General features: G+C 45.3%; 2 protein-coding genes across 10 annotated transcripts; both read left to right on the forward strand.

Moving 5' to 3' along the window:
- Positions 1 to 1,875: 1,875 nt before the first annotated feature.
- LOC144132384 (uncharacterized) lies at positions 1,876 to 62,493 on the forward strand. Of its 9 annotated transcripts, none has more exons than XM_077664743.1 (8): positions 1,879 to 2,054; positions 2,809 to 3,069; positions 15,412 to 15,448; positions 26,430 to 26,477; positions 26,876 to 26,920; positions 31,112 to 31,399; positions 40,578 to 40,649; positions 52,891 to 53,604. In XM_077664743.1, the coding sequence occupies exons 2-8, from the start codon at positions 2,811 to 2,813 to the stop codon at positions 53,315 to 53,317; spliced, it is 1,176 nt and encodes a 391-aa protein (XP_077520869.1). In that variant the 5' UTR covers positions 1,879 to 2,054; positions 2,809 to 2,810; the 3' UTR covers positions 53,318 to 53,604. The 9 variants fall into 9 exon arrangements, with proteins under 9 accessions (XP_077520871.1, XP_077520870.1, XP_077520869.1 ...); XM_077664746.1 differs by lacking the exon at positions 52,891 to 53,604 and adding an exon at positions 62,364 to 62,493 and having other exon boundaries at positions 1,883 to 2,054; positions 40,578 to 40,677; XM_077664747.1 differs by lacking the exon at positions 52,891 to 53,604 and adding an exon at positions 62,364 to 62,493 and having other exon boundaries at positions 1,884 to 2,054.
- Positions 62,494 to 74,111: 11,618 nt separating this feature from the next.
- On the forward strand, positions 74,112 to 122,940 carry LOC144134638 (uncharacterized). Its single transcript, XM_077667507.1, has 6 exons — positions 74,112 to 74,214; positions 96,401 to 96,507; positions 97,856 to 97,924; positions 115,734 to 115,811; positions 119,412 to 119,468; positions 122,854 to 122,940. Exons 1-6 carry the CDS (start codon positions 74,112 to 74,114, stop codon positions 122,938 to 122,940), a joined length of 501 nt encoding a protein of 166 aa, XP_077523633.1.
- Positions 122,941 to 144,179: the final 21,239 nt, after the last annotated feature.

The raw sequence follows: 144,179 nt of genomic DNA on the forward strand, positions 1-144,179 counted from the left end.
AAAGCAGTAGACGCGAGGTATAGGCTGAGCGCCTCACCAAGGAGTGCCACTCCGTTTTTAAGTCGGTCGGTTCATACACTTAACTAATTTGAACAGTCAGTTGGGAGAAATCCGAACATCCGGCCTGTACGAACTGCCAAGCTCTCATAGGCAGGTAGGTAGGTAGGCCTTAAACAGTGCCGGCACATACCCACCGCGGGAAGAGGTCAAGACACAGGCGGTCAAAATGTTCCTGTATCCAGCTCTCGTGCTGTGCTTGTAATGTCATCGTCTTCGTAACGTAGCCGCGTTCACGAGAGTTGTTGCTGAAAGTTCGAATCTCTCACACTGTAGTTTGAAAGCGTGGTCTTCATCATCTTTCATCCGTGTGCGTGTAAGCGTCATCAGGGAGCATAGCAAACCGCTCGAAAAGGCGGGAGATCAGAAGCAGTGAAATTCAGAAGACCCAGTGCAATCGCAATGGCGTCGGGTAATGGTAATTCAGCGACCTACAAACTTTAGTTGTTCTGAGCCTATTCTGTGCTTAGCACTTATTGTAATTGTCGTGCTAAACGCTTCTGAATTGTTTTCTAAGCACTCTTGGCGTAATAATTCTTTTTACTACTACTCAGAGCCCAACAAAGATAACTTCATCAAGTGGAACTCAATTTCATTCTTGGAAAGCAAATTCTGTTGTCTCCTACGAAATTCCTGTGGTTATATAAAAGACCTCATATAGGCAACCTCCTTTCTTACAAATGCAGTAGAGCAGTCACTGCAACATTCGTCGCGTTTCTTTTCAATCAGAACGCCCTCACCTACTTCCCGAGCCATCTTATCGCGTCTCCTGCCAAGAGTCCTGATACCTTCCAGCACCGTCTCACTTTTGCACTGCTTGCATTGAAGGGGAAAATTCTACCCACTTGCCGTTTCTAACAATTTATGGTGCTTCCATGCCCTATCGTTCATACAACGGCCCTCTTGGCCTACATAGACCCCTCCACACGTCAGTGGTATTTCATACACAACACCAATCGAACAGATCGAAAAAAGTTTGCCATGCCTCTTTTCGTACTGAGGCTTCTTCTTTCAGCCGACACGTGCGCACAATCCACTCAGCTTTCTCGAAGCTGGGAAAACGACAGGCGCGCATAACCCCTCGGGGCAACGTTTTTCAGGTTGTGCTAAACTCGGTGCGCATAGAGGACCTACTCCTACTACTGCTACTGCAATACGGCTCCTACTACTACAACTTCTGTTATTGCTGCTACTACTGCTAATGCTAACAGTACTACTATTACTACTTCTGCTATCCTTACTACTAGTGCATTGCCGCTACTACCAACACAACTAGAACAAAACTGCTACTTTTACTGGTGATACTACTGCTACCACCAACACCTCCACTCTATATGTACAGGTGTTTTTCAGGAAAATTTCAGGTGGAGTCAGCTGCTCGGAAAGAGCAAGGCTTTGATGTGTAGGCACCTCTAAGGAACGTAGGATTTGTTCTATGTTCTTTATGCAATATGTTTTTTGGTCTTTTAGAGAAATGAACGGTGAGCTAATACATTAAATTACTCGTTAGACTGAAGCCGTCCTCTCATGTGTGCAATCAGGCCCACCGCGGTTTCTGTGGGCCGATAACAAGAGTAGCAGGAGAGCTGTGATTCATATCTTTTTTTCCTTTAAACCTCCGTATATAGAAAGATAAACGACCGTCCCGGCAGATAAGCGGTGCCGCTCGGCTGACTATAGGACTCTTGCATGCATGGAGGCAACAGGCAACATAAACTTCCTGGTCTCCTCTCTACAGAGGAAGCATACAGCGCTGGCGTTTCTTGACGTCATAAAGCCAGCCGCCAATAAAAGAGACTATGAGTATCTGCGGCCCGCCCTTCTGTGAAGCACAACTCACATTTTTTCTTGGTAGTGCAATAGTTTTGGCCATCAGACGCCCCAGTTGCTCCCGTCGTAACACTTGTTCCTACGCAAGGGGTACAGCGTTGGACTTTGTGCTACCAGACACCTGAGTACTAAAAAAAAGCACCTGCCCGGCATCACCTCCAAGGAAAGTGAGTGGCTGTCCTTTGTTTTCATGGCATTTTGATGCCGTCGATTAATTTGCTTTCATGGACTTCATTTCCTGCACTGCATTCTGTGCCACGGAACAAAAATGCATGCCTTTGATTAAACGCTTGGCGTCCTGTGAACACTTATTTGAAACTCGCACACATGATGCCAGAGATGGAAAGGGTCGCTATTTCCCTTAGGTCTCAATAGGTCTTTTACATATTCTGGAAAGGCGACTTGCTCCGCAGTGAAGACAGAGCTCCTTCTCGTTGTAGACATGGTGGGCAGAATCCATCGGAATTATTTCTATTTTTTCTGCCACATTGACTGAATTGTCTTGCCAGCTAAGCAAAGGTACTGATGATGTGTCACCTTGCTCAGTTTGGTGGTGCATCGTCACAAGGTTCAGATTCAGTTGTACATTGAGCATGATTTGCAGTTTTTTTAAACTAAATGGCGGTAGTTTAGCTTCCTGAAGCAACGTCTGCAGAACTGGACGGTCTAGAAGAATATCGTTCAGGCCACCAAAAAATGTATTACAGGAGCGCAGATTTTTTTGTGATCGTCGAAAGAGGACCGCCACAGGCAAAACACTGGTGCCTACGAGTACCCACTGCGATTAAATTTTGAAGCATTCGACATAATAAATGTCGACAATTTGAGCCAATCTGTGCGCATTGTATTATATAAAACCTACTACTTTATGGCAGCTTGTGTTTACTTCTCGAGATTCACCCCAATTCCCTATTTTTGCAGATATGTCACATGTGCAAGAGCAAGGAAGCGCTGTTGTTTTCGAGGCCGGTTCATCGGCGAAGCAGAGTGACGAGCTAGCCTCCGCCTTAAGAAGGGCCCTTCCTTATGTTACGAGCCACCGTTTGAGTGTGCTCATGAAGAAACTGAACGAGCTTGGCGTGCGTTCTGAAGATCAGATGTCGGAGGTGAAAGCAAGCGATCTGGAGGGCACTGTTTCATCGCATGAAGCGAAAAAGCTTCTGGCCTTTTTCGCTGAAAAATGTAAGCTAAACTTCGTGGTTTCTCATCCCTTTTCTTGCAAGCAAATTCGCCTATTTACATACGAACTTCGGCATCTGCTATCACGAAAAATTTTGTTACAAAGTTACTGGCAACCATTATCTACTTATCATTGGCTGCAAGGCTCAAGAAAACCGATTACGGCACTCCATTCTTAAATTGCCCTCGTTCTCTATTCCTCCAAACAGCGGCAGCATTCGGGAGTGGGTAGATGCTATGCTCATAAAGAGCGTAGTAGAAAAAGATTAGTACTGAAGATTGTAAAATAAGAAAGGGGCATCCACCCTACAAGCAATGGCCCTAGTTGGAAAGACGATAACATGTAAATGTCTTAGCGAAGATTACTAAGGTTTCTACTTAAACAGGGACTCACGTTTTATGTGCCGGTTTTTTAAATGTTCCTGTGCGCAACATACTGACCTAATAGAGAGCATTCGCCGCTTACAAGGTAGGATATTGTTGCCTAAGTTGTTTGAAAATTAAATAAACATCGGTACTTGTCTGTATTTGGTAGAATTAGCGAGAAACTGTTTTCGGTTACGAATGCAGTTTTTGCAAACGCGAGCCGAGTAGCCGGTCTCGCAGGCTTTACCATCTGCCGGACGGCGGGGCAAACGACGTCTCGGCTCGGTGCATTCGAGAAGCGCGCTCTCTTCGAAGATTGGGTTCGCCTGCCCGCCGGAATTATTATCACAAGGACCATCACTGGTTCTGCTGCTAAATGCCGCAGTGATAATGTGACATCAACAGCAGTGCACACATTAAAAACTGTCAAGTCGTCGCTTGCGAGTTCCATGTTAATACGGCAGATGGCGCAACCAATGAGACCGGGTGCTTGGCTCGCATCTGCAATAACTTTACTCGTAGCCGAAAGCAGTTTCTCACTATGTCCCCCAAATACAGGCAATTACAGGTCTTTATTTAGATCTTCTACTTTGTGACCGCTGTTTGCTTCCGATTAAACCATATATATATATATATATATATATATATATATATATATATATATATAGAAATTAAACTCCTAAACATAGAAGAATGTATTATAAAAAGTCACCATAGTAGATTTAAGGAACACCCGTTTGGTAAGGAACACAGAACAAAAGCATCGCAGGAAGATTCAGCCTGAAACGCAGGACAGTTTGCCAGCGCTCTCAATAAGGCCACCAGACAAAGTGTTAAACTTGAATATTAGGTGTGATTCACAGGCTTCCCTGTCGTAATGTGTCTGGAAGCAAGATAACAGAATGGTGGCATTGAAGCTTCCAAATGGGTGGCCTTTTGTGTTTACGTGTCCTGGAAAAGGCCGACCTGGCAGTGATCGTATGTGCGCTCTGTGGTTATTTATTCTCAATCGGAAAGGAGTTTCAGTTTTCCCAATGTACTGCGCATGGCACACACCGCATTCGATAAGGTAGACAGCGTTGCTGGTATCACAGAGCATAAAAACGTTCTCCTTCAGAGAGACAAAATGAAGCGCCTGCTTCCAGAACCACCCTGTGTCGTATATCGCAGGACAAGAAATATCAAAGATGCTGTAACCTCCTCGAAACTAGACAACGGTGAAGTCTCAGGGTGCAACCCTTGCAATAAACCGTCCTGTAAGCTCTGTCCGATGATCAGTGTGGTCACAGAAGTTCGTAGCACAGCGGCGTCTTTCTCATTCAAAATTCGAGGACACTTCCACTGTGACACCAGCAACGTTGTCTGCCTTCTCGAATGCGGTGGGTGCCGTGCGCAGTACACTGGACAAACTGAAACTCCTTTCCAATTGAGAATAAATAGCCACAGAGCACACATACCATCACTGCCAGATCTGCCTCTTTCAAGACACGTAACCACGAAAGGCCACCCATTTGGAAGCTTCAAGGACACCATCCTGCAATCTAGCTTCCAGACACATTACGACAGGGAAGCATGTGAATCATACCTAATATAACGAAGCTCACAACGACAGGATTTCAAGTCGCAGGCTCCTTTTCCAAGCCATGTAACCCAACTAAGCCGAGCACCAGACCGGGTCACAGCTTGTACCCATTTTTGAGGAAACCGGTGGGTACCCGGCCGGCAGCGGGAGTCGAACCCACCACCACCCGAAGCCGAGGCGGGTGCTCTACCACGAGGCCACGGCTGCGGTCCTTGTGTGGTGGCATTATTGAGAGCGGTGGCAAACTGTCCTCCCTTTCAGACTGAATCTTCCTGCGATGCTTTTGTTCTGTATTCCTTACAAAGCGGATGTTCCTTAAAACTACTATGGTGACTTTTTACAATGCATTCTTCTATGTTTAACAGTTTAATTTCTTGTCGATGTACTGAAATTCTTCTTGTGGTTCAACGCTGTCTAATTCTGTGACGCTCGAGTCCCATGTGTATTCATCCTACTATTATTATTGCTGTGTTTTTTTTGTTGCTGGTCGGTGCATTTTAGGTAAAACTTGCTTTTTAACACACTTTTTATTTACACTAGTGTCGTATTTGCTTTCATTTGTGCCCTTTTATGATTCCGCTTGTCATCTGTATCTATCCTATTATTGTTGTTTTGCTGTGAGCACTGCTCCCTGGGATGTAATCCGTTCTTGGGGTACTTTCTAACACTTTGGCGCTATGCTTTCCCGCATAGCGTCTGCTCAAAGCTGCTACAACCGTTACATATTTGTGTGTGTATCTTGTGTATTCGTGTCTTCTATTTTTTCTTTCTCTCGGCCGTTGCTGTGCAGTTTTCTCTGTGCCTTATTTCTTTCTTGCCTTCCTGTAAACAAGCCTTTTGTGGTGCTCGTCTGGAAACCTCATCTGGTTTTAGCGGCTCACGTGTCGCCATATGGGCTGTCGCCACCTGTGCCGCCTCCATGGGCTATCTTTTGTGTCGCACGAAGCCACACAAACGCGGCAGAGGAGTACAGACACCCAGAATTGGCGGGCACTTCCCTTCTTTCGTTAACTTTCCACCACGTTTTTCTCTTTATTTGTTATTGCTTTTCTTTCTATCTTTTTTTTTCCGAAGTAACCACGTGCCCGCCCGGCCGGGCCTCCCTCTCACGCCTCGTGTGCGTGCAGTGAGTTCGTGCGTACGCGGCGTGGCGCCTTTCTTCCCTATCATGGCATACGTGTCTCCGCTGTGTTCCGCTCCGCCACCCTTTTCTTCTTTCTATATTTCTTTTCTTTTTAAGCCCTCTGTGTGCCATGCTAAAAGAAGACGCGTCCAAGCACTGTATGATCATTCTTGACAAAATACTAGTCCCTGGTCGGAACGTTGAATAATTTCGTTACGTTATTCAATGTGACTTCCCCAACTTACTATATTTTTAATCTGTGGTCGTGAAGAATTTCATATCCCTTATACATATATACATATGTATATATATATATATAAATGTGTGTGTGTGTGTGTGTGTGTGTGTGTGTGTGTGTGTGTGTGTGTGTGTGTGTGTGTGTGTGTGTGTGTGTGTGTGTGTGTGTGTGTGTGTGTGTGTGTGTGTGTGTGTGTGTGTGTGTGTGTGTGTGTGTGTGTGTGTGTGTGTGTGTGCGCGCGCGCGCGCGCGCGTGTGAGGGAAGCCAACAGTCACCGAAAAAGTCGGAGGTCTTGGGCTCGGATCCCACCGGCGGCATGGTTGTTTTTTCTGCTGCTTTATAATTTTCTTTAAGTGATAGATAATCGGAGTATTATTCTCCCATTTCGGCAGTGCAAACAAAAACAAATAGAAACTTTCCCTTATGCACCTTTGTTCTCGGTGACTGTTGGCTTCCTTCATATGTTTGTCAAACCAGCCCTCTATTTTCCTTCCCTTGATTGCTCATATATATTTATTTATTTATTTTATTTATTGATACTGCAGGCCAATAAACTGGCCCTAGCAGGAGGGGCAATACAGTAAAAAGTGTGACAATGCAAAACAACAATAAACACTAACGAAAAATAATGCTGGGTGTAGCAGTGTTACTCAATGAATGAATATATATATATATATATATATATATATATATATATATATATATATATATATATATATATCATTTAACTTATCTGCTAATAGCTTAATGAGGGTCTCGGTTCTGGCAGTCTTGATGCCATAGGTAGCTTAAGAGGGCTCTCGCACGGTTTCCGCCCTCGCCGTTAGATGACGTTCCACGTCACGCTCGCGGTATTACAGGACGTGCTACGTCCGCCGCTATGATCGAGGGTGGCGCTGGTGAACACTCTCAAGGTTCGCTTACACCCAATGGACATAAATACCCACGAGAGCAGCAGATTGGACAGCCGTCGCCGTAGCTCAGTTGGTAAGAGCACCGGACGCGATTTTGGGAGGTCGTGTGTTTGGATCCCACCGGCGGCATGGTTGTTTTTTCTGCTAGTCTATAAGTAATCTTCTTTGCAACTTATTAATCTAAGTACTTTAATATCCCACTGATGAGCACAACACATAAAAAAAACATTCCCCTATGCACCTTGGTTTCGGTGACTGTTGGCTCCCTTAGTAGGTTTGTCAAACGGGCCCCTCATTTTCCCGTTAACTTATCTGCTAATAGCTTAACAAGGGTCTCGGTTCTGGCAGTCATGATGCCATAGGTAGCTGAACAGGGCTCTCGCACAGTTTCCGCCCTCGCCGTTAGATGACGTTCCACGTCACGCTCGCGGTATTACAGGACGTGCTACGTCCGCCGCTATGGTCGAGGGTGGCGCTGGTGAACACTCTCAAGGTTCGCTTACACCCAATGGACATAAATACCCACGAGAGCAGCAGATTGGACAGCCGTCGCCGTAGCTCAGTTGGTAAGAGCACCGGACGCGATATTCGGAGGTCGTGGGTTCGGATCCCACTGGCGGCATGGTTGTTTTTTCTGCTGGTCTATAAGTAATTTTCATTAAGCATTTTATTAATCTAAGTACTTTAATATCCCACTGATAAGCACAACACAAAAAAAACATTCCCCTATGCACCTTGGTTTCGGTGACTGTTGGCTCCCTTAATAGGTATATATATATATATATATATATATATATATATATATATATATATATATATATATATATATATATATATATATATATATATTGTAACGAAGACAGGACCGGCACAGATCACAGTCTCAGCGAAGTCCAGCGCACAGCAGGGAACTCACAAGATGGCAGTCCGAACCACACACACACTTCGTCTTTGTCCACCGGCACACGCACACTTCGTCTTCATCGTCGGCGCGCTCCCATGAGCACGCGCCATTACCCCCCTCCATCAAGGCGGCGGCCCGATGCCGGAAACGAACACGGACAGCAAAAGTAATGTTCGGTATAGACGGCGGACGGCAGAGAATACAGAGAGCTGTTAAGCTGGTAAAGCGGCGGGTTGCAGCCTGTCATGGTATGGCTTCATGCGCACCACGTGGACAGTCTCGGTCGGGTGGCGCCGACGTGGTGAGGAGGTCGTGTCCCGCGCAAAAACTTCGTATGTGACATCACTTATACGACGAACCACCTCGTACGGACCGAAGTAGCGTCGGAGGAGCTTTTCGGAGAGTCCGTGGTGGCGCACAGGTGTCCATACCCATACAGAGTCGCCGGGCTCGTACCGAACGCATCGGTGTCGGAGGTTGTAGCGACCAGCGTCGAGTTGTTGTTGATGTCGAATCCGGCACCTTGCGAGTTGGCGGGCTTCTTCAGCCCGCTGGACGAATGTGTCAACGTCAGCGTAGGGGCCGATGTCTCCGTCGTTGTGAGCAGCAGGTAGCATAGCATCCAGCATGGTAGTGACACACCGTCCGTAGACCAGCTGGAAAGGTGTAAGACGGGTAGTCTCCTGTTCTGCCGTATTGTAGGCGAAGGTTGCATAAGGAAGAACTTCGTCCCACGTACGATGCTCAACGTCGACATACATAGCAAGCATATCTGCAAGCGTCCGGTTGAGGCGTTCAGTCAAGCCGTTTGTTTGGGGATGATAGGCTGTTGTCTTCCGGTGACTGGTGTGGGTGAGTTCGAAGAGAGATTGCATTAATGCCGCCGTAAAGGCGGTTCCACGGTCCGTGATGACGACTGATGGCGCACCGTGACGCAAGATGATTGATGTCATAAAAAACTGAGCCACTTCTGCAGCACTAGCGTGGGGGAGCGCCTGTGTCTCGGCGTACCGCGTTAAGTAGTCCGTCACCACAACAATCCATTTTTTCCCAGAGGAAGACAATGGGAATGGGCCCAGCAAGTCCATGCCCACTTGTTGGAAAGGTGTTGTAGGCGGTGGGATGGGCTGGAGAAGCCCTGCGGGTTTAACTGGTGGTGTCTTTCGTCGCTGGCAGTCACGGCAGGTCCTCACATATTGCTGGACTGATGAGAGCAACTTTGGCCAGTAATACTTCGCACGAATGCGGGCATACGTCCGCGTAACACCCAAATGGCCAGCCGATGGCTCGTCGTGGCAGGCGTGCAAGATTTCTGGACGGAGTTCGGATGGCACAACCAGAAGAAAGGTTTCCGTGTTATGGGCGAAGTTCCTGTTGTAAAGGACGCCATCTCGGAGACAGTAGGAACCCAAACCTCGAACGAAAAGCCGCGGGACAGCGACGTTAAGGCCCTCCAGATGCTCGATGAGCGGACGCAACTCTGAGTCAGCCCGTTGACGCCGGGACATATCGGACGACGTGACGAGAGCAAAAAACGGGAAGTCGTCCTCCGTTTCAGCCGGAGCAACGTCGGCAGGTGCACGTGACAAGCAATCGGCGTCATTGTGCTTACGGCCGGACTTGTACACTACCGTGATGTCGTATTCCTGGAGGCGAAGGCTCCATCTCGCAAGCCGTCTCGAAGGGTCTTTGAGATTGGCTAGCCAGCATAACGAATGACGGTCACTGACAGCTCGAAACGGGCGACCATAGAGATATGGTCAGAACTTGCTAATCGCCCACACTACCGCAAGGCATTCCTTCTCTGTGGTAGAGTAGTTTGCCTCTGCTTTCGAGAGGGAGCGGCTGGCGTACGCTATGACTTTCTCGTTGCCATCCTGCCACTGAACGAGAATAGCGCCGAGACCAACATTGCTGGCGTCAGTATGAATTTCAGTGGCAGCTCGTTCATCAAAATGGGCGAGTATTGGGACAGTTTGTAGGCGGCTGCGTAGCTCGTTGAAGGCAGATTCCTGATCATAATGCCACACAAAAGATACATTGTCTCTAGTAAACATTGTAAGGGGCTCGGCAATTGTGGAAAAGTTTTCAACGAAACGTCTGTAATAGGCACAGAGGCCCAGAAACCTACGAACGGACTTTTTGTCGGTTGGGCGCGGGAACGGTGCCACAGCGGCAGTCTTCTCCAGGTCAGGACGGACTCCGTCAGCGCTTATCACGTGACCAAGAAAACTGAGCTCTTCGAAACCAAAGTGACACTTTGGTGGCTTTATCGTCAACTGTGCCGAACGGAGCGCCTGTAACACCATTCGCAGCCGGTTGAGGTGTTCCTCGAAGCTAGGAGCAAAAATTACATCATCAAGGTACACTAGGCATGTCTGCCATTTCAGCCCAGAAAGAACGGTGTCCATCATGCGTTGGAAGGTTGCTGGCGCAGAACAGAGTCCAAAGGGTAGCACTTTGAATTCATAAAGGCCGTCAGGTGTCACGAACACTGTCTTCTCTCTGTCCCTTTCGTCCACTTCGATCTGCCAGTAGCCATTCATTCTTAAGGTCGAGTGAAGAAAAATATTTAGCGTCACGCAGTCGATCCAAGGCGTCGTCGATACGTGGAAGGGGGTAAACGTCACGTTTCGTAACACGATTCAACTTCCGATAATCGACGCAGAATCGCAAGGTGTTATCTTTTTTCTTCACCAATACCACAGGCGAAGCCCAGTGGCTCGTGGACGGCTGGACTACGTCATCTGCAAGGATTTCTTGCACTTGGGATCGTATAGCCTCCCGTTCCACCGGCGACACACTCTGTACGGGTGTTGGGATATGGGGCTAGTCTCCTCGTTGACGATGATGTGGTGTTTGGCTACCGGGGTGCGCCCTACCTTTGATGTCGTGGCGAAGCACTCTGCGAAATCGTGAAGGAGCTCTAACAAGCGCTGCTTCTGACCCACCGACAAGCCGGGAATAATGTCCACGGTAGAAAGAACGGTTGCTGCATCGCGTCCGTCCGGCGACGGTAGCTCCAGAGCACATATTTCTGCGGGCTCAACGAAGTCGGTAACGTATGCGACGGCCGATCCTTTCGCAATAGGCTGGAACTCTGTTCCGACGTTGGTGATCAAGAGTGTCGCAGAGCGATCCCGTAAGCGAGCAAGCCCTCTTGCAGCGCAGATCCCTTTCTCGAGTAGAAGGCTGACGTTTCTCTCTGCCATAACGTCTCGATCACCGGGCGAGTCACTTTGCACGGGGACCATCATGCTCCACCGCGGAGGCACCGTCACGTCATCAGCAGCAATACGCAGGGCGGGTATCCTGGAGTCATCTGGGTCGGCTATTTCAATTGCTTGCGTCGGCGAAAACGTCACGCGCGGCTCTTGTAAATTGATAACGGCGCCGTTAGCTTCTAAAAAGTCCAGGCCGACAATGACATCGCGCGAACAGTGAGGTAGGACAACAAAGTCACAAACGTAAATAAATCCGTCGATTGTAACTCTCCCCGTACACCGGCCAACAGGGGTAATTAGGTGCCCACCAGCTGTGCGAATCTGAGGCCCAGTCCACGCGGTTAAAACTTTCCTCAGTTCTTTTGCTAGCTCGTTGCTCATAACCGAATAGTCCGCTCCCGTATCAACCAATGCCGTAACCGCTAAATCGTCGATATCGACCGGTAAGTTCGAAGCTGCACATCCTTTGTGATCGTCACGTGTCCTCGTTTGATAGCCGTCGTCTGGTCGGGAACGCGATGGAAGATGTTCGGCTGTTCGCTCGTCAGCGGCCTTACCTCCGCAGGCCGCTGGGTCTAGTTTCCCCGGCGAGGACTCGGTGAGCGGCTGAAACGGCTTGTCGAAGGACGGGGACTCGGCGAACGATAGCGGGTAGAGGTTGGTGGGCGGTAGTCAGGGCGAGGGAAATCAGTGTGAGTGTGATCCCGGCGCATTGACAGGTGCTCCTCAATTTCGCGGGGCCGTTCGCCATTGGGCGGACAGGGGACTCGCGGATGAAATCCGCGAATTCCAGCTCGACGATAAGGGCACCACCGCAAGATATGGCCAGCCTCACCGCAGTGGTAGCAAAGGGGCCGCTGGTCAGGTGCCCGCCACACGTCCGTCTTCCGCAGCCTGGCTTCGGGCAACACAGGGACAGGCGGGGGACGCGGCTGGAAAGCAGATGCAGATGGGCTGGTGCTCCAAGGGGCGAGGTCGCAGTTCTGTCGGAGTACCGACGCGTACGTCTGGCGCGGGGGCATCGGTGTAAGGGCAGCAGGGCCAACAGGTTCAGGAACCACCTGCTGCACTTCCTCTCTGATAATTTGTGCTAACGATGGACACTGCGGCTGCGATTGGGCAGAGAGGTGCATTTTGTGCAGATCTTCTTTGACGATAGATCGAACCAGTTCCCGAAGGGTGTCAGCGGAGTCGCTGGAGGCTGGCGCAAAGTCGGCAGTTGATACGGTGTTCATGGCGCGATTGTAATAGCGGGCGCGTTGTTGCAGGGTCTTTTCGTCGGTAGTGGCCTCCGATAGAAACTCCGAAGTGGTGTTAGGTGGGTTTCGCACAAGCCCAGCAAACAGTTCTTCTTTTATCCCGCGCATCAGGTGGCGCACTTTCTTGTCCTCGGCCATGTTTGGATCCGCCCTTCTGAACAGTCGTGTCATGTCCTCATAATACATTGCGACGCTCCCATTGGGTCGCTGGTTCCTTGACTGCAGCGCCGACTCAGCTCGTTCCCGACGGTCGGTGTTGACGTAGGTCGCCAGCAACTGGCTACGGAACCGTTCCCAAGAAGGAAACGTTGTCTCGTGGTTCTCGTACCACGTCCGCGCCGAGTCGTCAAGAGCGAAGTAAACATTGTGGAGCTTCCGCTCCGCATCTCAGCCGTTGTACCTGGCAACGCGCTCGAACTGGTCAAGCCAGTCCTCCGCGTCCTCAAACACTTCGCCATGGAAGGTCGGCGGCGATCGCGGCTGGAGGACCAGGAAATGAGCAGCTGAGTTCCCGTTGTCAGCCATAGCTGCCGCGTCTCCGTTGCTAGCCATAGGTGCCGCGTCAGTCGTGCGCGTCGCAGCTGGAGCCCTGGTCCTAGGGGATAACGGACCGTACTCTGGTGACTGACCTTGGATTCGGCGGCTCGTACTGCGATGAATCGGAGTCAAATCCGTGTTCATAGAGAGCCTTCGGGGCACGTAGATGTTGGAAAGTACCCAGCACCTCCACCAAAAATGTAACGAAGACAGGACCGGCACAGATCACAGTCTCAGCGAAGTCCATCGCACAGCAGGGAACTCACAAGATGGCTGTCCGAACCACACACACACTTCGTCTTTGTCCACCGGCACACGCACACTCCGTCTTCATCGTCGGCGCGCTCCCATGAGCACGCGCCAATATATATATATATATATATATATACAGCTGTCAACCAAAAGTTTATGTTTTCCATTATTTCATATCAATTCACAACATGCTTATATCAAACACGTATTTGCTATTTCCCACTATATTATGATATATTAATGGCATGTTTCGTTATAATTTGTTGGGGTGTAACTCTCTGCATTCATTTCGGTTCTGATTTTAATCCTTTCAAGGAATAATCCCATTGGATTCATTTTACGTCTGTTAAAAATTATGATTACCTTCCTGCGATTTTCAGGAGACATACTGTGATGTTACATATATCACTTCATATGTTTATTAGCAGTGAATGGAATTTGGGGTTAACTGAAAAATAAGACTGCGCCAATAAAAATTAGCCGTGCCCCCAATGATGAGAATAAACACCATCAGCTTTCACTGAATTTCAATGCATCACAATACACGCGTGCGCAAGTTTTTAAAAGCTATAGGTTCAAAGTAGGTTTAGTTTTTCAATCTTCATATGACACACGTAAGAACTACCAACCATGTGGTCCAAAAGTCAGAGTTGGCGTGAGCCTCAAAAACTCTAAGCTGACTGTTATGGACGTTTAGGAATATTAGTCACTGCAGTCAGTACCTACAGCAACTTCATGAACGGTCACACGTGATGTGACAAATCGCTGAAGACAACTTTGTTGTCAGGATAATTAACACTTGTATGGACCAGTCACTAATAGGAAAGAGTGATTGAGTGATTTCTTTAGACGAATCAAAGCTTTTGCTTGTGTAAGTAATGAAATTCGTTTTTTCGTTTTTTCATCGCCCCAAATGTAAATGATAAGAACTTCGTGATCAGCTTTCTACGTTAAAGCACAGAGGCGGGAACGTAATAGTAAGGGACAGAGTCTCTGCTCCTTCAGTGTGTCTGACTATATACAAGGTACTATGAGTGAAGATGTTTATCAGGACATTCTTAAAAGGGTTATGCCTTCATAGGGGCGGATTTATATGGGATTTAGATATGTTTTTCATTAAAGTTACAATCCGAAGTACTTTTCTACACTCGTGAAAAAATTGGATGATGAGGGTAGTGGACCATATGGACCGACTGAACCAGCCTGCTGAGATGATTTCAATGAAACACATTTGGATAAGCATTACGCATCGTCTGACGGAACAAGAAGCCAGCAACGCGAAAGCAGGAAGTCGAGAAGTTGTTGCAAAAGTGACAAACATGGACTGTACTTTCGCGGAGTCAAGCTTAAGGCGGAGTAAAGGTTTCCGTGTCAAGGTACTCACGCATTAGGTCATTGTGAAAAGCCATTACTGAAATCGTTGCCACTTTTAATAAAAAAACACAAAATAACAAATAACATGACATTGAAAAAAATGGCCGCTTATTATGATGATAAATATTGGTTGCTATCGGGAAGAAACTCTGGCATTTCTATTCACCAACCTGGTTCACAAGTCTTTGTGCCTTAGAAGAAGTGAAATTTTCATTCTGGAATACCAGATATTTCTGTTCAATACTGTATATTAGCTATAATTAAGAAACTGTTATAAAACTAGTATGACAAGGTGTATTCATGCCCTTTTCTTTTCTAAAATTAGGAGAAAATTCGTCCTTCCATGTGGCACGTATGGAATAAAACAGTTACAATAACCTTGCTGGCAGCTTTTACAGGCATATGACAGCGCAAGTGCCCGCCCTCAACGACTGGCCTTATTTAATGTGTATTTTAGGTGGTTGACTGTTATACTGCCTTGAAAAATGATGAACGCAGTCACACAGCTTGAAAACCTCTTTAACTGTTCCGTTGTCACATTAATCAGTAACCTTTATACTAATCCATTTCAGCCTCAGCGATGGACGAGGTCATCTCTGAAGGAGCCAGGTAAGGCTGATCGACTTCTGATCCAGGTGCTTTCTATACTGACTATTTATTACAGACATGAGAATCGTGGTTTACTGGCCATTAACAGAGAGGTTGGAATAAACTGAAATTCCAAACCCTTTCGGCACTGCTCCAGCTAATTATCTGGCAAATTGCCAGCTTTCTAACCCTATGTATCAGCCGCGCGAACACAAAAAAAAAAGGAAGAAGGAGAAGATAGTACAGAGCGCTGAACTTCCAACTTTTATTAGAACGAAAACTGAACCCCCACTTATATACACACACCAAGAAAAGCCCACCAGAGGGAGTGGTCAAGCCACGCGAACAAACTGGGACCCACACGATTTACAGGCCATCAAAAGATAACAGGAATCACACTATACAATTAGATCAAAGATATGGAGCATGAATGACATGTGTAAACAAAATGGAAAAACAGGGTTGAGTATGCGCGAGTGACAAAACAGAGGTGAGGGTGCGATTTTGCTAAAAAACCTAAACATGAGACAGCGAGAATACGAAAAAATAGCGAAACGAAGGATGAGCGCCAAAAATTAACACGGCTAGAACGATAAAGCGACATGTGAAGTGTGCCTCTAAAAACCGGGTAAAATCAGATAAAACCAGACAGGAAGGTGATTTCTTTTTGAGATAATGAAATAGAAGGGGTGCTAATGCAACCTTCCTTAAGCCCTGAGATGTGGGCTGCTTCAATGCTTTCCCGCGTTATTTGGTTTTTATGTTTTTTCAAGACAGTTGCCTTCTTAAAGTTAGGAATGCATTTCTTTTTGCTGTCACATACCCGGCAATGTGCGGGCAAGTTCCTCAATGGCGCCCCAGTTAAGTCGTTCTTGTGTTCCATTAACCTTTCATTTAAACATCTTCCTGTTTGGCCTATGTAAGCCTTACCGCAAGTTAAAGGGATGGAATACACGGCGCCCTCCACACAAGGCACAAAAGGGTCCCGGTGCCGGGTTGTACAGCTACTGCTCTTTTTCTTTTTGTTCACTTTGTTGCACAGGCTGGACAAGCGCAGTGGGGCTGAAAAGACAACGTCTACACCTGCTTTTTTACCATTTTTTTTTAAGATTATGAGATATTTGGTGCAGATACAGCATGTGTAGACGTTGTCTTTTCAGCCCCACTGCGCTTGTCCAGCCTGTGCAACAAAGTGAACAAATAGAAAAAGAACAGTAGCTGTACAATCCGGCACCGAGACCCTTTTGTGCCGTGTGTGGACGGCGCCGTGTATTCCATCCCTTTAACTTGCGGTAAGGCTTACATAGGCCAAACAGGAAGATGTTTAAATGAAAGGTTAATGGAACACAAGAACGACTTAACTGGGGCGCCATTGAGGAACTTGCCCGCACATTGCCGGGTATGTGACAGCAAAAAGAAATGCATTCCTAACTTTAAGAAGGCAACTGTCTTGAAAAAACATAAAAACCAAATAACGCGGGAAAGCATTGAAGCAGCCCACATCTCAGGGCTTAAGGAAGGTTGCGTTAGCACCCCTTCTATTTCATTATCTCAAAAAGAAATCACCTTCCTGTCTGGTTTTCTCTGATTTTACCCGGTTTTTAGAGGCAAACCTCACATGTCGCTTTGTCGTTCTAGCCGTGTTAATTTTTGGCGCTCATCCTTCGTTTCGCTATTTTTTTTTCGTATTCTCGCTGTCTCATTTTAGGTTTTTTAGCAAAATCGCACCCTCAACTCTGTTTTGTCACTCGCGCATACTGAACCCTGTTTTTTCCATTTTGTTTACACGTGTCATTCATGCTTTATAACTTTGATCTCATTGTAGTGTGTGATTCCTGTTATCTTTTGATGCCCTGTAAATCGTGTGGGTCCCAGTTTGTTCGCGTGGCTTGACCACTCCCTCTGGTGGGCTTTTCTTGGTGTGTATATAAGTGCGGGTTCAGTTTTCGTTCAAATAAAAGTTGGAAGTTCAGCGCTCTGTACTATCTTCTCCTTCTTCTTCCTCTTTTTGTGTTCGCGCTGCTGATACATATAGATCGCAACCAACTAGCCCGGTAGATGGTGTTTTTCTAACCCTGTTCCCTTTTTTAATTGAAATAATCGATTGTTCTTCCTCCATGCTTTCCGTTAAATAAAAGGCGAAAGCTTATTATCTTCATAACCTTTAAAAATTCTACAGATTTTGTTCGACGGCGGCACATGTCATAAAGCCCAGAGAATGTCGTCTGATTAGTTTGTTCATGCATCCTTACATTCGACAGTGTGGAATGTTCACAGTGATCTTTTCGTTATCTTCGAGGTGAAATAGTTCATATTTACTGAATACAGGGTGTTATGAATCGTTTGGGCTTCTTACGACGTTCCCGCTTTTTTTCTTTAGTACAATATACTGATTCTTCCTTTAACGCTAAATTTTGCTTTATATGCAGTGTTTTTTATCTTGAGACCTGCAATTGCCTCAAAAGAATATATCCATATAGTTGAATGCTTATCATCTTCATACTTTTTATGAATCGTGATTGTATAGAATGCTGTTTTCGCTTTATTTTTCTTGTTAAATGTATATGTCCGCTTTATTGTGTAAGTGCAACTGCCTGCTTGTGGTGCAAGGTTTTGCTCGGACAAGGGCCTAGTCCGTTGATCAGTGTTGTCGCCTTTTGACTCTGCCCGATGACAGTACTTTTGTGATGTTTAAAGCAGACTGAAAAAAACAAGAAGCCAATAAAGCTTTACTTCAACAATGCTGATTCTTGGGCTAGTTGGTAATGTTCACTCATAATGGCAAAGCCTTTAGCGCAAAAAAAAAAAAACGAGGACGTGAGAGGAAGACGGGACAGCGCTAACTTTCAACTGGCGTTTATTGAAATACAGAGGCATATATGTAGCGAAGCAAGCATGGAAATACACAAAGGATACAAAAGATCACACTCTACGCATGCGCCCACCACTGCAGTCTAGGAAAGCGATTTTCTTGTCAGAAAGATTAATAGAAGGCGTGCTAACACAGTCCGCTCCCCTTTTCTTAATCAATCGGGCTTCGATTATCTCACGTGTGCAGCGGTCTATACTTTTCGCCTCTACTGTGCATGCGCCGAACATGGGCGCGCATGTTTTGCTAGGACAGTGAAGACAATGTCGTCATCATGACATCATCATGACAACATTGTCATCATTGTCCTAGCAAAACATGCAGCCCATGTTCGGCGCATGCACAGTAGAGGCGAGAAGTACAGACCGCTGCACACGTGAAATAATCGAAGCCCGGTTGATTAAGAAAAGGGGAGCGGACTGTGTTAGCATGCCTTCTGTTAATCTTTCTGACAAGAAAATCGCTTTCCTAGACTGCAGTGGTGGGCGCATGCGTAGAGTGTGATCTTTTGTATCCTTTGTGTATTTCCATGCTTGCTTCGCTACATATATGCCTCTGTATTTCAATAAACGCCAGTTGAAAGTTAGTCCTGTCCCGACTTCCTCTCACGTCCTTGTTTTTTTGCGCTAAAGGCTTTGTCATTATGAGTGAAAGCTTTACTTCGTAGCAAAAAATATCAATTGTCGAAAGCTTTTGATAACTGTAATGGGCTACAGAGGAAGAAAATATGAAAACGTTGTTTTAACTTCAGGAAGCCTGCTGTAGTTTACATAAATCCAGTTTGCATTTAAACACATAAAATTTTTTACACAGTATTGAAAACTATAGGCATATTTTATATTACGTCATATGTACCGCAACGCAAGAGCTGCAAAATGTACCTTACCCTGGTGTCTAAGGTGAAAACGTGTGATTTTAATGCGAGGCCCTGCGGTGTTTTACGACTGATGCAAAAATCACTGCCGCACTACTAACAAACTTAAAACTCGGCTCCTGACCAGAAAGACGCTGCTTGGATCCCGACCGTGGTGTCGCATTTCTTCGGAGGCGAAATCCTAGAGACACGAGTACTGAGCGATCTAGAAGTACGGAAAGCTGAGCAAGCTGGTTACTGTTATCCATGATAAAACAGCGCGGAAAAAACACAAGGACGGGACAAACACGACGACACGAGCGCTGCACTGAGCGATGTCAGTGCACGTTAAAAAACGCCAGGTGACCGAAATTACCGTAACCTTCTTCTACTGCGTACCACATAGCCCGAGTCGCTTTGGGGCGTTAAACTATTTTAACCACACCACTCAAAACGGGCATATTTTATAATAACATGATATAACACGCAGTGATACAAACTCAAAATATTCCCGCCAGTAGCATCTAAGGCGAAAACGCGTGCTTTTCATGCGTGCCCGAGCGGATTTTATCAATCGAGGCTAAGAATTTTGTAAGCGTCAAGACACCATCTAAAACAATTCGAAAGATACACTTAGGAATGCTCACGTGTGTAATTGCAAAAGCTTTAGTTTACCTGGCTGCACTGACACCCACCCACCTACACACACATATACACGTGTGTGCATGACACCACCTGGAACGCCGCACGAAGAACGGCTGCATCACATTTTTCATATAGAAATTGGTTTTTGAGGAAAGGAAATGGCGCATTAACTGTCTTAATTCTCGGTGGACACCATAGCAGCGCCTTTTCAGAAAGGAGGTAGAGAGCTTGGGAAGGCGTACGCTTGAAGGCGCATCTCATCAGTTAGAATCCCTATTTCAAGCCAGCTTCGAACTCGACTATCACATTTTAGTGTGATCCGAAGAGAAATTGCACGGCGCCAGTCAGAACACTGTACCACAAACCATCGCGTCATAATTTTGGTACAGATATACCCAACGTGAGGTTATTACAAAGGTACTTAAGAGTTAAAGGAAATAATGGCTTGAACCAGTAGGCAGAACGGTGCACTTTTCTTTTCTTTCTTCATATGAGCAGTAACAGCAGCAGCAGCAGCAGCATTGATACCTGATACCTGATTTAATATCTGCTGCGGGTCCTTGGACCCGAGATATTAAAATTATTTTTTGGAAAATGACGGAGTGCTCGGTTTCAAGCACTCTGGCACTGGTGGGCCCGGTATTGCACTGCCTCCGGTATCGGCCCGGGGCATAATAGCGCGCGCTTTTTCTTTCTGTTTTGCTTTCCTATTCTTTAACCCTCATACTTTCAGCACTCGGCATCGAGCCTGGCTCGGCTTGAGCCAGTGGGCAGGCCCGTGCACTTTCCTTTTCTTTCTTCCTATCAGCAATAGCAGTACAGCAGCAGCATTGTTAATTTATAAGTAGGTGGAGCACGATTTAGCGGCCGTGGAAACAAATTTGTACAGACGTTGTAGTATTCAGGGACATTAGCCACGTAGTTAACCATTGCTGTATACCGTCCAACCCACTTTGGACGACAGAAGCGATGTAGGCGTTAGTTATAGGGCGGTAGAGAGTGCAATCATCCCCGTAAATCTAGATGCTATATGTTAGTGCGGAAAGCAGGTCGTTAATATGGAGGGCGTTTAAGTTAAGACTTGAGACCATTTTTAGAGATTGCTTTTTGAGTTATGAAAGCACTCTTTCCGACATTGCATTGGAATTCAATTTCAATGTGCCGTTTAGGAACCGCAATACGGATAAACAATTCGCGAGGCTTGTTTTTGCTTTTACGATGTCATAAAATGTTAAGTAGTTATGTTTGTCTATACTTAAACTCCTGTTTGAAAGCCGAAGGAGACATTAATAACGCCACAATTTTTCGCGATTTCCGATCGTTTGTGTATGCTCTTTGAGGAAAAATTTTGCTGTTTCCTCGACGGTGATATTTGTGATATAGAAACCTGTTTGCCTTGCTTTGAAGAGTTGTCCGGTAATCTGGTCGGTAGCAGAAGGAAATCAGCAACAGGCGGTGTACTCTACAGCTGAGCAATCTACAGAAATGTAAGACAGAACGTGTTGGTGGCTAGTTGCTTCATTACCGGAATTGTTTGTTAGAGCAGAAAGACAGCCGAGTGTTGTCAATCTGCGCTAAAAAATTACACTAAATCTAATAGAGTTGGTGGCAGGTGTAGCCGGTTTAACGCCACGCTTAAGCTTCAAAAAAAATTTAAGAGATGCGAATGCCTACGTATTTTGTACGAAACATGGCTATTCCTTTTGAAGTCAAACGAGAATAGCATCCCATAGTAGATTTTTTTGTCCCCGAGTGCTACCTTCTAATATCCATTTCAATGCACGTGAATCGCAGATACCTTCTTGCCAGTAGCTGGGATGGTCAATTTTTAAAATTGAAATGATTTTTAGCAGCGGTAGTACTAGAGTTACATTACTGAATCCTTTCATATATAACGTACAGTAGCAGTAGACAACTGAAACTGGGCGCTAAATTGTTTACAATATTTAGGCATCTAAACCTCTTTCTCCTAAACAACTCGCAACCTAATCCTGATATTAACAGCAAGGAAAGGCACATTAAAGGACAACAACGCCGTTTCTTCTGTTATGGGGGATTTTACTGAAACTTTCACGGTAAGCTGTATGTAATTTTCTGGACTTTTTTGTGAAATTCCGCAGTCTGCTGGCGTTTTGTTGAAGCGCCAAATATTTTAGAAATTTTCCAATTTCTGCCTCTATCAGAGAGATTTCTGCGCACAACCTAGAGTGTCCGACGTCACTGAATTAATGGCGTCGATATTTGTTTTGCGTTCGCTCTAGACAAAATTTCGTGCCTCCTTTTGGTCATTGACCCACCGCGGTGGCTCACTGGCTAAGGCGATTATCTGCTGAGATGGAGTACCTGAGTCCGAACCCGACCGCGCCGGCTGCGTTTCGATTGGCGCCCGTGTCCCTGTGCGGTGTGAGTGCAAGTTAAAGATCGCCAGGTGGTCGTAATTATTCCGGAGACCTCCGCTACGCCGCCTCTTTCTTGTTCCACTCCCTCCTTTATCCCTTTCCTTACGGCGTGGTTCGGGTGTCCACCGAAGTCTGAGAGGCAGCTACTGCGTCATTTCCTATCTTCAAAAACCAATTTTAATTTTCTTTTGGTCATTGCAGACAAAAGATGACCCAAGCTGCCACTTACAGCTGTCAGTTGAGTCAATGAACCCATAAACGATAGGTTTTCTGACAATATCTGTGAGGTCATTTTTTGGCCTCTAGAGACATCTTTTGATCGAAACCCAATTTAGGTTCTCGTGGTTTCTTCTCTTTAAAACAGTTTAGATTGGGTTCTTGAAAAACTGTTTTTTGTATCACAGAGAAGAGACTGTATGGAATGTGATGGGATTACCTATTTAAAACGTAAAAAAAACATAGAGTTTCCTTGTAAAATTTGAGAAAGGAAAGTATAATTAGAACCCTGAAAAAAACTTTTTAGGTTTTTTCTATCATTTGAATGCATTCAGTGAAAATAAGGATAAATTACTGAAACGTCGTTTTGTGTGCTTACAAGTCTAGATAGTATTGCTCGGCCTAATTACGCCTTTCTGCACTAATTTAGACGCTCTGTACGAGCCACTTCTGAGAAAACTGCAAATAATGTGCAAAAAGTAAAACAGGCACAAATCAGTTGCACAATTTCTCTATGCAGATTTTTATGATTTTTTTTCTACAGCTTTTGTCCATGATTTGTGCCAAGTATTATTGACGTAGATTTTATTGTGCCAATGATGAAGGCTAGTTTGTGTTACTGCTTCTAGAGTGTCCCCACCGTAGGCCTTAACTGCCAATTCCAACACGATATGACGACCTTCGCGAGGGAATTAATAGGAATTGTGTTTTCTTCACGATATCTATCTTCGTACGTGAAGCAGTCGTCTGAGAACATACGGTCGGTACGATTTGTTGTTCTGATCCCGGCTTGGGAGGTGAGCTTGTAGTAAGTGTGAGACGTTCGTAGTGCTGAATATTGTGTGCTTCTCACGTGAGAATTGCGGTCATACCCGGTGAAATGCTTTTGACGCCTGAGAAATAACGACAAATTGCCAGCCACTTTCAATATTTAACGCGAGCTCACGTGTTGTTCCAATTAATTACGAGGCTTTTGCAAACGTTCCGCAGAATTAATGTTGAATACAGCTGATGTAATTGTTCTCTTTCATACAAATCGCTGTGTGTGTTCGGGAATAACGTGCTCAAAATTTTTACAAGCTTTAAATGTTTTCAAACGGGGCTGTTATAGTAAATATATTAGTCCTTTTCTCCAAGTTGTACGCAAGTAGTGCGCGAATATTTATCATAAATGTGTCAAATTATTGCCTTTATTCGTAAAGCATATCTGTTTGTATAATGGCTAGGTATAAAGTAAAGACTCCTAGCATTCCTAATTTTATTGGCTAACAGTAAGAATAATTTTCCAGAATCCGTTCTCGTTCTGTCGTTGATTCTGTGACTAATAAAAACTGCGCATCTCCAACCAAAAATTTTAAATTTAACCCAACGTTTCGAAGCCGACTCGGCTCCTCGAGGGCAGTAGCTAGCGTCTTTTAAGTATGGAGGGGGGGGGGGGGGGGTGAAAGGAACGACAGCTGTGACGCGGAAGGCGCAGGGGAAGGGGAGGGGGTTTAGGCTGTTAGTCACGCCGGCGCACTGCAGGGAGGTGGTGAATGGCAACAGTGTTTGTGGGCTTGTGGGCAACCTGGAGACCCGATTTTTTGCGCACAATCCCACAAACACTGTTGCGCTTTGCCTACCTGTACCCAAAGTCCGGCCGCCGAGAGAAAGAGCCCAAGGCATTGTCTACAAAATTCCATGCGCCGACTGCGACGCAAGCTACATCGACGAAACCAAAAATTTCAAGGAAAGAAGTCGGCAACATAAGAACGACGTCCGCAAATTTGCAAGAGAGCGCAACCCAGTGGCCGAACATTCCGAGGACTCCGACCATAGAATCAACTGCGAAGAAACCCGCATCCTCGGAACCGAAACAAATTACCACAAAAGGCTTCTTCTGGAATCCTGGCATATCCAAACCACCCCAAACAATATCAACCGCACAAAAGGAAACCTGCCCCCAGTATATGCCCAGGGACTTCGCTCTTCAACTCAACGAAAAAAGTAGCCATTCATCACCTCCCTGCAGTGCGCCAGCGTGACTAATAGCCGAAACCCCCCTCCCCCGCGCCTTCCGCGCCACAGCTGTGGTTCCTTTCACCCCCCCCCCCCCCCTCCATACTTAAAATACGCTAGCTACTTCTCTCAGTCACCCCTGATGAAGGAGCCGAGTCGGCTTCGAAACGTTGGGTTAAATTTAAAATTTTTGGTTGGAGATGTGCAGTTTTTAGTAAGTCTTCAAACCCAACCAGACAGGCAAATCTGTCAAAATGTTTAGTTTTCATTCTGTGACTAAGAGGCTGTGGTCGACATCGCGTCATTATCAGCGGTGACGGCAATATGAAAGTAATTTTTTAATTTTCCGCCTCGTGAAAAGTATTCGTCGGCTAAAAAAACGCTGTTCATGCATCTCGTCACTTCAAAATGTTCTGAGATTATGTTTTAATAAAACAGTTTACAGAGACATTGCTGTTTTCCTTTAGCTCGCACAATGGCCACCTTCCGCCCGCGCAAACGGTCACAAGAGTAAATCATTGTGTCCTGGCAATGAAGGTTCGTTACAAAATTTTCTTAGGTTAGAAAGCTTGCGGTTTAACGGTATGATCTGTCAAAATTTATACGGGCCAACACTGTGCATTTAGACAGTACGAGATACTCATGACCTTGAAGCTGTCAGTGGCCCCAGCATTTCCTCGACTTCCTTACCTATTTATCAGTTTTCAGCTGACTTTTCAAAACATTCTCTGTTTCCCTGTGATAAGAAAAGCCTTCAGTAAATTCATTCAATGTTGAAACGAATGAACGTAAGCTGTGGAATATTTTTACCTTTAGGGATGACACTTGACGGCCGGAAAACAATCGGGTTTAGTTTGTAATGAAAAGCCACATCAATCAGCGCCTCCGCAGAGCCACTAGCACAATTTCCGCTTTTAATAAACTGCCTTCAGAAAGCAGTAAGGTTCATATATTAGCTGATAAGAAACGTCTCGGACAATGGTGATGTGCCTATTGAGTTAAATGGCGATGTGGCGGAGTCGGCAAAACCAGAAGTTTACTTCGTAGCAATGACATTTTGTGGCGTCGAAATTAATCTCCTAGCATAGAGATCTAGGATCCTCCGAAACTTGTGTGCCACTCGCCACCTCTACCACCTCCTCTGATTTTGTTAAAAGTGGTCGGTTAGCTTTCCTCTCTTTCGCCATAGACAACGCAACGGCGTCACTTGCTCGCATCCTCACTGGTATCGCACTGCTTCTTGTTCGCGGTGGGAGCTTGCGAGCCGCCTCAGCACGTCTTTCGTATACAAGACCGCGCAGATGATGAGGTCTTGGCACACGCTATGAGCTTTGGTTTCGTGTCTCCCTCGTCCTCCTGCGAGTAGCCGAGCTGATTCGTGACCCGACGGGACGACGGCGCCTTCCGTCGTCGCCGCCGCCGTGGCCTCGTCGGAGGGAGGGATGGAGGAAGACGAAGAGGAGTGGCCGGGAAGGAAGGAAGGAAGGAGGAAGATAGACAGCGGGCCACAGCGGGTTTCACAGCTCTCTCTCTCTCTCTCTTACATCACGCCGACAAGAACGAGAACACTTGCCTCCCATCAGCACCCGATGACATCGAATAAGGCCTGCACTGCGCGCGTTGACAAACGGCCGCCACAGGAATGGACCCTGATGCAGCGGTGTACGCCCATCCCATGCAGACAAACGGCGGCAGCGCGCTGTGCAGAGCCGGAGCAGACCTTGCTTTTGTGACAGCCATCGAAGGAAACTGCGGCATGGCTTATTCGAACTTGGTGCCAATTATTCGTTAACTATTCAGTGATTTGTGGGAAAATACGATCAGTTTCGAATAAATTAGTACGTGCATTACTTTTTGAATACAAGAAACGAATATGAGAATATACGAACCTCTATTCAAAAGTTGAAATATACGCACACCCCTACTGAGCTAGGAAAAAAAACTGAACTACAAATAATAAATCAATAAAGCGATATCTGCTTGCTGCATCTATGTAATCCTGACTGATTTTTCCTTTTGAAGGAGCCTGACGGGCACCGAGGAACTGAGAGACTCCATGCTCCGCAACACGTGAGATGGTCATCCCTATTTTTTTTTAGATGGACTTTCATTACTGCAATTGCTGTCATTTAAAGAGAAAACGCAAATTACGGGAGTTATAGTGCATGCCTCCAAAGATTAGTCTTGCAAAATATGAATTGATCTAGTATATGTCGTCACGGCTTAACAATACAATGTGAATCGCAACAACGGTGAGAAGCATGTTGGAGATGGTTATGCCAGTACTCAAAAGCAGAGCTGGAAGGAGATCATCATCAATTATTTCATAAGTTCCGTTACCTTTTTACAGTCGGCCAGAATGTTTTGATACGTCTCTTTGACGATTGAAACAGAAACCTGTAAACAAACTCACATTCACAATTCCTATATTAAGAACATTATTTTTCTGATTTTTTTGTACATTTCAGATTCACTGAAGAAGACGACAAAGCTTACAGAGCACTTCAAGAATTGTAGGTACAAACAGTTGCTGGAAGTAATCTTTCTCCGGCTTAGTACAAATGTATTCATACTGATGCAATATTTTCCTTCACATGAGTGTATTTCAGAAATTGTGACAATTGTAATTTTTTTTGTGGAGACTACTACTTTGCGCTCAAACTACTATGGGCTCAAAGAGCAGGAAGTGGCTGGTATTCAATGCGAAATCAGTTTGCATAGAAGAAACACCGCAGAAAAAAGGTATCGAGCGACTCTAAAGGATATAATGGAGCAGGAAAGACTCGTACAAAAAGACAGTAAATTTCGAAAATCACAAATTGTGACAACTACAGCATACTTATAATTCACTTACCATGTGCAAAGGGATAATCAGATAAATTATTTTAAAGATGACAGGTATACCAAACCTTCAACGTCTACAAACTCAAGTCATGTTATGCACTATATATGAACAAATAATTTCGATAATTTTAAAGACCATGCAACAAGGAGCACTTCTCTATCGTGTTAGGTAAAGGTAACTGTTCAATGCGCGAGGAACATTGCTCCGGAATTCGGCCTACTATTTGTTTTTATGAAATTTACTCTCATAAACACGTATTGTGCCTCTACTTATGTATATTTCGAAATAAGTAAGTTTTGTTAGCTTCAAAAATATTTACGGCAGTATCTGGCAATCGTCACTTAAATAATGCTGTCAATTAAGCAATTTTGTCACTTAAACAATACGATTCTCCTCAAAAATGAAGTAATACTGTATCGCGCCTCGATATGTTTTTTCTTCAATACAGCGGTGGCCACTATTATAATGCAACAAGCAGAGACATTCCACATTAATTGATTTATTTCAGATTCACTCTCAATACCGAGTGGAAATATTACAGGTAACAAAATAAAACAAGTACAGTGGGACCCATAGTGAAAACCAGAGCCAAAAGGGATGAAACACAGGCGCTGATCTGTGATGGTGCCACACAGAAGCAAACAATGATTTAGCCGCGGTTGAGCACTGCTAAAATAAGCTGAAGTCTCAGACTAGCTTTATTTAGTACTGTCGATGGGGGCTACATTATTGTCAGTATTGTACTGTAAAGCTTTATATTGCAATAATAAACATGACGTGTACTTTGAAAGACCTTAATTATTAATGTTGTTCTCATTTCTTTCTTCCTCTAAAGATAACTTCTTTGCTTCGCGGAACAGGAACATACAGAATAACGAGATTTTTCTCCAGTCAGCAATGTTAGGAACTTGCTCGTGGAGATATCTGCCTTGTTGTTCATGAACTATTATATAATCAGCCGGTACACTACTGTGTGAAAGCAGACCGGAAGGTAGATGTGTCTCAAAGCGAAACGTTACTTTCTCTTTTTACGCGTACACAAACACAGACGTAGAACACAATTACTGACATAAAGCTGCGTGAAAAAGGCAGCGACATGCGCAATCGGCAGCCCCTGCGGTGGCTCAGTGGTTAGGGCGCTCGGCTACTGATCTGGAGTTCCCGGGTTCAAACCCGACCGCGGCGGCTGCGTTTTTATGGAGGAAAAACGCTAAGGTGCCCGTGTGCTGTGCGATTTCAGTGCACGTTAAGGATCCCCAGGTGGTCGAAATTATTCCGGAGCCCTCCACTACGGCACCTCTTCCTTCCTTTCTTCTTTCATTCCCTCCTTTATTCCTTCGCTTACGGCGCGGTTCAGGTGTCCACCGATATATGAGAGAGATACTGCGTCATTTCCTTTCCCCAAAAACGAATTATTATTATTAGCCACCGAGATCGTATTGCCTGCGGCCATTGGCTGTGTGCTCAAGTTAAACCAGAAAAAAGTTCTCGGGAGGCTTCTCCAACGTCACTTGAAATCTTAAAATAACGAATTTTCACGACCGCATTCAGAGTGAATAGCTCAGAAGAAAGCAGGGACACGAAAATCATGAGGAAGAAAGCTCAGTGTGATGCCTCAGAAATTAGGAAAGCCCACTGGGCGCATTTAGAGAACTTACCACGACTTGAAAAAAATAAGGCCTTTCGCCGGCCTTGGCAGGCAAGGATAACTACTCAAAAGCCTGTAATAGCGCAGCTCCGCTCCAACATAGGGAGTCCACAAAAATGGTTGACGTCAAGCTAGTAGACGCCAACCTGTAACGACCATAATCTTCAAGTTTCACTGGTGGACATGTCCAACACGTCTTCAATTGTGCGTCAACCTTAAGTGAAGGACAAGCGAAGACAACTGCATTCCGTTTCATCATATTAATGCTAAGCCCTGTTCATTAGCTCAACACAAAGTTGGAAAGCGCAAATTAACAATATTGCCCGCAATATCTTATTTCCGTCGTTCTTTCAGTGAAGCCTCATCCTTATTAAAGCCAGATCTTTGTAACGCTCTCGTACGTGCTTCAAATATGCTGCCTTCATCTGGGACCCATAAAAATAATTCTACATTTCCGCACTCGCGTAGAACAAATGTGTTCGTTTATCTTTTAAATATTAACGTCGTTGCAAGTATAATTTTATTTTCATTTCCTTAAAGGCTCCATTACTGAGGTATTACATATGGGATAGAAACTATTGGGAAAACATTTTCACGACAGTACATAATTTCTTTTCGTTCTCAATTAACTTCGATGACCAGGTGATGATGGCAGTGTCGATTGGAAGGCCATTCCAGTCTGCAGCTGTATTGGGTCAATGAAAGAAAATTTATCGCTCCCAGCTTTTCATTGCGAGCAAAACTTTCCCGTCACTGTTCTGTTTTTGTTCCACCATCACAAATCTTTACAGAGTAAATTAATCATCGCGCCTAACTATAACTCACTACTTGTTCATCATGACCAGATGGTTGGTTCTACGGACTGTCGCACAAACACCTGCTTGTATTGTTTTATCCCTTATACCTTCATTGATTGAAACCACTTTTGTGCAGATGTATGTCTTTTGCACCTTTCACTATACCCGCTCTCTTCAGCTGTCGTTCAATTAATTCGGTTTTTATAACGACATCAAAAAACTTCATTTTACTTGTTTCTTTCATATGTTGTTTAAACTTTTTGCATTTTAATTGATTGAAACCTTTTATTTTTTCGTATGCTTTTAATCTCATGCATTTTCTCTACCACGTTTCCGGTATTTTTTTCTTTTAACCAGTTCTCTGGTTTAAAAGCAGGCCGCTCGAGAGTACGATAAAGGAATAGATCAGTGCACTTGTTCAAACACTGACTTGCGTGAGATGGCTTTCCGTTCGGCCGCATGTTTATTTATTGCAATAACTCTGTACAATGTAACCTTGAATTCGGCCGTTATTGGGCAAGACACTCTTCGGCAACAAGGGGCGGTGATACTTGGTCGCATTCATTAAAGCCTTTTTTGAGCTAGTATGTAAGCTAAGCCTATATTTACAGACGCAAAATTGCTTGACTCAAGATCTGACACATGGAAATATATGTCGCTTCGTATACAACACTTAATTAAGACACACAATGATAAACATTCCTCGGCAAAGTCTAAACGTAGAGTTCTGGCATTACCATTAGTAATTTATGACCAACAAGTTTGGTGGGCTAGCGATCGTAGGTTGTCTCTAGGAGAAGCACTCAACTTCTCATTAAACACACTAATAGGTGGCTTGAAATCGTCATTTTAGTAGCATGCCTGAATAAAAAATGCCTACACAAATTTATTAAGATAAAAAAGATAATCTCTCAGTGCACCCGCTTCACGCGGTACTCGAAGTCAGGATGCGTGGATTTGTGCCAACATGCTTGGTTCACGTAGTCGGAATGTGCTGAGAAATGCAGATTTTGTGCTAACATTACATCAGCTTCTGAAACCGATTCCATTCTATTGTGGTGCTTTCCTTGCTACCTGCTTCTCTGTACCGACGTCATGTCCTGCGTTCGGTTTTCCTCATGGCCTTAAGCCCTGTGATAGCGGGAAAATGGCCTCAAAATTCAGTGCAATCGGTTTCGGAAGGGCTATAAGGTATCGGCGCTACAGTTAAGCCGCAGTCTAACATGTTTAAGCATACTGCTTCCCGTACGAAGCATACACTTCCGTGAGGATCCTAGATTTGGCCGTAAGTATAAATACATACGCAACAACGCAAACTTTCCTTGGCGACACTTGAGGTTGTAGGATTGTTAAGCGGTGAAACGCCTTTGGAGCCTAGTGTTGCGAAACTTTGGATTGGTTTCTTTTATTTCAGGCCAAACGCACTGCAGCGCGAACAAAAAAAGAGGAGCGACATTCACGAAGGCCTTCTGCTCGCCATTGACGAGAACATGTCCCGTATGAGCGAGGACCACGACGCCAGAATGGAGCGGATGGAAAGGACTGAAGAGATGCTGGCCCGTGCCCACAAAGAGATGCTAGAGCAGATAGAAGGGGAACGGAGGAGACGATACGAACAGCTTGAGAAGGAACGCCTTGAATATGAGCAGAGGCAGAGAGAGAGGTGCCACCAGCGGCCCACGTTGAGCAGCTTCCTTCTCGGGTAAGAATTTGTCGTTTTTTATCAGTTCAAGAGCACTATTTCGACGCGTAAATATTGAGCAAGGTCAAGGAATGTTTATGGGTTTGTTCCAAATGAAATGAACTAATAAAAATAAATCAAATATATGTCCGCAACTGTTAATCAAAACCCGTGTCCGCAGAGACAGGTCCACTTCACTGGCCTGAGCACGAGGACAGCAACTTGCCGCCACAGCCGAACACGCCTCATGTTAAAACGCAATACAATACACTCTCACGCTGTGCCTTTACAAAAATGGTGTATAGACCGTCTATAGAATTCTTATAGACTATTGCCTTCCTATAAATATTTCTTTTTTTCTGTTCATAGTCGAGACTGTCAATAGAAAATGTCTACCAAAAGTATATGGCCATAAATCTTTAGATTCTCTATTGACTGTCTATAGCAATTGTATTGCCTATACACCGTTCTCTAGGGTTTATCTATAGAGAGTCTATAGACTATAAAAAAAGGTATATGGACAGTCTACAGACTGTCTAGAAATGTTTGTAAGGGTGGATTGCACCTCATCTTCTTCATCAACTATTACTACTATCAAAATGACATTTGCTATTGGAGCTATATATGCGCCATATGTGTTGGCGTTGAAACATTGTGGCACAAACACCACACTAGAGCAATACGCATTGGCGTTGACAAAATTGCTGCAGAAACGCGGCACTGTAGCATAGGCCGCGGGCATACATTGAGTAAATCAGCATGGACGATGAAACTATTGAGGATGCGCAAAACTGACTCCCTGGGTCACCAGAGCATAGGCCTGCGGCGTACATTTCATAAATTAGCGTTGAAGTTCAAAACGTTGAATACGCGCATAACTGGCTTCCTGTGTCAGGGGGCACCTCAATCGCGCTTTCAGACATGTGAAAGGAGTGTGAACCTTCATATAATTCCGTTTCCTCGTAGTATTCCTTGCCAAGCAATGCTGAACCACCAGTCATTTCTTTATATTTTTATCACCCTTATATCTGGCGACAAGATCAAAACTTCAACATATTTTGTATGAGGCCGCAGAACCATCTGCGCACCCTTATTGGGGTAAGCCTAGATTGATAATGTTAGCTTCAGGTACAAGAATTTGCAGTATTTTCCCCTTTGTATATATAGAGAAGTTTTGTGGCAATGAGTGTTCAAGAGGTAGGAGCTCTTGATAATCTGAAGAATCCGGAAAGATTGCGAAGTGGCGCTGTAAAAAAGTTGTTTCAGTGACACTCTTTCCGTATATTTATATAAGAGTGGCGATCTCGGTGAGCTGACAGATGCTCTTGAATAAATAAACCAGTCAAACGACGGACAGAGGAGAGACGAGGCCACCCTGCGACCGGAAATAACAACTCTTGTTAGTTCCAGTCGCAGTGTGTGCCTTGTCTGCCAGCAATAACATTAATAACTTCGTCTTTGTTCAGTAGTGTTAGGTCACGCCGATTTGGGTTGTTCTCTATTGCGCTGCGAGCAACAGAGCCGGCGAGGGGCATTGGAATGTTACTGAATAACGACACCTAGTCAAAGAAGAACAAGCTCTCGTCAGCCTTTATGTTTCGGTCTGTGAGATCACTTTCATCATCAGCCTAACTACACCCACTATAGGACAAAGGCCTCTCCCATACCCCTGTAAAATAAAGAAAATGTCCTCTACCAGCTGCTGCCATCGCGACCTCGCAGTCTTCCTTTTCCACCCAAAAGACATTTTGCCGACCTCAACTACGCCTGCCTAGTCTAAGAATCCGGTCCTTTACCCTTAACGGCCATTGATTGTATGGCCTTGCACGTTACATGCCCTGCCCATGCCCATTTATTCATGGTTTCGACTAGCATGGCACCTAGATATTGGCCTAAGACAATACATTACAGGTCCGCAGTGTTGCGCTTGCGTAGATGTTTTTTCCGATTAGTAGAGTTGCGGGGGTAGTGCGAAGGACGGCTGAGCGGTGATCGGCTGACGTTCAAAGATGTCACATAGAATGGCAGGTTAGAAAAGTTTCAGTACACTGTAGAAGCTTGCAGGAACTGCGGAATGAACATTTAGAAGAGGCATATGATACGAAATGGGCTGAAAAATATCTGTACCGGCTGCATAGCCACTATATTGCCACGCGTGAATGCGCGAGATCACTGATCACAAGAGACAGCGGCAGGTTTCGACGAATGTTGTTGTTGTTGTTGTGGTCCATATACTATGGCACATGCCTACATAGGGGGATTGGCCGAGAATTTGGGGGACAGAGAGTTTTTGAGGTAAATAATGCCTGGACGAAATTAAAATGAATTTTAAGGACGGAAGAAGTAAACAAAAACAAAGAACGAAATAAAACTGGGAATGCATAACGCACGCAGGAGATCGAGACTGATTTTTATAGCCGAGTAGTTAAACGATAATGATAATTGTAAGGATAAAAATAATATTGAAAAATTTTTAAAAAATTCTAACTAGGTAGCCGTCTTGATTCCATAAAAATTTTGCAAGGCAGTAAAAACAAACTTGTGGCTGTACCCAAGTATGATGGCTCCAAACGACAATAAGAATGGGCTGTTCAAACAAAGGCCAAGCTGTTGTAGAAGTTTCTCTAAAAACCGTCTTCGCATCATGGTGTACCGGCGACAAAACAACGCAATATGGTCTATGGTTTCGTGCTCACCACAGAATACGCATACGGGATAAAGCGCCAACCCAGACCTGTGCAAATAAAAATTTAAGGGTGGGATCCGACAGCGGAGCCTTGATAGAGATATCTCAACCTGCCGTGAATGGCATGATTGCCTGGTCCACGAATACCTCAGGTGCAGGTAATCAAGATCATAAAAGAGAACCAGTTGTCATTCTTAACAAATTTTGTCGCCGGAACCTCTCTTATGTAATGTACGCTGTAACCGGAACGATAGGTAGCACGGGGCCATTGAGGGACGCCTTTGCCATACAGTCCGCTACTTCATTGCCTGTAACCGCTACGAACGTCTTGACCACAGCAACCACAGCTCCAGATCGCTTCTTCTTCTTCTTTTGAGGCGGCGCGTGCTTCAGGTCAGCGCTAAGCGAACATGCGGAATGCACTATGTCAATATAAACAAAGTAAGTCGTATAATGGCAATCAGTAAAGGCGTAGAGAAAAATACACTAAATGTGCTGTAGTATTCACCCCGTGTTTACCAGAGGCATTCAGGGAATTGGACTCGGAGGAACTGGGGATTACAGTAAATGAAAAATACCTTAGTATTCAATGATTTGCTCGTCATATTGGCTTGCTATCTCACATAACGAACGGCAAAGCGGAATCGCAGATGTAGACAAGTAAAATGAAACGGTGGGTCTAAAAATTGTTATGCAGAAAAAAAATTGTATTTAACACTCTCGTAAAGAAACAGCAGTTTACGATAGGCTGCGGTAAGAGAATGCATTAACTTAGGGAAAGTAGTGACAGCTGGCATGAACTACAAGAGTTAAATAATTAGAAGAATACATAACAATAGGATACAGATCATTTGGCGTGTTCTCTCGGATGATGAATGATAGTTTACCGGTACCGCTTAAGAGGAGGGAACAAAGCACCTGTGATCTCCTGGCACTCACCAAGAGTGAGAAACTTGGATGCTAATTGAGCACATCAAAGAAAGCTATGAAATGAAAAATGATAGAAATAACTTTAAGTTGATAAAGCGACGACGTAGAGTTATAGCATCCGTTTCGCGTGCATGAGGACCGGGGTTAGAATAACGGTGCCGCGCAATTCTCCACCGGGTTTGAAAAAAAAAGATCTCCCATTTTCGATAGAACTGCATAATCAGGCCTGGATTGCAGCCTGAGCTCGGTGACCAGAACCTACATTGCACTCCCTCACAAGAACGGCATTTGGCCACCCTGATGTAGTACATGGTTCCAAACTTCTACGAACAATGCAAATAACTCTGGGCCCTCAATGCCGAGCGTCTGCGCAGCAATTGACCAAGGCGGTGGTATAGACCTGTGACGCTGCGGAGGGTGCTAATAATATCTGGCTCCGGACAGGCCGCCATTTCAAAATTGAACCTGGCAACGTGTAACGCTGTAGATGTACCCGGTGAGGCTACTCTAGCAGTGCTGTTAGAAGAACTAGAGGCTATTAAATGTCATGGGGCTTAGTGTGGCTAGGAGGACAGATATGGTGTATACAGAGCTGAGGGGCGGGCATGTACTGTATTATCGTGGATTAGCCGATAGACGAGAGCTGGGCATGGTATTCCTCATCAATCAGAACATAGGTGGCAATATAGAAGAGGTCTATAGCGTCCACAATATGGTGGCAACGATATGGTGTCAATTGCGGCCGAAGCGAATAGATGCAGCTTTTGTCATTAGTGTGAATATTATAGTGTGAATAAGACGTATCATATTCACACTTCAATCAGGTGACAGAGAAATGCGCAGAATACAACCAACCCCTATATATTGCCTTCATTGAGTACGAGAAAGCATTCGACTAAGTGGAAACCTCTGCTGTCGTACAGGCATTGCGGAATCAGGGTGTAGAAGAGCCGTATGTGAGAATACGGGAAGGTACCTATAGGAACTGCACTGCTGGCATACTCCTCCATAAAGTCAGCAATAAAATTCTAATAAGGAAGTGTGTCAGGCAAGGATATACGATCTCGCCAATGCTATTCACCGCCGGGGATAAAAGTTGGGGATAAAAGAAAATGGAGAATATCTAAATAATATGCGATTCGCTGAGTCAGTAGGGACAGTAACTGCAAAGCATGATCAATGATTTAGACAGGCAGAACAAAGCGGTGGGACAAAAAATTAACATGCACAAAAAACCAAAGTAATGTTCAACAGCCTAGCAAGGGAACAGCAGTTCACAGTTCGAAGCGAGGTACTGGAAGTGGTAAAAGGAATACGTCTACATATGGCAGGTAGTGACAGCTGATCCGGATCATGAGAGGGAAATAAATAGAAGAAAAAGAATGGGGTGGAGCGCATATGGCAGGTTTTCTCAAATCACGAATAGAAGTTTACCAACAACAATCAAAAGTGGCCAACAGCTGTATCTTGCCGGTACGCACCTATGGGGCCGAAACGTGGAGGCTAACGAAAAGGTTTCAGCTTAAGTTAAGGACAACGCAGCGAGCCAAGGAAAGAAAAATTATAAGTGTAGCGTTAAGAGACCGGAAGCGGGAAGAGTGGGTGAGGGACCAAACGGTGGTTAATGACATGCTAGTCGAAATCAAGAGGAAGAAATAGGCTTCGGCAGGGCACGTATTGCGAATGCAAGATAACCGCTGCTCCTTAAGGTTAGCGAAGTGGATTCCAAAAGAAGGCAAGCGTAGCAGGAGTCGGCAGAAGGTTAGGTGGGCGGATGATATTAAGAAGTTCGCAGGTTTAAGGTGGGCGCAGCTGGCAAAGGACCGGGTTAATTGGAGAGATGTGGGAGAGGCCTTTGCCCTGCAGTGGGTGTAGTCAGGCTGATAATGATAGTGACGAATAAATGATCATTGTCATTAGGCTTACTAACATTCACAAGCTGAAGTAGGCACAGGCTACTTCATGTAGGTTCTACATGCAGCCATCATGACCAGGTCTTTGGAAACTTGTATGAAGACGGCGAAAGACAATGAACAAAGCAAAATCACAGTACACTGTACGAACGGGCGATTTAAATGCGTAAGTAGGCAAGGAACAGGCTGGAGACCAGGTGGTAGGTGACGGTGGCATAGACTCCACGAAAAGTAGGGGGAGCTATCGGCAGAGTTCGCAGCAAGAAATAATTGAGAGATCATGAATACCTTCTTCCGGAAACGAGTGAACAGGAATTGGACCTGGAAGAGCCCCAGTGGTGAGTCTAAAAATGAAATTGACTTCATACCCTGCGCTCACCCTGGCATCTTTCGGGATGTGGACGCCCTCGGAAAGGTGCGTCGTAGCGACCACAAGATTGACAAGTCTTGAATTAGCTTAGACCTTAACAAGACACGGAAGAGATTAGTTAAGCGGAAGCTCATTACCGAGTTAGCTGTGAAAGGGAAAGAGAGGAATTCAGGATATCGCTGCAGAACAGATATTTGGCTATAACTGAGGAAGACGATATTAATGTTCAAAGAATGAACCATATCCTCAAAGCTATCATTACGTACTGCCCCAATAGAGTTAGGCGGTAGGATTGGTAGACAGGACACCAAGAAGCTATCTCAGGAGACGAGAAATCTGATTACGAAACTCCAAAGCATGAATGCGTATTAACACTTCGGACTGAATACAACTGGCAGAATATTTAAGTTAATAAATAGGCGCTAAGCACCAGGCAGAAGGAATTTTAATATGGAGAAAACCGAGCGTTCTATAAAGAGCGGAGGCAGGTTAAAACGAGTGAAGAGAAAACTAGGCATAGCTAAAACAAAAGATGTGCGCAATAAGAAAAACGCACAGCAACATCATTATTAATATGGCCTACAAAGTTAACGAAGCCGAACAGTTCTACGCAGTCGCCAAAGTAGAGTGGCTAATGTAATGAGAACATTAATGAGAGAGGCAGAAGTGCACAGCATTGGGACATCTCGCCCCTAACGAAAGAACAAGTGAATAAAGGCTTAAGAGCAAAGCAGCTGGTGAGGATCAGGTAACAGCAGATCTTTTGAAGGAGGGAACGTAGATTGTGCAACAAAATCTAGTCACCCCCTGTGCCCAATGCCTTTAAAGCTCGAGTGTACCAAAGCATCAAAAAACGATAATATCTTTATTTTTAACAAAGGAGACGTCAAGGACGTACAAAACTATAGATTGATTAGATTACTATCCGTTGCCTGCAACATATTTATTACGGTAATCGAAAATAGAATCAGGACAACCTCAGACTTCAACGAACGAAATCATCGGGCCCATTTTCGTAATCGACACTCGACAATAGACCATATTCACCCCCTCAATCAGGTGATAGAGGAATGCGCAGATGTCAGTAACCAGTATAATTATATATATCAACAAGCGAACGGAAATGAGGGGTTTGTTTGATAAACATACGAAGGAAGCCAACAGTCACCGAAACGAACACGCATAACAAAAGTTCCTATTTATTTATTTGTAGTGCTGAAATGGCAGAATAATACATGCATTAATCTGTCGCTTAAAGGAAATCAATTATAAAGCAGCAGAAACAACAACCATGCCGCCGGTGCGGTCCGAACCCACGACATCTGAATATCGCGTCCAGTGGTCTACCAACAGAACTACGGCGACGGCGGTCCAATCTGCTGCTCTCAGCGTATTTAGGTATTGCGTGCAAGCGAGCCTTGAAAGTGTTCACCAGCGCCACCCTCATCCATAGCGGCGGACATAGGAGATCCGCTATTACCGTGAGTGTGACGTGGACCGTCATCTAACGGCGAGGGCGGGAGCTTTTGCGAGAACTCTCATTGCTACCCATGGCATCAAGACGGCCAGAACCGAGACCCTCGTTAAGCAATTAGCAAACAAGGGAAGGGAAATGAGGGGCTCGTTTGATAAACAAACGAAGGAAGCCTACAGTCACTGAAAGCAAGGTGCACAGGTGAACGTTTCTTTTTTTTATTTGTCGTGCTGAAATCGGAGAATAATGCATTAATCTGTCAATTAAAGAAAATAATTATAAAGCAGCGTAAAAAACAACCACACACACAAACACACACACACACACACACACACACACACACACACACACACACACACACACACACACACACACACACACACACACACACACACACACACACACACACACACACACACACACACACACACACACACACACACACACATATATATATATATATATATATATATATATATATATATATATATATATATATATATATATATATATATATATATATATATATATATATATTAAGGAAGCCAACAGTCACCGAAACCAAGGTACAAGGGGAAAGTTTCTAATCTTTTTAATTTGTAATGCCAGTCAATTGGTTTCAAGAAAATTACTTATAAAGCAGCAGAAAAAACAGCCATGCCGCCGGTGGGATCTGAACCCATGACCTCCGAATATAGCGTCCGGTGCTCTACCAACTCAGCTACGGCGACGGCTGTCCAATCTGCTGCTTTCGTGGGTATTTATTATTTTGCGTGTAAGCGAACCTTGAGAGTGTTCACCAGCGCCACCCTCGTCCATAGCGGTGGACGTAGCACGTCCTGTAATACCGCGAGTGTGACGTAGAACGTCATCTAATGGCGAGGGCGGAAACTGTACGAGAGCCCTCTTATGCCACTTATGGCATCAAGACCGCCAGAACCGGGACCACCGTTAAGCTATTAGCAGACACGGCAAATTAAATGAGGGGCTCGTTTGACAAATATATTAAGGAAGCCAACAGTCACCGAAACCAAGATCCAAGGGGAATGTTTCGATTTTTTTTAATTTGTAATGCCATTGTCGGATCATTGGCTAACATATCATATGATAATTGCATAGCACGACCTTGAACCCGCAGTGGCGATGGTCCATGAACACCCGCTTGATCTGCTTTCGCCGGCCGAGCGGATAAGTACGTACGCGTCGTCTCGGTTTCCACACGGAGCTTTTATTTCTACCGTAAGCAGCTTATTATGGCAAAGGCGATGACACTCATCGATTGGAAATCACCTTCTTCTCAAATTCCCGGCTTCGTGGTCCGGATACGAACTACGAGAGCAGCGACGCTTTTTTTACGGGGGGGGGGGGGTGGAGGGGGGGGGGGGGGGCTTACAATACAGCGGTCATAATGAACCCGTGGCCTTTTAATAAGACCGTTGATTCATGCCGGGCTAGTACACGGTTTAGTTTACGAAGCCAGCACTTTGGCCTGGTAGCTTGTGCGTAGCGAGATTATTCTCTTTTATAAGGGCAATCCTTGTTGGCCTTAGTCGCCGCGGCGCCTCTGTCAAAGGCGCCTGCGCACCGCAGGAGTCCAGCTATTCTGTTTTTCGGTTGGCGATGGGCAATGAACAGGAGCAGCTCTTTTTTTTGTTTCCCTAGAGCAGGGTTGCACTCGCGTAACCGCATGCTTAGCAGAATAATCACTCTAAGTCGACAGTAATGACAGCAGGGGTGGTAATTATGCATTGTTTTCTAGGTCGTTTATTTGTGTATATTTACAATACCCGCTAATATAATGTTATTATTTTTGGTTATTGGAACAGCGTGGCGGAGACTGTGCGGCGGCTTGACCTGGATTCGGAAGCCGTGCGACGTAGATACATCGACATTCCTGGGTGGGTCCCTACTTTTAATGTGTGCTTGGTAGGTCACTACATTTATAGCGTGTCTAATTTAGTGTGTTTAAACTATATGCTAATATGGCTTTATTATTTATTTTCTCAAACGCAAAAGAGCGACAGACACTGTGGTGGACGCTGAACCAACGGCCTCAAGTTCGGAAAACATTTCCATTTCGTTTAAAAAAATATACATAAATAATCAGCAGCCGAGGTAACTACCAGGAATAACGGAACAAAATAATCATAACTCTCATCATCACTTTCTAAAAAATGTCTATAATCAAATTGAAAAGGTCTAACATCTGCTTATTGCACAATTACGTAAATCTTGTCTAATGAGGCGGTCGGTGGTGTAGGACGTAATACACAAGATGCAATGCCATGAAAAAAAAAACTTGCTTTAAAGACTGCTCTCTATAAGGTTCTCGGATAGCGCATTATATTCTTTACCTACACGTCGACAACTTGAAAAGCTGATGATCTTAATCTGAAGTTTTCTGTCCTATAAAATGCATAACTGGCGCTGTTTGAGGGCATGCCGAGGCCAGTGATGTTATATATTGATTAAAAAAGTACGGAGGGCACTTAAGACTTCTTATGTGCTTTGAATGCGAAAGAATTGTATTATCATGAGCCCTGTTGTTAGGATTTTAGACTTCTCGCTTTGTAATCACACACCTACTCATTAGCATACAGTTCTAAAAAAACGCATATACTGCATTCACACTTATTCGCCAATAAAAAACGCGGTTTTGTGGCCTTTAACGATTGTGAATGGTTCTCTTTCATACCCAGTCTCCATATTTTCGTCTGCCAAAAAGGGGTGTCCAATATGACCACTTCTGCTTGCAATCTACTTCTGCTTATAGCCGCTATGAGCATTCAGCTGAGTAGTAGTGCTATTTGAGGTGTGCGTATCCTAGTTAGTGAGCTGAAAGTATTAGCTTATGCAGATGATTTGGCATTTTTCTGTGCAAACAAGCCTGGTGTGCATGAAGTTGTCCGCTGTACTGAGCAGTAAATTTGGCACAGTTTTAGGTACACCGATAAACCGTTCCAAGAATTTAGGTCTGTAGTTTGGACTGTTTGAATCTAAACCAGTTGAATATGCTGGCCTGGAATGGACGTTTGTAGCGCCAAGTAGCTTGACGTACCATCAAGCGCGCACAAGCATAGTGAAAACATTTGAAAGTATCGCGTATTGGCTGTACAGCGCCATTATCACGCGTTCGTCCAACATGGTATGCAATACTCAGCCGGGCTGCCGCCTAAAACTTGTTTCTCTATTGTAGCGTGGCTGCCGTGCTCAGTTTCGGTGGTGAATGAAGACGACGACCCAGAGGTCTGAAGCTCGCTTGCTTACCGAACACTTGGCCAGGACTGTTGGCGGACGCCGCAAATGTCCAATATTTGACTGAGCCACAAACCCCTTTGCATTTGGAGGAGGCTGCTGTACGTTCCTCTTCTCATCATGGAGCTCCGTAGCCACACCTTAGCTCTGACGTCCGGTGTGCCTGAAGTCACCTGCCGTGCAGCCCCCATGCCTTCGCCTACCATTGTGTGTTACGGCAGGCTCCGGCAGAGCGACCCCAGCGTCTTCAGCGGCGCTCAGGACCACGACAATGCGAGGGCTTTCGCAGTACGAGCGTGTCAGCGCCTACAAGTGGGATGATGCACCAAGCTCGTAATATTCTATTCTACCTTTGCGACGCGGCTAATTTCTGGTTCCGCAATCCTGATGCAGACTGACCTACCTCGTCTGTCTTCAAGACCAATTTCTCGGAGGTATTCGGCCGCCACTCGGTGCGCAATCTGCGCGCCGAACAACGGCTCCGCGCCCGCGCTCTGCAGCCAAACGAAGCTTTCACGAGTTACATCGAAGACGTTTTCCACCTGAGCAAACGCATCAACCAATACCCTTCCTGAAGAGTATTTCCGGCGACGTGTTTCAGATGTTTCTCGCCAAGAATCCGCAAACAGCCGTCGACGTAATCCAACTTTGCCAAAGTTATGAAGTCAAGAAGCAACAGCGGGTTTCTGCTATCCGCTCTGACGTGCACGACGAGTTTCTTTTTGCGCCGGCGTTCTGCGGTCTCGCTTCTAGCGCTACCTCACTCCTTTCTGGGATCAAGCCATTTATACGGAAAGAGGTGGCCCGCCAACCGTCACTTCTGCCTTCGACTAGAAACCCTGCGCCATTCTTAGATCCCACATTTCGAAGCGCCATCCAGGAGCAGGTCGCCAAGGTCTTGCCCTCCAATCCTCAGCTTCTGCCTGTGACCACCCTTTCACCTTCGCCGAAGTTGCCGCGATACCACGCTGCCCTGAAGCCTACGTTTCCCACACATGCGTCGGGCTGCTGCCCCTACCGCCGGCACCTACCCGTCGTTACCCGCCGCCTCGCCGCTTCGTCGTGAACCTGTGGCGCACCCCGGATAACCGCCCCATCTATTATGTCTGTGAATTTCCAGGTTATGTCGCACAGCTCTGTGCCCAGCACTTGCCGAGTTTCGGAGACGGTGCACACCCGTTCCTCTACGACCTTAAGCCTCTTTCACCACCGCTTTCTTCTAGCCCCTGCCATCTTGACCACTCTAACTCGTACTCTTCACGTCGGTTGCCTTCTCTCCGTCACCGATCTCTCTCTCTCTCTCTCATACGCCTTCGCTCTCCTTCCCTCCCTGAGGAAAGCTAACGGCAGCAGTTCCGGAGGCAAAAACTGCGCTTCTCTCGAATTATCCATGTCCTCCGTCTTCCCCTGCCAATGTGGTCGAAGTGTTTGTCGAAGGTATCGCCGTTCTCGCCGTTGTGGATACTAGTCCTGCTATCTCTGTTATTACTGCGGCCCTTGCCACCGACTGCGTAAAGTGACGACGGCTCCTACCAACTTTTGACTTTGCACCAATAGCTCACACCCCGTCCATCCTCTGGCGGCGTGCACAGATCGCCTTGCTATCCAAGGCATTTCGTACGTCGCCAAATTTCTCGTGGTGTCCCGCTTTTGTCATGATATCATTCTGGGCTCTGATTTTGTCACCGTTCATCATGCGATTGTCGGCTGTGTCCGTGCTAGCATTCAAATGTCTTCGTTTTGTCCCGCTCCACCGTGAGATTCCTCTCCCCGTGCCCGTAAAATGCTGGTCGCTCCGGGAACTGACACCCCTTTTTATTGGTCCTCTAAAAAAATACAAAAAACATAAATGAAAGAGAGAGGAAGCCCGGACCAGCAGCGCTTTGCCGGGCTTAAATCCAATAAAAAATAAAAAGAACTAAACGCTAAAAAAACTTATTTAAAGAGAAAAGCAGGAAAATAAAAACAACAAACAAAAAACATGAAACCCCAAAGGCACAGAACAGACAGAATCACAGATAATGTCACACAGAAAGTCAGCCCACATACAGTCACAGGCACAGTTGGTCCAAACGCAGTGTCAGGCCACAGAGAGATGCATCCTTGTCTATCAAAAGAACACATAGCACTTCTCTGTACAGAGCTTATGCAGGAGAAATGAGAGTGACGAAGGAACTCATCGGGAAGGTGTAGTAATTGTGCTGCTGATGAGATGAACCATTTGATTCAGAACAGCACAAGCAGCAGGGTTATTCAAAAGAGAGGGGTAAGTAGACAGTGTAATGTCAGATGAGCAGAGAGACTTTAAACGGGAAACTAAAGGAGCAGTAAGGGAGCAATTCAGGAAGTAATGACTGACAACTTCGCACAAAATACCGCATGACAAAATTTAAGAACGAGATAAGCCAATTTTTTTGAAGTAGAAAGCGAATCGAATATGCCCAGTGAGTAAAAAAATAAGACGACTCCTAGGTAGACAGATGGAAGGAATATTGAGCGTATCAGGCATCCAGTTAAATAATTCTCTGCTGCAATTATTTTCTTGCCAATTAGTTCGCCATAAAAGAAGTGAAGAATGGTGTAAACGGGAACGCACGCAACGGCGTGAAAGGGTACAAGTGTGTAAATGGCCATATAGCCCAGCACTACGAGCAGCCTTGTCGGCTAACTCATTTCCGAAAATTCCGGAGTGACCCAAGATATGAAATAAAAGATATGAGGGAAGAGAAGACAAACGATAGAGATCTTTCTTAATGGAAATAATTGTCGGGTTAAATGAAGTAACTGAAGACAGCGCAGAAAGCAGAGATAGAGAATCAGTGTAGAAATGAACGGGCATTGAAGGAGGGTTATTAATAGCAAACGCAACAGCAGAATGGAATGCTACAAGCTCAGCGGCATAGGCACTAGAAGGTGGTTCTAAGGATATGCGATGAACTTATAAAATCTTTTGTGTGGTGCTTAGAACAACAAAAGGAGCCCCAGCACTGTGATGAATGAATGACACGTCAGTGTAAATGTGTGATGCTCGTTGACGCTAAAGGGCCAAGGCTTCCTGATGACAAAGTTGAGCAAAAGAAAATTTAAATTGCAGTGAGGGATGGTCAGAAAAGATATTAAGTACAGGCTGAATTTCAGACGGGTTATAAAATGTCTTGCTGTAGACAACGGGTTGCCGTAATGTAAAAAGCATAAACTCTGCACATAATTGGTCCAGATAAATAGGCAATGGAAGAACATTGGCAAGGACATGAAGAGCAACAGCTCTCGTAGTACTGTAGGCACCAGTAAGAGCAAGAAGCGGAATGCATTGCCGCGACAAGACACGATCTCTGAGTCTGGAAAGCGGGCAATGGAACCACCAAGCTGGGGCGGCATAGGTGATTGTAGGAAGAATAACCTGATGATACATTAGGCGCGAATGCGATGTAGAAACACGAAAATGGAAACGGAAACAATTAAGGAGCATGGTCGTAGATGCAATAACTTTTTCTTGGAAATGATTAACATCGGGAATAAAGCTTAGCTAGGAGTCAAAACAACTCCTAATAATATTACATTGGATTCACACTTGAGACTGTAATTGTCTAGGCGTATAGTTGGCTTACGTTTGCGCAACGCCGGGCCACCATTAAAAAATAAAACATAAGAACACTTTTGAGGGTTTAAGTGAAAACGATACTTGCCACACTAGTTTTCGATTAATGTTAAACCATTTGAACTCAATGTTGACAACTCGCGGCTAGTCTTTCCAGGGACCAGGATAATAGTGTCGTCAGCATATGCCTGAATGTGGATAGGTGAGGGGACGGAGATTTAAGAGGTCTAAAATTAAAATTTTCTAAAGTAAAAGTTAGAGAGGCGAACCTTGCTGACTGCTGACAGAATAAGGCAAAGAAATAGTACAAGAAGGAGATTGACAGGTCAAATATCGGTTATCTAGGAAAGAAGGCAAGAGGGAATATAAATTTTCTGGACAACGATGTTGTCTTAAAAAATTTAAAACCAAAGGGTGCTAAACACTATCAAATGCACCTCTGAAGTCAAGAGAAATGAGAACCACAGGAACCTTTTTGTTCCTGATATGTAAATAATTACTCCCGCAAACGATAGAGAGCCTGAACAGAACTACGGCCATGTGCGAAACCATACTGATTTTTGTGCAGTAGATTATTCCAGAACAGGAAATATTACAGCCTACCAAACAGAAAACGCTCGAGCACTTTTCCGAAAGACGAATTAAAGCAGATAGGCCGGTAAGAATTGGGAAGGTGCGCTGGTCTATTCGGTTTAGGAATAAAAGTAATACTTCCAACTCACCAAGTCTGAGGAAATTGACCCAAATGCAAAGCAGAATTAAAAATAGAGAGGAAAAACAAGGAATGAATTAAACAAGGCGCGAACAACACGAGGAGAGATTGGATCAGGGCCAGGAAAAGACGTCACAGCGATCGAATTGATTACAGCTTCAATCTCCGCAGCAGTAAGGGGTAAATCTTGAACTGAGCTATTGTAAGGTTGTGCTATAATGCCACGAACGGGAGTATGGAAAGGAAGATCGTGGGAAAAAGTATCTGTAGCGATGTGAGTACGAAGTAGCAATTTCACAGAGTCAGGAAGCATTTCAGTATACGTGCCATCAGAGTACTGAAGAGGAGGAATTACAGAAGGGCACCTGAGCTTGCAAAAAGCATGTTTGTATGGCTTGCCAAACAGGAATTTTTGCGTAGCTGTGGAGCAGATCTCCTTTAAATACTCATCATGGGTGTTTCGAATATTAGGTCGATACGTTGCAAGAGCCCTATAATAAATTGAGGGGTGGAAAATTTTAAACTCAGGGTGTGAAATGCGCTGAAAACGCGAACGAAGAACGCGCACACGGGACCGCTCTATGCTCAAAGCAGGCGTCCACCAAATGGAACCCTCGGGAAATTTGGGTTTTACCAAACGCAAGTTTCCCTTATATAGTGTCAGAAAAGTATCGCTAAATTTAGCTCGAACATGATCAAGGGCGGGCACTGAATGGAACTGATGATTATTAATATATTGAAACCAAGGCAAAGAAGTTAACTGGTAAATTAAACGACTCGAGCTGGCTTTGGTGAGCCGCTTGAACGGGGACACAAGTTGGGAGGAGAACGAATATGTAATAAATTTGTGCTCGGGAAGTGATGCATAAACACTGACTTGCCAAGAATAGAACCCCACCTTATTCCCACCTTATCCGCAGCCCTTGTCCCCCTCCCCGGCGCCTGCTTATCTGATTCAACTTTCCCTTCAATCCGTGTGACGCCGCTGCCGGTCGCCACTGCGTCCTCCTTCCTTTCGCCCTTCTGACTATCTGCGATGGCCACAGCTCAATTTACGTCACAATTCCCTTTTCTTGCCCGTAAACGCTTCTCCGTGGCGAATGTCTGGAACGTGTCGAGCCACATGATCGCGTTGTTACATACTTGTCTCTGACGGCCTCGTCTCACTAGATAGCAGCCCTCGATTCACCTGTTGCTGCGCCAAGCCCTCAATCCGTTTCTGCTTTTTCCCGCTCTATTGATGCCAGCCTTTCGCCAGCTCAAAGAAATCAACTCGTTGAATAGGTTCATTGTTTCCGTTGGTCCTTCGACTTTCCGCATGAACCGTCGTCATTCATTCCATCGACACCGGCACAAATGCCCCTTTGCGCCAGTGTCCGTATCGCATGCCGTCCACTAAATGTGACGTCATTACCACAGATGTGAAGGACACGTTCCAGCGCACCGTCATACACCCTTCGCACAGCCCATGGGCCTCCCCCGTTGTTCTCGCACGAAAGAAGGACGGATCCATCCGCTTTTGTGTTGATTACTGTCGCCTGAATAAAATTAGAGGAAACATATACAATTCCCCAAAATGAAGATGCCCTCGGATGCCTGCAAGGCGCGGAATGTTTTTCCCCGCTGGACCTGCGCTCCTGCTACTGGCAGGTGCCCATTGCAGCTGGTGACCGGCAGAAAACGGCTTTTCTTCCGTCTGAGGGCCTTTACGAACTTAACGTAATGCTGTTTGGTTTGTGCAACGCGCCGGCCACATTCGAGCGCAAGATGGACAGAGTTCTCCACGGACTGAAGTGGCACACGTGTCTGTGTTATTCCGACGATGTCGCATTTAGTCCCAACTGGTCCACCTCGAGCGTTCCCTACAATGCCTGACCAACGCCTGCATGCAGGTCAACTTGAATAAGTGCTGCTTCGGTGCCCGAAGGCTTACCATATTGGGTCACATCGTCTTCAAAGACGGCGTTATTGTCAATCCCCAAGATGCGTGCCGTACCCGAGTTTCCTCAACCCACTTCACTTAAAGCGCTGTGTAGCTTTATAGGCCTATGCTCGTATTTCCGCCGCTTCGTCCGGAATTTCGCTTTCATCCCGGCTGCGTTGACTGAACTGCTTGCAGGCGACCAAATCTCTCGTCTTGGCCATCTGCCGGTTATGCAGATTCCTGCACTCTTCGCCGCATTATGATACCCCATCGATCCTTCGGCATTTTGACCCCAGTCAGCGCACGGAAATTAATACTTATGCCAGCGGCGTGGACCTCGGCGCTGTTCTGGCCCAAAAAAAACTCGGTTTCTCTGAACATGTTGTTGCGTGTGCCAGCCGCATTTTGACAAATGTCGAAAAGAATTATTCTGTAGCAATAAAAGAATGCTTGGCGATCATTTGGGCCATCGGGACGTTCCCATTCTGTCCTTATTGGTCACCATATCCTCTGCTGCTTTTCCTCCCTCAGAGGCCACACTGGCCGTCTCGCTCGTTGGGCTCTCCGTTTACAGGAATACGGCATTCACCTCATCTACCGATCTGTCCGTAAGAATTCCGATGACGATGGTCTCTCTCTTTGACCTATGCCCTCTGACTGCGACTTTGCCTCCCTCGGCACCAGTGATTCCTAGTCTCTAGACATTGCAGACATGCCATTTGAACAACGTCAGAACACCTGGATCGTTTCCTTCCTCGCTTTCCTATCTACACCATCTACATGTCCTGCAGCTGGAACTCTGCGCCATGAAGCCCGCCACTTTCAATTCGGGACGGCTTCCTTTATCGCTGCAACTACCTTCCCGACGGGCGCAAATGGCTCCTTGTAATTCCTCGGCATCTTCGTTTCGACATACGTCATTACGTTCGCTCCTGCCCCGAAAGCAAACTTCACAAAACCTCTCCTAGCCTTTCCACCGCTCCGACGCAGCCCTTGTCATACCCCACACGTCTTTCGACCGCGTCGGCATCAATATCTATGGCCCCCATTGAACCACTTCGGCGGGCCACCGCTGCGTCATCGTGGCGGTTGATCACCTCTTCTTTGCCATCCATGTCAGCGCAAGACGTTGCGTCGTTCATCCTGCGTAACATTCTTCTGCGTCATAGTTCCCCTGAGGACCTTTTGAGCGACCGGGGCCGTGTATTCCTCTCAGACATCGTGGAAGCACTGCTTCGGCGATGCCGCATCCTTCACCCCTCTACAACAGTCCACCACTCTCAAACAAATGGCATGACAGAATGTTTCAACCGCATATATGCTGAAGAATTCCGCCAGCCTGTCTGATTTCTTACCACCGAGGATCAGAATCACCAGAAGCGCCTTCGCGCCCCACCAGTCGTCTTCCGTCGTATAGCCCAGACTCACTCATGCGCCTTTGGGCTCTGTCAAGCGGACCCGGGCTCCCCACGAAGCTTCTTTTAAAGCACCAAGGCCCGTACAGCGTTATCTGCCAGACCTCTCCAATTAGCTAGGTTACTGAGGCGATTTCCCACCCCAGGATGAGCGCCATCGTGGCTGTGAACGAGTGCACGTCCACCGCTTGAAATCGTGTTACGATGCGCCCATCGTTCGTGTTCTATAAGTCGGCAGGATGCCTCCTTTTTCACCCAGACGTAATTGTAGCGTGGCAGCTGCGCTCAGTTCCGGCGGTGATAGAAGGCGACGACCCAGAGGTCAGAATGACATGGTTTACGCAAAAAGCGTACTGGCGCTAAAAGACGGAGACGACACACACAAGACAAGACTGTCCTGTCTTAGCCGTAGCACTTAGCCAGTACTGCTGTCAGATGGCGCAAGTGACCCAGATTCAGCTGAGCCGCAACTCTTTTACACTACGGACAAAAATTTATTAGGTTTTGCAGATTATTCACTTCGGCAGGATTTTATTTATTGCTTTGACAAAGTTTTTGCTACATTTGTTTGGAGTGCTTGCATGGAACCCATGTGACATGAAAAACATTATTACCTTTTTTGACCTGTCAGCATGGCTGGGCCAGGTACAATCCGCATTGATATGCAGCAGATTGTTGCCCGATTTATGCGTTCTGGTTACACTTCTTACCCAATGTTGATGATGATATTGACTTTTTATGGCACAAGGACATGTGCGGCCAAAGGCCGGCATGGCACAAGGTATTTTCATTTACTCAAGTCCGGGTCAAAGACCAATTTTCCAAGCATTTCACCCTGATTAAACCGAGCACCAGGCCAGGGAAGCTTGTACTCATTGTATAACTGGTGGGTATCCGACGGCACTCTGGATCGAACCCCGCAGCTCCCGCATGCGAGGCGAATGCTCAAGCCGCAAGGCCACTGCTGCAGTCCTACCCAATATTTGAGCGTTTTTGCAGTGAAATTAAGGCTTTCCCTTCACTAACTGTGTCTTGTAACTTCACAGACTGCCCTTCTTTACGGGGGATTATGAAAGAGGTATATTTTTCTGTGCGTTTCCTGACAGTCTGTTTTTCAACGGAGCTCTTATTTTCTGTCTCGAAAATACTTCTACAAAGGCTTGATTTCGAAGATTTTCCCTTCTCTTATTTACCATGCGATGTACTTTGTATTATCAGGACATGATGTCCTTACGCGGGTGCGAAAAATGTTACGTTCACCTTGCACTAAGACTTTTCTAGAAGTTACATATGCCAATATTACCTGTGGAGACTTGAATTCTGCAAAAGGGAATTTTCGTGTCATCTGTGAACTGCCGCCTCTGTGATGTTCCTGAAACTGGACATCGTTTCATCAATTTTAAGGCCACAACTCTGTTCTGGAATGTCTTGCAATGGACCTCGAAAATGCGAATTTTTTATTTTCATATCATTCGGTACTTCAGTGCAGTACGATATGCTGATAAACATCTTGATATGTGTTTTTTGTTGTTGTTGGACTACACAGCTTATGGAAAACTATAGAATGATGGACAGGTACCGTGAATCAGTTGTTTCCATGAAATCTCATTCTACCAAATAATTGTTAACCTGAGGGGAGTGTATAACAGGCCGACTTTGAACCGGAGTGTAACTCAATCTTAGTGACGTGCTCAGGCTTACCTTCCGTCTACTACTCTGCCTTTTTGAGGCGTCTGACTTGGCGTTTCCTAGCACCTTTGTAAAAAGTTCATGTAAATATAACATATTTTCAGTGTAAGAAAAACCTAGTTTAGAAACATGCCGTTTTGTGGCCTATGGTTCGCATGTTCGCATCGTATTCTAAGGGCCTTTGGTTCAATTCCCCGCACCTTCGAAATTTTATTTTTTCTTCTTTACTGTAGCCGTCACTACCGTATGGTCTACTGCAGATGTCATGTGAGAGGGTGGTGACGCCACTTAGGAATTTTGTGTCATGAACGTGACGGACGTCACCTAATGGGGCGTATAACGCTTTCACAAAAATAAAACTGTTTCCTATGTAAATAGTTCCTGAACGATCAGCGTAAAATAAAATGGGAAATGAAATACGGTAACGCGAACACAAAAGCGCAAAAATGTTTGCTGCTGGAGGAAAAAAACAAGCAGTGCCCAATAACACGTACACATGCCGATCATCGCGCTATCAAATGAAAAGAAAGTGAGTTTGTATTCAGGATTCCTGAGCTGTTGTCTTTTTGCTGTTTTCCTTTATTCGCCTGCTTGGTTTTTCTTTTGACGCTGACAGTTCGCCATTGCATATTTTACCCTAGGTAGGCCTCACTAAAGGGTAGCTCAAAATGTGCAGCGACCCACAAAAGGACCTCTGTCGGGAACCAAGCTCCGTTTCTCAGCTTCCGGCTTTGCAGTCTATTTCTATCAGCGTCTGATCCCTGCAGTTCGACACACGCCCGACCCTAAACGGCATCACAATGTTCCGGTACGCTGCACGCCTCGCCGCTTTTCCACGAAGCCTCCAAATTTTCACTGCTCTGACACTGGGCCCTCCACCTTAACAAAAACGTCCGGGCTGCCATTTCAACCGATAATGTACTATTTATTACCTCATTCCGGACGAAATTTTTTCACATCGCTCCGCTGCTGCGGCCTGGTTTCCTTTCGGCTCAGGCTACCTTTACAACAGGCATCTCATGGCCTCGTCCCCAAGCCTGTAGGCTGCAGCTGCCCCTTCTCCTCAGTGTGCCCGAAGTTCTCGTCCCGCTACAGCTCGCCACGTCAGAGATCGCTGTTCCGGGAGCGATACCTACACCTCTATTCTGTTCCAGCTCTAATCCGTAAGATAAACGGCCACCGGCCGTCCTCGCGGTCTTCAGCGCCACCTCTCATCCGCCAGCGATGCATGCAGCTGCGGGCCCCTCTCTGCCGCCAGCGATCCTACCGCATCGGCCCAGTTATCATCCTAATGTCTTCTCTTCGGACAATACTCAGCCCAGCAATTTCGCCAATGCATGTAAATCACAGTGCCGTCGTCCGGCCCCACCACACAAGCCGAACCAACTATAGTGCCGCACGTGCCTTTGATATGTCATCCGGTTAAACCTTGGCACCATCTACTTGTGTCACTGTGACTTGGATATTGCTCTGTTCTCTCCACCTTCGAAATGCCAACATTGTGAAGAGTGTCTGAGTAGTGCCTGTATTCTCCTCACTACCTCAGCACTCGGCTGATTTCCGTCCAGGTAGCGCCTGCCACTGTCCCTTCTCCGGAGATCTACCATATGCAGCATGGTTCAGCAACCCTTCAGGAGCACATCCACCCTCTTCACCAAGGCCTCGCTTCCTGCACGCGCAACCCGCACCGCAGGCAAGCTGTCTTCAAGAGCGTCACACCATCAACCTGTTCACTGCTCCGCATCGCGGTGTTCGTAGTAGCACCGACCCATCGACGGAACTATACCGACAACCCCCTCGACTACGCCTTAACGCGGCAAGCAACCTCCCGCCCTAGCCCACGCCCTGCTCCTGCATACAACACGTTGGACGGGCGCGAAATGCCCCAACAATACCAGTGCTATTGCATCTATGTCTTTGCCGATGCTGCCTCGCTCATCTCACCAGCATCCGCTCACTTCTCCTCCTGTTGATAGAGCAGCAGGCTGCCAGGCAGTTTCTTACTTGGAATCGTGATCGCACCGGAGCCTCGTCTACTCTCGTCTAGGCAACTTCCAACCTTCCTAGTGAATCATCCGACCTGCGACTCCGTCACTGCGGGGAGAGAGCCCTTGTGGTGGTGTTCTTACAGCGAAGCGGTATGCCTCTACCATCCAAGGAAATTTTCGTGTCGTCGTCATCGTCGGCAAAAAACCCAGGAGTGGAAAAGTACCCAACAGCATAGAAATCGTATACCATACTAATTCATAAAGGAGTCGCAATAAAAAAAATTAAAACCATAACAAAAATAACAAATGAAAAAAGCAGAATAAAAAATTACAGCATAGAAATTGTACATCATACTGATCATTAAACAGTGCAATAAAAAATGAAAGACAAAATATTGATATATATATATAAAAACTAAAGAAACACTCGGGACGCGACAGCGTGTTGCTGCGTTGCCAAGGGGTCCACGCAACGCCATCGTCCGTCTGGCGCGATGCCTTGTCCGTTGGACAATTTAAGAAAAGGAAATGACGCCTGTCGCACATATCTTGGTGGACGCTCGGACCGTGCCGTAAGGCAAAAAAAAAAGAAATTAAAATTGGTTTTAAGGAAAGGAAATGGCCCCTGTCTCACATATCTCGGTGGACACCCAAACGGAGCCGTAAGGGAACGAATATTTTCGACACGTGGTGGCAACAATTACAACTACGCGTTCCCGGTAAACGTCAGGTTTGCAGCTGCATCGAAAGGGGTCGACGTCATTCGAAGCCCTCGTGTGAAGTGCGAGCCGCATAATGTATGATAACTGCGCCTGCAAACAATGCAAAGCACGTTCCTTCTCCCCGCGTGTGTTTTCCGGTAAAGATTACGGTTGCATTTCCGTGTCGTTGTTGTAAGCAAAAAACGCCAGGCTAAAAATTGAACTGAAACAGCCTAGCTTCGCTGTTCAACCACCTTCACAGCGTGAGTTCGAGACAATATTTTTCCCCTTCCACAAACAGACTAACCCGAGTGCGGAGCAATGGGAGGGCCTGCTCACCAGCAGCGAGCTCACCGCCCAAAGGGCATTGGTGCAGCACGCGTGCGAGGTGGCCAGGACCAGTGGAGCCCTGGAATGGTTTATGGTTTATGGGGGTTTAACGTCCCAAAGGGACTCAGGCTATGAGAGACGCCGTAGTGAAGGCCTCCGGAAATTTCGACCACCTGGGGTTCTTTAACGTGCACTGACATCGCACAGTACACGGGCCTCTAGAATTTCGCCACCATCGAAATTCGACCGCCGCGGCCGGGATCGAACCCGCGTCTTTCGGGCCGGCAGCCGAGCGCCGTAACCACTCAGCCACCGCGGCGGCTGGAGCCCTGGAATGAGGGACCACCCTTGCTAAGGAGCCCCCGACGGCGGCGGCGGCTGCGGCAAGCGCCAAGACGCAGCTGCAAGGAGACTCTCCGGAACTGACCAAAAGAATTCAATAAAGTTTTTCATTAATTCATTCCCCTGCTGCTTACGCCCCAACCTGATGTCAACGAGGGAGCCACGAGGGCGAAGCAATACATGCCCGCTATGCATTAAAATAAGTCGGTGTTGTAAGGTTTACACTAAACCTGGTCGCGTTCTCTCATCCTTAGCGACGTGCCTATTGTAGGCCTAAACTCAACAAGGCAGTTATTATATGATTAAAAATAAGTTTACCTTCATAACATGCAACAACTAATAACATAAATTAAAAGAGATGGTGTGATATGTGGATACGTGATGCGGCACATTGTAGTTGTGTCTGGGAGGTTTCGCCGAACCTAAGCAAATATTCAAAATATCGAAAAGCACGACACGTCCCAAGCCAGCCAACAAGTGTACATTAACTGGATGGTATAGAGAGATACGCAACCATTTCTAGGTCAAATGCGAGCTCCGCCTACACATATTTTGTGATCGTTTCTTTCTCTGTTTATCGTCTTCTTTTAGCGCTCTCCAGTTTCTGTCAACCTCAAGTATCAACTAGCGCAAACCAAAGTTTTATTTCAGCGCCTGTACTTAAAAGACAAATCTTTACTCTTTTTTATTTAGGGCTGCCGCGATTAGCCTGCAAGGCTGGTTTCTGAAACTTTCAGAATTTTGTGAAATATACGTTCGTGAATTTGATGCACATTGATTCCACGCTAAAAGATTGATAACTACCGAATAGGTGAGTCCTCTGTCGAATTTTAATTAAAAGCCTTCTGAAGGTGGAGGATCATGCTATAACAGAAAGGAAAGTGCGATAACTGTCCGGCTGTGGGTGCCTTCGTCTGGCTGGAGCGTTTGTGGCTTTCATATGAATAAATGGCTCAAATTTCCTATCCTAGCCAAAATCTTTTCTGTTAGAATTTCGGAGGTCGTTGCATGTGGATATATCGTCTTTTTTTCCTCCAGACCGTAGGTAGCTCATATTTACTCGCGAATTCCTACCGCGCATCAAATGTGTGCAATGAGAGTAGGAATTTTTCCGAAATATTGGCAACCACCTGTGGTCTAAGCTTCTTTATCTACAGCAGCAGTCTTCTCGAATTGATTCTTGTGGCATTGAAGAGCAGGAATTGCTATATTCCTTACCTTAAAAAATTGTGCTACATGTGACCTGGATATGCTTGCTCTTCCAAGTTTCGCTACTAAGCGTGCTACTGAGGCTCTACCGGATATTTTAACGAGTCTGAATTTGAAAAGAAGTATTAAATGGTGTGCAGGGCCACTTCATATCAAAAATTTAAATAAGCAGCTAGACTATTCATTGGTGAAAACTAATACGTTTGGAATATACTTCGGGATTTTTATGATGTATCTTAAACATATTTTGTATTCATGAATGCACTAAAAATATGCCAGAAAAAGGTTTCGGGAATTCTATGCTTGGTATCCGAAAAATATTTAAAACTTGCCACAAATAAGTTACATAAAGCATGCTTCGGGCACGTTTCAAATAGGTGAAAAATTATGAATGCTGTTTTAGCATCTTGTCAATATATTAAAAGTGTACTTTCGTAAATAAGATTTTAATTCATTCGAAGTATACGTCACTTAAAGCATGTTTCGAGCACGTTTCAAAAACGTGAAAAAATATGAATGCTGTTTCAGCATGTTGTCAAGATATTTAAAAGGTACTTTAGTAAATATGAAAATTAATTCGTCTGAAGCATGTTTCTGGCACCTTTCATACACATGAAAAAATATGCATGCGATTAGAGCACCTTGTCAATGTGTTAAAAGTGTACTTTAGTAAATATGAAATTAATTCATTCGAAGTATACGTCCCTTAAAGCATGTTTCGAGCACATTTCAAACACGTGAAAAAATATGTATGCGGTTTTAACATCTTGTCAATGTATTAGAAGTGTACTTTTGTAAACATTAAATTAATTCTTCTCAAGTATTCTTCAATTTTGATAAACGGGCAGTCCTTTTAAACATATTTGAAGCGCACTTTAAGCTGCCGTAGAACAATCTTGTGCTCGACATCGCGAACTGATGAAGGGCGGTAATTTGGGCATATTTTTCTTTTCTCGATATCGCATATCGAGAAATGACCTTTGCATGTTGGCAATGTCTTGAAAATGTAGTTCGCAAATACGACATTAATTCGTCCGAAGTATATTTCAACTTTAACGAATGAGCTGCCGCGTAAAGGCATTTGCAGCACTCTTCAAGCTGCCGTAAAACAGTTAGTGCTGAAAATTGCGTTTTGGGAAATGACAAGTTGGGAATGAATTTTATGTGTACTTCCGTAAATACGAAATTAATTCGTTCGTAGTATACTTGAATGCTAAGAAATGGGTAGTCCGCGTCTCTATATTTGTAGCACAATTCAAGCAGCCGTTGGACAACATAGTGCTTGAAATCACGTTTCCGGGAACAGTGAAAACTCTCCCCTGTGGTCCATTCGTTTATGGTAACTTCTAGCAGAAAGGCAATCACCACTTGTTTAAATTACGTGTGAACAGCGTGATAGCATTATACCGGTAATGGCGTCATGCGCGCCTCCTAGGCTGAACATGCCAGCGAAAAAGACCCCGACTGGCAAGGCCGACCGGCTCCTGTAGGCACCCATGTATTTGTTGGTCGACAGTTCGACTCCTGACCAATGCCTGACGCAAGTTACGCCTAACAGTTCGGTTCTAGACTGACCGCAGATTCGAACGCGACCACTCCGACGCTTGTGCGCAAAAAGCGCCTCACCGGGCAAGATAATGTGTCTCCTCTCGGGGGGTATATATATGCCAAGCCAAGTATTAGGCTTGTCGGAGGAAGTCGTGTTTGCTGACGTGACTTTCCGTCGGCATTTCCTGCGTGGCGACATCTTTCATTTTCAGGTCCTGTCATGTGACCTTGCATTGGCATTGACTTTTTGATTACAACGCATTTTCTCTGTATTTGTATGTCTCCTGATGCTTATAGCCAGTTCAGTCATCACTTCTGCTGATGACAACATTAGTCAGTATTGTACGGCGAATCCGACTAGCACACCTTTTTTAAGCCGAGCCGAAACGAATATATTTATAATGTGTTAATTGTATATTTTTAGTGTATTTTTAATGATGTGTAATGTATTTATTGTATATTTTAGTGCACGTTTAATGTATTTACGTATATATTAGCATTATTTAATGTACAATTTTAAAGTTTTTGTATTTTTTAATGTATTTATTGTGTATCTTTATATACTTTTTGTATAATAAATATAATAAGCGGACAGAAAATGCATTCTTGATGCACTTGTAAGAGTCTTCAAAATAGTTCTCCTAGCATATTTGGAAAGCACTCGTATGGCAATTTAAACATAGCGACAAAAATGCTAAATTAATACACTGTATTCGAAATGCATTTCTAGCACAGCTTTTTCTCGCTAAGGGTAGGTTCAGTACGCTGATTACACTCCACACCTCAACTCGCAATGGCTAACTAGGCAGGTAAAAAAATATATTGAACAGGATGCTCAAGCTGGTGCTGAAGTGCTTGTGTACCACTAAAGTCCATAAAAACGTAGTAAAAGGACCTGCGTTTCCGTATAATTTGGTGCTTTCAAGGAACATTCTAACCATTATGTCATAGTAACTAGGTGCCGGTGCTTACACTTGCACTACCTGCACTTGTACCTCTCTTTAAGCTTAATTATTATACACGGCACTGTATGGGTATCGCTCAAGAGTCTGTCGATTTTACCAGCTCCATATATAATGGATTAGGGCCCTGCCCCAAATTCTTTCTTTCTGGCGATTTCCGATAACTAAATAAGTGCACGGTCCTTGCTACCATACATGCGTCATCAGTGCTAAGCTGTCTCGCACTCGCTAAGCTATACGATACTGTATTTTTGCTTTAGAGCTTCCCAAGCAGTACAGCTAAGATACGATCATTCGATAGCCTGCTTGCAATAAACAATGCCTGGTTCATTTCGAAATTCCGGCCTGTCCGTAACCGGAGATAATTTCAGCCCTCCGTAATGTCCATAGGTCTGATAATGGTTTTGATCAATTGACCCGCAATGCTGGGGAATAAGGTCTCGAGGTCAACTGATATATTTCTGTGAGAAATGGTCGCCAAATACTGAATTTCGGGGCAATTCCTGTTCTGTTGAGGTTGTGCATTCTAGATAAATTGGTAACTAATCCGTCACCTACAAGTTGTGCTACTTTTTAGCGGTCTGCAAATGCAGCATTCCACAATCTTTCTCAAAGTGTGCTCAAAGCACTTCAGTGAGATAGTAAATTCTTCGTGGTACGCAATGGCACTGCGCCACCATAACGTGACTTTTAATGAAGGTAAATGAAGGGTAAAACACACACGAAGTAAATATAGACCGATGTAATGTTCACAGAGAGGAGGACAGCGGATCGGATCTGAAACAAACGCCACTAATGGTATTTCCGGCTCAGATTATGATGAGAACATGCGCATGAACAGGAGACGTAATATCGACAGCAAATAGCATGCACTTGGCTCTGATAACAAATGAACTCTAAACGAAGGTAAACGTAGTAGAGGGCGACAAAGTGAAGTTTTTAAGTTTACACTAGTTGCCAATTAACAGGAGAACGCTAATTGGCGAGTGGTGGGACAGGCATCTGTCCTGCATAGCACGTAGTTTTAGCCCGTGGACTGGACTCCAGATGGTGTCAGCAGGAGTTAACTATTGACTTTTATTGTTATTGTGTGTATAGCGTTTGATATCAGCCAGATTTCAGTAATGTATCTGATTTGTCGGCATTATTTCACATTTAAGCGTCACTACGGTGGCGCAAATGCCGGCGCAATCCGCAAGGCTATTCCCACCTGTGATCATCGTAATCAGCCTGACCACGCTCACTACAGGGCAAATGCCTCTCCCATGTATCTCCAATTAGCCCCACCTGTAGTTGGCAACATCATCAATTTGCTTCGACTCTCATGGTGATCAAGAAGAAAGGCCCCAAGAACGAAGGGAACACACACAACGGCGCCGTTGTGTGTGGTCCCTTCTTTGAGGGAAGGAATTGGCGCAGTAACTGTCTCACATATCTCGGTGGACATTCCAACCGCGCGTTAAGGGAAGAGATAAAGAAGGGAGCGGAGGAAGACAGAAAGAGCCGTAGTTTCGACCGCCTGGGGATCTTTAGCGTGCACTGACATCGCACAGCACACGGGCGCCTTTGCGTAGCGTAGTTATGAATTAATAATTTGAATGAGTCAAGGCAGTGCTATTATCTACGATAGGCAACGTATAGTGAAGGGCTGAGTATTTATTTGGAATACTGCACGGGTTTCTTTCGCAATAATAGTGTGCGTCTTCCTTCCTTTGTTTTTCCCTCCCTTTATAATCCCTTCCCTCACGGCGCGGTTCGGGTGTCCACGGAGATATGTGAGACAGTTACTGCGCCATTACGTTTCCTCGAAACAAATTTTCTGCTTTTTGGTTCTCACAGGCAGCCACGATGTTCACGGCTAGCAAGGAGGCACTCTAGTTGTCTCAAGACTCGCTGTGCGCCTTGTTCACCTCTAAACAATCTAACACCTCTTGACTGTTCTGTTTCGAGTTCCAGTGAAATGGCGACACTAACCTGCACTGCACAGCAACACAAAAAAAGCAGCCACCGTCTGGAAGGCGTTGAAGAAGCGAGCGTTAGTAGTCTCGCTTACTAGACGAAGAAAGCGAAGAAGAACGCGCCGCTCGTCTCGCGAAACGGAATGTAATACCCTTTCAAACGGGGTGGATTGAGACCATGCTCGGCTACGCGTGCACAAACGCCGCCTAGCGGAGCGATCGACGCCTTGCGCCATCTATCAGAAAAGTTACGATGCACGTCTACACGTTGTCGAGTTACACCACCTCAGGACGCGTCCCATACGGAATTTGCTTCGTTTGAAGGGGGGGTCAAGGTGGGCCTAAAATACGGCTTGCAGTGCGTTTCGGTAAATATTTAATTAGTGATTTCATGTATACAATGTTTACCTATTATTTAATTGCGGTTTTATTTCTATACCATAACCCATATGGTTTTATTTGCCTACCAAATTAGGTACACAATCTGTCCCCGTCTGGGTGGCTCTTAATGTCGGAGTAAATAATATATTTATATGTACATATAGCGGTACGAATCTGTACATATATTGCAGTCCCGTACGGCGATAGTTTCCTACCCATTATAGGATGGTTTAGGGGAAGGAAGAAAGGGATGGGAGGGCGCGACTAATTTTAATGGTGGCCGTCTCGGATTCGAGAAATCGAAACTACGCCGCCATTTCGTCCCTGATTTCATACTCACAAAGTTACACCCACAGTGTAAGTGTGGTTCCACCTCTATCCACCATATTGGACGGTGACGTCGTCATTGGCACGCGGCAGTTGATAGACGGCGCTACAAGTCTTAGTGAGAAATTGCCTGTTTTCTAGTTGCTGCCACAGATGGCGCTTTGATCTGAGGGTGGCAGGAAACCCCACGAAATCTCGAAACGTGATGAGTAGTTGCTGCCACAGATGACGCTGTGATCTCGGGTGGTAGCAGACCACACGAAATTTCGAAACGTGATAAGCAAGAGCTAGCGCTCTTAAAATGCGCTTCGGCCTGAGCCACCACGCTACGCCTATGCGTCGTCCAAGCAACGAAGTTTCTTTACGGATAGTGTGTTAGCACCAATATATGTTCATGCGATATTATGTTCATATTTTGTAGAACAGTGCGGACCACGCCGGACAAGAACAAGAAGGACACGGGACGAGCGCTGACTCTCAGCTAAGGTTTTATTACCAACATGTGGTGCTTATAAAGAAAAAAAACACACACAGAGTGCATCATATGTTACACTAAAATCAATAAAACATGAAGCAGAGAAGCACGCGACGCTCAAAGGCCACCATGAAAAGCCATCACTTTGTCATTGAGAGTGAATGACAGTTTGCTGGCGCATTTTGGCTCTTGACTTATATGGAAGGCTTCCATTACTTCTCTCGCGGTCTGAAAACAGTGCGTGTAAAGCACTATTGTGCTATTCTACACGGCTGTGCATTTTTCCTTCTTCTTTTTTATTACTTCACACTCTTTACAGTGGCTTACCGACACTGGCTTGACTTTTTACAGTGGCTTGTCCTACGTTGTTCGCGCTGTTTTTAGAAAAAGATGTATCTTTACCAATTAGCCCCAATGAACGTTCTACTTAATCATGGTCCCATTTCTCAGATCAACTTGACGTCATCCTCACCCCAGCCTACGTCTCTGGCAGCAGCGCCAAATTGCAGAGTTCGTAACAAAATGAAAACAAAACGGTTCGTTACATCATACGACCCTCGATCACGAAATGACAGCTATTCAATATGCCACCTCCGTTTGACATAAATGGTGGCTTGTATTCCCGCTGAACTGTTCTATTGCCTTTTTGTCTCTTCTGGTGCAATTTCGATGTATTGGTTTGTAGCCAACGAGACTCGACTGCGGTCACTTCATGCGTTCATGGGTCGATCCTGTTTTTTTATGTGAACTCGATGCGCAGTAGCTTCAATGCCAACCTTGCCTTATCCTTTTTCGCAGGATAATGAGAGGCCCGGTCAAGCCACAATCTCAAGACCGCCGGATGGACGATAACTGACCGCATGTGGCCAACAAGGACGTTTTAATTCTCCACTCGTCTAATTAAAAGCATTAAACAATTAAAAATCTCGATACGTATTTTTCACTTTCTTTCACACTGAGGGACTAGTGAGACATGCCTAAGGCAAATGAAGGGAACCCTGATGAACTTTAGGGCGCCCTCCCTAAGGGCGCGCTGATTCATGACGGCAAAGCAGCGGGTTGCATGACTTCGTTAGCACCTCAGAAGGCGTATTGTGTAAAGAAGTTTTAAAAAATGTTTTCAATATACTAACCTCTTTCGCAATTTTCTCTACGCAAAACAGTTGCGTCGCCTTTAAAACTGTACATTACTGCCCATAGTGTTACGAAGAAGACGAAGCGACGAAGCTGGCAGTGGCGTGGGATGGAGCATTCGCGCGAGGCCAGCGGCCATTAAATCACCTCATTGCCATCAGTCAAACCGCCTCAGTCTTCTGCTGGACGTCACGTAACATTTGGTGGAGGTGCGGAGTTCATTCCCGTCCTGGTCCGGGAGCTTCGGCGCATCCGTCAGCCGTGGTCGTCGGCCGTGAGTTCTTGACCTGCGTCGCCCGGTCATTCCCCAGCCTTTCAGACCCGAACCGATCTCGCGAAACCTTCACTACGCTAGGTAAAGCCGGTTTCGCCATGCGTTGCCGGTTGGCCTCCAAGTAAGTTAGAGGTCAAGTGTGGCTATAGGCCTTACCATATGTGGTCAACCAAGGTGTCGCACCAGTTGACCTTTGACCTTGACCATTGACTAATTCGCCAGAAGAGGGCGGTAGAATATACCGCAGCGTTCACTTGGGAGGCCAACCTCTCGCAATGAACCGTTAATTTAACTGTCGCCTGCCAGGGTGATAGGGTAGGCGCGCTGCCTATCCAGTGTGCGGAACGCACTCAATGTTACAGACGCGAAGCCGTGTTCCACTTGCCCGATACGCCTTAGCTTTCGCTGTCTAACCATGTCTGACCGTAGTTAAACCACAGCTAATTTTTTATTGCAAAATTATGCAGTGCCTGGAATTTGCTCCACAGAAGAAAAGTGGACACTGGAGTACCCATAACAAGCTCCGTTCGCGAATTCCTCTACATATTTCCTTTAAGCAGAGCAAACAGAGGACAGCAGCCCAGCTCCTCGCCCTTTGGCGTTTACTCTCTTAGGCGCCCGAACCACCAGCCAGTATTTGGTGAGAGCGCTCGGCTACTGAGCAGGAGTACCCGGTTTCGGCGGCCGGGTTTCGATGGAGGCCAACCCAAAAGGTGCCCCGGTACTGTGCAATGTCAGTGCATGTTAAGAATCCCCAGGTGGTCGAAACTATTCCGGACTCCTCCACTACGGCAACAACTTATTTCTGTCTTTACTTCCACCTTTCTTCCTTCGCTCAAGTCCAGGTGGAGGTGCGCAGAATGAGATGAGACAGGTACTGCGCCTTTCATTTCCTCAAAAACATCGAAACCAATTTGGTTGGTCCTCCGGGTCAGCATGGGCGGAAAGATAATGACAACCTTGAAGGACTGTGTCCAAGAATGCCTTTCGCGCTAGCGCTGCCGCCTAGGTATTTCCGAGTGTCCTCCTTATATCAGCAGTCACCTTAACAAGCGTGTAAATTTCGCTCAATATCTAGAGCTGAAAAAGCCTCAGGCACAACCACGTATATATGATTCAGGTCAAATTTTCACCATTCGCCACCTCTTACGCGGAGACACAAATATAAAAACAATTGTTTTCTTTAATTCTAGAACTGGGATGCCGAAAGGCTAGGCATAAATTTTTAAAGTAGGATGCCGAACACCAAGCTCGCATCTTTCGCATGCTGCACATTCCGCCGCTCACAACTTGCGTCGGCGTGTCGATTTAGCGGCCTGTAGCACTTGTTTATTTCATTTCTTGATACTGCAATCCCAGGAAGGTATTCTTGCAGGGCTGGCGTACAGGAATTGGGAAACAAAGCTGTGGCACAAATGTTTAATACGCAATCAAAACAGGTAATTAATAAAGCAGAAATGAATGAACGAATCCCGTGCAACAAAACAGTAGTCATGCCAAAGTGAGGACACATCAAATCTTGACCGCATAAATTAATACTGACCACAAAGCGCATCAAGTCGATAATATGAAAATGCAGAACAACGCTGGAGTCAGGGTCACAATACAACAGAGGAGTAGTAATTAATTAACACTCAGGCTCCCCATGAATGATGGCAGATGATTCTGTTGAACTTTTTTGTTAGTAAGCTGATTCCACTCAGTTCCTGTCTTCGGGCTTGCACAGCTCCCGTCGCATCTCCCCTTAATTTTGTTGTGACAGTTGCCACCTGGTCACAAGTTTTGCCGTCGCTTTGAATGATACTAATGCATCTAATTGAGAGACTGCAGCGGTGGCCAAGTGGTTGAGCATCCGCCTCGCATGCGGGAGGTGGGGGGTTCGATCCCCAGTGCCGTCGGCTACCCACCGGTGATAAAATGGGTACAAGCTTTCCCCAGGACTGTTTCTCGGCTTATTTAAGGTAAAAAGCTTGGGAAATGGGTCTCTGGCCCCACCTTAAGAAGTCGAAAATACCTTGCGCCATGGCGCTCTTTGTCCATAGATGCCCTTGCGCCATAAAATTACATAATCATCATAATCATCAGCATCTCAATGAGAAGTGCTATTTTAGTAATGCGTCCTATTCAGTTGTTTCAGGATCACCAGCTCAGATGACACTAGCCAAGTAAGTCCCAAAGTTTACAGATAAACGCAAGACTGGGCAGGACATCACTCGCGAATGTTATCATTGTCTATGCCAGGGTGGTGTGGCACTGCACCAAGCTGACGGTCAAGAGGCGGAAATCTTCCGCACTCATTGCTCTGCCACGACGACGCTGCCTGCATCGGGTCAATTTTAGAAAAAGTAAACTTTTTTGAAGATTATGCGAAGGACGTGGACACTGAATCAGTTAGTCGCTGATTATCGGTTATCGCTGACTGTAGATGAAACCGCCGAAAAGCACGGGAGGCCGGCTGTTGGTTTGGGTTTCACGTTGTCAGACCGGATTATAGATTTTTGAAAAGAACAGTGCTTGCTGACTTGCATGTTTTGACGCAGCGCAACTCCACTACAAAAATCCTTCTACTTCCAGAAGGGCACACGAAGTATGACAAGTCTTTTATCGATGTTTCAGAGAAAGCCTCGGGATCGGCATCGTGTATGGAGAAACTGGCTCACAAACTAAGGGTTTCACGTCTTTATTTCGTCGTGATACACATAACAGACGTCTGTCATCTTTTGAACGCTGCGTTAACATTGTCCATGAAAGTTCAATATTTCAGTGCTGCGCGAGAGTTCGTTATTCGTGTACCAGCAATACTAAGGGAGCAATTACCCATTGGAATCCACCCAAGTGCAGCCATGCAGCTACAAAGGAAAACTAGAGAGCTTTCTCAGAAACTCCGCAATTAAAGTAAAGCTTGTCCTGGTCCGGGATTCGAACTCAGGACCATCACTTAACCCGAGCAGTCGCTGTACCAGCTGATCGCACCAGGACGACAAGCTTATGGTAGGGCGAGAGCGTTTCTGAGAAAGCTGTATAGCTCTCCTTTGTAGCCATATGTATGGCTGTTCTTGGGTGAATGCCAATGAATAATTAGTCCCATATTACAAATCTACTCCACCTTGGGGGATTTCCCTAGACATTTGAGCAGTACTGTTCCCACTTCGAGTTAATGATCAATTCGCTCTCGCCCTGCCATAAGCTTGCCGTCCAGGTTAGCTCAGTTGGTAGAGTGAATGCTCCGGTGAAGCGGTGGTCCCTGGTTCGAACCCTTGGCGAGGACAAATTTTTCTTTAACTTCGAAGTTTCTGAGAAAGCTGTATCGCTTTCCTTTGTAGCCGTTTGGCTGCGCATTAGTGAATGCGATTGAGTAATTACTCCCTTATTGCAAATCTACTCCACCTTGAGGGATCCCCAAAATATTTATTTGGCAGCAATGTTTAAACGCACCAAGGAAGTAAACAACAAATCTCCCCTCGCTCCACTAATCTCAGGTTGCCGGTTCGGCAAATTACCACTGTGCTTGCCACGCGTTGGTGTCCATTTTTGAAGCGCTCAGTTATGTTCTTGCTTACTAAAGAGCAACAAAAAATTGACTGGCCGTTTAGCATTGCTATGAGCAAAATATTGCGCAAAAGCACATCTTTTTCGAGGTAGACACAAGCGCCACGAACATGAAAGTGCTGTTGAGGTGTCCACTGGCCCAGGGAGCCAGTTATACGCGTCCTGTACTTTTCTATCGCCAATGCCAATTTGCCCAATGTACGCCGGTGGCCTATTATCCAGTTCCGCGTTTCTGCACCAATGTTGTCAGTGCCAGTGCATGCATGCCCTAGATACTTGTTTCCGCCAGAACGTTGTCCACGCCAACGCATGCAGCACACGTCTCTCTGTCACTACCGCCACGTGGCTTTAAGCGTGAATATGGGTTTGTAGAGCTATTAGTTTATGAAGAAGACGAAGTGCAATGCACAACGAGAGAGTGTGTTGCAGTTTAAAATAAGGCGCGATCGGCTGCATGGCCTTCTCGTGCAGTGGCTAACGAAGGTTATCTGTTCGTGCCGCCGCGGGTAGGAATCCCCGTCGCGGCAATATTTATCTTATTTTTTATTTACGATTTTCCCAAGGTCACTCTCGAGGTGAAGCTTCACACAAACCGATGAGCCAGTTTGACCCAGTGAAGTAGTGCATTGGCACTAAAACCTCATGGACGGCACTACTAAAGGTGAAAATCTTGAGAAAATGCGGGCAATTCCGCCAAGAAAAGCGAGACTGCACTTTACGATATGGAAAGCGCGAGCGACATTCAAGAAACGACACACACGCACACCAAATATACCAACTCGTCGCAGTCGTAGCTCTTCTGACTGTGCGTTTTTCGAAGTGTAACTACTTGGCTGAGAACATCCAGGCAATATTCACTGCAGTGGAATCTCGGAACCTTCGGATGCGCTTGTCTGCCCTGTTTACTGAGCCATGGTTCGTCGAGTCCACCCATGCTGACCAATGCCTTCTTGAAAGGCGAGTGTTTCGTGCGAGGACAGGCAAACACATGGACACGAAGAGCACTGACGTCCGAGAGAAATGTGCACTTAGCATCTGCGCAGACATCCTTCAGATTCAGACATAGTGAGAAGCGTTTGTTAACAGCGTCTTCCCAGCCAGATATCAATGACTTCTCACTTTGTCTGAATCTCAAGGTTGTCTGGGACTTCCCGGCCAGTTAAAACAAAGACGAAGTCGTTCCAGACCAGGAAGCTATCTCTTTGCCTCTGAAGTTTTTTCGTTTTCTCGCGCAATCAAGGAGGTGCCGCTCCCTCTTCGTGACGGCGATGGATGTTGAGGACGTTAGGCCTCCTCTGGAACCCGATGGGTCGGCGGCAGCCGCCCAGAAGGAGCGCCTCTAAAAAAATAGCAAATCTTCCGATGCATCTGGAATTCAGATCAAGCCAGTTAAATATGTTATAGATGTAATCGCCCTCAGCTTATCTTACGTTTACAACATCTGTATCTCAGAGGGAATTTTTCCTCGGAGCATGAAATCCGCCAAAGTGACAGTAGTACATAAGAAAGGTGACCGAAACGACTTATCAGATTATCGTCCCATTTCAATTTTTCCAATATTTTCAAAGGGTTTTGAGAAACTGATACTTGAGCGACTCACATCCATCACCGACCGTTACAGTATCATAAGCCCGTCGCAATATGGTTTTCGAAAAAACAGATCAACGGAATTGGCCCTTCTCTTTTAAAAAGAATTCATATTGGATAATTTTGAAAACAGGCGTATAGTACTGGGTATTTCTCTTGACTACAACAAAGCTTTTGATCTCGTTAATCATCAGATATTGCTTCAAAAACTTAGCTACTACGGGATTCGTGGTAAGGCTATGTCATTATTAACATCGTATCTACAGCACCGCACACAATTTGTTGATATAAATGGACACTTCTCACATGTTAAAACGGTGACTACAGGCGTTCCCCAAGCTAGTATTCTTGGTCCGTTTCTTTTTATGTTATATATTAACGATATTTTGCACATAGGTGAACCTGACAAATACATATTATATGCAGACGATATAGCAATGTTCTTTTCGGGAAGCAAAGGCCCAGACTTAAGTGCTCGTGCGAATGGCACCCTTTCGCAAATAAACAACTGGGCATGTAACAACTATGTATAGTTGAATGCCAACCAGTCAAAAGCAGTGATATTTCGCACACGAAACACGAATATTGATCTGCTTCCCCTCCTGCTCAACGAAAATGTACTGGAAGTTGACCCTGTTATAAAACTTTAGGAGTTTACTTCACTGAAAACATGTCATGGGATAGACACATTGAACATTTGTCCGGTAAATTTTCTAGCACCATCGGCCTTATACGTCGCTACTGCTCGACTTTCCCCACATCCGTTAATACCCTCATTTTTAAATCACTCTTCCTATCTTTGATGAACTATGGCATCCTAGTGTGGGCCACTACAAGTGCAGAAAACATGCACAAGTTGGTAGTTTTGCAAAAACGTGCCATTAGATTTATAAGTGCCATACCAATATCCTACAGCTCACTTATTCAAAAAACTAAACGTTACTCGTGTGGACTTTATGTATGGCTTTTGGTTATGCAAATTTTACAGGCCAAATGTCATAAACCATATCTGAACCCTGGCTGAATTAGCTGAATGAAATAGAAATATAGCAGCACGGAATGCATTGCAGGTATTGGACGCGCTAACTCCAGTCCTTGCAGCTTTCCTGTAGCAGACAGAATGGCTCTCCCAGCATTACCGTTTGAAAACCAAGTCAGAGTAGCATCCATTTTACAGTGGAATGCATGTTAAGTCAATTTCCGCATCTCAGACATTCGCGAATACTTGTATAAATACAGATTTCCAGTCGTTTTGATTATTGAGCACAGTTTAAAAACGTCCACCAGAATTTCGTTCAATGAAGCGTTTACATCATCCACGATCTGGGGAAACATCAAGTTGATCATCTACACTCGATAGGAGATAACTTAAGTGCACCATAGGTTCCCTGACACAGCCATAAGCAGTACATCTGCCTCACGATGAAAAGGCGCACCCTGACGTTTACGCCTCCGGGTGCGTACTTATCTCCAACAACATGGTTTGACGACGACAGACTGAGGACCTTGCTGACTGTAACACCTTGGCCTTGGATCGTCACTGGTCGCTTTAATGCGCATCGCGCCATGTGGGGAGGCATCCGGATGAATTCGAAGGGAAGAAGGTTTCTCTGCTTTGCCTCTGAACATGATCAACAACGCCTTAACGACAGTTCTCCAACCTACATTCGCGGGCTGTCTTACAGCAGCTGTCCGGACGTGCCATTTGTGTCTCGGTGGCTTGCGAGACGCGTCCGGTGGTTTGCCGATGTAGAAGAGGGTGGATGTGACCACATCCACACCTATATTATTGTTCCTGATCTTGCTGGATGCAGATCTGCCAAACGCTTGCAACGCATAGACTGGTGTATGTTTAAAACCCGTATGGAAGGTGCCTGCAGAGAGGACATTACAACAGGCATTGAAGAGCGCATCAAGGTGGCTGTGGAAAACGCAAGATGCTTCTTGAATCCAATGCCAAAGTTTACAGACTTCGATGTGGTGCTGCAGCGCCGCCGATCACTTCGACGAAGAGCAGAGAGAAGATACAGGCGCGCAAATTAGCTGCTCGACTTAAAGGACGCAATGCGCACGCAGAAGAAAATCCAGCGCAGAATTCAAATCTTGCAGGCTGACCGTTGGAAGTCATTCTAGGAGTTACTGGATCCTCGAAAGCCTCTCTCATGCATCTGGACTGTGATGCGTGGTCTACGAACATCTCAGCTGCTCCAACCATTCAAGTCTCTCGCACTTCACCAAGGACGTAGCGAAGCGGAGATTGGTGAAGACTTTTGTGCAAGAATAGCAGGCCCCAGGAACCCATCCACAACTATGAATTGCTACGAAGTGCTTAGATCTAGGGATTCGCGAATGGACCTTCTTTTTTCCATGGAAGAACTAGACGCTGCCATGGCTGGCTGCAGCCGGTCTTCATCTCCGGGCCGCGATGAAGTAATATTCTCTGCACTTGCGAACCTTGGTCAGAAGGCTTGCCGTGCGCTTTTAGACAACTTCAAATCATCATGGTGTGCGGGTACAGTTCCGGACACGTAGAAATCAAGTCGTCTGGTTTCAGTCCTTAACCCCAGAAAATCGACGCTTGACCTAGCATCGCACCGTCCAATTGCATTATCTACTTGCCTAGGCAGACTCATGGCAAGAATGGTACTTACGCGAGTTGAGCAATATCTGGTGAGCTACCAAATGTACCCAGATGTAATGCCCGGGTTTCGGCGTGGACATTCATCTATTGATAGCGTGATTGGCCTGGTGTCATCAGTTCAACATCAGAAGCATCTGAAACGTTTGACTGCGTTGATGTGTCTAGATGTTAAAGGGGCGTACGATAACGATACTCATCAAGCTATTTTGTACTCTCTGGAATCTGCAGAACTTGTTGATCGCATGTTTTGCATGATACGCAGTTATTTATTCAATAGATCACTATTATGCAGACTGAGGACGGACCAACATCTTCCGATTTCACTTCCCGCGGGGTCCCACAGGTTGGAGTTCTTCGCCCAACTCTTTTCACTCTTGCGCTTGTCAGCCTTATCGACGTACTAATACAGTCGGCGCAACTCTCAGTCTATGCGGACGATATTTGTATCTGGCCGTCAGGAGTTATGCGACCACAAGTTCTGGCAAGACTTCAAAAGGCAGCAAGCATTCTTACGGCCTACCTCCGCCTGCGAGGCCTCGACATTTCTGATGAAAAATGTTCCCATGTCTTTTTTACGCGCAAGAGCACGTCCCATTACCCCGTATGCATAAATGATGCAAAATATCGTACGAAAGAAGCCATCGCTTCCTTGGAGTAATCATCGATCGTAGTCTGACATGGAGCAGACATGTCTTTTGCATGATAAGGCGACAGACATCGATCATTCACGTGCTCTCCTTTCACAGATGGAAATTGTGGGGAGAATCAGTACAGTCGATTAGTGCATGCAGCTGTACACCGTCTTATTCATGGGATTCCTTCGGTAGATATCCCATCACTAGGAAACTTGAGGAAAACGAACATACGGTGTCTACAAAGGGTTCAGGCTCAAGCTTTCCGGACGTGTCTAGGACTGCCAAAATGCCCGTCTACAGCTTCAACAGTACGCATCGCCCAGGATAATCTAGTGACTGTCAATGTAGCAATCGAAGTCTTCAGAGCGCATTTTCGTCAACTCTCTCCCGATGGCTCAGTTCCTCTTCCACTTACTCGTGCTCCGTGGTCATCCCCGTAAGGACCATAGTTAAGAAAGTGAAAACATGACACCAGATTTCATACACTGGTGCAGAACTTATCGGTATTCGTGTCGGTATCTAGCATATCAATGAAGAAACACCCCAGCAATGGTCTGTTTCCACTGATACAAAGGCAGCCCTCCCAGCCTTTAAATCTGCTCTTCGTCATGCGTCCCATGAACAACTGGTCGCGGAAATCCGAAAGCTCCACCATACCGCCATCAATAACGGCCATGATATTGTTTACCAATGGCTGCACAGCAGCACCGCAGGCAACCACCACGCGGACGAAGACGTGCGAACTGCTCTCCATGAGGACGATTGTGTGTCCCTTCCCATCTCAAGAGCCGACACAGCGGGTAGGCTTAGACCACTGGCGCAGGACATCACGCTTGCCGCGTGGAATTCATGCGAATTTTCCAATTCGCGTTTAAAATCCTTCAACCCAGATCTGAAGCCCCGGCTCATATCCGGCCTACCATGACGTGAAGCAACTTTGCTGTGTCGCCTGTGGCTTGGTGTAGCTTTCACCGAGCATCACTCTTTCTTAATCGGTATGGCTGACAGCCCTGCATGTGCCATCTGCGGTTGTGACGATACTATAGAACGCATTCTTTGTAAATGAATGCCCTGCCTACAACGCCGAAAGGCAGTCTGTCTGCCGTGCGCTGGAGCGTCTAGATCCACGCCCACTGATGGAAATGATGATTCTAGGCCACTTACCACGGCGATCATCGGCTGTGAAGGCCTCCAACGCGCTGCTCCGCTTCTTGAGGACTACTGGCCTGCACTACAGGCTGTGAGTGTACCGAACGCTTTGACTTCGCATAGTGACTAATTTTCTGCTACTCTCTTTTCTCCTTCATCTTTTTATCCCCTTACCCCTTTCCCCCGAGCAGGGTAGCAAACTGGTTATTCTTCCGGTTAACCTCCTGCCTTTCCTCCTCCAGCTCTTCCTCCCCTCTCGGCCAGTTTTCATTTCTTGGGAAATGTCTTCTGGCATCTTCTTACTATATGTGTACCCAGCCATGAAGGAGGAGCTAATGACCGAGAAAAAACTTAAATCAATTGTTTTCGGCTGTCGTGATCTCTTCATACTGAAAGAGGAGCTCGTAGAATATTCATCGCATAAAGTTACCTCTGCTGAAGTTTGTCCTCTCCGCTTCCGAGGGGCCCACAGCAGAGAATGGCCTGTCTTGTCAAAAGCTTCCATAGATTTTCTTACTGTCTGCGGGTCCACTGCAGCCTTAGAACTCTTGTTTTCTGGCCGGCGTTTCCTGAGCCACAAGCAGTTTTCCGATGGCTGCCAAATCGCTCACAACGTAAATATCAGTTTTTTTTCTTTCAAAACTTAATAACATGATGCTCCTTAGAGCCTCGCATTCAAGTTTATCTGTTTGCTCGTTGGAGCAAAGTGTTCTGCAAAGTGTTTGGTATACGTGAACTCCTGTAGTGTCAGATGCGTAAAATTTTCACTAGTAATTAGGCAGTCGCTTTATAATACAAGCCTGGATAAACACAGATTTCTCTCCGGAATTGAAGTTAGAAACCGAAAAACACCAATTCAGAAGGTACAAATTAACACCTAAATATAACTCCTGAACTTGATGAAAATTAAAACAAAAAACAAGAAATCCTACTTATCGCATAGCGCTGTTATAGCGCATAAAAATATCGACGCAAAGGAGCGTAAGCACGGCTGCAGTAGCAGATGAGAAAAATTGCCTGGCCTCGTAGAATTTATGCGCACGCCAAGATGAACATTGTCGGTTATCAAATTTCATCAGAGACCTCTGCTCTCTGCCGCATTGAAATATTGCATGGCATACGCCGTCGGATGCCTGTCACGAAAGAACACCCAGGCATCTTTTAAACAGCAATTTCCCCGAAAATGCGATTGCTCCCCTCCGAAATATTCGCAGTGTTCCCGTGTTCCGAAGCGTTATTTGTGCAGCTGGCATGTTCTCTCTGCTTACCTTAGCATCAGTTTTCACTGTGCTGTGTCTACAAAGCCATCAGTACCCAAGGCGTTGGGATGGCTCATTTTTGGAGTTTACTCTTGTTTCGCTGGTCATCTGTCTTGGGTGGATCTTGCATGCGTCCTTCACACCACTTGCGTGCTTAATGCAATAAAATAATAGTGTAACCATGCAGCCTGGCATCCGCACACACAGAAACAGGTGCGGAATTTAGACACCGGGTAAGTTTCGTCGCGGTCCTAGCTAGGATATAAATGCACAAGCACCCTCATGCGCACTTGGCAGCCAGCTCTAGTGATAGGCAAGATGACGCCTGCACGTTTCGTTCTTTGCTTCTTCTTGGCCGCTTCCTTGATTTCCTTGGCTGTGTCACGCGCAGAGAGGTTCGACGTCTGCGAAGAAAAGGCAGGTGAGCGCTTGCGCCAGTACCTCAGTTCGTGTTAAGAACAGTCGCCGACATTCGGCTCTTAGGTAGTCGTACAGTCGGGGACAAAAGCCACTGGGCCAAGTGTTCCTCAAACGAAGCGCATAGCTCTGCTATTAGCTTGCAGCTGGAGACCAGACTTTTGAAGGTGAAAGTCAATATTTTGTTCTTTCATCTTCACAAGTGGAGTCTCCAGCCGCCGGCTAAAAGCAGAGCTATGAGATTTGTTTGAGGAATTCGTGGCCCAGAGACTTTTGTCCCCCACTTTACTTTCTTCTCTGGCTATAGTTGTAATGAGCATTTGGTATCCAGCCATACATATCGAAATTTACATTTCTGGGCGAGGCTTAACGCCCTACTGTGCCGAAAAAAAATGGCAGAAATTTGCCTAAATTCTATACATGTGCGAAAGCAGAATTGCATGAATGATGGCGATGAAAAAATACAATTCGCGCTTTGTGTCTTCTTGCTGCAGATGCAAGTTGATAAGTACGACGCTGTGCAAATGCACAGCGCGAGAGTATGTTGCAGTTTAACACAAGACGTGATCGGCCGCGGCGATAGCCTAGAACTGGCAAGCGAAGCTTCACTGGCCAGCGAGGCACAGCGAAGCGGTGCACTTGCCAGCGAAGCTGTTGTTGTCGTGCCATTGCATGTTCGAAGCCCTCTTGCGGCAATGTGTTTGGCCTACTTTTGGTTATTTATTTCTCTTGCCACAAAACCACAAACATAGCAAGTTACTTGGCGCAAACCCACTAACATCGCAATATCTTACTCGGTGTTCAACCATCGCAATAGCGTTTTCGCGCTAAAAGCAATAACTAACGCCTTGATTCCGGTTGCCTTCACCAGCAGAAGAGCATGCGCAACATGCTGCGCGGCTTACGTTGAACCTTAAAGTGCAACCCTTTAATTAGTAAATTAGGAGAGCAATAACAGCACCCCACTTGTCCACTTCCATGCGGCTGTAATGGAAAGCTGCACAGCCTTATTTCGAAGCCACGTGGCTCGGACTGCTGGTAACCCTCGCTGGTTACCTCGTTCATTCTCTGGGAAAGATCCGGTGCCTTGGCGCCGTGGCTTTATCGTGGGCATTTGAAATATTCCGCTTACTTTATCTTCAAAATCTGTTTTAACAATGATACTGAACTAACTGCATGAAAACAGCACTACAGCCGCGCAGCCACGTTAATTAATTTAAATATTCTCTCTCTCTCTCTCTTTCTCTCTCTCTCATAGCCCCGTCAACCTTGCAATAGCTCGCGTGTAGTGGCAGTTAGGTGCTCCACCGCCGATGCCTTTGCTTCTTATTTCAATAACATATAATTTGGAGGCCATCTTTCAGTGCATCTGTCGGTTATTTTTTGTTCTTTTGGTTTAAGCGCATGACTTCTTTTTGTAACCCTAGTTTAGTTGTTTGCTTCCTGTATAGTGCGCTTTTGCGCTCGTGTTTTCTAAATAGCTATATCCCTATATTTCTTGTGCTTGGCGAAATCTGTAAGCTACACATGCATTGGTCCGTGAAGGGCTCGCGGCATGAGTGAATTACAAAACAACTACTCACAAGATGGTTACGAGAGTTTGAACGCGAAGTTGGCACAATCAGGACATTGTGAGGTTGCTGCGGAAAAAATCCGACGAGAGTATTGGCTGCTGGGGCAGAGCTAGGACAGAGAGAGATCATTCTCGGACCACAACCATTCGCATACTGAGCAGATTTAGACGAACGGTTTGTTCAGAAAATTGCTTGCTGAATGCATTGGTTACATCCCCTGTGTTGAATTGGTTGAGTGCTGTACTGGCTTACCGAATCCGTCACTGTGCTCCTTCCTCCGCGGCTCGAACGGGTCGCTACGGCGATTCCTGTGGATTTTCGCGTCTCCAACTGCAGGTCATCGTGTCTAAGCAGATTTGTTTAGGCTTCTGCTGCCACAACCGATGAGTGCACTTTGCTGCTGCCTCCCATTTGCGTAAAACAGTGTTGGTTTGGCAGGCTCGACGTGTTCGCTGCCAATCTCGAGCTCGCCGGATGGCTTTGTAGTCTCAAGGTCTTGCCTTCACCATGAAATTGCAGCAAGAATAATCAGAGGCGACACATGAAGGTTTCATGCCTGCGCGGTCAGCAGTGCAAAAAATAAATGGACACAGGTTTACAACCCACAAAAACCACTGTCTTGCAAATGACTCTTTGCTAATAAAAAAGGCATTGAAGAAATGAAAACCTCTCACTTGTCATGCACTTCCCAATTCCTTCTCATGCAGCAAAATAGAACGCTTACTAGCGCACTGGTCGTTCTGCGATATGGAATGCTTCCACAATTTTTTGACGTAACTGATCTCGGTGCTTTCAAAGCACGCGCGTCTCGCAGCGTGTGGCTCGTCCTGTTCACTACCCAGGCATTTCAAGCAACCAAAAAGCACCGCCTGCAATTCTTACTGGAGTTAGACGTTGTTCATATTCAGAACGCTGGTGTTGTCGGCTTCTTTTGTAAAAGTGCTCCTGTCGCCGCCTTCTTTCGAGCTTCCTGATAGCTGCACGCTGACTTCTCTGCATTTAACGTCGTTACGCATGACGCATGTTGCGCCACGTATTCCCATTGCCGTCGCCTTGGTGTGGACGGCGACAACAACGAAAAACTGAGGAAAGATCTAATAGCAGCTAACGCTGTAAAATCGTCCATTCTGCTGCACTGCATGATTTCGAGAGATCTAATTACGTACGCGGTGCCCACACCCCGTCTAGAGCGAAAAATAAAAGAGCCCTTACGTTGTCGAAAGTCAGGGCATTTCAAAGAATCTGAGATGTTGGAATTTAATCCGTAGTCAAGTTTGACTCATTTCATGCACGCAACAGTCAGGATCGAGGCATTTAACTCCCGATGCCATAACTGCCAATACCTTGCTGTATTTTCAATAATATGCATTGGTCTAAAACCAGACTTGCCCCGAAATGACGAATTGGCCTCGCCACCTCATCGTCAAGTCGTCTTGGTGACGTTAGTTGGTAGAGAGGGGGCATTAGTAGGTAGCGAGGCTCAGGCTTGGAGGCCTGGTGAACGTTCTGTGAGGCTGCATAAATATTCTTCATACCCGCATGGCAGGGTGCAAACATAAATATAATGAGTAACTATGCCTTTCTTGAGATGTAGGCTGCCCTGGACAAATCTCTTTGCGAAATAAACCAGTTTACCTGCCGGGGCGAAGCAAGCTTGCGCATCTTATCTGCTAGACGGATTTGTGGCACGACAATCTCACCCACTGAGGGTTGCTCTGGGGCTAATTTCTTAAACGCCTGGGTGTCCTAGTTTGCGAATGCAACATTGAAGAGTTGGAACAGAGAGCCTTTGTGAAGTCTTGCATTTTACATTCAAAATGGGACATACGAACGTAAGTCTTGCTTCGGCAATCATACAGAAATCAGGCAGTGAGTTGTACGCAAATGTTTAAGTGTTATATGCGCTTGATATGTGGCAGAGCATCCCCGAATAACTGGGAGCGGTCTGGGAGACCTTTCGCTGCGGGCACCCTGGACAACGTGGAACGTGTCAGAGAACTTCTCACTAATCTCAACGGAGACAGCACACGCCGAATAAATGCACACGCAAGATACAATGAATATGCAGAACCAGATTTAATACACACTAAACAGCAACAAACACTATCACACAAAACTTATGAAAACTGAAGCAAAAATTAACATTCTAATAACATTGCTCGAAATATTAGGAAATACATATAATTAAGCAGTGCTAAAAACTAACCCAAACCAGACAGCAAGCACTAAAAAAGAAAAGCGTTCAGAGTTTTCTGCTCAAGGTGTTCGGCGCTGCTGGGTCGAGGTCAGTCCGCGTCGGAGTTGACGCCGTTGGCGTCCACGTTGGAGGAAGCGTCAGCGTTGACGTCCTAGAACCCCTGTGCTTTGCAGGCGGTTGAAGTTGACGCTTGTCCGAAGAAAAGGCACAGACACCGCCGGGGCTTACGGTGCGATGCGGTCGAAGGAACGGCAAACCCGGAGCCCCCCTCGGCCACTTCATGTCAGGCGCTTTTATACTTCCCACGTCATCTTCTATTTCAACTTTCAGGTGTGTGGACACTTCGTTAATGCACTTCATCCTTATTATTAAGTAAGAAGCGTACAGCGCCAGTGGCTCGTCTCCCCTTACTGCTGGGAGCTGCCGTCTTCGGGGCAAGACGAGGGGGGTCAGAACAATGACGGCGCGGCCCGCGCATTGGAAGCTGTCCAAGGTATTGCTCCAAGGTATTTCCGGGGATATTTCTGTGTTTAGCTGCGCATCCTAATTATCACTCAATATTAATCTTTAATGATGTCATAGTGGGTCCTGAAGAATATAAAAATATTGCAGTCTTACCCACCTTTGCTTGCAGTCACCAGTCATATTGCAGTCACCCGGTTTGCTTTCGTGCTATTCGAAGTTAGTAGTAAGTGGACTTGCTCGATAACAGACAAAAATAGTCCCACAAAAGTAACGTCTGTCTTTAACAAAATGTGCTACGCGCGTCTACGTCTTCATAGGAGACCCTTTCCCAAAGCAGTCTAAGCTCTCCACCGCAGCCATGCGCCAAACACAGAGACCCTTGCTGCTAAACATCTGCTCCAGAGATTCGTTGTAACTAATCGAGGTTGAAGCGTTGACGGCAGCTAGTGATATGCCATCTTTCTCCTGACCATCTTCATCAAATTCTTGGCAGTCGGTGAGTGCTCATAATTCGGGTTCAAGGGTTCTTCAGCTCGTGGCTTCGTGCTGTTGACTTCATCTTCTGCACCAACAAAGTCACCTTATGCGACATCAGGTCCGGCTAGTTGAACGATGAAGATTTTGCCAATAATTTAGTTGCATCTCATCCCGTAGATTTTCGACGGTGTAATTTGTCTTTCCTTGACCTATTCACCTAAGTGACTAGCGCACCGCACGTGCGCGAAGAACTTGTCAAGTCGCTGGCATCAACTACAGTGTTTGCTCTGTGCGCGTGAAGTGCAGTCGGTAGAAGTGCAGATGATGGACAGCCCATTAGGCAGGCGACGCATGACACCGGACTGGCTGGGCAAGCGAGGCACACCCAGTAGTGACTGCTGTCCAAACATCTGAAATCTCTTCCGTTGATTCATAACTCGCCGTGCGCAGTAGTAACGACCACTCGATCAAGCGGCCGTGCCAGTTGTTTCGTTTCCGAGAATACCACTGTTTCGAACCCGCCTCGCCTATCCTTTCACTTCAGACACTTCGCCCAGCCAGCACACTGTATGCATTGGCTGATTATGTATCTCGTCGGCGCGCTTGGCCGGCGATTATACAGTCAAGCCATTTATAATGAATATGACGGTCACGTGTATTGCGTTCGTTGCGTAGGATGCTCGTAGTAAGTGGATTTCTTGCATTAAAGCCAAAAACATTATATTAGCCAAAAGTAATATTTCCGGCTTAAAAACATAATCATGCGCGCCTATTTTTTCAAAGCAGGTTTTACCAAGACGGTTTCTGAACTCTCCAGGGAGGTCATGTTCTCCTCGCCGAGATGCTTGCTGCCAAAAATCTGCTCTAGGAACGGAATAAAACAAGTCGCGGTTGAAGCTTCCACGCCGGCTGCTAACAGGTCGGCCACATTAATCACAGTCCTAAAGCTAGGGGAGTGCTCGTCCTTTGCGTACGACGGATTCGCCAGATCTCGGCCATGCGATGTTGTCCTCCGCACGATCGAAGTCATCCGAGGCAACAGCAGGACAGCCATGTATCAGTGACGCGTTGCCACAAATCTTCATGCGCCTGATAATGGTGTCTTCGACTCCTTCGTCTATCGTTCCTGGGCTTATGCAGCGGAAGAGCGTAGCGTAGCGTACGTGCGCAAATAATACATCATCTGCCCTGTCTACTGTCTGTCTGGCTCTGCCTGCACGTAGTAGCAGCCCAAAAGCTGAAGTTGACGGTGCATACGACGCAGTCCACGTGACCAGCGTGCCCAGCAAGGTGTTCTCTCTTTTGAAATGTCTGCCGCTATTTGGTCCGCTAGCATGCGCGTTAGCTTCACTTTTGACGCTGCCACTTTCTGACGCCCAACGCGCTCATGATTTGATTTGGGATGCTTCTCTTAGCCGGCTCCAGCCCAGGCAATGACTGACCTTATCGGCTATCGGCGCGCACTTCGCCGGCGGTTATTTTTAAAGCAAAAGCTTCAGCGGCCTAGCAGGAGCGAGCAAACTCGGCTCCGAGGAACGTGACGTCACAACCAGGTGACATGGCGCCGCTGCCTTAGCAACTCATCATATGACTTCGCAGCGCCGCCAAGCCGTCTTCGCCGTCGCTGTGGCTCTACAGCCGCGGAGGGGCTGCTGCTTGACCACGTGATCTTGCCGAGCCTCAGCTGCTGGAGAAAACAAATTAGCTGCGGATTTGTTTCGTTTATGGTTTATGGGGGTTTTACGTCCCAAAACGACTCAGGCAATGAGGGACACCGTACTGAAGGTGTCCGGAAATTTCGACTGTCTGGGGTTCTTTAACGTGCACTGACATCGCAGAGTACATGGGCCTCTAGAATTTCGCCTCCATCGAAACTCGACTGCCGCGGCCGGGGTCGAACCCGCGTGTTTCGGGCCAGCAGCCGAGCGCCATAACCACTGAACCACCGCGGCGGCCTAGGCGGGCGGAGGAGATTAAGAAGTTTGCGAAACAGTCGCTGTACCGATGCAAAAGAGAGAGTATTTCTCGTATTTCAGAAGACTCAAGGTTGGAATCGATCTTCAGGGGCAACGATGTAGGTCTCGTGACGCGGGCGGAGCCTCCTCCTCAGGCAGCGCAACAGCTGCGCGACCGTCAATAAGTTCGTCCATTTGGGCTATAACTACCTCTTTCGTCAGGTGCTGCGGCTTGTTCCTGAAGTAGGACACGAAGATGTTGGCACGCCCACGTTGAACATTTGCGATCCCTCGCACAACGCCCATGCCCAGCCTAACTAGCACCTGGACGCTTCCTGCCAGAACGCCTTCACCGCATGTGTTTGTATCGGCTCTGGCTAGCAGGAAAAACCTGTCGACAACGGCGGCAAGTAAACATGGCCGGAATCAACTTTCAGCGCAGCGCGAATGGCTCGGGGAGGTGTTGGCGATGAATAACCTGTGCGGAGAGACTTGTTCTGCCTTACGTCGATTACGCGGAGCCATATTCACGGAGAAATTTTACGTCAAGAAAAACACCCATACAGCAATTGTCCAATATTACAAATGTGGCGAGGCACAGCTCACCGTGAATCTCGGCGCGGGCAGCGCACCTGCCAGCAGGGTTTAAGAATTGACCTCCTGCGGTACGTATTGGCGCGCCGCCCCACTGGGTGGTAACTTGTGAAGACGCTTATAGAAGTTGCCGCTGAAGACCGAGTAATCGGCGCAGGTGTCGACAAGCGCAGTTACGTCGCGACCGTCGATTAGAACATTTACATTGCTCAAGGCCACAAAACCGTTTTCGCTTCCAAGGGTGCTATCGTTCCAACTGAGACATTCCAACGTAGACGGAGGTTATTTGCTTGGTACGGCTCCGGCAGCGCCACCTCCAGGCGTCGCCGTATTTAATTTTCCCGAAGTGGTGAAAGGCCCTCACGGCGAGACCCGCGAGAAGAGGATGGTGAGTGGCGAGGTGGCGGCGACCGTTAGGTGCGAGGTGGAGCTGACACAGGGGATGGAGAACGTCGAAGGTAGTCCTGTATCTGGCGGTGATGCTCACCGTTCCGGGGGCGCGGATCAGCCAAGCCTGTAAGGCCGAGTTAGCGGCACGGACAGTAGCGATACATGTGGTCAGGCTCACTGCAGTGGAAGCACAGTGGCCTCCGATCTGCAGTCCTCCAGATGTCGGCTTTCCTGGGGCCCAGCGGTTCCAGGCGTGCACCAGACGGGGATAGGAACTCCGGCGTTGAGGGCCGGAATCGACAGCGTTCTGGTACTGGCGATGGATGAGTGACGGGCGACGGACGGCGGCGGCGTAACTCAGAGCTTGTTAGTCGGCGGCAACCACAGTTCTGGCATCTTCTGGTGTCAGAACGTGTCGCAGATTTTTCCGAACAGCCGTCGCGGATGCAGGCTGCTCAGAACCTTGGAAGGGCCCTTTCAGCTCCACGCGGACTACGCCGCGGATTATTTCGTGAACGTCGGCGAGGCCAGCACCGGCGAGACCAGAGGAGGCAAGACTAGAAACGACACGAAGGGCATTTAGACAGTTAAAGTAACTGGTTCTTGTCGCCAATGCGCGCTCGATGTTGGTCGCTTCTGCGGCGAATCCGGCTACTGTAGTCGGAGGATTGCGGTTGAGCCCTCCAAAGTTATCATACCGGAGAACCCTCATCAAGGATCGCACCTAAGCCATTCCCCTCCGTAGCTTCTTCGCCGTGTGCGCAAGGCTGACCTTGAACCGAGAAGAAACACGTGACAGCTATGACGTCACTCCGCCGCCACGGCCAAAATCGAGCGCTTGCCTCTGTTTCTATAGGCTGTCGGCGTTCATTGTGTTCGTTGTTTTTGTTGTTGCGGCTACAGGAAGAATGAAGAGGAAAGTGCATGGGCCTGCCCACATACTCAAGCTGAGCCGCAATCACTGCCACGTGCAGACAGTAGGAGAGTTAAAAGAGATATGAGACGAAAGATTGAAAGAAAGGACGCGCTTCGCAACAACCGCATCATCTGAAGGGACGACGACAGTTTAGCAACAGGTAGCCCCAGTAACACGGAGCCCTCTCCACATGTGGCAGAGCCCCTAGATTCCAGCCCCATAAAGCCAGGACGCCACGGCCCTATACCCTCGTTGAAGTTGGCGATGACAACGTTCTAGACTCCGATGGTTTTGAGGAAAGGAAGGACGCATAGCTGGTTCCCTAGGTCAGTGGACGCCTCGATTTAGCTTTGAGGTACGTGGCGTGGTGAGAGAGAGAGAGATGTGGGCTGCATGCATTGGTGCTGATAACGTTGTGGCAGACACGCGTCTCTGCGGCATTATGCCGCTGCGTTAACTGGGTGACCAAACTCGCGATGTACCAATAAGTTAACTGCAGCCTTCCAGGTTAGCAAGGGTGGGCGCGCTGCCTATACAGTGTGCGGAACGCACTTAACGTTACAGACGCCAAGCCACGTCGACTTGCCCGATCCACTACAGCTTTCACTCTCTAACCAGGTGCAGCAGCAGTTAAGCCGCAGCTAATTTTTTCTCTTCAGTAGCCCTCAGGGTCAGCGCGGGCACTCACACGTAGCACGTCTTCGACGAAGGTAGTGCTGAAAAGATTTATGGGATATACAAGGGACATGAGGTATGCTTGGATCAGCCCGCAAGAAACCGGTCCTTACAAACACTAGGTCAAGGTCCCTAGTTTGAGACCAGAAAGGCGGCGGCCGCCACCCGAGTGCGCCCGACTAAGGCTTGTTGGGCCTGTAAGTCGTGGAGCCGAGCAGGGTCGCCTCCCAGTTTGGGTTGGGGATGGGTGGAATAGCCAGGCGGGAGGGGCAGGCCCACGCCATAGGTTTCCGAACACACCGCTCTACAGTGCGGCCAGCTGCCGGTAATGAAGAGGTCGAAATGTTTTAGTGCTGCCAGGCACAGCAAAGTATTAGAAGGCGGAGAAGGATACGCTCATCCGCCTTTTTGAGGCCTTTATACATGAGCGGGGGTAAGGCGATGATCTTGATAGTATGTTATAATATCCGTGATTGAAATCAGGGTCCTAATTGGGTGTGGAGGAGAAAACAGCCAGGTGGGGTGGGAGAGCGCGCGGGCGGCTGCATCTGCTGCTTTGTCTCCTGCAAACCATTGATGAGCAGGGCCCATATAAGGCAATGGTGTGCGGGGTCCTTATCCCGCATGCAATTTTTGTGGATGCCATAAGCTAGGAAAAGAGTCCAGCCTTGTTCGACGTTCCCGCAGACCCCTCGCTGGTCGATGATTATATATTTTGAATCGGAATGTGAGCCCGCGAGAGCAATCGCGATCTCTTCTGCGTGTATTCCACGGCGTGGTCTTATAGGCGAGGCCGTTAACTGTGTTGCGGTTGTGAGCCACAGCGGCCGTCTACCATCCCCCGTGTTGAAGGCCGGAGGCGTCCACGTAGTACACACCTGTTCTCTTACCATAATTTCGGGCTATGGAATCCGCTCATGCCCGGCGCCGATCGTTATGATCTTCGTGTTACATGTTGGCTGGAAGAAGGTCTGGGATGCGAAACCTGCATTCCGTGAGAATGGTGCGTTGGATATGGAGTAGACCAAGAAGGCGGCGGCCCGACTCTGCAAAAAGCACTTGTACTGGTTTGTAAGGCACGCCTCCCGGCCATAAGACGGCTGTTTGAAGAAGTGATGGGAAGGTCAAGGGCACACTTAATAATTTTGCAAAGGATGAATTCAAGGGCATCCTCCTCTTGTTTCCGTAGGTGGAGACAGAGAATTCCAGTCGAATAGAGCATTCAACTGGTCACGAAGGTGTTTGCCAGCCGCAAGGCATTCTTGCTTCGTAACCCCCGCGATTGTGAAAACTCGGTGGAGCAGGCGGCTCACCTTGTCCTCCACCTTATCAAGTTTGGCCAATGTAGTGCCTGGCCGTCCGTGTTTGTGGATGTAGAGTCCGAGTACCATATCTCGTACGTTTTGCGTATGGAACCACTGTCAAGAGAAAGAGATATATGAGTTGTGTGCTTTCTCGAGGTGCGGAGGGGCACAAGTTCCTATTTTTGAGGGGTACACTAAAGACCGCAGCGGTCGGAGTAGTCGTCTATTTTCGTCACCGCTGTTTGCAGGCTGGTTTCAATGCCCCATGTGTTCCTCTGCGTGGCCCACAGGGTGATGTCATCGGCGTGCAGGGAGTGCTGCACGCCCGCGACACCACGCAGCTGAGCCGGCAGGTGCATCATAGCCAGATTGAAGAGGAGCGGAGCTTCTGGCGCTTTCGGTGGGACCCCGGATATGCACCTGGAGCAGATCTTCAGCATGCTGCCCCCGGTGCTCGTTCGCGAATGTGCGTCCCAGTTCGCTATTGCACGTTCTACTAGGATGTTAGCGAAGCCTCATGGTTCTCGAGCCAGTATTTCGCTGTTGCATCCAAGGAGAAGTACATGTTCTGCTGGCATTGGTCACCTATCACACGGTTATGTATAGGTACCCGTCCATACTGCTGTACCCAGTCTTCAACATTTTCAAGGCCATCTCCACGGAACGAAGCGAAAGATCTTGGGGTGACAGGCAGGTAAACGATCATCGGTGCGATCGCAGGGTCGATTTGTTGTGACTGGGACGCCATCGTGTAGTTGGTCCTAGATGTCTTCGATCCCTGGGGCAATTGTCCGAATTCCTGCGCTTGGCCTTCCTGACGACTTTTAGCGCGGATCTCAGTTTGTGCCGAGAGTTCCAAGAAAACCCGACCGCCAGGGCTTACTACCGGGCTCCAATTACGAGGTGGGGTGCGATGCATGAGATTTGTTACCCCGTATCTCCACCAAATGTCGCGTCTCGACGTACAAGCCGGCAGCGAGAAGAGGTGAAAGCAGGGGACACAAAATCAGGAACGTCCGCAAGCAGCAACGCCGTCGTCGGCACGCGGCGATCGCTCGTCGTCTTTCTCTTCCAGTCGCTACAATATGACATCAGCCATGGAGAGTGGCATGATGAGTGATGTCAGGAATGACGGATGAGGGACTGGCGGATTGCCTGCTGCGCTAGAAGTCAGAATGTGTGGAAAGTTTCCGCTGCTCTGTGACTCTGTAAGTGGCGTATCCAGTCATGTGACAAGGTGCGTGATGTGAATGGGGGAGGGGCTGGGTTGAGGAGCGGCGGAGAAGTGATTATCAGTCGTGTCAATTGTTGTGAAGATGGAAGTGTACATTCGACAGGTGCCGGAGTTTCGGCGAGTGGAGAGTCGGTTCCTTCGCGGCGTCTCGATAGACCGCCCAGGGGCGGGCCTTCAAACAGGACGGCGGAGCCTAATGTGCGTCGCGCGCTTACAAAGTTGCCTCTGGACTAGCACCTGAGGCTGTAGCAATCCGGCTTAAACGCCAAAGCGATCCATAGCTACGAAACAGCGAGGGTGAATGTCGTACGACAAAAAGTTCGGTTGTGTAAAAACAAAGAACAGATTCCAAGACGGATCCGTGCGTAATGTAATGGGCCGTGCGGAGTTCGAAGAAAGGCTATGCAACTTCTAACAATATCGCGTTCGGCTTCCAAAGGGTTGCATAGGAGCTCGCTGTCTTTTTCCTACACCAGGCACATGTTTATATCGCCTGTTCGTTCGCGGTATCCGAGTGGCGCAGCTGTGGTTGTTCGTTTTATCTAAGACGCCATTGCCTTCATACCTAACAATTTTGCACGAAACCATTTTTGAACCGGTAATCGTTTATGAACGCAATTTTTTCATATTTTGATATAATGTAAGATTTCCCTGTAATAATCAATATAACCGCAGATAACCCGACGGCAGATTTGCATTTTTTTTCTAGTAACATTTTTGCTGTCGCCAAAGCATTCCCCATTGGTTTTCTACGGCGGTTTTAACTGTTCGATGCGATCGATGGAAACAATTTAAAATAAAGATTTTGCTACGCATTACAAGAATTGGCCATTGCCTTTAATATTTTCAAAAGATAATTTACAATTTAGCAAAATTAAAATTTTTTCTATGAATCTTGGACATGTTTAACGGTAGTACCACCTTCGTACGTAATGAGTGAGCGTTCGTTACAACTGCGGCCGTTATAAGTGAGCTGGGCTTAATTTATTTATTTAAGAAATACTGCAGGCATACAACTTCCAAGCAGGAGAGGTTTTTACAATCAATATACTGCAAAAAGATCAACAAAGAATACATAACCCAATAGCACATTGATAATTACAGTGAAAAAGCAAATCACAGTTCAAAATGTCACATGTCAACTGCTGTGTGATAAAAATGGTGAGTTGATCGGTAGTGCGCTCCAGTCTGATATCGTGCGTGGGAAAAACGAGAATTTGCATGTGTTTGTTCGTGCAAATACAGGAGATATGGTAAAAGAGTGTAACGAGATATAGCGTTCGGCAGACAGCCTGCCGCCGTCCGAATGTCCTGCATCGACGAAGAGGTGGTGCGGAGGGAACGCGAGGGAGAGAGCGATGAAGAATTACCGCGGTCAGCCGTGTTTCTCCTGGTTTCTTGCGTTCGCCGGTGGATATAGCTGGACGGGTCTGGCCTCCCTCTACATTAGTGTTTGTGGGTAGTTTTCGGGATTAATACCTAGTTTTCAAAAATGTAGGGATTGAAGAAAGGTTAGTCGGCATTGCCTTCTCCTTTCGTTTAGAGGATCTAGGCCAGCAAGACGCAGCATGGATGAGGTTGAGTCGTGGTGCCTGTATCTGTCATAAATCAAACGAACTGCTACGCGTTAAATTTTCTTAAGTTTCTCAATGTCACTTGAAGTATGCGGGTGTCATGCCACACAGCCATATTCAAATGTAGATCTCACATATGCCTTGTGTGCTTTAAATTTTAATGAGCTGGCCCATGCGCCCATACGATTTTTAGAAAGCCCACCTTTTTAAATGCTGCGCAGCATATACTCTCGATGTGTATCGTCCCTTTTAATCTGGATGTTACTATTACGCCTAAGTATATATATTCATGTACCGTACTCAATAGATTCCTGTTGATTTGTTATTGAAATTCCTATTTACTAATTTTATTCATGACGCTAAGCGCAACAGTCTTCTCAAAGTTAGTGGTCATCGCCCACCTGTTGCACCATCTTGCCAGCAATTGCAAGTTATCGGTCGGATTTATTTGCTCAGAGACCGATTGAATATCTTTCAATATTTACAATCATCGGCAAATATTTTAATCGAGACTGAAAATTGTAGTGCTTGAACAAGCTCTTTAGTGTAAATATTAAACAAGGTAGCAGTTAAAACCGATCCTTGAAGAGTGCCAGAATGAACATATAATAAATGTGAGATGACTCCTTCTATAGCAACGAACTGTTTACGTTTTCTGCGATAAGAAGATATCCATCGTGTAATTTTACTGGGCACCCCAGTCATTTGCATTTTTGCGATCAGCGTATCGTGCGGCGCCCTGTCGGAGTCTTTCGAGTAATTTAAGAAAATCATGTCCGTTTGTCCGGATATGTCTAGGATTTAGGCAATTTCACCGACAGTCGTGACTAACAGCGTAGTGTTAGAAAAACCCCGATGGAAACCAAGTTGATTATTACATTTTTGTTGTTGTGTTCTAGAAAATTATCAAGGTGTTTGACCGATGTGTTCAGTGAGTTTGCAAACAGTCGATGTCAGCGAGATTGCACGATAATTATTGACCTGCTGTCTGCAACCCTTCTTACAAACCTGAACGACCCATGAAATTTCTCAATCTAGGTATACTATGCCAGACTCTCAAGACCACTCAAATATTATTACTAAAAACGGTGCTAAAAGCTTCAGCCTACGTTTTGAGAAATCAAGCTGAAATTTTGTCTGGACCTGGCGTTTTTGGAGGATCAAGATACGAAAACAGATTTAGGATATCGTCTCTAGTTACGTTGAATTTGTTTGACTTGTAAAAATTTGACCGGTATCGCTAATATGCCCATTTTTAGAAAATACTCTTTAATAGTAATTATTGAAGGGTTTCGCTATTTTATTTTTATCGGTGATAGTGCGATCGCTTGAAATTTGCGGGAAATTATATTGTGGGAATTATATTTGTGGGAAAGTAGTTTCCAGAATTTTAGAGGATTTCTGGCGAGAAAACGATGAAGTGTTTCAGTGAAGTATTTTTCTATCCTTTCACGCAGTTTTGTGGAAAGTGTTAACTTAATTGCTGAATAATTTGTAGTGTTGGGAGTTTTGTGTCTACGGGAACACTTGTTTTTACGCTTGAGGTGCATTACCTCTCTAAAATTCATGGGTTTGTTCTGTTGACCTTTTTTTCGTTTTTCAGGGATCATATACAGAATTTTTTTCATATACAGAAATGACAAATAGAACATAAATTTCTCCAAAGCGTACTGGCATTATCCAAATTGAATGTGAAGAATGAATCTTGCAACTAATAAGTAATTATAGCATGGTCAGCTAACTCGAAGTTTTTTTCTACCAACGTATTTCGGGGAGTTAGGTTTAAAAAGTTTTGGTAGAAGGCAACAGAAAAATACTAACTTGTGGTCTGATATTCCATCACGTAAATGAGTACTATAGTCCTGTATGGCACTGGAACAAAAAACTAAGTCTAGAATAGACTGCCCGGTTGGAGTTATACGGTGGAGTTATAGGTGAGAGGACTGTCAGGATGAGGTCGAAGGCGAAAAGCATAGCCAACAACCCCTCTGCACGTCTAACATCACATGTTCCAGTAACCATTCTGTCCCGGTCGACGTGCGAGAGAATAAAATCTCCAGCGACTAGGAGACTCCTTCATTTTTAAACTACCTAAGCTATCATGTAGATGGTACACAAAATAAGACTGAGCTCCAGGTGACCTGTATACGCCAACAATGATGACACTATTCCCCAAGAAATCGATTTCACAAATGCCACTTTCATGGTCGTCACCAATATTAGGCATCATGCGTGATGGAATACCACTTTTAACAGGAACAGCCTCACCACCACCCCTTGACCCTCGATCCTTGCGGTGCATAAGATGGGGGGAAGACAGAGTTATCAGGAATGTCTTAGTGCAGCCAGGTCTCGCTTATAACAGCAATATGCGGGTCTAAAGATAATAAGATATGTTCGACGTGCTCTTGTTTATTACATACACTTGGCGCATTGACACAGATTACACAAAGCAATTTATTCACGGAATTGTTAGAGTAATGATGATGTCAATTAAGTCCTGCATCTTCTTGGCACCGCAGCAGAACTCGACAGTTTTTTTGCTCCTCCCATATGTAGACATCATAATCTATCACCAATTTATCACACACTAACTTCAGTTTGGTTCCCGAGCGTTTGTCATCGTTTAAGGACTGCCATAGCTTTTTCCTTCTCTGTTGCGTAGTGTCAGAATAATCTTGTGAAATGGACACGTCATAATCCTTCAGCTTATGGCAGTTCCTCAAGATTGTGAGTTTTCGCTGTAACTGTATCGTCAAAAAATTATTGGCCGATGTCGATCTTGATGGGCTTTAAAATAAAGCCGGTGGATGCGTTCGACTGTGCTAATGTCATACCAGGCTTCTCGCTGCATATTTCTTTAATAACTTTCTCTTCTAAGTGTGATCATGTTTCATTTGGTGGTTCTTTAATATCAAACTCTAAAATTTTGTTTCTTCGAGTGCGAGTCTCATAATCCCCAAGATTATTTTCTTGCTCTGCTACAGTGTTTTGTACACGAAGTGCCACATTATCGAGTTTTCTGACGTTTTCTTCATTTTCTTCAGTCAGATTCAGTACATCGTCAAGTTCTGAAATTTTGTCGTTGATCTGACTAAGTGTCTCATCCTTAGCAGCGTTAGATACTTTTACTTCCCTGCAATTCTGCCAAAAAAAATTGTTCAGGCCTTCCTCGTGGTTAGTCCCTAATTTGTCTCAACATCCCCACACAACAGTAGTAGGAGAGCAGACCAGCCTCAGCAGCAATGTGGAAACATCTTTCAGGGCACGCCAAAATCACAATTCCATAGCAACTAGTCCTAACTGAACCACGGGAAGTGTAAAAACCGACCTGCACAGCGAGCCGAGCTCAGTTGTACATGATGTCTACATGGATGTCGCCGTGCCCTCTCGCGGAATAGTGGAGTAATAGACGCTTTTCTTCATGTTTATAATCTCTTTAAGTAGTGTAGTAAAGCGTCTACCTTTTTATCTTGAAGCCTTTTCTATAAATCGCATCACTTCTTCAGCGGAAGTGGGAGAGTGCTCACGGTGCTCCTACGTGTAGCAATAGGGGCGCTGTCAGGCTATCCCAAGTTTTTTTTTTATTCTAGAAGTGTGCCATGAGGCATAAGTTGAAAAAAAGAAGAAGGTGAAGGAATGTACGAGATTGAATGTTAAATGAAGGAGTGAAGACCCGTTGCGCTGAGGTAATCGCAGAGGTGGCTGATGGAACGGTTGTTCATAGTCCACTTCATGTAGTCACTTTCGCGGTTCCACCGCAGGCCCACCTCCCTGAGGAGCCGTTTTCTTATAGCAGCCGTAGCTGGGCACGTCCACAACAAGTGCCGCACATCACAAATGTCCGGTGCAGCGCTACAGTGAGGGCACCTGTCAGGTGCTGGCAGATCTTTGGCACGCCACCGATGACGAACAGATGGTGTACGAGCCGCCCCTGCCCGAATCCGGCTCACGGATACCTCCTACTGCCGAGTAAGACTACGGGGGAGAGGGTGCGAACACGGAGGAATTTGAGCGCGAGTTCGCTGGCGCAGAACTTCGGAATCGGAAACATAGGACAGGAACGGATCTGCGGGAAGAGGGGAAGGTGGCAGATCGTCTGATGTATGAAGATGAGTCATAGCATCCGCTTGAATGTTATGTGGATCCTGAGCATGGCCGCGAATCCAGTGTATGCGCAGAGGACATGGATACTTTGCGCAGAGCACATGAATTGACTGTGAAATCTGGAATGTCCGTCGAAGCTGTTTAAGGGCGGCGCGGGATTCGGTGTAAATATGAACTTTATTGAATGTTGGAACGAGCGGAAGGGAAGCAATGGCATTACAAATGGCTTGAAGTTCCAATGCCAGGGGAGTGCACGTATATGCAGTATACGTCGCGAGAGAGTTGAGATGCGCGGATGAGATGGACTATACACAGCAGTAACTCCCCTCTCTGCAGAATGTGGTGCATCCGTGTATAATATGCACCCTTCAGGCAGATACGCTGCCGATACCGGCGGGGAAACGGTGGGGCGATTGACAATGAGCTAGCAATATGACCACGGAGGAAGTGTCTTTAAACGATGACGTTGGAGAGTGTTTTCGAGCTCTATTTGCCACCTGTTGGTCGAACTGAGTGTATTAAGTTCGGCGAACTCCTGTAGCACAGGTATGGGTGTTAACAGAGGCAGATATGTTATGACGCGCATAGCCTCACGATTGGTAGCTTCAAGGGTGTCCCACTGTCTGCGGGTGAGACGTTGAAATTGTACCTGATATACAGTCCGTGGCTGAAGGATAGAGCGCACAAGCTGGCGGGCCATATGAGCACGTGCGCCACCAGAGCGCATAGCTATGCGACGAATCAGACCTAGAGTAGCGTGAGCTGATTTACGGGTGACTGTCAGCCACGGGGTGCCAGTCCCAGATGTATGGAGGAGAAGACCAAGAATACGAACCGTTTCTACTTGAGGAATCAGAGTATTATGTACCGTAAAATTTAAAGGGGGAGCTTTACGTAAGCCGGCTTTATTTCCAATGCGAATGAAACATGATTTAGTAGGAGAGAGTGTTAGACCCAGAGGTGGGAGGCGAGATGTCAACACATCCAGCGCGTGCTGAAGGACCGACTGATGAATAGACGCATCTGGATGACAGCACTACAAGGTTATATCATCGGCATACGCAAGCTCGCGGAAGAAGGGATGGTCTCTAGGGCTCGAACAAGAGGAATTAAAGCCACATAAAATTATGTGGGGGCGAGAACGGAGCCCTGCGGCACTCCTCTATTGGAAGTGAAGTTACCAAAGGGCTTTCCATGGACACGCACGCTGAAGGTTCGATTTGCTTAAAAGGCGTGAAACCCAAGTTGGTCGTTTTACCTTAAATAGCTTTCGTATCTTCCAAATCTTCCAAATGTCTTGCACTTCAAAGTGCCTTTATTTGTAGTTTTTATCTAATTACTGGCCCTTGGCTGACAGCCGATGAGCATCATTACCGGATTGATAGGGATATACTATGATTTATTGGCTGGCGATCCTAACGCAAGCGCCGAGTCCTGCGCCACCGCACACTTCCTCCTCAGCTGGAACGCACAACCTTTGCTAAAAGTAACCGAGCAGCAGATTTTTGCTTCTCAACCGTATAACGGAGCGTTTACGGCACCTCTAACGACCGAAAGGTGTCAAAACGTGAGGACAAGGGCTCACCTTGTTTGAAACAGATTCATAGCTTAACTGCTGGTATAAGCTCTTCGCAACGCGGCTAAGAAACAAACCACCGTTGCCCGGTTACTTTTGGCAAAGACAGTGGAATACACAGGTCTGCCGAGTGATTGTCGGCGGTGCGGGTACATAACTTACATATTTAAAACGTTAGCATTACAACCTGATTGGAGAAAAAACTCTGCAGCGTACGGTGGCGTCTGTCATCAATTATCTTCTTGGTCGAAAAAATGTGCGACGTCATCTGGCATGTTGGCAGCCGCGCTTGTTAGTTGGCAGTGCGCTGATGGCGTGACAAGGCAAAGTACGTACATTTACACTCTCGGCGAGCGTTGACGAGTGCACCCTGTTTTGCGCAGAAGTGTCTAGATAGCTGCACATATCATGTTTAAATGAAACCAGAATTAACGTCGCCTTTCACTACCGCAATGGAAAGTCCCTGCAAACGGAGAGGGCGACCACAGAAGTAGGTCACTGAACAGTATCGGTGGTTGCACAAGGCTCAGCGTATGCGGCGAGTAGCAGTGACGGAGGAGAAGCAAGCCCAGCAGACTTCAATTAAGAATGCGTTAATGCGTGCCCCCTCAATTTTTTGTTCTTTTTATGAGCGTAACCTAATTTATGTCGCAATCATCGACTAGAAGTACGCATTGGCGACGAAATGCGCAACTTCACGGTGGGAGTGACATGACTGTTTAGCACAGCAGGGAAGGAAATGAATTGCTCACTGCCACAATTCAGAATATGAACGAATGATGCTTGGATTATGAATGTCTAATTACTATCGGTTTCCACAATCCACGGCCGAGGTACCTCGATGCACACAACGGCAGTGACAGGGAATTGTCTTCTCGGGCGTGTGCGGTTTCTTAGGTATGGAGAATCGTCGGGGTATTGTCGTCGTCTTCCAATCCTTCGGGCATTTTTTCTGTGCTAGGAAAAGGGATGGGGGAGGGCGCCGAGGTTCAATCTATCCTGGCATGCTGGGGCTCTGCCAAGAGGCAAAAACCAAGAACTCCCTGCCTGATGTAAAGGTGGACGCAAGGCGTTGCCTGCTCGGCCATGATGGCAATGATTTGCAGAATCTCCAGCAATTCAAGGTTATCTGCAAATCGAGGAGCATTGCCGTAAGACTGATGGCGATGACATGATTTAATAGCTGGCAGCCCTAGCACGAGCTCTCTGAGCCGTGCCACTGACTGCTTCGTCGTGCTCTAGGACCTAGCAGTATATTATTCCGCTAATACAATTAATTGTACATCATAAGACGTCTAGCATGCTTCCAAAGGGTGACTTCAGGTCAAAGTGCAGAAAAAGCTTACGAAAAACAAAAAATTTGAGCAACGGCTGTAAAAATTTTCCGACTCTTTGGAAAAATCAAGACAAATATCTGTACCGAAAAATGTATATAGGCTTGAACGGGTCGGCAAATAGGATTGTGGCACATTTGGCTTCTGCGAATTAAGGTGTCATAATGACTCAGGCTATGCAGGAACCCGTAATGGAGGGCTATGAATATTTTCGACCTTCTGGAGTTCTTTAACGCGCACTGACATCGCACAGTACATGGCCCTCACGATTTTTGACTGCATCGAAATACAACCGCGGCAGGCGGGATGGAACCCAATACCTTCGTGTACTGTGCGATGTCAGTGCAGGATGAGAACCCCTGGTGGTCGAAAATATATTCAGACTAGCACTGACGACTCGTACTTTTGCTGAGATCTGAAGAGGCTGAGATTGGCTGAGATCTGAGACTAGCGCTATTGTCACGGGCTTCCATCGTTGTTAGACCCGACGTGCGTGCAGGCATGATTCTAGATTTTTGCGCAGCTTTCAACCACCACACACAATAAGGGCGGCACCCGTTGTATTAATGGAAATAACAAGTAATATTTTTTTTTCTGGATATGAAGCCGGAATACTTAATGCACTGATTGCGCGCTGAAATACAGAAGACCAAGGAACACTTACAGTCTCTCAGACATCTATCGTGAAGCGTTTGGGCGCTCTGATTTGTAGTGGTAATTCGAAAGTCTTAAAAAGGATGGGCGGAAATAATTGTATACATTTAGCGCAGCTGAAGCCTCAAGTCTTTAATATCCTCATCGCCATGTTCATCTGCTGAATCTTTATTATTTTGTGTAGCATGTGATATGCGCTCAATTAGTGCCGTGTGATGTAGTTTGTTTTGATAAGTTGAATGTTTGTACCACTTGCTACGGTTCCATTTTTTGTTTGCTGTATATTTCGCTTTATGCTGACTGAGCTATCTCCATTCTAGGACATTGCTTTCTGTGCTTTTCTCGCTGCTGCCACTGCCTGATCAGTGGGGCCAAGGACAACTCAAGCCGTGCTTGAACGGCTTTTCTCTTGGCTCCTTTTTTTCACTGTATAGTGTGGAAAGAAAAGAATGATTTATTGATTTCCGGTTTCTATTGTTGACTCTTCCCTGACACTTCTCTCAATAGCAGAACTAATAATTGAGAATGCGTCTCTTGTGCATTTTTTTTAAATAGAAAGGATGCGTGGTTACCCGAATGGTAGCCAGCCAGCTGTAACCGGGAGCTGGCTCGCGAAATAATTCACGAAAGCCGGTCACAATAGACAACGGGTCTGGTGATCGCCGCTGTGACGGTGATGTTAACTTAGGACTATTAGGAATAATAATATTAAGATTATGTACTATTTTCAAACTATTAAATCAAAAGAATACTTTTTATTGTGCTAGGTAACAGCTTTGATCGGCTGTGTAATGTTTCCGTTTCTTACATTCCGGTGATGTTTGGTTTGTTCTTAGGAATAAGACGATGTATATGCGTAATCGTATTTCCACTGCCCTGCAGGTCGGTGGGCGTGTTTTGTGATAATGGCGACTGCATGAGGTGGGCTTCAAGAGAGAAGTCCTCTGTTGCGAAGGAAACATTCTTTATTAAATGCTTACGATGCCCGTAATTATTTTATGTATGCATCTTAAAAGCCTCCTTTCTGAGGGTGTTCAAGATGCTTGATTGTTTCCTGGTATATATTAATGCACACTGTTGGCCTTACATCCAGTTTATCGTAGCCATAAGCGATCGGCACATCTATATTAAATTTCACGGTAACCTGGACGCATCCTTCCCTAGGAATTGCGCAGAAGGCGAAAGCAACGCAGCTTGGCGCCAAGCTAGTGGACAAGTGTTTTCTGCCTATTGTCAGCAAGTACAAGTTCACCCCCAAGATGTTTCAAAGGGTAGGTGCCTCCACTTGAGTTCTTACTATGATTTGGGAGAACGAACCAAGCGCACTCAGCTCTACATTTGCCGCCGCCGCCCACGTCCCTACCCCGAATCTCAAATTTACGCGTGTATTTTGTTGAACACTGCGAACGTTTCCCCGATTGCGAAGTCGAAGTAGTCGAGTGCATTTAACTATGAAGGTGGTGAATATAAGACGTCATTGTCAATTACTGCAAATTTATTTCTTCAGTGGGCATTTGGTGAGTGTGACACTGCATTTGCACTGTGTAACCTTTGCTTTTAAGCAATTACACATCAGTTCTGTAAAGCTACAGAACTACAGCTAGCCTGTGTCGGAGGCACCGACATTACTGGCTTCACCACTATTTATGCACTATTGTGACACTTTGAGCTAGTTGGTTGGCAGAGCAAAGAATTCTAGCGCTCGAGGGATAACTCACAGGGTGCCGGACGAGCGTTCGTCCATGTCTTTGATTATACCCTATTTCTCCAGTGTCTCATCTCTTCACTTTATGGGTATGGCCGTGGAACTATCGCTTTTTATGTGGCTTACGGAGAACAGAACGCGTTGTTCTATACACGCGAACAAAGTTCTTGTTGGTCCTTTGTAATCGGAGGAAAACGAATTTTTATTATTTTTATTCATTTTATATGTGTCTATGTGGAGGCCGTAAGTGATCTACCTTTGAAAATGTTTAGATTTGCATCACGATGCCCTAAGCTAAGCTGTTACGAACTGAATATTTTCACATGAAATGCAAATTTTTCTATACTGGCACGTTTCAACAGTCGCGGGCCTCTGAAAAAGCTCTGAAAAAGAAACTTTAGCCGCCGCGGTGGCTGAGTGGTTATGGCGCTCGGCTGCTGGCCCGAAAAACGCGGGTTCCATTCCGGCCACGGCGGTCGAATTTCGATAGAGGCGAAATTCTAAAGGCCCGTGCACTGTGCGATGTCAGTGCACGTTAAACAACCCCAAGTGGTTGAAATTTCCGGAGCCCTTCACTACGGCGTCCTTCATAGCCTGAGTCGCTTTGGGACGCTACACGCCGATAAAAAAAAACCTTTAAAACATAAGTGTTGAGAGAACGGTGCCAATTAAATAAAATTTCAAGTAGCACAAGCTGATTTCTAGACACGCCACAGCAAAGAGAGGACTAGGACAGTGAAAGTTTTTTTAGTCTCTTGTGTACGTTGGATTTCATTACCTGACCCAAGTTATCTCTTTGTGCAAAATAATTTCATTCAAGGTACCTGTCTACTCAAATAATAACACTACGTAATGATTTATTACCGGCTTTTGGAAACAGTACAAACCACAGGCCTTTCTTGAACTCTCCCCAGGCTGCGTATAAAATGTGCCTGGTGTTCCGCTTCTGCTTTCACAAGTACATCCCACTCAAGAAATCTAAGGTGAGTGCATAACAACGTTTATACTCTTCCTGTAGCCTATTTATTCATCTAATACACTGTTAATCAGTTGTGCATTTGAACAGGAACTGCATTTAGCACAAATACTGCCAAAGAGGACAGCGTAACATCGTTAAAAAATAACAGATACAAAATATGTACACCAAGAAAGAACATAAAGGTAATATAAGGTGATAATGGGACCGCACGTAACAAAACTTAACAGTCTAATACACAGGAGACACTTATCAGAAAATACGTGCGCATTTGATAGACTAGTCATATGGCCATGTTAGCATCACAAAAACGAAATGAAACAGTGGTGAAACACTAAATGAATAATAGAAAAAATACAAAACCAGGATGACACGAAATATGCAATTATCACAAAGATAATTTTATACTGGCTTTACGAAAACGTCGAATGATGAGCTGCTAAAAATAGAATCATAGAAGCTTTTCCATTCTGATATTGTAAGTATAAAAAAGTATTCCAAGCAGTCGGCGTGCAATGAGTCCTCTTTTTCTGATTATGAATGTTTTAGCTTATCGGTCGTCTTTCAAGCTCTGACGTACTATAAGCAACAAATTAAACGCAAACAAGACAATTGAAACACGAACAGCAAAATGAAAATATCTTAGTTGGCGGGAGCTCTTCATTTGGGTAAGCAGATATCGTTTCGTAGGCCCGAAACGCTCTTTTGGGGGGTTTAATCAATTCAGGCTTCAATTTCCTCTCCAGGAGGTAGTATGTTCATGTTTTCTGATGGCATTTCAGTTCTCTTGGTCGTATTTCACTTCTTGCTGATCATAATCATCTGTAGCCTGACTGCGCCTACTGCAGGCCAAAGGCTTCCCCCATGTATCTGCAACTGACTCTCTCGTGTGCCAGCTGCGGCCACCCTATCCCCACAAAACTTCTTAATCTCATCTGCCCACATAACTTTCCGCCGCGCCCCCTGCTATGCGTGCGGTATCTTGGAATCCAGTCCGTTACCCTTAGGAGCCAGCGGTTATCTCGCCTTCTCATGAGATGCCCTGCCCAAGCTCATTTCTTTTTCTTCATTTCGACGAGAATATCATTAACCCGCGTTTGTTATCATACTCACTCTGCCTTATTCGTGTTTCTTAACTTCATACCTATCATTTTTCTTTCCATAGCTCTCTGCGTTGTCCTTAACTTAAGCTGAACCCTTTTCGTTAGCCTCCTCCTTTCTGCCCACTAGGTGAGTACCGCTAAGATACAGCTGTTGTACGCTTTTCTCTCGAAGGATACTGGAAAACTGCCATTCAGGATCTAGCATAACCTGCCAAGGGCACTTCGCCAGATTCTTTTTTTTCTAGTTATTTTGCTCTCGTTACCCGGATCTGCAGTCACTACCTTGCATAAGTAAATGTATACCCTTACCAGCTCCAGCGCTTCGCTACCAATCGGAAGCTGCGGTTGCCTTCCGAGAATTATTGAACATTATTTCGTTTTATTCATATTAATTTTTAGACCCGTCATTCTGCTTAGCCTGTATGAGTCATTGATCATGCTTTTTAATTGATTCCGAGAGTGACTTGGCAAGCCAATGGCATCAGCGAATCACAGAACAAGAAAATATTCTTCAGTAACTCTTATCCACAACTGTGCCCAATCCAGGGGTCTGTAAACTGGCGGTGAATAACACTGGCGAGATTGTGTCTCTGGGCCTGACATCGTGCTTGTTAAATTTTGTTGCTGACTGCGTTGCTGATAGTGCCTAGTTTTATCAATGTTAAGTCATTTGTGTAGAGGTTGATACAGTAGTTTTAGTCGTACAAGTTTAGCTCTATTTTCAAAAGTTAAAATGCTCCTTCATTGAGTAGTTTTGTGAGTAAGCCAGTAGTGTTATATTGTTAAACATGAATGTAGATGCCTTTCCTTGGATAGCTTCAAATTTGCCTTTCAGGTGTTTAGTTTGCGGAAACCAAGCAACGTTCACATATTATAGCAGAAACAATACGAAAGCATTTTATTATAGCTGTTTTGTTGCGGATGGAGTTTGTCGCAGATCTCTTCTGAGGAACCCCAGCTGTTATGAGGCAACTGGTGCGACGTTGTTGATGCTTGATTTCTCTTGAGTTTTTGCAGTATTACCACGTTTAAGTATTTATAACTTAACTCTCGTGTGAGCGGCTCTATTAACCATGTCGGGATAAGAAGACCAATGTTTTTTTTAGATAGTGTGAGAAAAGCCGCCTTACTAATGTTAAGGGCCATTTTCCGATCTACACACCACCTAAATACGTCTTTTTGCACCGTGGTTTGGTGAAAATCGGTCACAGGCTGTGCGAATTTCGCGGAAAGTTATAATTAACGATTCAAACAATTAACAATCACACAAGAGGGCAGATCACTGACGCAAATTAAAAATGACACTAGAGCTAAGGCGCACCCCTGAGATACTCCTGATTTTACAGGTGTGATTGTGGAATATTGGGGGGGTTATCCTGGCATACCGGGAGCGACCTGACGAGTAGTCCTTAATCCAGTTTTCAGCCAATCAATCAATCAGTTGAATTTTATTTTCATCAAAATGAATATACATGGTGAAATGGGCGGGGGGAGTAGGAGAAAGTGCTGCACAATAGCAGCTTGACAAGGTCCCAACCACCCTGGCAACAATGAAAGCACTGCACTAGTTCAATTTTTGATCATTTTACTAGAAACAAAAGAAAAAATCGCACTGAAAAAGAAAGTATAAAATTGTAGTCTCTATTTACACTAATGGTCGTTAACAAACGACTGCATTGTGTCATCTTTGTTAAGTGCCGTAATGTGTATATCTTGCTTCGCGAAGTCATTGAGTGTGTGGGGGAGTGTGTATTCAACGCGCTGGCTGCCATAACTTGTGCGCGTGACAGGAACTTTCCAGGGCAGTTTACGGCGGTCAGGGTATACGTATTCAAGTTTGCGGAGATTAGCGAATGAAAGGAATGGCTCTGATTTGCCCTGTATTACTCCAGTGTGACTTTTTATTAGCTTGTACTTGTATATGTTATCGGCTTTCATGTTTTTTTCATACGTAGAATAGAGTCTAGCATGCGCGTTGAATGGAACATTTTGTATTGCCCGAATAGCTTTATTTGTAATAAGATTAGTTTGTTTAAATTTTGTGCACTTGCGTTCCCCCACACCAATGCGCAGTAACTGAGCACGGAATAAAAGAAGGATCTATATAAAAGCTGTTTAATATTGTCAGGAAATAAATGGCGATTTCTGTTGAGAATGCCAACTACTTTTCGCGCTTTTGAGCAATGATGATCGACATGGTCGTTCCAAAGCATGTTTTCAGAGAAAACAACTCCAAGAGTTTTCACAGATATCTCTTTTAATTTCATATTGACCATTGATAATGCTTCCAGGCGTTTCCACACACTTGCCAGGTGTACGGAACAAAACATATTTTGTTTTTGCTTCATTTAAAAAGAGGTTATTCTCAGACCACACCTGCAGCCCAAAACAAGCTGAACTTGCGAGTGGTAGAATATCGGTCAGATCTTTTCCACTAAAAGATGTGACAATCATCAGTGTAGATTACGAATTTGGACAAGTTGACAATCAGCACTAGATCATTTATATAAAATAGAAAAATAAAGGAACCAAGGATGCTGCATTGTGGCACACCACTTTGTATAGATCGAATTTGTCACTTATGGTCATTAAATTCAACGAACTGCGAGCGTGAGGATGAGTACCAACGGATTAGTCGAGTGCACGAACCACGGAAACCATGTTTTTCTAGCTTGTCTATTAATAGATTGTGATTAACACGATCAAAGGCTTTGCTGTAATCTATACAGATTCCCAAAGTCATTACTTTCTTTTCTATACTTTCCACGACAAATTCTTTTTCGTTCGGCAAAACACTTTGTGTGGAACGCCTTTTCCTGAATCCAAACTGACATTCACTTAACAGGCGGCGTTTTTGAGAAAAACTATCCATTCGAATACTACTTTTTTTTCTATCCGTTTAGAAAATATTGGTAAAATGGGTATTGGACGGTAGTTATATCGTTTCTGTCACCTCCGTTATATATTACGATAACATGCGCTAACTGCATGTTCCTTGAGTACACTCCTGCTGAGAGTGCTGAATTAAATATATGTGCTATCAAAGGTTCATTATGATCAATTACATATTTAATAGGCCGTATCTCTAAAACCATCTGCGTCCATGCTATGACTGTTGTTAAGGCTTTGGAATACAGTACTGACTTGGCTTGCACAGGTTGGCTGAAGGAACATGGTTTTAAGATATATTGGTACTTGAGTATTTGATCAGCTACGCCCGCTGTTTCCACGTATTTCGGCAAAAAAATTCTTAAAACAGCCGGCAAGTTCTGTTTCATGTGTCTCCTTGTCATTTCTTATAAGGCTATCAATGCGCGGGGCAAGTTAGCAACAAGGCCGCGGCCGAAAGTATATTCTAATTCTAGTTTTCTGCGTGATACGTGGTCAAAAGCCATAAGAAACCGGGAAAAAATCGCATCTGCTTTTTTTTTATTGTCGGTGCTTAAGGACAGACCAAGTATTAGTTCTAAAAGCTGACTACCAGTCCAAGGTAGTTCGGAAGCCATGAAGACAAGCCGTGTTCTTCTTGAAGGAACGTGGATTCTGCTTGTCCACGATACGTTCGAGACCTTTAAATGCTGTGAAAGATAAGGATATCAGTCTGAAGTTAGAGGGATTTTCCTTCCATATTTGTGCACAGGAATCGCTTCCAGTTTCCCTTCCTTCTGTAGAGTGCATGTGGATAATGATTTATTAAACAGTAAGAGCAAGCATTTAGCAATCCATTCGGCATATATTTTGAGGAATACATTAGGCATGTTGTCGAGGCCTCATTCTTTCTTTTTTGTCTTGGCAAGTAAAAACTTAACATACCTATTTGCCTGATACTTATCGGCGCCAAAGGCATCCAATAAAAGGGCCTTATGCAATACGTGTCCCCATCATTAAGTGTGAAGACTGGTTTGAAGTAATTATTCATGGCATCTGCTTTATTCGGATTTTCAAGGTGAGAGTATAAGTTCTTGATTTGTGTACTGTGTTTTAGAAAGTTCCATAATATTTGTGGAGAGCTTCTCTGTTTTAGCTGTTCTTATTTTCGGTGATAAATTGTGAATGGCTATGGCAGGACGACTACTGTTGCAATATTTACGTTTTAATGGTTTTGTCAACCTCTCGGATTCGCGTTTAGCATGGATCACACACTTGTTATTCAAGGGTAATGTTTACAAGATATTTTTCTTTCAGTTGGTAAACATTTAGTCATGCAGACATATACGATGTTTTGAACCTGCACTAAAGAATTCAATGTGTAGGAAAGGCTCACTCAACGTTGTTGTTTTTTTCAAATGCCGCGAAATAATTAATAAGTTGATCGAGTATGTCCGAATCGTCGCATGCCTATAATCGTGATATGTGATTTTATAGAAGGTTCGCTGTTACAAATACGGAAAATACAGAGAACTAAGTTGGGGCCTGGTAAGCCACCCATAAAGTCCAATTCTGCCTTTTCTACTCAGAAGCGGTCGCTAAAGATATTAGGTCAAGTATATTGAACGTTGCTGTCTGTACGCGTCTAGGTTCGCTTATTACCTCACCAAAATTAAACTTTAGCATTGCGTCTAGAATGACTTCAGAGCTAGGGAAAGAAACTGCATGGCTTTCCGGTTTATATCTGGAAAATATATCAAAGATATAGTAAGATTAGTCATGAATCTACTGCATTATGCGGAGAATAGTTATACAAATTTATAATAGCGAAATGACCGTTTGAAGGACTGCGGCAAACGTACACCGCTCCGAGAAAACATGAATCAATAATCAACTTAGAAAAGACTGCCTCCTCATCCTGAACATCCAGCAGTACAGAGTTCTAAGGGAACCTTCTTTTTTACTAGAACCGCAATTCCACCACCACCTGTGGTCATGGACGGAAAAGATTTTTTTATTTTTTTATTTATAAATACTGCGGTCTTGAACAACAAGACCATCGCAGGCGGGTACATAATTTGTGTAACACCAAAGGACAAAAAAAAGGAAATACAGCAGACAAGGCGTCACAGCAACGAAATTAGTACATCACACTGTACTGTATTGTTTCACAACCTCAGAATATATATACTGCAGTCATAGAGCCAAGCATATAATTAAGTAAATCTCAACAAATTACTCATCAACCGAAAATTCAAAATTTCGTCACTTGTTGCAGCAGCGCCTCAAAATGGGACAAATTATTCTCTTCGACTATATGACCAGCAAGGTTGTTCCATTCGGTAATAGTTCTAGGAAAATAGGAATATTTGTAGCAGTTCGTTCTTGTGGATAAAGGTTTTACGGAAAGAGAATGTCTCAGGCGTGTTGCATAACCACTAGAGTAACTAACAATTTTCGAGATGTCAATGTTGTATTGCCCATGAATTACATACTGAAGAAGTTGGCGCGGAAAAACGGGGACAAGCGAGACAAACAAAGACGAGCGCTACTCACAACTGAAGGTTTATTCCAGACAATGCTCGAATAAATAGTGAAACCAACAAGAACAAAAACAAACAAACGTCATGAACACCACAAGTTACCCCGTGAATCCCAATGATTTGGTTAGGAACAGATACTCCCTATCAGAGAATCGGACGGAAGTCTGACTAATGCACTTATCGCCACTGATGCGCATATGAAAGGCTTCCATGAGCTCCCGCGTGAGTTGCTCCCTGTGCCTGAATAGGATGGTCGTTTTTTCAAAAAGCGGTTTACACTGGATTTTCTTTTCCTTGTCGTTTGTAATGCGCGTGCGGCAATGTTTCGGGAGGTTATCAAGAGAATCTCCCCCGAGCAATCTTCGGTGCTCTCCTAATCTCTCGTTGACGCATCGTCCAGTTTGGCCGATGTATAGAGCGCCACACGACAACGGCAATCTGTACACAACCCCCCTGGCACAGGTAACGAACGGGGTTTTGTGTTTGATGTTGCATTCATTTCTTGTTTTTCTTGTTCTTCGTACCGTTCTTTCGCCTCCTTCTTCCATCCGTTTGTGAACCTGTGAACAGATTGCTCCCAATTTCCGAGGGGCGGAAAACACAATCGGAATTTGATAACGCCTGGCAACATTTTTCAGTCCATGCGCCAATCTGTGCACATATGGTATGACTGCAAAATTTTTTTGACGCTCTTTTTCCCGGAGTTTAGGTCGCGACCCATCCTTGACCCACCTTACCAATCTTCCACAAGCTTCCACAATTATATGCTGAGGGTACCCGCTTTCTTTCAGCCTCTTCACCTGGGACTCGACGCTTTCCTTGATAGCATGTGAGCAAGACTTGGTGATGGCCGCTTTTAGACAGGAAGTGACTATCCCGTTCTTTATGACTTTGGAGTGACCGGATGAATAATCAAGCAACGCTCTTTTGGCCCTAGGGTGGTATGCCCAACAAACATGTTTGGGGCGAAAATGCAAAGACAGATCTAGGAACTGGAGCCTTCCATCTCTTGGTACTTCTACTGTGAAATTGAGACCAGGGCCGCACTCCTTAAAAAGTTTTAGCACATTGACGACGGTGCGTTGCAGGTTGGGTTCAGAAGACAACACTAAGTAGTCATCAACATACCTACATGCCTTCCAAATTATCCCTCCTGATTTCTTTTCTATGGCTCTGTCCACCTTAGCCAGAAAAATGTTGCTAAGGATCGGGGCTATGCGAGACCCGATACAAACACCAGTTCGCTGTACGAAAAATTTCCCGTTCCACCCTATGACCGTTGTTTTGAGATAAAATGTGAGTATCTCCAAAAAAGTCCCAACAGATACACCACATCGGGACACGAATGCGACCTGCAACGCACCGTCGTCAATGTGCTAAAACTTTTTAAGGAGTGCGGCCCTGGTCTCAATTTCGCAGTAGAAGTACCAAGAGATGGAAGGCTCCAGTTCCTAGATCTGTCTTTGCATTTTCGCCCCAAACATGTTTGTTGGGCATACCACCCTAGGGCCAAAAAAGCGTTGCTTGATTATTCATCCGGTCACTCCAAAGTCATAAAGAACGGGATAGTCACTTCCTGTCTAAAAGCGGCCATCACCAAGTCTTGCTCACATGCTATCAAGGAAAGCGTCGAGACCCAGGTGAGGAGGCTGAAAAAAAGCGGGTACCCTCAGCATATAATTGTGGAAGCTTGTGGAAGATTGGTAAGGTGGGTCAAGGATGGGTCGCGACCTAAACTCCGGGAAAAAGAGCGTCAAAACAATTTTGCAGTCATACCATGTGTGCACAGATTGGCGCATGGACTGAAAAATGTTGCCGGGCGTTATCAAATTCCGATTGTGTTTTCCGCCCCTCGGAAATTGGGAGCAATCTGTTCACAGGTGCACAAACGGATGGAAGAAGGAGGCGAAAGAACGGTACGAAAAACAAGAAAAACAAGAAATGAATGCAACATCAAACACAAAACCCCGTTCGTTACCTGTACCAGGAGGGTTGTGTACAGATTGCCGTTGTCGTGTGGCGCTCTATACATCGGCCAAACTGGACGATGCGTCAACGAGAGATTAGGAGAGCACCGAAGATTGCTCTGGGGAGATTCTCTTGATAACCTCCCTAAACATTGCCGCACGTGCATTACAAACGACAAGGAAAAGAAAATCCAGTGTAAACCGCTTTTTGAAAAAACGACCATCCTATTCAGGCACAGGGAGCAACTCACGCGGGAGCTCATGGAAGCCTTTCGTATGCTCATCAGTGGCGATAAGTGCATTAGTCAGACTTCCGTCCGATTCTCTGATAGGGAGTATCTGTTCTTAACCAAATCATTGGGATTCATGGGGTAACTTGTGGTGTTCATGACGTTTGTTTGTTTTTTGTTCTTGTTGGTTTCACTATTTATTCGAGCATTGTCTGGAATACACCTTCAGTTGTGAGTAGCGCTCGTCTTTGTTTGTCTCGCTTGTCCCCGTTTTTCCGCGCCAACTTCTTCAGTATGTAATTCAACCAACTAGCCCAACTTTCCGCCCATGAATTAACTGGAAAAAGAATTTCAAACGACAGATACGGTTTCTATCAGTAACGGATGGTAAGCCACTCTTTTTAATAAGATTAGTGATAGAAGTGCGACCATAGGAATTATAAATAAATCTTACTGCTTTCTTTTGAATCCTTTCTAATTTGTTAATGTTAATCTTGGTATATGGGTCCCAGATCATTACGGCATATTCTAAGATTGGCCGCACAATAGTGTTATACGCAAGGAAACGTGTTTCAGGAGTAGCGAACCGTAGTGCACGCCTCAAGAAGAATATTTTGCGCAGAGCATTTGCCGAGATGGTATCAATATGTTTGTTCCAGGAAAGATTATTGGAAATCCATAGGCCGAGATATTTGTAGCATGTTGCCTCTGAGAGTGCACTATCGGAAGTACCATACTGGTAGAGAAGAGGATTCCTTTTAAGCGTTATTCTCATATATACTGTTTTATCAAAATTTATCACCATTTGCCACCTATCACACTAGCGCATTACCTTCCGAAAGTCATTATTTAGCCTGATTTGATCTTCACTTGAGTTAATTCGTTCATAGAGGACACAATCATCGGCATATAACTTAACATTAACAGAGAGATCTTGGACGATATCATTAATATAAATAATAAACAAAAGCGGTACAAGCACAGATCCTTGAGGAACTCCCGATTCAATTGGAATGCAATGTGAGAGGGCACCATTTAGTGTAACAAACTGGCGCCTGTTTGTCAGGTAAGCCTTAATCCAGGTTATTAGTTTATCGTTTTTTATTACAGAACTCAATTTATATATTAGCTTGTTATGAGAAACCGTATCAAAGGCCTTGCGGAAATCTAAAAATATTACGTCAGTTTGTTTTCCTTTGTTTATGGCTTCTGCAAAATCATGAATTGTTTGTATTAGCTGCGTACATGTCGAATATCCTTTCCTGGAACCATGTTGAGCTTTCGATATTACGTTATGTTCTTCAAGAAAGGTAGATAAATGTTTATGAATAATGTGCTCAAGTATCTTACACGCTGTGGAAGTAAGTGAAATAGGGCGATAGTTTTGCACCTGTGTTTTGTCACGAGTTTTATGTAAAGGTTTAACTCTGGCAACTCGCCAGTCATCGGGTAGGGCGCCTTCCTCTATAGACCTTCCAAAAATGACACATAAATACTTGGAGCACCATTGCGCGTACTGCTTCAGAAAGGAATTTGGGACGTCGTCTGGGCCAAACGATTTCTTAACATCAAGATTTAGAAGTAAATTGAATACTCCATTTTCAGATATGGTAACATCAGGTATAGGGGGTAAAGACAGACTGAAAGATGGGAGATGACCATTGTCTGCAGTAAAAACAGTTTTAAAGTGGTTATTAAAGGCTACACAGGCTGCATTATCATCGCGAATACATTTTCCATCTATTACAAACATGTCGGCACTGCGGGAACTCGGGGTAATCGTCCTCCAGAATTTTTCGGGAGATTTTTAATAAATGATGGGAGTTGGACACCAAAATATCTTTCTTTGTCAAGTAAAGTCTGATCTTTTAATTGTTGTGACACCTCCTCAATAACAGGGACTATGGAAGGGGTGGCTGATCTCGCTCGCTTTTTAAGACGTTTTAGTCGACGTTGCAAGTGCAGCGTCTCTCTGCTGATCCAAGGGTTGCGGCTACAAGACTGCTTAGATATCTTCGGCACGAAACACCGGATACATTCATGAACCATGTTCTTGAAGATGAGCCACAAGTCATTAATACTGCAAGGATTCGTTTGGAAATCGTCATAACGAAGGTCAAGAATGTCAATGATGGACTCATTATCTGCTCGTGAAAAATTTGGAAAGGAATCAAGAGCATCTTCATGCTTTAAAGAAACATCATTTAGTGACAATAAAACTGCCTTGTGATCTGATATACCAGTAGCAACAACACAAGAGATGTTTTCCGTGATGTTGCCACTTAAAAAGAAGAGATCTAGGATGGACATCGAACCGTGCTGTATTCTTGTAGGCTCATTTACAACTTGCAGCAGATCAAAGTTTAAGGCAAGGTCCAGCATTTCGTTTTCCATCAAATTACAGGACTGTGAAGAAAAAGTGCACCAATCAATATTCGGGAAATTGAAATCACCAGTCATAATTATTCTGTCTCCCGGTTTTATATGACACTGGATATACTCTTTTAAATGGTGCAAGACAGGGACGGGAGAGTTAGGGGGCCTGTAAATGGCGCCTAGTAAATACTTGATGTTATCAGCATAAACTTTGCAGAATATGCCCTCGACTCCGGTGACATCAGGTAATCTTATAAGTTGTAGAGATGCTTTGTATAGTATCGCAACTCCCCCACCTCTTCTGTCACGATCTTTTCTAAAGACCTGGTAGTTATTTGGAACAAATTCACTGTCATATCTTCACTTAACCACGTCTCAGTTAGCACTACTACATCAGGGTCATGCGTAAGTAAAAGACCTTCCAACTCAACGACTTTATTAACAACACTGCGACAGTTAGTATTTAAAAATCGAAAACAACCTTTTTTGTTTTGTTCTGTCAGGTGTGCTTGGTAATCCTGTAACGCTTGTTTTCAGTTTTGTCCCAGGCAAATAAAGTCCCGTTCACACTTAATTTATCGAAGAATAACTTGACCTTCGCACCGTTCGACCTTTCCTCTGCAGAGCTTTCCCATAGTTTTTGCCTTATCTGACGAACGCCAAGAAAAAAATCCTCTGAAATCGATATTTCAGAGCCCTTGAGTTTGGGACAGGCTTTCATTATCGATACTTTTTCACGGTAGTCTAAAAATCTCACAATTACTGGACGATCACCATCTTTCTTCTTTCCCATCCTATGACAGTGTTCAATTCCACTAATGGTTAAATCAAGCTTTTCAAGAAACACACTCTCTTTTATCTTCTTGATAAGATCATCAAATGTTTCAGTGCTCTCTTCTTTAACGCCATAAATTATCAGATTATTCCTTCGACTCCGGTTTTCTAACTCATCTACCTTATTCAAGAGGCTGGAAACATTTTGTTCTAGTTCAGCTATAGTTGAATTCAGGCCATTTACCTCTGTCTTCAATGTACCAAGAGAAGCCATTTGAGTTTCTATGCCACTTATTCGTTCATGTAAGCTAGCTACATTTTGTTCAAATTTTTCTTGTCTAGTCAGTACATTGTTGATTGATGCAGTTACGTTATTTTGCCCCAAGAGAAGTTGTTGCAATATTTCCAGGTCTGTAGGGCCCGGATTCGACTCAATGTCACCATAGATCAAAAAGCTTATTTTGAAAGAAACAGCAGAGACAACACTTTGTAAGCCAAGTGGGCATGGCAGCAGCAATAGAAAACGGTCATCACTTCGAAAACACTTCATTCGAGAATAATCACTAACCTGCACGATAAAGCAGAACTAATTGAGCATCATGTTCGATGTGCTGCTGCCTAGCCCACTGGTTGAGATGGCCGGGGGACAACTTCTTATAGCCGCAGGTATGTCCACCTGACTTGACGTCAACGATGGGGTGGCAGAAGTTGAAACGAAGAAAGGCTGGACAATCTCGATGACGGGGCAACGGCTGGCTCGTGCGAATGACTTGATGTCTGGTTGATACGGAAGAGCAGCAGTAAATCCTTCTTCAGCGCAACCAAGGGAAGGCTGAACTTGAAGAAAGAGCGCCAAGGCCTGCACGATAAAGCAGAACTGATTGAGCATCATGTCCGATGTGCTGCTGCCTAGCCCACTGCTGTGCCTAGCGATGTTCTGCTGCCTAGCGTCGCCTTTCCTGTCTAGCATGTTTTTTTCACTGCCTTAGTGCTAACATCAGGTTACATACTGACTTTACAATCTTTTGATTAATCCCAGCGATATATTGGCCATTTAAGCGTAGTTTATCATAGACTAGCGACGAATTGTCTTCTATATCTTTGTCCGATTCTGCACTCTTCCACAGGTTTTTCCTTTCATCTCTCAAACCTGCAGAGAAATATTCACCTATCGAGTATTTAAAATCATTTAGCTTACGACAATTTTTAATGCTTTTTATTTGTATGGTTATTACTGTAGTCTTATTATTATTGTAAATGTTTTATCAGCCGCTGGCTGCGTTTACCCATGAATTCTATTAATGGCCGCAGGTTCAATATTAAGGATGTCTTTCACAATTTTTTCATTCATTAGCTGTTCAAGGAAGTCGGTATTTTCTTCTGGGGATTCTGGGGCACCATACACCATCAGATTGGACCTTGGAGAAATATTTTCGAAGTCATCCAGTGTTAATGCAGGATAGAAACTGTTTTCTCTAAGTTAATAACCTCATAACCTGAATACAATATATTTCTCTCTAGGGCAGCTATGCTTTACAATTTCACGTCGATTGATGACAAGCGTTCATCTTAAACTTCTTAGATGTCTTTGGAAATCTGTTGCAGCTGGCTAGCGAGTTTCGTCCATGGCGTGTATCTACATCACCGCAAAAGTGTCTTAAAATGTAGTTTGGAAAAATCTAAGCCCAATTTTTTTCCCCCTTTGTAAGGAAAACAAGAATCTTCCACTTGCTACAAAACAAACCGCTCTATTCTGTTTGCATTGCTTTATGTACCATTCCACCTCGTTCTTCTCGCAGTCAGGCGAGTGTTCCTACGACGTCAGCCACACACATGTTTAAAACTTGCATAGCCTCCATGGATGGCTGTAGTGGACGGGATGAAGGCTTCTTCCTTATCTAAGGCCCTCTTCTATCGAGCTTCACGATCTGGCGCTTAGTGTCGATGGCGAGTTAGTTGCTACGGGCCAGACGATGCCATATCAGCTTTTGAAAACACAAAAAATATTCAGTAAAGCTCTGCAGCTAGAAGAAAACTTGTGCTTTCAACCGCATAAAGCCGACACTGAGCACATGAGGCCCGGGGGAAGCACAGTGCAGACGGAACGTCCGCTGGCGACAAGTTGCAGTGCATATGGCGCCAAATTTCAGTTGCCTGCTCTTTTGTACCACGTCAATGACTTTGTTTTGCGTTGTCGTTTGGCGCAAGGAAAATGATAGTGAACACCCACTGCGTGGCAGCTATTTTTCAGAGCGACGATGCGAAATGAAGCCCAAGCCGCGGGACAATAATGAGACACAGTGGAAACACCGTCCGATCAATGTTGTAAGCAAAAAATGAATCCCTGGCTCTTTCTGGTTGCGTTGAAGCTGGTACGCACACAAAAGACGCATTTGTCGGCAGAAAAATGTTATTAAAATATTCCATCCAGTTAACTCAAAGTCCTGGCGTCCTTACCGGAAGGACGGCTTGCACCGTTTTGAAGTTAAAGGTGCGGCACCGTATCATCAGGGATCCGGTATATAATTAGTATTGACGCATACAAATTCCATCCGAAATCGGTCCGTGATGCCGACAGCTCTATGTTGCTTTTTGTTATTTTCTAGTATATAAAAGCTCCGCGTCTGGTGGGAGTGCACTTTTTGCAATTAAACTGAGATACCGCATCGCCACAGACCAACTTCTATTGACCCCCAGTGACGTTTTAAGGAAGTTTGAACTTGGCGCCGTAAGTCCGGCAACACGTCACAAGAAATTGTTCCATTTGCACAGAGCTGCCTGTGCGCATGAAACGCTCAGTTAGAGCTGGGTGCGGAAAAAAGCACTGAATTTCTTCGGGCTGCAGGCCCAAAGATGAAGCGATATCGCGTCACCTGGTCTGTGCCGCCGAAGTCGCAACTGCCACTAACTACCCCATTGCCTTACTTGAAATGGTTGTTAGTGGATCTTAGTTATGGAGCAAAATTTTTCAAATAAATAACGCCTGCCGTGGCTGAGAATGTGCTCCTGAAAGGGTTTTCTTTGTATTCGAACTACTTTTTTTTAGGAATGCTTCAAATTGCCTGCTCTCACACCGCATATTTTCATGAGTCCGCTGCTTGGTGCCTGCTAACATGACATCGGCCGTCCTCTGAGAGCTGCATAAGTGCACTAGGTACTGTTTGAATAAGGTTCAAAAATTTTGTCATTTAACCATGGGGTCGATTTTAAGTACGCCAACTGGCCGGGGTGTTTTAATTACAACCTACTATGACAGCATTGCGATGACGTATATGCAGGGCATCACAAAGGGGTTCGTTCTACTGAAAAGGCTGGGCAACGACAGCCATATATCTTTAAACTCCACCTTGGGGGCTACAAAAGGCGCCACGTGCCCGTGAGATCTACAGTCACTGGATAAGCGTTTCTAGCGAGCTTGGACCACGCTTGTCGCGTCGAGACGAATAAGCAGGCCCTGATCATTAGCCTCGCGACGACGTGTGCAGGAGAGGCAAGATAGCACGCCTGACGGATCTTGACAATCAGAGCGCTAGCAGTGCCGGCGCGCGATACGGTAGCGATACGCGCCATGTAAATGTTTCAGTTATGCTTGTGCCAAAGCAAGCGTCCTCGTTTCTTTCGCTGCATACTTGATCTCTTGCCTCACGACACCGTTACAAGGCAAACATCATCCCCATCTCTATATGCACGCGCACCTCCGTGACGCCTTGTCGGCACGTGCTCTGCACCTGTCCAGCAGGCCGTCCGCACGACATACGGTATTTGCAAATATGCGCTTGTTGCCTACTTACAGCTGGCCGCAATTTCGGCAAATTTTACATTTTGCTCTCGACCAGCCACGGTGGTTCAGTGGTTATGGTGCTCGGCTGCTGACCCAAAAGACGCGGGTTCGATCCGGGCCGTGGGGGTCGAATTTCAATGGAGGCGAAATTCTAGAGGCCCGTGTACTCTGACATCAGTGCAAGTTAAGTAACCCCTGGTGGTCGAAATTACAGGAGCCCTCTACAATAGCGTCTCTTTTAGCCTGAGTCGATTTGGGACGTTAAACCACCACAAACCATAAAACCATCACCCGGCGCCCGATAAAAAAGGAGCATTTTGACTCACCTCTGAGAATTTTTCGCAAACTGTGTTGCTATGACCTAAGAACACTGGTAAGCCTGAATGCATACCTGCAGTGGGGTATTCTGGGCGCAGCAAGGATTCCACCGCTGCTTTTTCTTCTGAACTCGGACATTACACTAAATGGCTACATCGGTCAAAACGCAACTTGAAATCCAAGAAGCATTTTCAGACAGCTCAAACATCCCATCTGCACATGTGACGACAAGGTATTTAAGTACGTTTCACGCATGCAATAAAATCAGTTGGAAGTTGGCGCTTCGTCCTGTCACCTACCCTATGTGTCTTGTCCTTTTTTGCGCCTAAAAACTATTTAATTATAACTTCACTCGCCCCACGCCCTTTCGACCGAGACAGAAAAAAAAGCGCCACTTTTTCATCATCATCATCGTCGTCGTCGTCATCACCACAACCACCATCATCATCATCCTGATTATACCCAATGCAGGGCAAAGGCCTCTCTCATGTCTCTCTAATTAACCCCGTCCTTTGCCAGCCGCATCCACCCTATGCCTGCAAAATTCTTAATCTCATCCGAGCCCTGCTACGCCCTTGCTCCGTTACCTTATTTACTCCGTTACCCTTAAGTACCAGCGATTATCTTGCCTTCGCATTACATGCCCTGCCCAAGCCCATTTCTTCCTCTTTATTTCGACTAGGATGTCATTAATCCGCATTTCTTCCCTTATCCACTCGGCCCGCTTCCGGTCTTTTAACGTTACACGTAACATTTCTCATTCCATGCCTCGCTTTATTGTCCTTAACTTAAGCTGAACCGTTTTCGCTAACCTCTACGTTTCTGCCACCGTAGGTGAGTACCGGTAAGATACGGCTGTTGTATACTTTTCTCTTGAGGGATATTGTTGAACTGCCATTCATGATCTGAGAGAACCTGCCATATGCTCTCCAGCCCTATCTTAACCTTCTAGTTCTTCCCCTCTCATGATACTGATCAGCGGTAGCTGCGTGTCCTAAACAGACGTATTTCTTTACCACTTCCGAAAAATGCTATGGGCTTCAGTACTGCGCCATCTTAGTGCACGTTAAAGAGCCCCAGGTCGTCAAAATTATCGGAAGCCCTCCACTACGGCATCTCTAATAGCCTGAGTCGCTTTGAGACGCTAAACACCGCAAATTCGTAAGCCAAGCCAGAAAGGCGACCCTACGCACGACGTTTGCGGAGTTAAATGCATTGCCTTTTCTTCCTGCGCTCTTGAGCTCTCAAAGACCACAACTAATGCCCAGCGCGCTACGTGGCTGTAGGCATTCTCTTCCCACGACAGTGGGCTTCTTTGCGGGGCATTTCCTTCCGCAATGCTGCTTAACACGCGGACATGATTCCTAACCTCTTGTGCACGGAAGATGGAGTTGCAACTTATAATGTTCCTCTACTCTGCCGGAGCTTTTCGGGTTAGTGCACCAATCATCACAGCAAATTTAAAAGAAGAGAAGCCCTTTTGAAACCAATTCATTTTTTCCCTTTCGACAGTGCATGGAGTAAAGAGAATCATATAAGGAAAGTCATGGCAGATTCTGTCCAGCAACGTAAAATCACACCTCTAGAATTGGCTCGAGCTGACCAACGGTCAAGCAGCGCTTTGTTCTTCCTACCACTTTCTAATGCAACCATTCAGAAATTGCAGCGCATGGGTATTGCAGAAAACGCTTCCGTACAATTTTGGCGGCAGCTTCTGTCTTCATTCTTGATCAAGTTCAGAAAAAGAGACATTTATAAAATTCTTAGAGAAGCTTCGAATTGTTGCTTAGCATGGCCCATTGAAAGGGTTACCGGGCACCATGTATATTTTCTCTTCTTTCCCTCTTCGTGTGCAGGGCTCCGACGCCTATCGGGAGGGAGTGTACGAGTGTATCGGCAACATGTCATCACTTCTCACCGCCCGCCTAAATCCGGTATGGTTTATCAGTTCGCCGTCACTGCGACGTTTCTTAGCTCGGTTTTGAATGAACTGAATCATATTTAACTCTTCTATTGTATTAAGGGTACATACCTGTTTTTCTTTTGCCCAACATGGCGGATGCTTCGACCAGTTATTGTGAGGAAGACTGGCTTTGAATTTATAGCGCTTCCGTATGACCAACTTGCTCCTCTCCAATGCAATTTACTTGTCGAATAGGTCGAGGTTCACACAAGACCTGTATGTGCTTAATCCATGACACCAGACATCAAAACAATTTACCGCCACGTGCTGACAGTTTAATGTAACACATACACGTGAGCCACTGTCAGATGCGTGTGAGATGCATAATTCACAAGACAGAACTGACACGCATCTCTTTGTTCGAAAATTGTCCCTGTACTTAACTCCCGAAAGATCTTTTTTATTATAAAATGATGCCACCCAAATGACTCTTCAATGCCCGTGGTGCCTCCGGTCGGCAGACCAAAAATATGCATTTCGATGAGCCCGGCTCACCTTAAAGCGGACAAAGAGTGCCAGAAAACACACAAGCTGGACTCGCCATTAGTCAGAAATGAGAGTCGGCCTTTGACCAGCCTGCCTCAACAAAGTCTGCTAGGGGCTTAAAAGGTGCTTAACAATTACATTAATGATGAAAAATTAATTGTGTGCTCAAATATCGGGGCCAAAAATAACAGGATATGTTAAACTCTTCCCATGGCAGTGATAGTTCAAAGCTTTTTAGTCACACACTAAAACACAAACTTGCAAAATTTATAGCGAAGATGAAGTTTGGTGGCATTCGGCATTGCACGCGGTTTTCTACTCATTTTTTACAATATTTCCAACCCGAATTGCATTCCATACGAAAGCAGTAACTTATGCCAGTGTTTATTCAAATAAATGCTTTAAGGCTGTTACGAGTAATACGTTGAAGAAAGCGGGAGCAGTAAAAATATTCTACCATTAAAATTTATCATTTGCGTATAGTTAATTCGCCCATAGAGTAACATAAACGTTAAGGTGGACACTCGAGCATTTTCGCTGCCGAGCTCGGCGTCCCACAATTCCGTTAGATGCCGCTGCAGATACGAAACAATAACAGTAACAGCAGTGCATGTTGTTGGTCGAGTCGGTCGTACATAGTTGAGTAAAGGTACTGCGCAAATTAATACAAACATGGACGAGAAGGGCGCCCGTCGTTGTGCCCTTCTCGTCCATGTTTGTATTATTTTGCGCAGTACCTATACTCAACTATAACAGTAACAATTCACAACACAGTTAAACAAACATAAATAAAAACTCCGAGCATGGGGCAACTGCCATCACTCCGTTTCAAAGGGGACGCTCTTTCCTTCCTTCCTTCCTTCCTTCCTTCCTTCCTTCCTTCCTTCCTTCCTTCCTTCCTTCCTTCCTTCCTTCCTTCCTTCCTTCCTTCCTTCCTTCCTTCCTTCCTTCCTTCCTTCCTTCCTACCATCCGTCCGTCCGTCCGTCCGTCCGTCCGTCCATCCATCCATCCATCCATCCATCCATCCATCCATCCATCCATCCATCCATCCATCCATCCATCCATCCATCCATCCATCCATCCATCCATCCATCCATCCATCCATCCATCCATCCATCCATCCATCCATCCAAAAGAAGCGGCTGCAGGCATGGCTCGTAGTGGCGTAGTGACACTGTGGCCTCATAGATTTGGCGACGCGAGGTCGCCGTCTCTAAGGCTGGTGCGCTTCCTCGCCGAGTGTTGATTTTGATCTGTTGAATTGTTCACCTTCGAGTGTTGAGTTTGGCTAGTATTCAGCAGATCTTAGTTTTTGCCCTGATATATTTATTTGTTTTTTTTTATTCGTTTTCAGAACTCTATCTCGTTTTGTTTTGATGAAGATAATGTTGCCTTCTTTTCTCTTCAGTAAAAAAAATTCGCAAGTCGCAATGAATGAGTGGCATTTTCAGAAACAGACTTTTAGCTCCTGTTTTCAGCGTCAACACCTGAACATTGACCAGAAATTTCCGCGAGCCTGAGGTCGAACATAAATCTAAACTCGACACAGAACTTCTCCCCATACTTTTGAGAGCAGTTATGAAAATGTCTGCCCGTATGGTATCCCGCAGCAAGATAGCCACTGATAATAATACTATAGTCCTCAAAATAAGGTAAATTATTGATTCTAGAGCTCTTTATGCGCCACGACAAGGAAATATTGGGGCAGAAACTCTCCCGATTCACGATTCAGTCAGTACATCTCAGGGTGAGGACATTTTTAAGGCCTCGACGGCACACCACACGGGAAGAGACATGTGCTTGAGCGTGACATCTGTAGTCGTTCTGGATAAAGAGGTGCAGTATCTGTGCACAAGCTAATTCCGCATGCTATGTACTTGTTTGGCTATATAACCTCTTCATTTTTCGCCTTTGGTTCTTTAGTAAGCGACGACTCCTGCTCCTTGTCATATGTTATATCTCTTAAATTCTTTGCATACGCGAGTGTTTCTTTGCTCTCTTCTTTACGCTACGCGCAGATTTTTTTGGAAATCCGTCTTTTTTGCCCTTTCAATTTTTTTTTTTATAAACGAGTTACTTGATTGTTGTCTACTACAAACCAACACGTGCCCATTATGAGAGGAGGATTTGCCAACACTCGGGAGGTGATGTCCAAATACTTAAAAATATAATCTAGTACCTAATTAAAACCAGGAGAAACACTTATTAATGAATAGCGAAAAGATTTCTTGTGACATAGATAAAAATGCAATAATGGAAGGTGGATTGCGTACAGGAAATAGGGATTAAAAGAGGTTCAATATCTGTGCGCAAGCTAATTCCGCATGCTTTCTTAACGTTGTTCTGCATTCTGTGAGGTGTCATATTTATTGCTTAGAATGCTGTCTTGATGTATAATCCCGAGGTGAAGGCCTTGCTAGGAGGCATTGATGTCTCCTTTTGCCACTCCTCGTGGACATACTGTGTCATCTATGTATGTCCGAATAAAACGAATTGAATTTAATTCAAATACGCAAGTTTTGTAGAGGGCTGTCTGGTATGGCCGAGTACGCATTCCTGTTATTGAGATCAAACATGGAACCCCCGAAGGAAAGCCAATGCCAGAAAACTAAAGTTGATCTGTTTAAAGTGAGATTTCAAGAAAATTTCTCCTTATAGGGGAAAAGTGTCGCCGCAGTAAGAAATTGGTCAATAGTTTAAAGCTTGCCGCAGAATGACCAGAGCGGAGACGACCAGAGCAGATTTGTGAAAGTGCAAATTTATACGAGGGATAAGGGAACGTAGCATCGCAAAGGAAACCTCAAGTTGGCGAGGTCTCCAGCATAAAGAAGACACTAGTAACGACGAGAGGAAGTAAGCACTCAATAATCAAATTACTGTGTGAGCAGGAATTTTGAATCATTCGTAACGTCACTGTTAAGCATATTAAGCATTCCTCCATCTACGCTGTTCATCCCAAGTTTTTGCGCCTTTAGCTTTGAAAGATGTGTTAAGAATTTGCTTAGCCTTATTCACCGGTAGGCTTCTATGAATCTTTGTTTATAAGTGTATTTAAGCTTAATTTGTGTTTGCTTCGTGTTTCAGGACTGGATAGATGAAAAATCTAACGCGGATCCTTCGGGGCTTTATTACGATGGTGTGGTGAGTATCAGCGCACAGGGATCAATAAGAGAGCATGTGAATGTTCTTGAGGAGAGCATTATGATGCGTGAATATATGCCGTTTTCAAAAACATAAACAGAGAGATAGAGAGTTAATTAAAAGGATTCTCTTTTTCTATGTTCTTGCCGACGGCGAGTTTTTAAAGCCATGTCTCTAAAGCGAGTATATAAGGCTATGTGACTGAAGGAAAAGGAAAGCCGGCCAAAAGGTTGTTTAAAACAAAGACGTTTCGGCATCCATACGGAAGCCTTGATCACTTCCATATGGCTTCCATACGGAAGTGATCAAGGCTTCCGTATGGAAGCCGAAACGTCTTCGTTTTAAACAACAACCTTTTGGTCGGCGTTCCTTTTTCTTCAGTCATGAATCTTCTACCCGACCAGACGAGTTTTCGTCAGACTTTAGATTTTATAAGGCTATGTGCGTCCGCCTTGGTTTGCTATAACACCAAGCTTTACTCTAAAATAAATACGCAAAATTGAACAAATATGTTATTACATTCGTTGTCATCAAGCCATTTTGAAGAAACATATAACTGCAGTGATTTAAAACAACCCACCCAACTAAGCGATATTCAGCTTAAGTCTGTGCTCTGTTAAGTGCAGTCCTAATAACGCCGAAGGCAGACATAAACTCCGATTATGCAGGAGGCACCGTCACTTTGTCCTCTTGATTTGTGCTTCGTCAGCCCCACTTTCGGAAGCAATGCTTTATCTTGTGTTGCATCATATGCTGTCGTTCCCTGACGCCATGGTTTGACTATCGTATATTACGGATTCTTGGCAATCGCATGTGCTTGTAAGCTTTCTGGTTGTATACATCACTCGCAGCAATATGGCTAATCTCTACGGGCAGATGCATGCGCATTTTCTGGAATGTCTGCTTCATGAAATGCCAAAGAATGGTTATTTGGCTGAGAACATGCCAATAAATTAGTTCTACACTAAAGGCAGAAGGTTGACATCTTTTTGAAGATTTGAAGTCCAGTGAGCTTTATATGGTTAACGATAAATAGCTTTCTTTATCCTGTTTTTGATCTCGTTAATATGCACTATATGCAGGTTCACTGTACCATGGGAGTACTGTACTAGAAATGGCTGCGGTCACTGACCTCTTATCGTAGAGTAACTTAGCATATCGCCGGAGTAAAGGTATTATAAATATAATATGTTTGTTTTTCCTGAAGAACTGAAGGATTCCGAGAAAATAAAAGCTGAAAATTAAGCTTAATTAGTTCCCTGTTTCCCCGATACACATACAGAGAAAACAAACTTCACAAGGAGACACAAAGCAGCAATAAATCAAGATGATACAGTAACAAGCGCTCTTCTTGGGCGCTCTTAGATCAAACAGCTGTAGAGATAATAAAATGATCTGTTACACGCGGGTATTAAGCCACTTTAGTAAAAAGTGGCTTAAAATTTCCTGAGAAAATGAGCATGCTCCTCAATGATATTACGCACAAAAGGAACTAGCCGTACAACAAGACCAAAATAATAGGTAGTGGAAAAAATTAGCCTTGAGCCATAATTAGGGATGTACAATACCCCCACAAAAAGCAGAAAGGAGGACTGTTGTCATTTGTTCTCCTTCCGTCATGCTTTGTCTCCTTGCTCATTATAGCCCACTTATGACTAGAAACAGAAAACCTGGGGGCCTTCGTAACTACATTCGTAACCGCATTTTCAATATTGTGCATTGTACTGAAAACTTGTATGTGTTTCCCTCAGCATTCTTTTCAGTACACGTTATCACAGCGTAGGATTGGAGTCGCAATTGGCAGCGGATGTTTTATTTTATCCTTCAGTGAGAAATCATTTAAAACCAAAGACACCCAGCGCAATATATTGCGGTCACCCAAGCAGCACAGGTCATCGGCCCAATATTGCAACAGGTTGGTCCCATCCTGGTCCCTTGTAGGGCCAGCTTTGCCAATACAGTTCCAATGCTGGGCCAATTACTTGTGCTGCTTGGGAAAAAGTTCCGTGCATACAGGTTTCCAGAGCTGTTATACAGAGCAGCACAAATATTTACCGATGCTATTCATCGCCCCCTGCGCTTAGGAACTTTTCATAAGCGCATGAGGTGGCGCACAACTTAAAGATTGTTGCGCAACGCCATGAGGTACCGCCGCGTTTTCTGCGCCCTTGAAAATGGCCTGTTTATGTTCACAGGTCATGAGAATTGAGCAGTTTGTTCTCGAGGTATCCGCTTCTTGAGTTATTCGACCAATTCGATTTATTGATCAATTCGCTCTCGCCCTACCACAGGCTTGCCGTCCCGGTTAGCTCAGTTGGTAGAGCGATTGCTTCGTGTAACCGGCGGTCCTGGGTTCGAACCCCGGACCAGGACGAATTCTTCTTTATCTACGAAGTTTCTGCAGAAAGCTGTGTAGATTTCCTTAGTAGTCGTATAGCTGCGCTTGGGCGGATGCCAATCAGCATTTACTCCATTATTACAAATTTACTCCCCCTTAAGGTATTCCCCTAAATATTTGACCTACAAGACATGAAAAAGATTGAAAAGACGCCTAGTCATAGCCTCTTTTCTTGCAATGTAAACCATAGGTCACGGTATGTTCCCTGCGTGTGCGCCGTGGTGTACGAGTTTCTTGTCTTTTGCAAGCGTGTTAACTTCGGGCAGAAGGGATATTGTATTAATATTCGTTTAAAGGAACATTTTAAAAATCTGTCATCTGACGAGCATTCCCACCTTGCAAACACTGCAGGGCTTGTGAAAAAAAGACGAAGAAGGTATGCATTTCGCTTCTTGACAAAACAATGATTTTGTACTTCATAAGGACCGGCGGACACGAGAACTTTTCGATGCGTATGATGTCAAGCAAAAAACTCGTGTTTGTGTAAGCGACCCTTAGGTCGTACTTGCTGATTGTGAGGTGAAAGTGTTCGATGCAAGGTTTTGGTGGTAACGTTATCGTGTTTTGGATGACCTCAGAACATGGTGATGCCTTTTCTTTTTTTAATCTATATATTTCATCTTTCACCAATTAAATTTTAGTAGTGAGTCTGCACGCGTCTGGTTCACTTCTTTTTTCCGTGTGTTTTTTGCGCAGTACCCCGCTTTTTGCGAGATGAACGACAATAAAGTAGCCCAGCCTACCGCTCTACTGTAATTCATGATCTTACAAATGCAAAATTTTGTGTGCGTACTTTTATGCACTTCGAAGCTTAGTTTTCATATCATTCTTCGTAATCAAAAACACAAATGCTTGTATGTGCTGACGTCTGCTAAACCTTGTTGAACATGTTTAAACACGCGCTATTTATAACAGCTAGCCGCATACAGCAGAAGAAATTTGCTAAGCCGTTCACCTCGGTGGATGACGTTCTTTCTTTTTGTGCAGAATTGCGCTCGAAGGCACAAAGTTTTCACAGAGGACTCAGCAGTGGCCTTGTTTGGAATAAAGTGGGTAAGAGACACCCTGTTCTAAGCAAGGCGGTGAAATAAAAGGCGAAATTGCAACGTGCACATGTCATTCTTTCCAAAACTTGTGCAGCGCAAAGAGGTAAGAAAGGTTATGGCCCTGGCGGTTAATAAAGTCGATGCATCTGGCTATAGTCAATCATTGAAATAGTCCTCCTGTTTCAAGAAAGAGAGTAGCAAACGTCAATTCAGCTCAGAGTGATATATTCCACTTCGAGAAATCACCGAACGCTTTTTTCTTAATACAGGGTGACTACATGGGGACGAGAATGGAGAATGGAATGCGCCCTTATTGCGTTCATCGCCAGTTTTAAACGTAACTTGAGGAATTGGCGGTAGCGTCTGTAATACGTGGACAACGGGAGGTATACGAACATTCACAGCCCTGATATAACCTGAAAAAAAAAAATACCTGGAACACACATGACAATATTGTGGAAGATGGCAGTCTTATCAACAAGTAGGTGGCTCGTACACATGTCTGATGATGTTCGCTAGATGCACATTTTTGGAACAAATATTTTTTCATTGTCGAAGACCAGCCCGTGTGAATTATGGCGCCTTTTAAACGCGACAAACAGAAAAGCCCATCCAGCTATGTCGGACTCTGAATAAGTTGTTGCCAAAGAACTTTGTTCTCTTTTCAACTCCGTATTCTCATTTTCGTTTCTTGAGGCCAGGCCGCTTATTATTTCTAAGTTTATTTGCGACAAGTTGTAACTGCCAGTGCCAGTGGCTACATTACCACTACAGCACAGTGCAGTAACAAATTGCGAAAATGCCCTAGGCTGAGATTTGTTAGCTGCATGAAAATCCACGCGTCAATATAAATTCCCAGCCTTCCACTTCAGTGTGCTGTGGCTGCCGCTTGTAAAGTTTGGCACGTAAAGCTCATTAATCGTTTGCAATTATGCACCTTGATCCGGCTGAATTGATATCTATAACGTAACTTCACATCCATTACATCGTTTGGAGGAAGCACAAGAGATTCTCAAATAAACGTTTTCAAGGGCAGAAACCTGTATACCTCTCTTGTACCGGCTGAGCAGTCTGCCGTCAGCATATGTCGTGCGAAAAGGTTTAGAAATAATAGAGATTAATAAAGAGGAAATCCAGCACTCTTATTAGGAAAGCGGTTAATTAAATGCGTTTTACCGCTGAGATTTTGACAATCTTACTAATGGACATAGAGAATTATGTTGAAAGATTTGGCACTATGAAAACGACTTGGCGATGTGAGCTTGCGCCGCCAGGATGTGCATGTTGAGCTAGAGAATGTACCCTCTACACAAAATCTTGCACAAAGATTTGCATTGTTGAATAGAGAGTTTAGGCGTAGCTTATTCACAGTCCTTGCCACGGCACCCCTTCTGTACTGCCTGCTTTACTATAGGTGAAAAAATTCGGCCCGGTCATTTGCGACTGCTCTTATGTGTGAATGCGAAAGCTTCGTCTCATCGTAATATCTGTTGCGAGCGAGATTCATTAAAGATGTTCTAATGACTATTCTCCTCATTAGCATACATTCGTAAGGAAGCACATAAAGTAGGTTAACTTTCATTCTTCAAATAACGTGGTGTTGTGGCCTATGGTTTGCATGTGTGCCTTGGAATCTGAGGTTTTTTATTCAATTCCTCGCGCCTTCAGAAGAAATTTTATTTTATCTTCTTTGTTGCAGACGTTACTATCTTATGGTCTATACTGATGCCATGCGAGAGTATGGTGACGTCACTGAGTAATTTCGAACTATGGGCGGTAAACAGCCGCGGACGAGGTTTGTGGTCATGGGATATGTAATCATTTCGCGTTATTGATTTAAACGACAAGCAGTATAGAGTCCATGTGGGCTTCTTTGCGCAATACACTGTAGCGTATAAATGCAAAGAATATGCGCGAGCATATCGCACGAAAAACTGCTTGTTTTCAGGGCCCGAACTCTCATCCGCTCCGGTTGTCAAATCGAAAAGTGCAGTATGTCTTCCTGTGATAAAGCTTTTTTTTTTTTCAAGAAATATTCAGTCATAGATACACGCTTGTAATATGTCACCTCAGCAAAGTTATCCTGAATAATTTCATTCCTAAACCTCTCTATGAAACAAAAAAAATATTACCGGCGCTGTGTACAGTCCCACCACGATTTCTACTTTCCCATGTAGTCCTCATGAAAAAAAACATCAGATGCGTTGCCACTTCTTACGATACTAACCAGTCTTTAATCATCACTGAGAGGCGCATCATTGCCTTCGATGTGCAGCTTGTATCCGAAAAGGCTAAGGTACTTCAAAATTGAGCCCAGCCGTATAAGAGCCATATATAAGCTCTTGCACAGTAATTAAGTCAAGTATTATGCATGCATACCTTACAATGCCTGAACTTTCCAATGAAAGATACAAAGAAATCAGACATACCTGGTCGACGCTTTATTTTAAAATTCATCTGTTCCGTCTCTACTCATAAGTGGAGAATACCGGGGTCAATTAGTGACCTTAGGATGATTTTTGCATTAGAGATTAGCAGAACACCAAGAAACTAATCTTTTTTTTTGCCTACCTAGTGCGGCTAATGAATCTCTTGGAATGATCGTTTGAAATCAGGTGCATGATTTAGAATCCTACTGTCAAAGGCACGGATGTTAGTTACATTGATAGACAACCAAGGTAGTCTCTCTCTACAGCAATCACATAAAGTTGAAATTGGACTTTTCCAAAGATACTTTGGAGCTATAGTTATCGTCGTGGTAGTTTGATGTTTGATTATAGTATCTCAAATTAACTCGAGTTTCTGCAGTGAAAAATGACGTCGAAAAAAAAACAAAATTTTTAATCAAAATTTGACACGTTTGATGGAAATCTGATCTATTATACTCTCTGTACTGACTTCCTCCTTTGAGGCCTACGATTTCTTCAGCCCTGCGTGATTGTCTTGAGAGTGTTGTGTTTCTGTTGGTTGGAGAGTTAGTGCCTCTGGCAGACCAGGTGCGCCAGTTTCGCTCAGTTCGTCCGCAGTATTTAGCAGCTCTCAACAGTACAATGTTCAAGACAAGGGTAAGATAGTTCTCCACACATGTAGGCGCGCAATCTATTGCTTAACCTAGAAAACATGCGCAAAGTTCTTTGAGCCGTGAATTTTCAAATAATGCCTGCCGAGAGTGACCCCAGTCGATGTCATTTACACAACAGAGTACACAGCTCGTTCGGTCGAAAAGCCGTCGACGTAGTTGGCACCTCGTGTAGGAAGTAATCGGGCACTGCATAAACATAATCGCTTCATATGCTAACAGTTTGCCACAGAATGTTCCGGACACTCTTCATGCGATTCAGCGTTTCGTGCCGCATACGCACACTAGCTAAGTTAGAGCTTAGCTTGCGGCAGGGATTTCAACCGGCGGCCTGTAATTGGGGGCTGCTTAAAAAATTGTATCATGGTAATTTATGGTTTGAGAAACGGAAAGGCGCAGAACTGGCTCCCTGGGTCAGTGGACTACTCATTCAAGCTCAGAGGTAAGTGGGTTGGTGAGAAAGAGAAATGTGCGCTGCGTGCGTTGGCGTTGACAACGTTGTGGCAGAAACGCCACACTGGAGAAATAGGTCGCCGGCGTTTATTGGGCTCATTCGCACTGGCGTTGACTGCGCTGTAGGCTCAGAATTGAAAGCTGTACCCATTACGCTATTGCGTCATACACTTAAGGCGGAGTTTAGGAGTCCTTTGCAATTTTGAACAGAACCTGATGTTTCGAGTGTGTAAAGTGTCACATGATTAATAAACCTTCTGTGCACACACAGCCGCCATATCCAGTTCTTAGCATCATAAGGCCTGTTTTCGAGCAACTAGCACAGCTAGAGCTTCTCGAGAATTACCACTATTGGCGAAAGAAAATATGAACCAGTTCCACAGCCACGTCGGTTCCGAGTACGTGCCCAAAAATTCCTCTCCCTAGTATGCCTGTCCGAACTGCCACTTTAGACACAGCTGTCACTTTCAGTGATGGCAGCAAGGGCAAGGTTAATCCTCAAGGAATATGTAATATAATTGATGCGCAACATATTGTTACATTTGCCAGAATTGGGTCGCTGTCAAAAGCATTCTAATTCCAATTATGTAGTAGCTACTACAACGTGGTCTATACAGGCAAAGGAAAACCAAAATAATTATCGTAAAAGGGACGCTGGAAACAACTACGTAAGGTGTAGTAGGCGGTAGGATGGTTCAACGGAATATCGGAAAGCTATCTCAGGAGCCGAAATATCTTATTAAGGAACGCTAAAGCATGAGGGCGTCTAACCTTCACACATATTTGAACTAGCAGAGCTATCGAAGCTAATAAATAAGTGCAAGGTAGCCGACATCAGGAACTTAAATATGGAAACAATCGAGCAGGCTCTAAAGAAAGGCGGTAGCCTAAAAGTGGTGAAGAGGAAACTAGGCATTGGTAAAAACCTGATGTATGTGTTAAAACGCAAAGAGGGCAGTGTTATTAGAAATATGGACATGGCAGTTAAAGTAGCCGAACAGTTCTACACAAATTTATACAGTAACTAATCTAATCAGAACATTAATGAAACAGGCAGTAGCGCACAACAGTGGGTCATCCGGGCAGTAACGAAATAGAAAGTTTTAAGAAATCCTTAGCAGCAATTCAACATGGGAAAGCAGCTGGTGAGGATCAGGTACAGTTGACGTCTTGAAGGACGGAGGGGAGGATAGTGGTAGGAAACTAGCCACCCTCCCTACGCAATCACTTATGCCCTCAAGTGTACCAGAAGCTTGCTAGAGCGCTAATGGTATCTTAATTCTTCAGAAAGGATGCACCAGGGAGTTAAAATATTACAGACTGGTCAGCTTACTGTCCGTTGCCTACAAGGTATTGCAGCGAATCTTTGTACTGTTTGTACTGTTTGTTTGTTTGTTTGTTTGTTTATGGATCAAAGCTGCCAGCACGCACTGCTTTATTGTTTTGACTGTCATGCACCACGCGACCAGACTTGTCTAGATTGATCGCATCCAGGCGGAGCCGATTCTACGTTATTTCAGACGCTTTGAGTAACTTTGCGCGCTTTATGTTGAAAGTACGCTATCAGCTTTAAATCGAGCACGGCCGAGAGCGGTGGACATTATATTCGGCGACCACCATGAACGCTGGTTGCTTTCCCTGCCATCGAGTCATACTGTTCATTACAGGCAGAGGTCAGCCTAATAGAGCGTTTCCTTTAGAAGCCTTCTTTCGCTGTCTTTCTGAATGCCTTCACTGCCGTCACCACTACGTGACAGTATTTGCAAAGGTAATCGCTCATAGAGTCATGACAACCTTAGAATTAGTCAACCAGATTATCAGGTAGGCGCATAATATAACCGACCCCTATATATATCCATCACTGGTTACGAGAAAGCATTCTACTCAGTGGAAACCTCAGCATTCGTACAGGCATTTGGGAAATCGTGGTGTAGAAGAGCCTTATGTCAAAATACTGCAATATATATATTGCAACTGCACACAAACCATAGCCCTCTTAAAAGCAGCAATAAAAGTCCAGTGAGAAAGGATGTCACGCACGGAGACACCATCTCGCCAATGCTATTCACCGCCTGTTTACAGGTGGTAATCCGAGGCTTTGGTCGAGAAGAATGCATTGATAATCTGCGATTCGCTGAAGGCATTTCCTTCATAAATCACTCAGGAAATGAGCTGCAAACTATAGTTTATGAGCAGAACGGTGGGTCTGAAGATTAAAACGCAGAAAACCAAAGTAATGTTCAACATTCTCGCAAGGAAACAACAGTCCACAGTTGGTAGCCAGGTGCAGGAAATTGGAAACAATACCTCCACTTGGGCACTTAGTGACCGCTTATCCGGATCATGAGAGGAAAATAACTAGAATAATATTAGGGTGCAGCGCATATTGCACGTTTTCTCGATCATGAATGGCAGTTCACCAATATCCATCCAGAGAAAAGTATACAACAGATGTATCTTAGCGGTAATCACCTATGGGGCAAAAACGCGGAGGCTAACGAAATAGGTTCAACTTAAGGATCTCGCAGATGGCCTTGGGACATAAATGATACGTGTCGCATTAAGAGACCGGAAGCGGGCAGAGCGGGTGAGGGAATAAACGTGTTTTAGTCACATCCTAGTCGAAATCGAAAGGAAGAAATGGGCTTAGGCAGGGAATTTAGTGGGAATGTCCATATCAGTGACCATCTTCCAATATACCTGATTGTTGAGTGTGAAACATCTAGGAAACAATGCGTACCTTCTGCGATAGAATACCGGCGCATTAATAATGAAACACTGAATTTCTTTCGAGGCGCACTTGCAAATGTTGACTGGAACGTTGTGCGAAACAAAAATGCTCCAGAGGATGCCTACAATGCCTTCATCGCCATATTCAGGACTATATATGAGCAAAGCTTTCCTTTTGTCGCTTTCAAAAAACCTCGAAAAGCCAGAAAACCATGGATAACTGCAGAATGTCTTAAAATGATAAAAAAGAAGACGCACCTTTACAACCGCTTCATTCAAACAAAGTTACCTGAAGATCTTGTACGATTTAAAACATATCGCAACCAAGTTACGTCTACTCTCCGTCAGGCAAAAAAACAGTACATGGAAAAACTATTCAACCAAGACTTACTAAAAAGGAGCGATCTTGTGTGGCAAAACATTAAAAGAATTTTAAACCGAGGTTCTGCTGCCACTGATGTACTTGAACTTTTTGTTGATAATGAGCTAGTGAGTGGGAAAAAGCTAGCAGATAATTTCAATAATCATTTTGTGTCTCAGGCGGATGGGAATGACCATCTCACGGATGTGAAGTGTCTTGACGTACGGATTGTTTCCAGTGCATTCCTATCGCCAACAGATGCTATTGAAATTAAAAATTGCCTCTTGTCTTTACGCAACAGCAAGGCACTTGACATTGATGGTTTCAGAATTTCTCCAGTAAAGTATGTAGCCGATGTAATTAGCCCAGTGTTAGAATATATCTTTAATTGTTGCATTGAACATGCAGTATTCCCCAAAAGAATGCAGATTGCCAGAGTCACGGTTATACATAAAGGCGGAGACAAAAACATTCTGTCAAATTATCGACCAATATCCATTCTTCCTGTTTTTTCAAAGTGTTTTGAAAAAATCCCGTTTAGACGAATATCTGGTTTCTGTGACAAACATAACATAATAACGCCCAGTCAGCATGGTTTCAGAAAACACTTCTCGACGGAAACCGCGCTTCTAACTCAGAACTAGAGTCCTTTGAACAGAAACTTCTCACTCTTGGCATTTTCATTGATTTCTCCAAAGCATTTGACCGCATGAATCACAGAATAATGATAGCTAAGCTCGAGCACTATGGTTTTCGCGGAAAGTTTCTTCAAATAATTCAGTCTTATTTAAGTTCTCGAGTACAACAGGTAAACATACACAATGACTCCTCAGATTTTAGGCATATCACTTCAGGCGTTCCGCAAGGCAGTATCTTGGGACCACTCCTATTCCTCCTTTATGTTAATGACGTCGTCTGCATTAGTAAGCTGCCAACTTTCATTATTTACGCAGATGACACCACCTTATTTTTTAGAGCCTCACATTTACAAGATCTTCAGCAACAAGCATCACATTGTCTACACTCGCTTTTAGAATGGTCTAAATGCAATTTGTTAAGCATTAATACCCAGAAAACAAAAGCTGTGCTCTTCAGACCTCGCAGTAAGCCTATTAACGGATCGCCACTTTCTTTAAGATTGGGCTCGTCACTCATCCAGATTGTTCCAGTCATCAAAAGTTTAGGTGTGATTTTTCATGAGAACTTATTATGGAATGATCATGTCGAAATGGTAATAAACAAACAGTCCAAGGTTGTCGGTATTTTATGTCGACTAAGGTACTTTATGCCGAAGCGTATTAAGCAAATGCTGTATAACGCACTTTTTTCTTCTGTTCTTAACTATTGCTTTTTGGTCTGGGGCACTACGTCTTTTACCAACATTAATCGTTTGCACCTTCTTCAAAAAAAAGCTGTTCGTAGCATTGTGAATGCTCCGCGACTAGAGCATAGTGGCCCGATATTTCAGGCACTCGGCATCACCCCCCTTCCCCAGTTGTATGAAACGTTGCTCTTAAGACGGTATGAAACAAGTGTTGTTAAAAACAATTGCTTTATGTTACAGCTGTCTGGACTGAAATACAAAGAGTCTAAATACTCTACTCGAATAGTTTTGAATTGGTTTGTACCTAAGACCCGCACAAATTACGGGTATCAAATGTTGAACTTCACTCTCCCACATTTATTAAATAAGAAATCCTTATAAATATATAGCTAAATAATGCCAAAAACTGTTATATGTCCTGTATGTTTGTACATTTTTTTGTTGAAAGTGCCCTCGTATTGTTTCTTTCGTTTGTTTTATTAACGTGAACAAGTATATCACTGCCAAGCTTCTGTAGGGTGCGCCGGCCTCGTCAAGCCTTGCCACTGGCTTTTTGCCGGTGCACCCAACATCGCCATGATGTTAAATAAATATATTCTGATTCTGATTCTGAATGTAAGATAACCGCTGGTTCATAACGGAGTGGATACCAAGAAAAGGCAAGCGTAGAAGGGGGTGGCTGAACGTTAGGTGGGCGGATGAGATCAAGAAGTTTTTGGGGATGCGGTGAGTGCAGCTTGCAAAGGAGAGCGCTAATTGGCGAGAAATGAGATTGGCTATTGCCCTGCACTGGGTGTAATCGAGCTGATGATGATGAAGATGTGGCTCAGTTTTTGTGACTTTTTCTGCCAGGTGTCCTTCACGGTACAATGATTATAAAAGGACCATGAATTTCATGAGTACTGGCGCTGAATAAATCATTTAGCGACCAAGTGGTTAGTCTCACCTTCGCCTCGGTCTCTGAATGTAGCGCTGCTCTGCTCGACAAAATCAGAAACAAGATTTGCTGCGAGAAAATATTCGAAATTGTACATATTTGTCACAACCGAGAAATTCTAGTTTATTTCAAGGAAAACAATATGGGGAATAAAATGATAAAGGTGGATGATCACTGTGCGTTAGTTGCTGAGAAAACGTGTCTAAATACCCTTCAAAATGCGGAGGAACTACAGGACGTCCTCAGTTCCCTTAAAAGTAAATGCAACGGTGTACTTACCCTTGTCTGCCGCGCAACAGGTCAAGTTCATATGAAAAGAAAAAAAGGTGTTATTTTATTTGAACCACGTTCGTATCAGGAGATGTAATCAGAAAGCATTAAGAGATCTTGCTTTGGCCCGTTACCCGCCTAGCTGCAAAAATAACACGTCAAGTGCTCGTGCAAACGCTTATCCTCGCGTGGCTGAGTTTTTCTAAAAGTAATAGTAAGCAATGAAAATATTTATCAATCATTCTATTTTTCTTGCATGGCCTCGTCAATGCAGACATGAAACGCAAATATCACGAGAAATCATTTTCTCTCTCGTGTCTCAGGAAGCCATTACTGCCCCCTTATCAGGAAAAAAAAAGAGAATGACATTGAAGCAAAAAAAAAATAAAATGTATAGGCAATGGAGTGCTACGCGCCACTAGGAGTTGTTGACTCAGGCGGCCTCCCCTCACCGCACAGGAGGGAGTTAAGTCAACGTCATGCGCAAAGCTTCTTTAGTAAGGCACCGATTGGCGGAATGTCATGGCGGAAGCGAATGCCGCCGTGATTGCTTAGAGGTTACGGTGCTCGCCTGTGGACGCGAAAGACGGGGGTTCGATCTCGACTACAGTTGTCGGATTTCGATAGAGTCTAAACGCTAGAGGCATGAGTACTGTGAGAGGTCGACACACGTTGAAGAATCCCAAGTGTTAAAAAATTATCCGAAGCCCGCCGCTACGGCTTCCCTCAAGGCATGAGTTTCTTTGGGACATTGACTCCATAAATCACACCAAACCAAGTGATCTTCGCAGTGATCTTTGTCGGGCGGTTGGCATTTTAAACAAACTTAGATATTATCTCCCGGCGTCCGTAAAGCGGCAAATATACTATTCATTAATACATTCCCGTTTAAGCTACTGCTCCCTTGTGTGGTTAACGACGACGCAGACAAATCGAGATTCCCTCCTTGCAATTCAAAAGCGGGCATTACGAGCTGTTGGAAAAATACAGTTATTGCGCAGCTGCCGGCCTTTGTTTAGGTCTTATGGAATATTAGAAATAAGTAAACTGCACACATACAAACTATGTCTCGAAATATTATGCCAGTACAAACTAGACAAAATAACCTTCGAAACCACCTATCACACTAATCTTAACACATACGAACTTCGAAAACAATGTATGGAAACACCTCGTGTACGCACAAATTATGGTTTTCAGAGGTTAGGATGGCAAATTCTTGACTTAATTAACCAATACCCTATTATTCTGGATACTGCACGCACTACCCCCTCTATACGTAAATACAAAATGTTAATTAAAGCAATGCTCATAAATGAACCTTAAAGATAAAAACTTAACGTATACCTATCACTAGTGTGTGTTTTGTAAATATTGCTCTGGTCGAATTCTGGTTAATGTTTGCTGTGTGTGTTTTGTAAAGCCAGTGTTTTGTAAAGATGTCTTAATATATTGTGTAAAAATACTGAAAGTGTGTTCTATTATGTAATGCTCTTCTTGATTTTGTGTAGCCAGTGGTGCCGCCTGTCATCCGGGTGGCGTGGCCTCGTCAGGCAATGTATGCCTTTTGCCACGTCACCCTGGACAACCTCTTCGTTGTCTGAAATAAATTTTGAATGAATGAAAAAAAATAAATGTGCCTTTCGTAAGAGTTGGAACCATTGAACGATCAAGATGTGCCTTGTTTTCTTGTGTTGCCTCTCCAAGCATTTTAATTCGTGAGACCAGCATTTGCAAGCTGGCGCAAGAACCCGGTGTATTATGCTGTAATATGTGTGTGTCATTAATATGTTAAACTACTCTTCTTGTGCAAGTGAAGTGGTATGAGATCTTAAAACTTCTTCCCGCTTTCCATGGATCCAAACAATTATGTTTTTATATGTCGCACTGCCTCTATTGTGTTACTTTTTTTCCGCTCGAGACGAATATTTAGAGGAAACAAATACGTTCGGAACGCACTCCCAGCGATCAGGAAAGCGATGAGAACTTGCACTTCTCTTGCGCCAGAAAATGATGGACAGCTGAACTGAAATGTTAAGAGGGAAAACGTCATGCACTTTACCCAGTATTGGTATCATGGGTTTCAATTGGATCACATTTATTGTCGCGCTACGTTGTCTTGCACTGCTTGTTCTCTTTATATACTATGTGTGTAAACCGATACATTCCGGCTTCGTCATTACAAGTCGATGTCCCTTGAAAAAAAATGAAACAATAGTCATGATTGAAATACAGAGGACCCATTGCGAGCACTAAAAACACAGTGGGAAATTCAAGTGAGAGAGAGGAAAATATAATTGACGATAGCAAAAAGAAAAAAGCTTGATGTAAGAGAAAACTGAGAGTTGCACAGACCATTAAAAATTTAAGGCCGGTGAGCACGGTATCCATCATTCGCTGGAACGTTGCTGGAGCACAGCAGAGTCCGAAGGGGAGCACACGAAATTCATAGAGGCCGTCCGGGGTGACAAAGGCGGTTTTCTCCCGGTCCCTCTCATCAACTTCTATTTGCCAATATCCGCTGCGCAGATCTACCGAAGAAAAGTATTTTGCTTGGCGCAGTCTGTCGAGGGAATCATCTATACGAGGTAGCGGATAGACATCTTTTTTTGTTACGCTGTTAAGTTTTCTGTAATCCACACAGAAGCGCAGCGTGCCATCCTCCTTTTTTACGAGAACGACAGGAGACGACCAGGGACTATTCGATGGCTGGATTATGCCGTCATTGAGCATCTCCTTCACTTGCGTTTGGATGGCCTCCCGCTCTCGGGGAGATACGCGATAAGGCTGTTGATGTATTGGGCGCGCGCCATCGTGCGTGACTATCCGATGCTTAGTGATGGGCGTCTGACGTACCTTAGACGACGAGGTAAAGCAGTCCTTAAACTGCAGCAACAATTCTTGCAATTGCTGCCTTTCTGCGGGTGGGAGGCCCTCGTTTATTTGAACGGCGCGTGCTGCCTCTTCGTCAACTTCACCAGGCGTGTCTTCTAGGCATGCGAAACACTCAGCCACCTCTTGGACGGGGTCGACGTGGGCGATGGCTGTGCCACCAAATAAATGGCGGTGTTCATTACTGAAATTGGCCACGAGGACTTCAGTGCGACCGTCAGATAGAAAGGCGAGCCCTCTTGCTACGCAAACACCCATGGTGAGCAAAAGAGAGACATTTGGCTCAACAACACGTTGTCCGCAATGTGGCGCGTCGCAAGTGACCCTAGCCAGAATACTCGCCCGTGGAGGCACCGTTACGGCATCGTCGGATATACGCAGTGCGGCTCTGCAATTCTCGGGGGCGGGTTTGGTGGCAGCGAGTTCAGTTGAAAATGTAACCAATCGATTTCGAAGGTCTATAGTCGCACCATTTTCTCGAAGAAAGTCGAGACCGAGAATGACGTCTCGTGAGCATTCAGGCAAAATGAGGAACGTTGCCACGAACGTGCATCCGCGCACCGTAATTCTTGCCGTACACATTACGAGCGGCGTAACCACGTGGCCACCAGCCGTACGTATCTGTGACCCTGCCCACGGCATCATAACTTTCTTCAGCACCTTAGCCATCCTACCGCTCATTATCGAGTAGTCCGCACCCGTATCCACTAGTGCGCTAACCTCCTTAGAGTCAATCAGCACGGGTATGTCAAGGGAGACCTTGGTCTTACCAGACCCAGTCGTCGGCGCCGTCTTCGTTGTCGTCGTCGTCGTCATCGGTATCGTGGTCGTCGATTCGGGAAGGGTCAGTCGGCGCGTCGGTGGAAGCTTTTCGGCAATACGGCGTTCGGCGGCCTCGCCTCCAAAGGTCGCCTGTTCTAGTTTTCCCGGTGCGGGCTCGAGGACCCACGCTGTGCACCAGGTCCATAACCGGACTGATGAGGCTACGGATGGCGAGGTGAGGGCGATCGGGACGTTCAGCGCGGAGGAGGTGGTGAACCACGCCGGCGGGTGACGTATTCGTCAAACTCCTGAGGCTGTTCGGCATGCCGCGGACGGGGACTACCTGCAGACAAGCCTCGCAATCCCAGAGGCCGATATGGACACCGCCGGAAGATGTGACCGGCTTCGCCACAATGGTAACACAGGGGACGTCGGTCTGGCGCACGCCAAATATCGGTCTTCCTCGGCGCCTGTCCTCGAGCTTGCCAGTAGGGAACCGGCTGCTCGGCGTGTACTGCGACTACCGAAGGGGCATACGGTGGCGCGCAGGGAACCGGCGCAGGACGGCGGGCCAAGCAGCTGGCTGTGGTGGCGGCTCTACTGGAGCGACGGGCGATCTGAGCGCCTGCTGAACTTCCTCCGGAATGGCGCTAGTCAGAGAGTCCACAGGAAAAATCCCTTGAAGTTTCTGCAGCTCCTCACGGACCACAGAACTCACGATTTCCCGAAGGGAGCTTGTATTGGCCCCCGAAGAAGCATCCAGGGGGTGTAGAGCCGAGATAGGGTTTAGCTGCCGGTCGTAGAAATTGTACCGTTGCTGGAGCGCCCTCTCCATGAGCACAGCCTCGGAGAGGAACTCGGCGACTGTTCTGGGCGGGCTTCGCACAAGACCGCAGAACAATTGCTCTTTCACGCCTCTCATCAGGTGTCTGAGCTTTTTCTCTTCCGTCATGGTCGGGTCCACTCGGTTGCAGAGGCGCGTCACTTCCTCCACGTACATCGCTACGTTCTCGTTTGGTAGCTGAATGCGAGCGGTCAATTCACGCTCGGCCTGTTCAAGGCGATCGCTGCTGGTGTAAGTCTCCAACAGCTGGCGACGAAAGTCCTGCCACGTCGTTAGACTCGTCTCGCGGTTTTCGTACCAGATCCGAGCGGCGTCTTCTAAGCTGAAGTAAACGTTCCGGATCTTAGCACTGTCGTCCCAGCCGTTGAAACGCGCAACGCGCTCGAACTGATCAAGCCAGTCTTGGGCGTCCTCCGAGTATCCGCCGTGAAAGGGCTTCGGGATCCGGGGATTTTGCAGGCTCACAAAAGAAGCAGGTATGAACGGGGCGCTCTCTGACCTTGCTGCCGTGGTCGTAGCCATGGGTGCGCTCTCTTGAGGCTGGAGTCCGAATTCTGGAGACAAGCCGCGGAGCCTGCGGCTGACACGATGGACGGGGGCTCGCAAAAGAGGCACCGGGCTTGTGCTTCGGCTCTCCGAGGAAGGATGGAGCATCAGCCGAGAATACCCAAGCGACCTCCACCAGATGTCACAGGCCAGACGGAGAACAGTCGTAGACGTAGAGGGGGACCGCAGAACGGCCGAGGTTTTTAATCGCCCAGAACAGAGCCAGCTCGAGCGCGCCTCACGCGAACGCGACCACTTCGTCCTCGTCACGGCATAGCGCGCAGGTAGCTCGAGCCAGGTCCGTGGCAATATGTGTAACGCGAACAGACCGGAAGCGGGCAGAATGAGTAAGAGGACAAACGCGGGTTAATGACATCCTAGTCGAAATCAAGAGGGAAAAATGGGCTTGGGCATAGCATGTAAAGTGAATACAAGATCACTATTGGTTCCTACGTGTAACGGAGTGGATTCCCAGAGAATAAAAGCCTATAGCAGGGGCTGGCAGAACGTTAGATGGCAATAAAACTTTGCCGGAATTCGGTGGCCGCAGCTAGCAAAGGACAGGGTTAATTGGAGAGACATGGGAGAGGCTTTTTCACTACAGCGGCAGCATTCCAGATGATGATGATGGTGATGATTGTGATGATGATGATGACGATGATGATGATGATGCAAAATCTCCTGCAAAATCTATATCCCATAGAAAAGCTAAAAGCAAACCATGGTTTAACCGCGAGTTATACGCTCTAAAGAAAAGAATAAAGGGAGTCTACCTTCCGATTCTATACATTCTTTCAATTTCTACAGAAGGAATCTCGAAAATTTTGTGAATGAATTCTTCATTTATTGTGTGTACTCAAGCTTTATTATTCGTTTCGTCCTCAAAAACACCACACACTATTAGATTAGACCTTCTTGATCGATTTTTCCGGTCATCAATGCGAGTTTCAAGTGACAGCACTTCTTGCAGGTCGGCTACCTGATGTACACAACTTGAAATTTTGTTTTTGATGAGAATAGGAAAACGTGCGCAGCTGGTCTTGTGCCACTGTAGACCTGTGCTCAGGAATTGTCAGTTTCGTCAATCTGTTATGTGTATTTGTCTTTTCATTTGTGATTGGTTGCCACTGTATTTAAGTAGTGAAAATCATCTCAATAAACCAGTTATAAGTTCAGCGCCGTGTCTGTGCACTTGTCACGTCCTTTGTCCCCTGCGCTGCTGACAAACCATGTCACACCAACTTGCCCAAGCTTCTACAGTGCCCTTTATTGGCGAGCTTGACCGCTTTGCTAACTAGGCCTGATATGGCGCTGTTGCGATTGTTGAGTGGAGTATACACATTAATATTTAAGAGGTTTCCACCCTCGTGCTTTCTTGGCGGAATTTCTAGCGTTAGCGTTTGTGTCTCTTCCTTATTGTCCCGTCGGTCACACTGCTATGTATATATCTATCATGGTGTGCGTTTCCGACGTGTTATCAAATTCGTGTTGTGTGGCCGCGACATTTCTCTTGAATAGAGCTACCACACCCGGCCTACCGCCGCCATGTGGATTCTCATTTGCGGGTACGAAAGGGGTGTAGCCTGCGAGACGGGCACGTAAGAAAGCTGCTTGAAGTGCTATTACATCTGGCCTGTTGAGGGCATGTGTGGCTCGGAAGATCACGTTGCTAGGTTTGTTTCCTTGCATCGGACACCGCGAACAGATTAGCACAACAGACAAGGAAAAAGCAGAACAAAGCGCAGACTATCAACTAGAGGCTTATTTCCGTGCAGCTCGAAGCTTAGGACTGCCTTCACACAGCTACTGCGCGGGATGATATCTTCACTAATGAGGAGCATGATGTCCTACGTTGAGAGATGCGCTCGAAAAAAATGAACGTGGCAACACTCACATAAACACTCGGGAAATCAACAGAGACTATCAGTCCCTCAGAAGTGGCAGCTCTTCTTGCAACAGTGCGAACGAAGGGGCGCTGACACATGCATTCCCCTCCTTCAATGTCTGAAATGCCTCGATTATTTCGCTTGAAGTTTTGGCCTGGTTTTTATGCGATAACTATTGCTTCACGATACAGCGGCTCGCACTACAAAAAAAAAAACTACATCTCTGCAGTTTTATTGGCAAGTGTTAAGGAGCCGAGGTTGCGAGGACATGCTGGTGTAAAGGAGGATTGTGCGGTGCAAAGCATTTCAATGTTAGTTGCAGCTGTTGCTCAAAGTGAAATCTTACATTTTATGCAAAATTTTGTTCATAAACGGTTTTCGGCTCAAAGATGCTTTTGTATAAAGTTTTTTGTTACGCGTGTCAACCAGCCTTGAGCAGGTTTTCCTTTAAGAGCACAGGGTAAGGTAAAATTAGAAAAAAATCGTTTTTTTTTCTTTTGGAATTTTAGAAGTTCAATTCTTTCTACACATGTTCCATGATCGCACTTTCCTCAGAAAGCCATATTTGCGGCTGAAAAACGCTTTTTCCGAAACCAAGTAGTGAGCGGCCACGCCCCCTTTAAGGATTAACGTCAATTTTTTCAACCAAAAAGTCCACCACCTGATTTCAAAACTTGTCTAAAATCAGCTACATATAAACAATTGTCTGGCAACTATTGTACAGCTCCACTTTTTTAGCCAAGACAATCCTGAGACGCTTTGCACGTTTTTTCCACGTTTCTGCAACCTTCATGCAGCTGCGTCCGAGTGCTATCCCTTTCGATCAGTATTGTAAATTGTGCCGGTGTTGGTTGCTGCTGATAAGTTGAGATGCCCAGGGCAAAGAAGGCCTTCGTCAGGCGTGAATTTCACGGCAACCGCTACGCTCATCGTGAAAAAGCAAAAGGATGTCCACGACCGAATGAGATCCCGAACGCCGAACGCGCCAGCTCCTCGACATCGAAGCTTTCAAGACTTTCTCTGTGCTTCCAGGAAGAGGATGTGCTACAGAGCAGCAGCCAATATGCCTTAATGGACATGGACGGCATTTGTGCCGCAATTACACAGATTTGCGTGTGCAGAGAGTGCGGTGGAAGTGTTGAGCTCATCGAAATTGTGACAAAACGGGTAGGTGTTGCAAGCGTTTACAGTTTGAACTGTGAAGTGTGTAATGCCGCACAACGATTTGAGACGTCGAAGAAAACTACTTCTGGCCTCTATGAAGCCAACCTCAGGTTAGTGTATGCCTTGAGGTTCATTGGTAAGGGAATGGCTGCAGGAAATATACTCTGTGCTATGCTAAACCTTCCTAAGCCGCCGACAAAGTTTGCGAAATACAATCAAGAGCTTCTAGGTCACATCGAAGCTGCTGCTCAGGAGTCGATGAAAAGGGCAGCTGACGAAGCTGTGCAGCTGAATGAGCGGGATAAAGACATCGCAGTTGCTCTTGATGGAAGCTGGCAGAAGCGAGGCCATACTTCCAATAACGGCATAGTCTCTGCGACCAGTGTAGACTCTGGGAAAGTGCTGGATGTGGAGGTTTTGTCTAAACGTTGTCCAAAGTGCAGTATCAAGGGTACAAACAGTGACCCCCTTCATAGAGAGGTGTGCCAAAGCAACTACCAAGGCACCAGCGGTGGAATGGAAGTCGCAGGAGCACTGAAAATTTTCGGCAGGAGTGAGGAGCTTCACGGCGTTCGATGCGTCAAATACCTTGGGGATGGTGACAGCAAGGCTTTTATGGCTGTGAAGGCACAAATGCCATATGGTGATTCCGTTGAAATATCTAAGGTTGAGTGCATAGGGCACGTGCAAAAAAGGATGGGCACAAGGTTACGAAGGGTAAAAAAAGGAAACAAAGCAGGAAAACTCTCTGATGGAAAGAGCCTCTCGGGCCGAGGCCGACTGACGGATGCAGTAATAGACAAGCTCCAGATGTACTATGGTTTGGCCATCAGAAGAAATGTAGGAAACCTGGATGAAATGCGAAAGGCCGTTTGGGCAACCTTCTTCCACTTATCAGCCACAGACGATGACCCATGCCATGGACTTTGCCCAAAGGGACCTGATACGTGGTGTGCCTTCAACAGAAGTCAGTCAGAGGGCAAGCCATTTTTCCACAAGGAGAGTTTGCCTGCATCTGTCTTGGAGGCTATCAAACCCATTTATAGGGAGCTATCGAAGGCTGAGCTCCTAGAGAAGTGCCTGCATGGGTGAACTCAAAATGCAAATGAGTCGTTCAACCATGTTGTTTGGGAACGCGCGCCAAAGAATGTGTTTGTTAGGCTTAGGACCCTACGGATGGCAACACTGGATGCTGTTCTTTCATTTAATGATGGTAGCATCGCACGGGCCAACGTTTTGAAGGCGTGTGGATTGAACCCAGGGAGCAACACCATCAAGTGGCTGAGGAAAGCTGACCATAAGCGCATGTACTTTGCGGACCGAGCAACACGACAGCTTACAAAAGAGGCCCGACAGTCAAAACGACGAAAAGCGAAAAAATGACGGCGACAGTGACTACGAAGCAGGGGGCTATTAAACCAATTACTATGGAGGCGTTTCTGCGAATAAAAAATGGTTTTTCACATCTTTTTTCTCTTTACGCTCTATTATCTCAAAACTGTTTTTTCTTACAAAGGTACCATTATTTCCAATGCCTTTCAAGACAGACGGCTGATTTTTTTTTGTAATCATCTACATAAGTGTTGCCAACTACTGAACTAGAATTAAGCAATTTCACTGAGCAGTTATTCTGTTATGAATTTTGAAATGCGCAAAAAAGGCCAGATTTGGGTACTACCGGAAAAAATTTTATTAAAAATCGAATTTTCAACACATTTCAAATATTCTAGTTCAGTAAAAAGAGCACAAAATTTGGCAAACAATGATATATGTATTATTAGGCTACTGTTATTAGTTAGTGAGAAACATGTACCTCAACATGGCCTAAAATGCATGGGAAGTATAGGGCTTACCCTGTGTTAAGTGCATTATCCTTATTATGCGGGCGCCCATCTAAACTTGGTCATAAGTAAAGCATGGATATTTAACCGTCTCCACCTGTGGAATTGCGCCCGAGCGGTAGACTAACCGGGTGTAAAAAAAGGTTGTCTGGTGGAAATGCATGCACGCACATTTTCTCACATTAAGCGATAAATTACTCTGGTTCAACCAGAGTTCAAGAGCTTTCAGGTATGCTGCGAATACTGGTAAAGAGCATGAATATGCCTTGCTGAGGCAAAAAAAGCCATATCGTCTGCGTACACAAAAACTATAATGTCAGCATGAATGGGAATGTCCAGAACCATACTTTTAGAAAGCAGTGATTCAGAACGAATCCTTGCGGCACACCTCTTGATTGAACATATGTATCGGAACAGAAGGATCCGTCTGTTTGGAAGGAAAATCTTCACTTTAAAAATTCGAATTCAGGCAAAAAATGTAGTGCGGCGGATTTAGCTCTGCAAGCATGTTAAGAAGTACCGGGTACTCTGCACTGTCATATACCTTAGCAATATCAAACGTCACCAACGCAGAAACTTTCATCGTGCGTGTTAAGGGACAAATTCGGCTCTCTAGATTCATTTGCGAGGTCCATATGGAACAACCGCGACGAAAGACAATCTGTGCGGAGCTGAGGCCGTTTACTTCATAGACATGATCTGTGAGGCGACTGTGTATGCTACTATTCATATATCACTTCACTAAATTTGAGGTTAAATAAATTAGCCGTATGTTATCTCACTGAAATCAATTCCATGCATTTTTCAAAAGCAAAATTACTTTCGCGATCTTTCAACTGTGCGGACTCTATAATGTTTCCAATGAAGCGTTAACAATGGCCGTAATGTGAGTTGTGCAGTCTTGCGTTAAAATCTTCAGCATGCAGACGGTGGCCTCATCATATCCCGGGCCGCAGACTACATTCAGGAAACAATTGGCATGAGCTCCGACAGCCCCTCCGCGGTGGCTCAGTGGTTAGCCCGCTCGACTACAGATCCGGAGTTCCCGGGTTCGAGCCCGACCGCGGCGGCTGCGTTTTTATGGAGGAAAAACGCTAAGGATCTCGTGTGCTGTGCGATGTCAGTGCACGTTAAAGATCCCCAGGTGGTCGAAATTATTCCGGAGCCCTCCACTACGGCACCTCTCTCTTCCTTTCTTCTTTCACTCCCTCCTTTACCCTTCCCTTACGGCGCGGTTTAGGTGTCCAACGATATATGAGACAGATACTGCGCCAGTTATTTTCCCCCAAAAAACCAATTATATATTGTATATTCATCTCCGACATGTCAACCCCAGTATAGTCAGAGCTCGGGGTGAGCGTGAATAAGTTCTCTGCGACTGGAAACGTAAAGCCATCCCCTGAATGACTCATTCCATGTTTTGCTAGCCTCCTGAGGAGACAGCACTGTTGAGCTAGAGTGGTGGGAGGCCGGTGAATTCTTATTTTGCTGCACGAATCTATACAGAGCCTTCCGTTTGTGCGCACTTGAGATTTACGTATTTAAATTTTCATTATATTCCTCCTCTGATTCTTGGATAGTTAGTTTGAAACATGCAAAGAACTTATTATAAGAAAGGCTCTTCCGGGCAGCTTTCCTACGACGATAAGCGTTCTCATACTCCTCCATTTGCCATGGAGGCGGCTGTTTGGCAGGTTTTGTAGCGGGCACGGTAAATACAGTGTGTTCACCTGTCTGCCTGTTGTTTTTTTTATGTGTATTGAGGAAAATACAATCTTCTTTATATAGGATGCCAGTACTAATACTTTGTGACATACATGTGTTTGTTTATTTCTGTTTAACATTCCAACGCCACACGGGTAATAAGAGATGTCGAAAACCTTGGGTGACAAAGTACCTATTGAAGAAGATTGAAAAGAAAGAACGTCTGTTTAAAACATTTATGCGAACTCGTACAGCATCTGATCTCGCTACGTTCAAAAAATTTCGTAATGACTTGACTAAGCAGCTAAAAAAAGCAAGAGAACTCTACTATCAGAATATGTTCGGTTCCAGCGTAAAGCGCACTGACTTAATGTGGAATAACTTAAATGCACTGATGGGTCGGAGCGAGAAAAAACAGATAGTTGAAGAAGTTTTTCACGAAGGACAATTTTTAAAAGGAGAAGAAATGGTAAA

The sequence above is a fragment of the Amblyomma americanum genome, chromosome 5 (genome assembly GCF_052857255.1).
Source record: "Amblyomma americanum isolate KBUSLIRL-KWMA chromosome 5, ASM5285725v1, whole genome shotgun sequence".
NCBI classification, from domain to species: domain Eukaryota; kingdom Metazoa; phylum Arthropoda; class Arachnida; order Ixodida; family Ixodidae; genus Amblyomma; species Amblyomma americanum.

What these genes read in the sequence shown, in the direction of transcription:
- LOC144134638 (XM_077667507.1), top strand. Translation starts at nt 74,112, where the DNA reads ATGACGCCTGCACGTTTCGTTCTTTGCTTCTTCTTGGCCGCTTCCTTG. An exon ending in CGTCTGCGAAGAAAAGGCAG is followed by an intron (nt 74,215 to 96,400) that starts GTGAGCGCTTGC and finishes ATCCTTCCCTAG; the next exon opens with GAATTGCGCAGAAGGCGAAA. An exon ending in CCCCCAAGATGTTTCAAAGG is followed by an intron (nt 96,508 to 97,855) that starts GTAGGTGCCTCC and finishes AACTCTCCCCAG; the next exon opens with GCTGCGTATAAAATGTGCCT.
- LOC144132384 (XM_077664743.1), top strand. Translation starts at nt 2,811, where the DNA reads ATGTCACATGTGCAAGAGCAAGGAAGCGCTGTTGTTTTCGAGGCCGGT. An exon ending in GGCCTTTTTCGCTGAAAAAT is followed by an intron (nt 3,070 to 15,411) that starts GTAAGCTAAACT and finishes AATCCATTTCAG; the next exon opens with CCTCAGCGATGGACGAGGTC. An exon ending in TTGAGCAGCTTCCTTCTCGG is followed by an intron (nt 31,400 to 40,577) that starts GTAAGAATTTGT and finishes TTATTGGAACAG; the next exon opens with CGTGGCGGAGACTGTGCGGC.